Source organism: Pelodiscus sinensis, chromosome 3, assembly GCF_049634645.1.
Source record: "Pelodiscus sinensis isolate JC-2024 chromosome 3, ASM4963464v1, whole genome shotgun sequence".
NCBI lineage: Eukaryota > Metazoa > Chordata > Testudines > Trionychidae > Pelodiscus > Pelodiscus sinensis.
Genome location: NC_134713.1, coordinates 108923524 through 109067702, shown reverse-complemented (window position 1 = coordinate 109067702; position 144179 = coordinate 108923524). Strand labels below are relative to the sequence as shown.

Here is a 144179-nt window from a genome sequence, read left to right as displayed (position 1 = left end):
GTCTTTATTTACTGACCACTGAATTATTTTTTGGGAGGGGGGAGTGCTTATTTTGTTAGCCCTCTACACAAATGTCCTCCTGTCATAAAATTCTCAAACTAACATTATTTGGGGGAGAGGGTAGAAATAAAATAAATCCATATAGGACAGAACAAAAAAGGCACAGAAATCAAGGATAATTGTTATGCAAATCAGTAATTAACCACAATCATGATCAAATTCCTTCCCCTAAATAAAATTATCTCAATAAGAATCAAGAGTAATTAATGTCTTCATGTCAAAGTTCCAAGAAAGAGTAACACAAAAGGTACCCAATATTCTTAGGTACTCTGCACACACTGACCATTGCACTGGAGCTGTTTAGGATTGATTAGGTGGATATGTGTGACATTGCTGATGCATACTGTCATGTATCCGCTCCCCCCACCCCAGGGAATGTGGGATCGGGACACCCTCGTTAGTTGCACGAGGGCTCTGATCCCGAGTTTATTCTAGGCTCGTGAGTCACCAAAGGGGGCTTACCCGCGTATTGGGGTTGGACCCCTGAGCACGGGAGCCTCCCCCTCTTGAGCCAATGGTCCTTCCCCCAGAACTATCAGCTTACCCTAAATGAGTCCCTCACTCCTTGGCTCCATCATGTTGGAGCTAGTGTTGATCTAACTTTCCTAGCTAACAATAGTCTACTACAACAACCTTCACTAATGTCGTATCATTAAAAAGGATTTTCGGTTACTTGAATATTGGCCTTTCCCTGACTTCCAGTGCAAGAAAGTCCTAAGGAATGACACTGTTACCTATGCTGTCTCTCTTGCATGCATCTCTTGGGGAATCTCAGGGGTCTTTCCCTCCTCTCTCTTCTTCCTAATCATTCTGTTTCAAGGGTGGATGGGTATAGGTAACATGAAGGTGTCTAAATCCTCTCCATGTCTAATGCCTTCTGATGCAATGCAGCTTGGTCTGGAAACCAGTTTGCTCTGATGAATCCCTGGGAAGGAAATGATATCTGTCTCTTTCCAGACTCCAGCCCTGAAATCCCTATGTTTGTGAGACAGAGGCCTGGTCTGCAATTGAAAATCAACACCCTGAACCCACATAGTTATACTGCTGGAACCCACACGGTAGACATATGTATATCAATGGAAAAATGCTTCTGTCAGTATCAATAATTTTCTACACCAACATAAAATCCCTTCTGTCAGTGTTGGCTGTGTCTACACTATTGGATTATGACAGCATAGCTACAGAATAATGTATCCAGGTCTGGTTTCCACACTTGAAAAGAATGCTAAAATATTGCAGATGATGCTGAGAAAAGCCCCGAAAAATGATTCAAGGATCAACAAAATGCCTTAAAATGAAAAACATAAAGAGGTCTATTGAGCTTATCAAAAACAAGAGGTAACTTGATCAGAGCATGTAGTTAGTTACCTTTATAGGGAGACAAATCTGCCTTCGTTGCATCTGATGAAGTGGGTCTTTGCCCATGAAAGCTAATGCTCCAACACTTCAGTTAGTCTATAAGGAGCCACAGAACTCCTCGCCGCTTTTATAGGGAGAAACTTCTGGGTACTGAGAATATAGGCCTCTACTTTTGTGGGACAGGAATTCTGAAAATTCTATTTGGGAAGAAGCAAAACAAAATGTTTCCTCTTGTATCTCAGCCCTCCACCTCATCAGTGCTCAGCCTCCCAGCCAACCCCCCACCCAGCTACAACTTCCCTGGAGCCCACAAGAAAGGCAAGTTCACTCTGTCCCTGAAAGCTTAAAGGAAAATTGACCAGCACTTTCCCAGGGCAGCCAAGGAACCATCCTTTAAATTTTCCTGATGGAAATTTGATTTTGGGGGGGGGGGTCAGATTTCAAGTTTTTTCTGCAGAAAAAGTTAATATGCCAAAAGGGCACATTCTGTAAGAAACTCAGCCTGACAAAGGTTCCAGACCTACTCAAATAAAGCCACCTGCAATACTAACACTACAGTAGAAAACTCTAAGGATTAGTATTTTTGCCATCTGCTATATGCTATATTTTATTAAAACTATCCAGTCACTTGTTTTAGTGTAGTGGAGCCTTTCAAACAAGGTTGTTTAAAATATCCTAAAATAACGTTTCCTAACATCATATGTGTTTTAATTTTGCCCTTCACTTTACAAAAAGTATTAAACAGAATTGGACTGGAGCAGGGCTAGACTGAAAATGCTGGGTGAATTCCCGAATCCATTACTGTCCATGGCAAAACTCCCATTGAGTGCCATGAGGCCAGGAGTGCATCATTTATTGTGTTTATTGTATCAAAAAGCATCATCTGGAAGACGAAAGGAGAAACAACATCTAGAATTCTCAAGTATTTTCTGGGTTGGAAAAAGTAGTGCTCTTCTCAGGGGATGCTTTATTTTAAAAGAAACTAAAAGGTTTATCTATCTACAGTGACTGTGGGTTGAGTTTACTACCAAAAATATTGCAAACAAAGAACTAGTTTTGTGTTTTCATTTATCTCACATTATGTAATAGTAATTAAAAAGTACAGTTGAAAAGGGAAAGTCCAATTACAAATCAGATTCCCACATAAAACATCTTAAGAATCTGATTTGATGCATGTTTGTTACTTCCACATGATATAATACTAATTATTGCTACAAAATACCTTTGACCCTGACTTCTTGCACTGCTTCAGACACAGAGAAAAGAAAGTCACCGAAATTATAGACCTTGGCTAGAGTTACATTATTCAAAAGGTGTAGTATAGCTTTGTATCATCAGCTAACATTTTATTTTGGAATGTACTTTAATTGGGTTACCCAGTGGAGTTACACTATTGACTAAGCCCATAGGAGAAAGATTGTCCAGCAGCTAGGTAGCCAAAGCAGTTTAGCTACAGTTTACTTAGGCACAAAATCACTAGTTATCTGACATTGTAGGAACTGAAAACTATGCATCGCTCTTGCAAGTTCCTCCTATAGGATAAAGGTCAGAAATGGAAATAGTGAAGCACGTGTACTGTATTCTGAACCTTCTGTTTGAAAATCAACCATCTGCTACAGTCAGATCTCCAAAGGTCAAAATGGTTGAGGTTTTCAGATAATATTATTACTGAGTAATGCAAACAGAAAGGACAACTTGTCAATACTACTATTTCCCAATCCATGTGTGAGCTGGGCCTTTAACACATTGAGTACTCTGAGAAGCTGTGCCTCCATTTCTCTCTAATCCAATTTCCTTGAAAGGTATCAGAATACTAATGTGTAGTTTCACTGACATAATATTCTAAAGGATAAAGTTGGAATTGAGGAGACCAAATACAAGGTGTCATACCCATGAAATCCAGCTTTTCAGAACAAGCGTAGATAGTTCTTTAAAGGAAGTTAATGGCATTCCCATTTCCATATACAATGGATTGCATTTTTGCACATCAAAAAAATATGTATACAATTAATAGGCCACATATACAGTGTGGGAGGTAGACCTATCTGAGTAACAAAGCTGGTAAGAAAATTTCTAAAATTAAAAAAAACATCTGGATATGAATTTACAGTTCACTTCTCCCTATTTTAACTAGTCTTGCTGAGCAGTAGAACCATTTAAACTGTGTTTGGCCTTCCTATTTAATTATTTGTGCTTCACAAATGAAACTTTAGGTTTTTTACATTTTAATAAAGTCAAAGGTGTGGTTTTGATCAAGAGATTTTAGTTCATCCACAATGTGCTTTGACAAGAGTCTGTGCTTTGTTGCTATGTAACCTGGACAATGGAGATAATTAAGGCCTATGACTTTGACATTTATTTAGAAAGCTGATGAGAATTTCTATTCTTGTGTGGAGCATAGCAAAACCAGAAAGGTCTACTAGGATCTGAATTACCCTTAAGATGGTATCTACACCCTAAGATTTAATTGAATTAGTTTCTTTTTGCAAAAATTGTAGCCATGAGTTGGGCCATGAAAAAAAAACCCTGGTGCATAAATCCCATGCTGTTAGTGAGCTGTGAAGGGGTTAATGCATGCACAGGAAGAGGCATGCATTCAGTTTAAGTAGAATTCTCCTGGCTTTCAGAGTTCTCTGGAAAGGATTAGGTGCAGATTTTTAAAGGTGCTACTGTGCTCAGTATTTTGAGGCCTAAATTAAAGTTAATGGGATGCTGCTAAGTACCCAAGTCACTTTTGAAAATGCCATTTAGCTAAGCCTTAATGGTCCAGATTTCTGAAGCGGGGTTCAGAGCTGCAGAATGGAAACTTGGCACCTGCACACTTTTGAAATCTCACTAAATGCCTCTCTGTATCTTTAGGCACCTAAATACCTTAAAACTCCTAGGCTGAAGGTTCTCTCTGGTGTTTGGGTCAGGATCAGCAGAAACACCAGCAGGATCAGCAGGTGTTTAGCATGAATAGACTGAGTTACAGATAACTTATTTGTTTGTTTAGAAGGGGAATGTGATCCCTTTTTTATTCTTTTTATTTCTTTTACCTGGGCTATTGTAATGAGGCTGAGTGGACTCCTTCAGACCTGGAAAGCGAGGGATCACTACACTTTAATTGGGATCACTACACTTTCCTTAGTGGGCAGGCTTAATCTATCCCACCCCCAGCACCAGAAGTCCCAGGGCAGGACAGAAAAGTATAAAAGCAGAGCTCTGGAGTTCAGGTGGTACTGGACCACAGCTTCCAGGGAGCTGAGATCTCTACAAGGACCCTGAAATAGCCCCAAGTAGAGCTGCACACTACAGTCAGAGGAGACAGCTGAGCTGCCAGGAGCACTGTCAGAAGAATGCCCTGAGGACTGCCAGTGTTCAAATACCCCTAGAAGACAGAGGACATTGAACTACAGAACCTTACACCCGGACTGTGGTAGAAAGTAGCCCCAGGGAACCAGACTGTAGTCCCATTTTGCTGCCAGACTGAGTCAGCATGTGTCAGGTGGATCCCTGCTGACCCACTGTTAGGGTACATCTACACTCAAATAAGCTATGCAATTTGAGCTACACAAATTGGGTAGCTTATTTTGAGCTAGTCTATTTCAACATTGTTGCTGTCTACATGGTGCCAAATTTTGAAATAGAGCGCTATTCCGACAAGTTCCTTAATCTTTGTGGAATGAAGTTTACTGGAAAGTTGGAATAGCATGCCTGTTATTCTGATTACATTATGTACCCTTGTGGTACTATTTTGGGATACTTCTCAAAATAGTGTTTTCCATGTCTTGACAGCACACCCATTACTTCAAAATGCAATCAGAATAACAGGTGCTCTGTTCTGATGTCCTGGTAAATCTTGTTCCACAAGGATTAAGGAACTTGTCAGAACAGCAGTCTATTTTGAAATAATTTCTATTTATGGTTCTGCATTTTCCCTGACTACTGTGCAGAAGGCCAGAGTTTCTCCAATAGATTGTTATTTGCTATCTGCCTGTAGTAAAGTGGATTGGTCTTTCTTCACACTTGAGAGCAAGAGACGATTATAGGCATAAAAATCCCCACTGGAGTTTTGTGCCTCTGGACAAAAGAGGAACTATGTACCATTTGCAAATAGTAAGGGGAGAGGATAAAGATTCCATTTTGAGCATCAAGTGCAGTATCACTCTTAAATGTGTGTATTAACTATGCAGATATAATTGAGCACTCCTTAAGATTTCATCTCTTCTGGTAGAAAGGATTCATGTAGGACTGGTTACCTATAAGTGCTAGTGAAGGAGCTTTATGTGTGGTTTGTATTAATTGGATGAAGGTTTTTTTCTACAGGTAATTCTGCTCTTTTCCTCAGTAAGGTATTTTCAAGAAAAAGCCTTCCTAGCATCTAAGGGTAACAAAATCAGGCCTATTTAGAGAGCACATTAACCAATCTCGTTATTAGCATGAGAACATCCCAATACTAAGTTGGTTCCATTTAATGAGTTTCTGTATAACATTTTTAATTCTGTGGCTAAATGGTTTTCTCATCTTTTTAGAGTATTCAAAGCCTTAAACAATCTAATCAATGAGCTTGTAATTAGTGCATTCCATTGGTGGCCTTCCTCAGGCAGGAGATGATGAGAGCATGATCTATGCTTTCTTCAGTTTCCTGGGTTCTGCTGAATATTTTTGTAATATAAAGATTCTGACTTGCCATTGATCTTAGAAAAGAAATCACAGAGCACATCGGATCCTGTCATTTTCAATTTACCAAAAATATGTTAACTTGTTCAGTGATGAATGTTGTAATTTCAGTTTGTAATATTTTGGATACAACTAGTGCCAAATTGGAATATTAACTAAGCTTATCATCAGTTTCTCATATTTTTGCTTGACCTTCAGGTGAGTATAAGAACTCTGGTTAAATATGAATTCATGTCCTAGTTTTGATTTTAATTGGGGTCATATTGTAGTTTTAATGTCCAAGTAAAGCCTTGAATCCCATGTTTTTGTAGTTATTACTCAGGACATTTCTTTGACATTAGTGCTGGTCTTAGCTAAAGTTTTTCAATCAAGGAAATGTATGTACATTCTTAGGAATTTCAGTGGCCTTAATTTCATTTTTTACAAGAATAATTTCATGAAGTATCTTCTATTTTTATTAGTTTCTTTTAAAGACGATTTCATTTCTATATTTCTCTCTTTTTTATCTGACTTTTTACATTTTTTTCATTGGGAGGCAATAGAGAGAGGTTTATTCTTAATAAGGATTTTAGTGACATCCCACAGTAGGCCCATTTCTATTGCAGGAATTTTGTTTTGCAAACATCTAAAAGATAAGCAGGTGATAAGTAACAATCAGCATGGATTTGTCAAGAACAAATCTTGTCAAACCAACCTGATAGCCTTCTTTGATAGGATAACAACTCTTGTGGATAAGGGGAAAGCAGTAGATGTTGTATACCAAGATTTTAGTAAAGCATTTGATACAGTCTTGTATGACTTTCTTCAAAAAATGAGGAGTAACATTAGTTCGGACTAAGGGCTTTAGTCCAAACTAACGCGTCCCGGCGCGCACTTCCTGGTTCAAATCAGCTGTGATTCAAACCAGCGCGCCGGCGAGCTCATGTTAATAGAGCGCAGGATATTTAAATCCCCGCTTCATTAACTACTTCGGTTGTCTCCATTTGCATCCCTAGTTCTAACTAGGGATGCAGTGTAGACGTACCCTGAGATACTTTCCAGGTGTATTGTATTTTCCAAAGGACAGCCCTTCCTAAATTCTGACTTATCAAGAATAATCTCCACTCATTCATATATTTCCTTTCCATTACCGACTCTCTGTAAAACTTTCTATGAGTGATATACTTGAATATTTGATTGCTAATATCCAAACAGTATTGTTAAACTTGCGTACCTAAATCTCAGTTATTGCCGATTATGTACTATAGGTATTGTATGACCTTAAGCAAAACTTTTATTTGTAGCAAATCCAAGCATGACCCACATGTACAGTGTCTCTTTTTCTCGACCTGTATACCACGTACATTTTTTAACATTAGCTTCAATAAAATGTTTATTCCCTTCCCTAGAAACAAGTGGGGAAGCTGGCTATAAACTGTAAATATATGTAAATTTCACTACAGGCTTTGGCCTGCTGGAAATATAAAACATAGTGGTGGCAAAGAAGGCTGGGAGTGGCTGTGATCTGTAGTTAATGCCCAAAAAAACAGTGAGGAGACCATCCTGTGACACCCCAAGTGAGTCTAAATTCCATTCTGAGGCTATGTCTACCCTGCAGGGGTTTTCCGAGATACTGGAGGTATCCCAGAAAAACTCCGCTACGTCCAGGGAATGCGTCTGCTCTTCCGCTCTTTTTTGTGGAAGAGCAGATGTGCTCTTTCAGATGCCTGTTTTCCTCCTTCCACAAGGATAAAGGGGGATTTCAAAAGCAGGGGTGTTTCTGAAATTTGGCCCAGTATAGACAGGCCAAATTTCAGAAAAGCCTCTTCTGAAAAAATTGCAGAGCGCAATTCGTGTAACTTTTTCCATTAGATCAATGTGTCTAGACATAGCCTGGGACAATGAGAGATTTTCCCAGGCATGGAATTCAAGATTTGATTATATAACATTATTGTGGGTCTGATCAAGATACACACTGTAGAGTGCTGCAAGTATTTGTTGTGCTTAGAAGAGGATAAGTGTTTTATCTACCGAGAATCCCACAGTAACACCTATCAAAATCATCTAAAGAAACTGTTCCCAAAGCACAGTCTCTAAAAGCAGGAGTTGGGTGGAGAGGGTGCATACAGAAAAGTTCTTCATTAGTTCCCATAAAGAAGGACTAGAGGACACCAAAGGAAAGGAATGGGTAGCAGGCTTCAAACTAGTAACAGAAAGTTGTTCTTCACAAAGCAAAGAGTCAACCTGTGGAACTCCTTGCTGCAGGAGGCTGTGAAGGCTAGAACTAGAACAGAGTTTAAAGGGAAGTGAGATCAAGTCATGGAGGTTGGCTCCATGGAGTGGTATTAGCCAGGGGGTAGGAGTGGTGTCCCTGCCCAAGATTTGTGGAAGGCTGGAGAGGGATGGCACGAGACAAATGGCTTGGTCACTGTCTTCGATCCATCCCCTCCAGGGTCCATAGGGCTGGCTGCTGTTGGCATACAGGCTACTGGGCTAGATGGACCTTTGGTCTGACCCAGTACGGCCATTGTAAGCTCAGGGCTCAGGGTCGGGGATCTCAGTGGACCACCTTGATTTTCATGCACACCTGCTCCTGGGTGGCCAGACTGGCAGCTCTCCTGCCCTAGCCGGCCACTTTCCTGTGCCTAGTGCGGAGGTCGTGGACGAGGTCCACGATGTTCGCAATAGCCCAGGCGGGTGCCTGCCTCTTGCGGTCCCGGGCAAGCTCCCGGGAGCCGCCAGCCTGGTCCCGGGAAGAGGGGGAGGGCTGGGGGGCATCGGGTGGGTGGCTCGATCCGTGCCAGGTGCAGGGTCTTCTGGCTGGGTGCTGGCAGACTTGCACCTGGCACGAGCACCGTAGCCAGCCCGTGCCCCTTTAAGGGGTCCGGGGCCGGGAGGGGGGCAGTAGAGTTTCCCTGGTGTTGGCCAGAGTGGCCATCAGGGAAACCTGGGGAGGGCTAGCCTCCCACTAGTTCGAATTAAGGGTCTACACAGCCCTTAATTCGAACTAGTAAGTTCGAACTAGGCTTAATCCTCGTGGTATGAGGATTACCTAGTTCGAACTAAGCGCTCCGTTAGTTCAAACTAACTTTGTAGTGTAGACATACCCTAAATTATAAATAATAACCCCCAAAATAACAAAATCAAAATAGTGTCCCCACTACAGGAAAGCCTTGAAATTAGTCTGATGCAGGCTCCATTATTGTGTGTGCGCTACCTCGACTTAAAGCCCCAGGAAGCACTGGAGGAATAATTACTCTGGGGAATAGTTCTTTTGAAATAGCAGCAGCGAAGCCTCCACACCACACTATTTCAAAATAACAATTTCAAAATAAGTGTTATTTCCTGAGGAAAACAGGAGTACAGATTTCAAAATAATTAGCCCATCCTTTCAAAATAATGAGCTTTGTAGTGTGGATGCTCTGCTTATTATTTTGAAATAAGGGGGGTTATTTCAAAACAACTCCCTAGTGTAGACTGGGGCTAAGAGAATAAAAGTGAATTTATCCAGAATCCTTACCATAATCCAGAGGTTCCCAAACTTTTTTTATGTACTCCTTCCAGATCCACCAGCTGTCTGCATACCCCCTTACTCATCTATGAGCTGCCTACATACCCCTACCCTTCTCATCACTGATATGCTCTCTGTCCTTCTGAACACTGCCTGTCTTTAGCCATTTGTCCATATTTCACTGTTTCATACAGAACTTAAAGGGTTTTTTTCAGTTGTATATGTTGCATTATAACTATAAGTTCTGAATTCACTTGCGGGTTTTGATAAGACAGTTGCCAGAGAAGTGAGCCCATGATATATGATGATTAGAGGTAAGGGCTATGTACATTCACATTTCTGTGTATCTGTGTTTTCATTAGAACATCTTCTAGTAAATTAACATATTTATGTAATAAACTCTCAGAGTTTTAAAGCTTTGTCTGAGTTGACTATTATGAGAATGTAATAAATAAAATAATAAATACATTCCACCATTACACAATTTCTTCTGTGTAACCCGCCCCTGCCCCTAGGACACATGTCTCACAGTTTGGTACTAGAGTATGCTAAAGTCTATTGTATAATTTGTTTGTTAGCATACATGAGTAGGAGCTCTAATGCTAATCATGAGTTGTGTGCTCTCTCTCCCTCTCTCATATGCAGACAACAGTCAGAGTGCTGGAACAATTTGTATAGCAGGTCTGATAAAAGCCATTGGACCAAACTGCAAACCCTCTATATGATGGAAACCACTTCAAGCCATGGGGTACAAAAGCACATCAGCACCCCTAGTTCCAGCATGCATGATTAGAATTCAAGGTCTAGTTTCATACCCAAAGGATGTTCTCTGTACCAAGGGATGATATGCATTATAGGCCACTAGCCAGATGTTGGATTGAGCCTTCACCTATCATATGAGTTATTGTCTGAGATGCTACCCCATAGTCACAGCATGAAGAATAAACTAGGTCAAACCATGGTTGTGGCAACTCTGGTTAAGTCAGGGAGTAGCCAACGAGCTTACTTCACTTCTGAATAACTTAGGCTATGTCTACGCTACAACGATTTTTTCGGAAAAATGTACGCAAATTGCCCTCCACAATTTGTGTATCTTTTTCTGATACTTTTGTCAGAAGAGGCTTTTCCAAAATTTGGCCTGTCTACACTGGGCCAAATTTCATAAGAACCTCCTCTTCCGAAAGAGCCCTTCTTCCTCCTGGAACGAGGAAGACAGTGCTTCTGAAAGAGCATGTCTGCTCTTCTGCAAAAAAAAAAAAAAAAAAGCAGAAGAACAAATGCATTCCCTGGATGCGGCAGGGGGTTTTCAGGATACCGGAGGTCTAGACGTACCCGCAGTCTAGATGTAACCTATTAGTGTATTAGATGTTCTCTTTCCCACCAAAGCTTCAGCTCTTATAAGGATATAATTTTCAGCTGTCTGGCAGCACTGATCATCCATACATGGGAAAGGGCCACTGTGCTCTTGTCCAAAGGTTTGTAGCAAAATGGTGTTGAGATATCAGTTGGTGTATCACACCCCAGACCACAGGAGAAGGATTGTGCATTGAAATCCAGTTAGATGAAAATCTGTTGAGTGTCCTGTTTCTAATGCCTCTCCCATCTCAGTAACTTATATTTTCTGACTGCGAATTCATGTTTTTCAATCCTCTTTAAACTGTCCACAGATGAAGGGTTTTTCTTTGAATCCATATATATAGCTTCTGACATAAACCAAGCTGATAGAGTGTCTCTATCCATGTTGGCATTTTTACGACTGAGTAAGGAAGGCATTATATTTGAACTCTGAGCATCGTGCACAATGCCACTTGCTTTGAAATTAGCACTTTTTTCTTGAAGTCCTTTATTATCATTCCACGAGGCTTCTTGGAGGAGCTATTTTGTTACAAGGGTATAAACAATGCAAATGTTCACTGCTGTATTATAACAGGATACAGACAAGTGAAAACAATTTAATTAGCAACTGATTCATTTTATGAAGCTGAAACACCAAATACACTCTTCTCCCTTCAACAATCACTTTGATCTATAATGGAAAAGTGAATAGACCGAAACACACTCTGGTATGACCTGGTCTGTAAGCATCACACATAGATGTGCTGGGAAGCAGTATGTGGCTAAATAGTCTCATTGTCAGCCTCAACTCTGAACAACAAAACATTGAAAAGCAAGCCATGAAGCTCTAACTTGGTCTTAAATTTGATGCTTGGCCCTATCTATCCCTGTGTAATGGAGCAGTAAAAAAAAATCGTGGTCCTTGCCTCTGAGTGCCACTTGCTTATGATGTTATTAGTGATTTATTACAGATTCAACATTAATAAAAGAATTTAGCAGGGAAAAAGAGAAGAGAGATGAGCAGCAAAGTAGTCTCTGATAATAAAGAATGAGGCATAATATTCTAACACTATCAGCCAATTGAAATTTATTGTTGTATGGACACACACTATAAGGTCCAAATGTCTTGAACTGGCACTTTGGTCTGAGTTCCCAAGAGTCTGCAGAAATACTAAATGGGAAATTGGTGAGTAATATCCACACTTGGGGTATGTCTACACTTGCCCCCTACTTGGAAGTACAGAGGCAAATGAAGCATACCAAAGTTGCAAATCAAGCCTGGGATTTAAATATCCCGCTCTTGATTTGCATGTTCCCGGCGGTCGCCATTTTAGAAATTCACTAGCCCAGAGTAACTGCCCACATCTACATGCGGCAGTGAAACAGGAGTCCGATTTAAAGCCCCTAATTCGATTTAGCCAGTAAACCTCATTGTAGGAGGAATACCAGCTAATTCGAGTTAGGGCTTTAAATTGGACTCCCATTTCACTGCCACATGTAGACGTGGGCAGTTACTCCGGGCTAGTGAATTTCTAAAATGACGACTGGCTGGGAACATGCAAATCAAGTGTGGGATATTTAAATCCCGGGCTTGATTTGCAACTTCGGTATGCTTCATTTGCCTCCCTACTTCCAAGTAGGGGGCAGGTGTAGATATACCCTTAAAGAGCATCAGTTTCACTAATTATCTTAAATCTTGTGGTTTTATGTTTAGACATTTTGTCTTGCCACTCAAAGACTGGCATTTTGGCTTTCCTTTGCTAAATAATTAAAGTGCTTTTGTAAAGCCAATCTATTAATAAGGGAACTGTTCAGACCCTAGGCAAAGTAAAGAAATAATTACTCATATGAAACCTTTCATATAGCTCCTTTTTTTCCCATCCACAGATTTGCTACACGTGAATAGCCTGACAACTATTCTGCCCTGGACTCCATCATCTTCACTACATGAATTCAGAATCAAACTGTGAAGGTGGACTCTTTGGTTTGAATGAAGTGATTTGAGACTCTATAACTTGGAATTGTCAGTCTCTATTCATTAGTCATTTCCCAAAACTTTTGAGGTTCCAAAATCTGTTTTTGTTCTATATCAACACATAAACTGTTTGGGGTTAAAAGCTTTTGTGAGTTTGAATTTTAACAAAATGTCCATTTTCTGTGTGAAATGTTAAGGTTTTGATTCAGGTCTCTCTCTCTCTAAAACTGAGCAGAGACTATGCTGGATCTCCAGAATGTTTCCATCAAAACTGACACATCTCCACAAAATATTTTTGTTTTGATGAAACAGCATTTCCCAACACAAATAAGTTGCATAGAAATTTTCAGCTTTATTAAAGGATTAGTTAATGTCTGGACAGTGTTTTAAAGTAGTAAAAAGTGGCATTTTGACAATTGCCACAGTTGACAATTATTAGAGACAAGTAAACTTTTTTTAATGTTGAACTGGAAAGCATCTTCTTAAATTAAAATTTGTATTAGGTGTGCTAAATTAAATTAATTAAATTTTAATTAATTAAAATTTGTATTAGGTGTGCTAAATGCTAAATTAATGCTTCAAACAACACAATATTTTAAAATATACCAAATATATATATATATATGCCCAAGAATATCAAGCTTTCACACACTGTTATACATCTATAACTCTCCTGCTGGACCAAAGAACCTGTTTTGATGGTCTGTTCATGAAGGATGAATACTTCTTATGCTGTCTCTATGGTTTCTCCTAGCTGTCTTTCCTCTGGACTGAATTACAATGGTCTTTTTGATTGAAGGTGGGTGCCTATCATTTTTTGTATGTGTTGCCAGGAGAGAGCTCTCAGCTGATGAATGTATGATATGTGAACTGAACTTTTCAAAGTTTATCATGGATGGCCAGATCCTGAGATGGACATGCTTTCATGTCCCTAGTACAAACCTCAAATAAATAAATAAATTTTTATAGCTAGATTTAATTTCATGGGATTTATATATTTGGCTGGTAACATATGACATCTTAAAGACCAAGACAAAACATCTGGAGCCAAATCTAGAAATAGTACTCAAACTTGTGTTCAGTCAGTTTTTTACTGTAGTCAGACAAAATTCTATTTAATTCAGTGAGAGTTTGCATGAATAAAGCTGACTGAACTTTGATTAGAACCTGAGTAAACAACTTAGAATTTACTCTTAGCAGCAGCAGTGGCACAGAGGCTTGCCATATTGAGTACTAACCTGCCAGAAACTCCTGAGTATATACTTGGCATGGCTAGCTTATGCTTCCACTGTCTGTCCTACTCTAGATACACTGCTATTTTTAACATGCTATTTTAGATGGTAGCTAGCACAGGTATATCCATGCAGACTGGGAATCTCACCCAACCCCTGGCTCATAGAGTAGATCTAGACTGAGATAAGTTTAGAACAGTGCTTCTTAAGGTGTGCCACAAGGCAGTCAGAGGTGTGCCACGGAGAGAACAGAATTTAAGAATGGCCGCCTTTTTTTTTTCTTTTATCAACAAAAAATCCTTGGTGTTCCCCATAAAAAAAATATTGTTTGGTGTTCCTCAGTCTTAAAAAGTTTAAGAAACACTGGTTTAGAATGTGGAAATATGTAATCAATTAAAGTCTTAAAAGTTGTAAAAATTACAGTCAGGCCTGGATAATGTGCACTAGCTTTATCATGTGTCTCATAGTCCAAAAAGATGTAGGTAATCACCAAAAGAGTATTTGTATATATATGCAAGACGAATTTGATCAATTGGCATTTTTCAATATGAAAGCAAGACATATGCAAACAGATTGAGATTGAGTATTTAGGATGCATACACTCTCTACAGAGTTGCAGCAAATGGAAAGGAAATCTCAAAAATGAAACCGGACAAGATTTTACTTGCTTTTATAGAAATGACTTTACAGGTCATTCTTATCAAATCACATTTTGGAAGTTATATATAACCCTCCAGCTGGTATAACCTATATTATCCTCACCTAGCCTAAATGTTATCTGTGTGTCATGTTATCTGCAACAATATTTTCTGTTGTATTATCACAATTGTAACAATAAAATGATTCTTTTTATCCATGCTATTTTTAACAACGAAAGACTGTGAGATCAACTTTTGTTTTTAATTCGTCAAAGACTCATAATGTAAGTAATTGGGTTTTTTAATTGGTTCCTTCAACTTTCTATTTTTGGAGTTCCTTGCAAATAACCGGTAGCTATTCTGACATTGTGATGGAGTCCAATTGTAATTAACGTTAAAATTTCAGGTCTCATGCACTGGAACCATGGTTCATGTCCTAGCATTTATGGCGACCCTTGGAAATAATGTGCTAATGCGTTCAGGAGTGTTCAGCCAATTAAAGTGCATGGGTGACTGAACATTTCATGCCATCTAATTTTAGTAAGTGGGTGCCTCATGCTGTGGAATGTTGTCTCTCTAATGTCTCCTAGAAGACTGTGCTATTAGATTTTTGGACCAAAGCAGAAAATTGCAAATAGATACAAATCTACTCTACAGATATGAAAATGGGCTGGCCAGTAAGCCCTGGTCTACACTAGGGAGTTATTTAGAAATAACCCCCCTTATTTTAAATAATAAGTACAGTATCCATACTACCAAGCCTGTCATTTCGAAATAAGGGGCTGCTTATTTCAAAATCTGTACTCCTGCTTTCCTCAGGGAAAAAAACTAATTTTGAAATAGTTATCTCAAAATAGATTTAGTGTGGACACTCCTGTGCTGCTATTTTGAAATAAATACTCCCCAGAGTCATTCGGAGTAATTACTCCCCAATGCTTCCTGAGGCTCTATGTTGAGGTAGTACATCAACAATAATGGAGCCTGCTTCAGACTAATTTCCAGGCTCCCTTGTAGTGGGGACATGCTATTTCAATGTTGTTATTTTGGGAGTTGTTATTTTGAATTTAATTATTTTGAAATTATTTCCTCGTGTCGACATGCCCTTAGAGAAAAAGGATGTTATAGCTGAAGAAGCATAAGTGTATCATTTGTCCCAGTAGTGAAGTTTCCTCTATTATGATTGTGGATGTCTGAGTTACATAACTCATCTAGCATGTGTGATTCTGGGGTTAACTGACCAATCAGAGGATAAGGGTTTGTGAAATCACAATTTCTTATTTGCTACACTGCGGACATGCATCCCTGTGCAGGGGGCCATCTCAAAGTTTATTAATCATTTATCTTATGTGGCTTTAGAACTAGTCAACATTTTCTGGATTTGAAGGTTTTGAAAATTTAATTTTCTACAGGAAAAAAAATCAGCAAAGACATTTGAGGAAATGCTATAAACGTGGTTGGAAATTGTTGATGGCTGGAAAAATGTTGACTTTTTTAAATAAAAAAAAAGACGAATTTTTTGACAGAAAGCAGCGAAATTTCTTTACTGATTTTTCTACCCAGCACTACTCTTTTGAGATATTAACATAGGCCTTATGCTGAACCTCTGTTCATTTCACCCACTATAAATATATAAGTATCTCTATATTAATTATGTATTAAGCACTGAAAATGTACTACTATAGAATACAGGTATTAAGTCACTTCATTGACCCGGAGAGCTTTAAAATCTAGAAGTCATATACAAAAGGCAAGACTCACTAAGAGAGATGGAAGAAGATGAAACTTTAATCTTTTTTATAAAATTCATAAATAACCACATCCTGGGCTTTAGCAGAGATGAATTTGGACCAATAATACACAGTAGAACTGATTGAAATGCTGCAATCAAAATGATAAAAAAAGTTCCTTTGTTGGTATTTTTTACGGAAAACAACATTTTAGTTGTTGTAAGTTTCCAACAACAGAAATATTTCTTAATTTTTTCAGCATAAAAAGTGTTCAGATCCTGAGACGAAAAATTCAAGAAATATGCAAATACTACTATGCTTACGTTTGTACTAGGGTATTATAGAATGGACATATGCATTGGTCCTGCTCTGTTCAGATATAGCCCAGCTACACATGGTGATTGATTGCGTCACTGGATTTTTAGATCTCTTTTTGTCCATGCATGGAGAGTACAGGTATCATTTCCATATGCTAAGATGAAAAATAACACTGGAGAAGAAGAATGAAATGAATTGTCTCAACATATGTTGAGTTGAAGGAACTTTTCATTAGCTCCATAATAATAGTGTGATTGGAAAGCCCCAGTATGCTCAATTTCCAATCAGTATAACTTTCTTAACTTGCAGTCTTTGTATAACTTTTGTGAACCCAGCTGTACTGTTCAGCTTCTGTATTTCTTATTCAGCGTCTGAAAAACAGACACTCTACGTAGGTGCCTAAGCAATTTCTATTAATGTCTGATTGCTCCTATCTTAAGGGAATGAGACACAAGATCAGGCATGATTCCTTGAAGTGTCAAGATTAAAGTTAAAACATAAAGTAGGAGATGGAACCAGAATTTTCATGTTGAAGACATGTAAATATTAAACTTTTGGCAGGTTTACAAGAGGGTTCACAAACTTCTTTTTCTGTGAATTGCAGGTAGAAATCTGAGTACTTGTGCCTCTTACAAGTTTAGTCACACCCACAATTAAATTGAAGGTATAAACTGAGGGCTCACATTTTTCAGGGATAAATTGTGCTTGTCAGGGGAAAAAAAGAGGCTCCTCTATTGAAAACCAGCCCCTTAGTGTTCATTAAAAAAAAAATCTACGGAGAAAGGTCAACTTGTAGGTAATAATTGTGTGGGCCTGTGATGTGATTTACCAGTATGTTCCACAGCAGAAAGGATTTTTAATAGTTCATTATGTCTCCTAGGTTAACCACTGTCAGTTTAGGCAATAGTATCCTGACCTAGGATGAGGCAAACTCAGTGATCTTTTTCTTCAACACTTAGCTGAACAGTCAGCCATAGCAATCTTTCTCCATTTGATCCATTCCTGTGTGGTCACAAGGACTTGACGGGCCGAAAAGCAACATCAGAACAGATATTATGCACCCACATAAGTAGGGGTCTGATCTGGGTTGCTTCCATCACTCAGTTGGTGGAATTTTATCCCAGATGTTTAAGTCATCCAAAGAATTTTGTTTGTGTCATTCTGGCAACGTGTCTAAAAGGCATAAGACAGCAGCTGCGGACAATTGCTCCTGTATTCTATAGACCAAAGCAACTGTAAATGTCTGTATTACAAATGAAGCCATTCCACTTTATGCCCAATATGCAATGCTAGCATTTTGTGTGGATACCCTGCCTACAGCTTTGCCCCATGTGAGCAGCATAATGTCCATAGTTCATGACCTTACAGCAGTATGGAGAGCCTGCAGCTCAAATAGGGCCTGAGCTTGGTTGTCATGCTGAGCTGATGTTGATTTCGTATTTGCTGTAAATGACTCATGGCAGATGCCAATCCAGTGAAGAACCTCCATATTGACAGTTGGAAGAAATGGTGATTATAGAGCCTAAATAGCAAAAGCTAGAGACTGGAGGAGTGGGTAGACCTGATCCTAGATTTTGCAGCTTTGTTTTAGACAACAAACTCTTCTTGCATTTGCTAGAGTGTCTTGTGAAATCTATCAGGGCTCTTTACAAGAAAAAGAATGTCATTCACCTAGTCAAGATCTGATAGTAAGAGATCACAGTTCTTAGTGCCTATGGATCTGATGGAAAGCTGCATTATGAAATCCATTGTCTAACAAAAGAGCACAGGGGCCAGGATATCACCCTGCCTAACACAAGATGCTCTCCATGCTTCTGACAAAGTGGTTTATACTCAGAAAATCTTATGCCTAAATAAATCTGTCAGTCTTTAAGTGCCACAGGACTCCTCCTTGTTTTTGAAGATACAGATTAACACAGCTACCCCTCTGAAATTTAACTCAAGATACTAATTTAAAAGATGCCAACATCCACTTCCCAAGAAGGACACAGACAGTGATTACATTTCACAGCTCACTAATCAAGTCCAGCAGAATGGTTGGGTCACCTACTCCCTTTAAGGTCTTCCACAGTGCAACTCACTCCCGTCAACTGACTCACACACAGTCTTAAGATGGACATACACTATGTACACAAGCTTCTTGAACTTGTGGTGTATCTCTAGCACCAAACAGAGGACCAACATGGCAGCAAATGTGAATCTGTTCCTAATAAATCCTGAATGTCGGAGGACATGACCTGCTTCTGAGATAGCAGGAGTTCCAAACGTGCCAACAGATCATGCACAAACACTTTCCCTAGAACAGACAACAGGGTGATCAGTCTGTAGTACTTACATTCGCTGCACGGTACCTTGCTCATATAAAGTGAGAGCATAATACTGTCCTTGCAGGTCATTGGCAAGCTTCCAGTTCTTCATACCAGGCAAAAGATGGTCAAAAGTAATTATGCAACAGCATAAAAAATGCATTTTAGCAGCTCTGGAGGGATGCCATTGACATCAGCTACGCATCCATTTTTCAGTTAGCAAATGGCACTCACTTTATCCCATAACCTTGGTGCATTGGTACAAGTGTCTGCATCCAAAACCACAATGGCTGCTAAATTATCCCACACCAAGCAAGCGGCAGCCAGAGGATGGATCAGCATAAAGAGCTCCCTCTGGAAAATTCACTTCTTTCTACACAAGCAGCTTTAGTTTCACAATACTAGATGTTTGTAATGTTAGCTTGCAACCTTTTTAACTTTCTACCTTTCCAAATCCAGTCACAGTGAAAACCTAAAAGAGCAGCATATAAAATCTTATCCACATAGGCAACATCTCATAGCATTATGGTGAATATGCTTTGAGGCACAAGCTGTTCATTCCTAGTTGTTTTAGGTATTTGTATGTCTCCCATAGCCATATTGATTGAGTCCCTCATAGTCTTTACTATATTTATCTTCTCAGCACCCCTATAAGGGAGGGGTACTACAATTATAGAGAATCAAGGTCAATAGATGGATTTCATATGCCTCCTTGTTGCTCTTCATGGCTGCACAGCAGGGATCATGGGTGAGTCCTTTGTTATGGCCAGTGGTTCTGGTGCTCATCCAGCATTCCAGTGACATGAGCTTCCCACAACGGTGCAGAAGTTAAGTTGGTCCAGAGGAAGAAGTAATCTACACCTGAACAAATAGCTGGTACAGATTGCTTTCCTCTTCTTTCAGGGTTAAAGTATAAACTACACTGTAACTCAGATTTATGAACAACCCCATACTTGGACTGGTTTGTATGGTTATATCAGCCCACAAAAAAATAGTCTGATAGGAAACTTATTTTTGTTGATGTTTGTGAGGTCAGAAAATGACTCTACTTAGGTGTGTTTTTCTTCAATTAAGGGGAATTAAACTGAGACACAAAGGAGCATAGAATAAGAGATGCTTCTTTTTTATTCTATTATGAAATTCTGAACTAGGCTTTTATGCCATACCTATCGCCATTCCTGACCACCTTTGGCTGTTTAAAATTATAATATTTCTACAAAGCACCCTGGTGAAATAGCTGCTTGCTTACAACACCATTGGTAAGTGGCAAGACTCTAAATGGATTCCAGTGGGTTTTACTTCCATTGGAAATAACTGATCAGTGTTTGTAAGAAAGGGCTCTATGTTTAACTGCCACCTTTGGCTAAGCATAAATTCATGTTTCTCTGAGAACGTTGTAAGTGATTGATTCAGAAACAATTCTCTGTGTTGGAGCTACTGTTTCCCCAAGCTTCTGGGCCTTTGCCCAGTTGCAATCACTGAAATGTTATTGCAGTTCCTTCCTGTCCCTTTGATGTAGCATTTGCTTTTTAAATTCCGTCTGGTTTCACTCGTTTTTCTCACTCTGCTTTTTGGCTTGATTTCTGAAGGTAGTGGGGCTCTATCAGGGAGCAGGCTTTATCAGGGAGTGTATGTCTCTCCCCTCTGTTTCACTAACTCCTAGTGTCTCAGTCTGATAGATTTATTAAGCATCAACTGTCCCCAGGAATACTGGGAAGGACTACATCAAACAGACCATACATTGCATTGTGCTTCAAAAAATCAGCTGCAATAACAACTGAGAAAGTAAACACTGTTTATTTCCTAACTGATCCCTTTTCTGTTCATGGGGTCCCAAACTTCCCTCTGACTTGAAAGAGTCCAGCACCTCCAAGGAGATATTCAGTGCCTTGCTGGCTCAGGCGTATAAGTGCCTAGCTCCCAGCAGCACTGAGAGACTGGAAATGTAACACTATATAAACTGAATTAAGATGGGTTTGATTTATTTAATGTCACGGTTGCAGCAGAGAGAGATGCAAAATGTAGACAGCAAATAAATACAGGAACGTACATTAGATATTTTCACCCATGGTGCTATTAGTAACATATGTAAGAACATTGGTTTCTTACAATATTTGTTTTTAAGTTCAGAGTGTGCTTTCAACTTAGCACAGTTACTAAGGACATTCACATTTTAGGGGGAACTAGAGGTCACCAAATGAAATTAATAGGCAGCAGGGTTAAAACAAATGAAAGGAAATATTTTTCCACACAACAGGCAGTCAACCTGTGGAACAACTTGCCAGAGAATGTTGTGAAGGCCAAGTCTATAATAGGGTTCAAAAAAGATACGTTCATGGAGAATCCATCAATGGCTGTTAGCCAGGGTCCCAGCCTCTGCTATGAATGGGTGACAGGGAACGGTTCACTTGATGTTCTGCTCATTCCCAACATTCTGTGCATTGGCCTCTGTGGGAAGACAGGATACTGGGTTACATAGATGTTTGGTCTGCCCCAATATAGCTGTTCTTATGTGTACATTATAGTAAATTATTTCTCTGGGCAAACTAAGAGGTTTCCTGGTCTTAATTCATCATTTTTAATTACTATTTTATTTGCCATATTTGTGGTTCATTTTAAAAAATGGGCCTATAGTTTTGTCATATTTAAAATGCAGGTTTGAGTAGCTCTGGATTTTATTATCAGTTTGAAATCCACTTGATAATGGGCTCTGGGGAAACATTTCTCACTCATTTAGGCATTATGGTTTAACAGACTGAGCAATGAAGTAGCAGTGAGGAACACCAGAGTTCTACTAACTGTCTAGCTTTGGGCAAGTCACTTAACTTCTACATGCCTCAGAATCTAAATCTGCAAAATGGGGATAATATTTCCTTCCCTGTTTCACATTCTTCTTCATATTAAGGGCTTAATCCTGCTCCACTGAAGTCAATGGGAGTTTCCCCCATTTCACTTGAGTATGAGGAGGATGAGGCTTTAATTATACACTATTTTTGAAGTGCTGAGCTAAATTCTATATGCAGTTACAGTTTATTGACTTTAGTGGGATTGTTCAGGTGCCACTGAGAGCAGAATTATTCCTTCACCATAGCATCTCAGTGCCTACCAGGATTAAGAATAAACAAGATTAGTGTCTGTCATGTAAAGTTTTCTCTCCCTTCCTCCCCCAGAGGGAGAAGTTAAGTGGATGTAATGTGGGAGGGATGTTGTTTTTTAAAATGTTATATGTGTGTATAGTGAGAGAGAGTCAAAGATACTATGTGCTGCTTATTGGTAAAGTAGGTTGAAGGTGATCCCTTTGCATTTGGAGTGGAAAGTAATGAAGTTTGTTACCATTCTAAGATCCTGTTAAGTAGGACAGATTTTCAAACACCAGTCTTAGTTTTTGTTCACCAAACTCTGAAAGAACAAAAATTGAGCTCTGGTTAAGGCAGGGAAGCAAACATGGGCTGCTGAATTGTATACATTTAGAAAGGAGTCAGAGCTTGGAAATCTGAAAACATTTTAAGCATCCACATTGTTTTTCTGAAAGATTACAGCCAAACCTTTTTCATGTGTGTGTAAAAATAAAAGTGATAATCCTGCGCACATTTTAATGTTCTCCAGCACAAACCATAATCTCATTCTTTGTGCCCAAGCTGAACTGCAGGTATAAATCTGAGTGTGAGCATTTGTATCCATTCAACCATGTAGGTAAAATTGCAAGTGCTCATGGGGGCAGATCCTTAACAGGTGTAAGTTGTCATCACTTCATTGAAGTCAACAGTTATGATGGTTCACACCAGCTGAGGGATCTGCCCCTCAGATTTGTGTATACAGATAATTCTGTAGGCCAAGGAAGGTTCTGTGGGCACAAATTGAGCAAGCAAAAACAATCTGTCACAGAAAGGAAAGGAAATCTTAGCACTGAAATAGGGCTGGTGACTGTGAACATTACCACCACAGGTGATGCCATATATCAAGTATGCTGTCCAAACAGATCTTCCTGTGTAAGAAAAATGCAGTGATTTTTAAACAAGACATACAACATCAGCTAATTAAGTTGTGTGATGGTGTGCAGTCACAGAAGAACCCTTGGGATGGTTTCCCAGTGTGCTGATTATGCTACCGACACCTACCTTTTTCGCAACAATGGGGTGCTGTGAGAAAATTAACTGGTTGTACATTTCTGCTCACAAGCTCTAAAACTGGTTCTGTGAAACTGGCCCTGATCTAAGTTACCATGGGGTAATCCTGCATTGAGCCTGGGAAACTCAAGGCAGTTTCTTTAGATTTACACTAGAAATCAAACAGGGGCCTGTAAAGATTTTCCATGGTAAGATGTTATTTTGGGTGTCACTGCTTTAGGGCAATCAACTTGAGATGCCTTAAGGGACCTTTTTTGTCAGAAAGGAGAAAGCAGACTCCCCTAGCTGAAAATAAGGCTCTTTCTGGTGTCTGAGGCTGGGCAGGCAGAAGCATGGAGCACTCTAAATCTCTAGTCAATCTGGAAAATTGTAGTTTATATCTAAGCACATCAGCTCAGCCTGCCTCTGACAACACGAGTCATGAGTAACAGCCTAGACGGTCTGTGTAAGAGAAGCATTGCAATCTAAGATGCTCTGCTATTATTTTAACATGTTCACTTTGTTTTAATTCAGAAAATAGTACATATGAATTCCTTATAGTGCTCTTTAGCAGCCATGACACTGTATACAGGCTTTTTCGGCTAGAGGGCGCCATTTTAAAATAGTCACGTTTCAGAGCAAATTTAATCTTTATATTCTGGTTTATCACTTTCTGGATTGTGGCAGGTACTGAAATGCTCCGAACAAACAAACAACAATAATTATTATTTTCTAAAGGAAAATCAAGTTTCTTTAATTTCTCTGTGGTCTTTTGCTGGACAACTTTGGTTACAGCTCATTTACTGAAACATTAATCTTCAGATATGGCTAGCAAAGAAGCCATTGAACTGAAGAGCAGGGATTTTATGCTATGCAAAAATTCAATTCACTATCTCCTCCATAGATGTATATGACAGTCATCTTCATTTGTTTCTAGACTAATCAGAGTTGAGTGGTGGTGTTTCAATGACAAAAAAAGCTTTAGACTAGATATTACTGTCATATAGTTGTGAAACTCCTTCTGAAGTTAATAGTTGTGTATTAATATCTAACACAGAATTTGGCCTTTGTAAGTTATTCTGTGTGATATTATTGTTTACACTTCTGTAAAGCATGGATCAGATTGTCAGTTGGGATAATATTAAATAACTGACCTCACTGTGAAGTTTTATAGCTATAATTTATGTAATCCACCATGGATGGGCAGGATCTTTTACACAACAAGGAATCTCTGACCCAAGCTGTGGACCATTTAAATTAAGAATGCTAGAAGGAGAGAACAAATACTGGGAAAGTTTTGGAGAAGAAGAGGAAGGTGAAAAGAGTAAATGTATGTGGCTGCTTAGATAAGTGTAGTATACATGACAGTGGTCCTAATGCAGGGGTGGGCAAAAGGACCTGAATTCAGCCCACCAAATGAGTTGATCCAGCCCATGGAGGCCCTGCCGCTTCCCCCACCCCCAAGCCAATCAGGGCCTTGGGGCAGGGGGAAGTGCACAAAGTCTCTTCCCACCCTGCCCCCACCCTGCAAATCTCTTCCAGCTCTGCCCCGCCCCTGCCTTGCAAAGGGTGTGCGGTGCTTAGAAGTGCCATGTGCTCCTGGCAGGGTAGGAGGAAATTTCTTGCACTCCCTCCCACCCCCAGTCCTCAGGGCAATCAGGGCTTGGGGATGGGAGAAGCGTGCGAAGTCTCCTCCTGCCTTGCAAGGGGCTCAGCACTTAAAGTCAGCTGGCAGTTGACTCTAGGCCTGGCACTCCCTTGTAGAGTAAGCTCATGTACTCTCCCTCCCCAGGCTCCAGGGGGAGTACACAAAATCTCCTCTCACCACCAGGGACATGGGTACTCAGAGGGAACTGCCCAGCTGTTCAGAACAGCTGGTGGTTCTCTCTGAGGGGCAAAGACTTGGTGTGTTCCCCCACCCCCAGACCAATCAAGGTCTGTGGATGGGGAAGCAAGGAATTGTCCTTGCCCCGCCCCTTCCAGGGCAGCCTGGGGCCACGTCAAAAATTTCTGAAGTGGCCCCTGGTCAAAAATTATTGCCCACTCCTGTCCTATTTTCTTTAAACTACTATGTAAAGACAGTAGTGTATAAGCCTTCTTGGAGAAGTGGGTTTTGAAAAGAGGCTTAAAGGAGGTAGTGAAGGCAGAATGGCAGATATGCAGGTGAGAAAGGAGGTCATCATAATCAAATCAGACACTGACGATGTTTATTCTAGTGTAGTTGTCTTCTGGGAAGTGTCTTCTTCCCTGGCAAGAGCCATTATGTGTAGATTGAGCAGACTGACATGTCTGGAGAACCCTAACCATGCCACCAACTTAATCCCAGGACAACCTGTTGACTTTGCAGGTGTAAGGGGACTGTTGTCTCCTTATTAAAACTCAGTGGGGGTTTTGGCTGGCTAGCCCCCAGTACCAAAAAGAAGGGTAAAAGTTGATAAGAAATTAGGACCCTGAGACTGACGCTGTCCAGGATCAATGGGAAGAGTCCAGCATTCCAGGTCAGCCTGATTGATAGAGCAGTCAGGCTAATGAGAACGTCAGGATGCTTGGAGGGGAAGAGGAGCATCCTCCATGTAAGCTGGATTTGCCTGTGTCAGACACAGTAGAGCTGAGCTAAGGAGGGAGCAAAGGCTGAGCTCGGGGGAGAGCCATGCCAGCCAGAGAGCCAGACACACAGCCCTGCAGCAGATCCATGCTGGGAAGAGAACTGAGGGGCCAGAGAAGACACCCAGGAGCTGGAGACAGAGCAGCTAAGAGTAGAGCTGGAGCTGGAGCTGGAGCTGGGTGCAGTGAGTAGCAGTGGAGAGCAAAGGGGGGACCCTGGGTAGAGGACAGCCCACTGCAGAGAGACTCCACCTGTCATGAGACCTTGAAGGCCAAACTGGGAGAATCATTCTGCCACCCAGAGCTAGTGTCTGACCTGCAGCATCCTGGTAGCATAGTTAGGGCCTGAGAGGGAGGGCTGGGACCTACGAGGAACAGACTATGAACTGTCCTTATGTTCCAGAGACACTCTTTGTGAGGTCTCCATGCCACAGAGTGGAGAGATGTGTTTTCCAGTAACTTTTTCCATGTTTCCTTCTTTTTTTAAATTGCTGTTTAATAAATTGTATTTGCTTTGAACTGTATGTAAAGGTCAGCTGGTCATGGAAGCATTCAATGTGAAGAGAGCACCCCAGAGTGGGGGTGCCCTATCCCCTTCCCTGGGTGACCACAACAAGGTTAGGGCTCAAGCTCCCAGGAATCCAGCAGGGTTACAAGGACTTGGTCACACAGGAGAGTGGAAGGGGAACCCTTGACGTCAGGGAGGCCATTGGGAAGTGGGAGCAGGGACTCAGATCCTTTCGCTTGCCCATTTCACCAGGATAGTGTAGAAGCCAGGAGAGTTCCCCTCGATAGCAGCACCATTCCCCTGCTTATACAGGGGACAAGAAATTCTGCCTCCACCTATCTTCCACCTTGCTATCTCTGCTCAGAGTGGGGAAATCACTGGGCTTTTCACTCTCCGTGTCATATTAATAACAACAAGACAGAATGAGCACATGGTAAATCTACACAAAAGAGCCAATTCCGACTAATGGGATATGCAGTTCATTAACCCACAAATTAGGTACCCTGCCAGATTCTTGAACATATGTGTCTTTACTGCCAGGGGGCCTGTTCAGAATGCTTCAGATACAGCCTGCTGTAAACAGCACTTTTCCCAGATTTGTGGAGTTTAGTTCTCCTTGATTTGAGCTGTTCTCTGAGGTCTGGGAGTGATACAAGGTGTTTCTTGTCCTCAGAGATGGAGCATGCTGCCTCCACGATGCTCCTCTCTAGAAAGCAAGATGAATTTGGGAGTAAAATTCAGAAAAGCCTTGTCCAGTAGCCAAGCGTGAAGCTGCAAAACTACTCACTTAAATGGTCACTGCTTGGCAGCATGCAGTGCCCAGGGCTGCAGTCTCCATGCTGGGTTGCAGGTTTAGTTTGTTTTGCTGAGGTGAAAGGCCACACTTACCCTGTTCAATAGGGAATGTCTACACATCAAAGCTATTTCAGGATACCAGAGGTTCCACATGGGTTAAGGGATATCTCGAAATAGCACTTTATTTCAAAATTTGGTGCTGTGTGGACAGCACCAGATTTCAAAATAGCTTATTTTGAAATAAACTCAAAATAAGCTACGCAATTTGCATAGTGCAAATTATGTAGTTTATTTCAAGTTTGCAGTGCAGTGTAGACATAGCCATAGTGAACAGGGAAGTACCAGCATTTCACAAGGACTTGCTGGAATAGTGGCCAGTGTGATAAGGTTCAGAAGTGTTGGCCACGTGATAGCAACAAAAAGACTAGAAGAAACTAAAAAATAAACAAGGGCCACAACAAACTTGTTGAAAACATAATAAGACTATGAGGAATCTGATGGCATCAGAGGTGCCATAATGAGCCAGAAAAGCTGGGCTACTTGTGCTCAATAATGCCTATTTCCCTATCCTCTGCTCTTCCACTCTGCTGGAAGAACAGGTAAGTACACCTGGACTGAACTCAGCTCAGTGGACCCACAGCAGCTAACTGCTTCTTGGATTGAGGAGAGGTAGTGAAGTATATGTAATACTATTCAGGTATTGCTAACCACCTACACCACAGATAGAAGAGCCTCCATCTGCTCCCTTCCACTTTCCAATGAGAGTGAAGGGACACTTTATCCTTATCCATAAGTAGCCTCAGGGGTTAGGGGAGTGGGTTTAGGAGCAGTTTATCCCCTCCCAGCAGGCAGATTGAGCAGCATGTTTGCCAGCTCCCAGGGGTGCACGGAGCTCAGAGGTAGAATTAGCTGGGAAACTGACTTTTTTGCCATTAGAAATGTAATATGAAAAACTGGAGGATGACAGTTTTCCTGCAGGAAAATTCAAACAAAAACAAAAAATTCTCCTTTGAATAGACATTTGGGGGGTGAGGGGGAATGATCATTTTGATTTAGTTTACATAAAAGGTGGCTTTGTTTTGAGTTCTTTGCACCAAAAAGCCAACACAAAGCTTTTCACAAACACCTTTGTTTGACATTCCCCATGGGAAAATAGACATTTTAAATCAGTAATGATATTTTTTTCCATTTAAACAAATTTTTGGTTACAATATAGCCAAAGAGTTGAGTGGACAAGCCTCCTACATGAAAAATTTCAAGCAGTTTTACTCAGAAGCCCCTGGGAAATATCCAACCCACTCTTTGAGAATCATTGTCCTGTCATAATGTATATAAACAAGGAGAAAGACCTACAGTCACTGCAGGGAAATTATCTTTACATGTCTTGAACTTTTGCAATATACATTTTCACCTTCATAGGCACAGCTGCAATTTATAGAAGATAAAGCATAACAATTTTTGCATAAGTAACTTCCTGGGCTCAGAACAATTGATTATAATACATGTACTTGAAGGTACACTGTCAAAAATGACAATTGTCAACTCTACAACTTTAAAAATGACATGTTTAGTTTTAAACTGTATCCCCAGTAGATTTAAATAGCAGCATTTTTTTTAAAAAGGGCATAATAAAAAATCCCATCTCCAATGCTGAGCTCCTTGGAATGGTGGAGCTGTTCTTGAATATGATGCAACCATGTATGTCATGACATATCTGTCCCCTTTCCCCCTTAGCTCTATTTCTGAGAGATGCCAGGGGACTGAAACTGACAAGAATTGTGTCTCAAGTGCTCAGAGAATGAAAATTATTTCCATTTGTATGCCTCTCACAAGAGTCAATCTGCCATAGACAACAGCAGGAGTGCACCACATTCACATCTGCAGTGTTTGTTGTCCATTGCCCAGATCAGGAGCTGTATTTTAAGTGTGCTGAGTTCTTGCTTTAGACTAAGAAGGACTGATGGATTTCATTTTAATGTCTTTTATTAGAATAATATTTTAAAATAAAAATACAATTTTTGGAAATACAGATATTGAGTTTGCCACCTGATCAGTATCTGCAATCCATCATTCTTACATCATAAAAACAGAACTGACATCAAGATAACTGACTGTCTTCTTTTCCCCACAGTAGTTAGTCAAGACACCAAAAAAAAGCTAATAATGGTCCACTAAATAACTGACTTCAATAGTGGTTGAAAAACCCTCCAAATGTTTAAAGTTTCAGTTTTTTTAATGATACTTGCATCAACAAACCTTTAAAATATTATAATTTCTTTACAAATATTGTATTTATAATAAAGATAATTAGATTATTTGTTTAAAATAAAATAGCCAAAGAATGGAGCCTCTTTTCCCATTTACTAATTATTTGAAGAGGCACCCTACAGATGTATAAGTTACTCACAAACAGCTGATTAATTGTTTATGAGGATAAATGTTAGACTAGTGGAGTGTCCATTCACACTGAGGTATTTTTAATTGTGCTATGTGATTAGTTAGCAAAACCACAGTTTTGTTTCTACTCTGATCATATAAACATTTTTTAAGAAGAGGCAACAAGTGGCAAAATAGTGACTAGTAAGAAGCAAACAGAATATTCTTGTTTGCTATGAATACCCTTCACATCTTAATAGAAATTTTTGCAGACATGTCTGTTCTCCAAACACTGGTGCAAAGAAAACCCATTGGAATAAATGTTTTTCAATAGTGAATGATGAACACAGGCAGACCAAACAGCTGAGCTAGTTTTCTTCTATTTCCCATAGGTAGCTGAAAGCTCTAGAGAATGTAGAGCGCTTTCTATTCACGTCTGCTGGCGAACAGGAAGACATGGCTACAGACAGAGCTTCGAAGGATAAGGTTTTGACCCAGACTTCTTCCTCTGACTCATCGGAGAGTCACCATAAGTAGGAGATTCAGAATTGGAGACAGGCCTGTTGCCCATGTACACCTCCACACTGTAGCACCACACTATCACTGACCCCAAACTGAGTGGGGTTTGGCACAGGGGGAGTTGGCATGGTAAAGGGACACTTGCCAATTGGATAATTATGCCAGCAGATGAGGAACAGAGTGAATTAACTAATGCCAAATGAACCCTAGGGGACTATTTATTTATCTTTCATGCAGATACTGTTGCTACTTTCCCCTAGTTTTAATGCTGTGTTTCCTTGTTCCACACACAGATTCAGTGACTAGACAGAGAAATATTGTCTTTTGGGGGTATTCAGGGAATGTATTTAGTGATATCAAAAATTCAGGGTGAGGCTCAAGCCAATGGCATTTGTTTAAGAAAGATTTTTCACTATTTGAATCTGGCCTTTGTTGCTGCTGCTAACCACTAGCAAAAGGGTAATATATATTTTGGGGAAATAATTGGGGGGGGGGGGGATAAGAGAGAGATGGGCTAAAGTACTGGATATGAAGTTAGATTTCTCTCATTATTTTAGGCTCTTCATTTCCATTCAATTCTCTTGCCTTGGTTGAAATATCACCCTTAGATGAAATAAAATAACTTGCTTTACTACAGCTAAAGCCAGTGCCCCACCGATAGGGAAAAGGGGTTGAGTTAATCTTAGTCCATCAGCCTAATTTATATCCAGGGCCCTTTTCAGTGAGGCCCTTTTGAGACAATGCTTTCTTCTGGAGTCAGGGCTTCTTATCTCCTGGGAAAGGGTTTCTGCTCTTTGCACCAGGTCTCCAAACTGCAGCAACTCTTCCTCAGAAAGTATCTCTGATCTGCTGCTACCTGGAGAAGCCCTTCCATAGTTCCAGACTCCAGTGAGACTTGGGATTCCTAGCTCCTTCCTTTCAGAACCTCTCCCCACTAGGAACTTTCTTCCTTTGTTTCCTTTCCTCGTGCTTCCTCTTGGAAACTTCCTCTTTCTAGGGAAAATTCTTCTACTCGGGAGCCTCTGTTCTCTAGGGAGACATCCCTGGGAGCAGCTTCCTTGCCAGCTCCCCAAAGATTTCTTTCCCTAGGCTCTTCCTCAGTGTGGTTTCACTTCTCAGATCCCACATAACCTTTTATAAGGCCCAGGTGTTCCTTAACTAATTAACTAGTATCCAGTTCCTTAGGCAATTATTTATCCTCAGAGGGATCTTGTCTGATCCTTTTTCTTTGGCAGAGCCTATCACATGTAGGATGAGAGCCTGACCATTCTCAGGGGCCAGCTATCCTGTGACAGACCTCCAGGCATATCAAAGCATGTGCTCTACCCTACCCCTCTTCAGGAAGAACCTTTAAGCATGTGCTTAAAACCCATAGACGTCAATGAGAGATACGCATATTTCATATATTTTATAAGGTCAGAAAAGACTATTGCAATCATCCAGTCTGATATTCTATACAACACAGGCTATATTTCCTGAATTAATTCCTCTTTGAACCAGAGCACATCTTGTGGGGAAAAACGTTTAGTCTTGATTTTAAAATGGTCAGCAATGCAGAATTCACTGCAAATCTTAATAAACATGTTTAATTGGATAATTACCGTCACTGTGAAAAATACTTGACTTATTTCCATTCTGAATTTGGCTAGTGTTGACTTCCAGCCATTGGATTCTTTATACTTTTTCGTGCTAGACTGAAGAGCATATCACCAAATATTTATTCCCCATATAGTTTTTGTGCTTATAATTTGTGATCAAATGAACTGCTAACCTAGATAGACAAAGCTCCTTGACTCTATCACAATAAGGCAATGCTTTCTAATCCTTTAATCATTTTCATGGGTCTTGCTCTGAACCCTATCCAGTGTATTAACATCCTTCTTGTAATCTGGACACCAGAACTGAACACAGAATTCCCACAGAGGTCACATATGCCCCAAATACAGAGGTAATGTAGTCGTCCTACCTTTCTATCCCAGGTTATACATCTAATATCTCATTACACCATTTGACCACAGCATCACACTGGGGGCAAGTGCATGGTGCTCATCCATTATGGCCACCAGCCCTTTCTCAGAGTCACCGCTTCCCAGGTTAGAGTCCCCAGTCCTACAAGGATGGCCTGCATTCTTTGCTGTTTGTATTTGGCCATGTTGTTTTCTTGTGTCCAGTTTATGGAGCAATGCAGATCTCTCTGTATCAGTCTTTTTATTATTTGTCTTTATATCATCTGCAAATTTTATCAGTGATGGTTTTATATTTTCTTGTAGGCATTGATAAAAACGTTAAACAAAATAGACCTAAGAACTGATCCCTGCAGGCCCCACAGAACATACCCATTCAGCAATGATTCCCTGTTATAATTATATTTTGAGACCTGTCAGTTAGCCACTTTCAATATAACCATGTTAGCTGTTTTTAATCAACATGTCATGTGTACCAAGTCAAATGCCTTGCAAAAGTCTAAGCATATTACATCAGTGCTATTATTTTAAAAGTAGGCACGTGCTTTAGGGATTTCCTGAATATACTTAGGCCAAATTCAGAAATTCCTATTCATTATTACTCCATTCTTACTCAGACAAAACCTCAATGAGTTTTGAATAGTTGTCCAGTTATCTTTCAAATAATTAGGGATGCAACAATAATAGATTCTCACACTAGTGACAGAGCATGTAAATTATTTAGACGTCAGTGGGGGAAACCATATAACCCAGAAACAACCTTCTCAGGCTTCCGGAGGAAGTTAAGTGAATCCAGGGTGTGATCTTCTTTAGGAAATGGCTTTTCCACTACAAGAATGATGCTCATCTCATCATCAGCCCTTCCTACCCAAAAAATGTTGTCCAACTAAGAAAAAAAACCTGAAACAAAACAGCAGATTAATACATATTTTAACAAATCTAATTCCCTATCTCAGACAGAAGTTTTATGCCATATAGGAAGTATTGTGAGAAACCCTATGAAGTCCACTAGATACATGATTGCTACTAATTTTACAAGAAAGATGCTTTCATACTCTGGTTATGGGAAGCAGTATACAATTGACAGTCAGAGAAAATACCCACAATCCTTGCAAATAGCATCAAAATGAAAATAACCCACTGGCAACTTCCTGAGATGCCAGTTACCAAAGTTTGCATGAAGTTAACAGTAATGATATACTGGTACTTTTGTAATTACCACAGCCCTTTTTCAGTCCATTGGTTGGTAGATGTTATCGATAACATTAGCATTTTTCAGTTGTTGTGATGCTGTCTCTGGCTCCCAGATATTAAAGAGATGTAAGGTTATATAATCAGTCAGTGCTTCAGTTATTTCTCTCAGTTATTCATTTTGTACTACACTGAAAGCAGTGTTGTGGGCATTAACAAAGGTTACAGCTTTCTGATCAAGTTCCAGATTTTCTCTTTTCTGCTTTATTTCTAGCATAATCACCATTGGTTTTTACCATTTTTTGAGGGGTTGAACATAATGTTTTTTAAAAATCCTAATAGGAATAGTAATCAAAACAATAATTTGGGTGGTCTAATCATTTGCCTTTTAACCTTTTAGAATAATCTCCATTCATGGACTAATATTTCTAATGTTTCTAAAATGTAAAAGAAAATCAAACACATTCTATAAATACTTCAGAGTGCCAGTGAAGTTAGTTCAAAACCAAAAACAAACAACAACAAAAACCTGATGGGGGAGTGTAGAGAACGTAATCCCATAGATGTTTCACAAATATAAAAAGGAAGACATGGAAGGAGATTCAGGGTAATGAGGTACACGGGAGCACTTAGGATATGAAAGGAGCAAGATAGACAGGCTATAGAAATATTGACTAGTCTGAAGAGGGCCTGAAAGGGAAGTCATGTAATGGAGTGTAGGGGAGTGGAAGAGTCATGAAAATATGTAGTATATGATCTAAAGCTGGGATTTCCCTATGTCCCTTCCCCCAAATACCTCTACACCCTCCAATTGTCAACTACTTACATCACTGTGTGTTGTCCAAGTAATCAGTTTTGGCTGGTATTGAGTTATAAATCACCTGACTGATGGGTAATGAAATGTTGTTATCCTTATTGTGTGAGTAAAGGGCAGCAGAACTGCACTTAGCCTGTCCTGACAGTGGCCATCTCCCTCATTTGAAAAGCCAGATCCCAGAGGAGAGAGGAGGATGGGGACCAGTGTTTTGTTCGATGGTTTGCTTGAGAATCACATATACTATTTGAGCTGCTCCTCTCCAATGCTTAAAGACAGAGCTGATTAGACTCATATAGAGTCTTCTGTTTAAGTGACAACTTTAGAGCTGAAACGCTTAGATGTGTTCTGGGACATTGTTTTTGTGGAAGAAAGAGACCAGCCTGCACAAACAGTGAGATTCCTGCATTGAGCTCTGGCGCCTCAAGAGACAAGGAGGTCACGGTGGCAGATGGCTGCAGAAGGTGAAGGCACAGGGCCATCGGGATCAGAGTGGTGAAGTGAACAGAGAGTGGCACAACAGTGGCCAAAGTGAGTGGTTGGAGGCAAAGTGCCTCCTCTCCCTCCCCACCACCACCTGAGAGGAGAACTCAGGTGAAAGCCTCTCTGAATTATGAGTCTCCAGTAACCCAGGGCAATGCTAAGTGGGATGTGCTGGAGGTACTGGCAACACATGAGGGAAGTCCAAGGGACCATGCCCTCCCAAACACTGCAGGAGGGAGGGCTAAGGAGCCAGAGTCTATGAGCAGCCCAGGAGACTAGTGGGGTGGCCTGGTGCCCGCAGCAGGGGTCTGACATCCACCACCACCGCCCCACACACCAGGGCCGTGTCCAGACTCAGGGGTTTTTTCGGGAAAAGTAGCCTTTTCCTGAAAAAACTTCCCCTGCGTCCAGACTCAAGCCGCGTTCTTTCGAAATTATTTTGAAAGAACGCGGCTTTTCTTTCGATGGCGGTAAACCTCGTTTCACGAGGAAGAACGCCTTCTTTCAAAAGTTCCTCTTTCGAAAGAAGGCGTTCTTCAATGTAAAGAGGCCGTCTTCGAAAGAGAGCATCCAGACTCGCTGGGTGCTCTCTTTCGAAAAAGCGGATTTCTCTTTCGAAAGATCCGCCTGCAGTCTAGACGCGATCTTTTGAAAGAGGCTCTTTTGAAAGAGGCTACTGGTGCGTCACTCGAAGGAGAGCTGTGACTGGCCCCTCCAAACTCACCAGCTGCTGGGGAGGGGCAGGAAGAGGTGTGGAGGGGGCATTCTCCCAGGCTTCCCCAAAATAATGTAAGGAGAAGTCATGTGGGAGGTGGTCACATTGTCAGTGCACCCCCTGCATCCTTCTTCACCAGTCACTCCTGGCTGGAGGCAAAAGTGAGGGGCATGTTACAGGAACTATGAACTATGTTTGTTTGACTATGTGTGATTTTGCTCCAAAATACTAGATTTGTCACTGGGGGACTTATATTAATATGTTTCCTAGTAGGCCAAGATTTTTATAATGCATTTGCCAAGGTTTTAATCCCACATCAATGATATCTTGAGAAGGTTATTATCTTGGGGAGTTTCTGTACTACACATTTTGTTATAATAATTTTTACATAAGAACTTTCATACTGGGTCAGACCAATGGTACATCTAGCCTGGTATCCTGCCTTCCAACACTGGCCAATGCCAAGTGTTTCAGAGGGAATGAACAGAACAGGCAATCATCAAGTGATCCATCCCCTATCCTCCAGTATAAGCTTTTGACAAATAGACGGTAGGACACTTGGAACACAGGGTTTCATTCTTTCCCATCCTGGTTGTTAATCATTGATGGACTTGTTCTCTGGGAACTGATCTAGTTCTTTTCTAACAGTTATAGCTTTAGGGGGTTGCTGAGTTAGTCTGTACAGAATAAACTTAAAAAACAACAAATGGTCTGGTAGCACTTTATAGACTAACAAAACATGTAGATGGTATCATGAGCTTTCGTGTGCACAGCCCACTTCTTCAGATGACCAGAGTTGCTTTGGCCTTTATAGCTTTGGCCTTCATAGCATTCCCAGCAAAGAGTTCCATGGGTAAACCATATGTTATGTGACTACTTCCTTCTTTTTTTAAAAAAAACCTGCTACTTATTAATTTCATTGGGTTACCCCTAGTTCTTGTGTTACATAATGGATTAAATAACATTTCCTTATTCACTTTCTTCACACCAGTCAGGATTGTATAGACTTCTATCATATCCCCATTTAGTTTTCTCTTTTCCAAACTGAAAAATCCCAGTCATTTCAATCTCTTCTCCAGTTTCGTATCCCTGATAATTTTAGTAGCCCTTATCTGTATCGTTTCCAATTCCAATATATAATATATTTGGGGGGGATGGGGTGACCAGACTGAACACGGTATTCAAGATGTGAACATTCTATGGATTTATATAGTTGATTTGTGATATTTTCTGTCTTATCTATCACTTTTCTAATGGTTCTTAAGACCCCATTAGCTTTTTTGACTGTCATTACACATTGAGTGGATGTTTTCAGAAAACTCTCCATAATGACTCCAAGATCTCTTTCTGGGGTGGTAACAGCTAATTTAAATCCCATCATTTTATATGCACAGTTAAGACTGATACATGCAAAATAGTGCACATTAGAAAACATACAGCCCACCTTCACCCTCACAGTCTCACCCTTCATCTGACATCTTGTAAATTTGAAAAAAATACACTTTCAGTTACTGGAGAAAACACTGATCTAAAGAAATATAAGGAGAGTGAATGAAAGAGATGGACATAAGGAGGGGAGATGAGGAACCACAGGAGGTGAGGGTATGTGTGCATGGAACAAGAGTAAATATGGATGGGTGGATTTGCTAGAGATTGTGGGAGGCATAAAAGGAGATGTAGAAAGATGAAGTCTTTTAGTCACACCAAAACTGTCAACACTTTTGATTTTCCATATGTACAGCTTGAAGATTTAGAAGCTTCCTCTGCAGATGTGTGAATAAAAACTCCTCCTCCATTTCCCTCCATTGACCATTACCCCTGAGAAAACCTATGCTTGCTGATAGCCAAGGAGCTGGTTTCAGCAGTGATACTGAACATGTTCCATACAAGCCAAGCATTAAGGGGGGAGGGCACATGACCCCCCATGACTTTCCATGTGCGGTCTGTCTCTGCACGATCCTCACGCCGACCTAGGCATAAATTCTATTACCACACATACCTCCTATAACCATACCAAGTTTGCAGGTGGGAAACTTTTCTTTCATAGCTTCAAAATATCTGTCAGAGCATGGATCCCCTCCTGAGGAACTTATCAGCAAACTTCATTTAGGCTCCAGTTCAGGAAATCACATGCGTTTAAGTCTTACTGATTTCTGTGGATATAAACATGAACTCATAGCTTTCCAGGCCAGGAAAGTAACATTTAGTCTGACCTCTTGTAACACAAGCCATAGAACCTCCCCAAAATAATTCCTAAAGCATGTCTTTTAGACAAACATCCAATCTTAAGTTAAAATTTGTCAGTGATTCTGATCAGTCTTGGCAAAGATTGACAGTAGTTTAAGCATAAACCATTTTTAGGCTGTGGTCCTGCATTATGGATGAGCAGACAATCTGCAGTGCAGACTCCCTTTACCCCTTACAAAGTACAGCTATCCTATCTCTCTGGTCTTGATCAATTTAAATACAGCCATATGAGGACAGATAGGAATGTAAAGGATTGCAGAACTATGTGCTTGGCCTAATTGCACTGAATCCCAGAGCCTGCTCCTGGCAGATGCTGAGCACTTTTCTCCCATTGAAAGTGGAGTTAAAGGTGTTCAGCACCTAATAGGAACAGCTTGGATTGGGAAAGCCTTGACTGGTGTAGAGCCAGCATAGAGCACCCTGCCCGCTGCACTGGCTATACATCACTCTCTTCTTTTTGTGTCCCAACATTGGGGTGGGATGATGCTTTCCCCTGACATGGCTCTGACTGACTTTAGCTCTCATCATTAGGTGTTTGAAGTGCCTCTTCCCAGAATGCAGGGACAAGGGCATATGATTACTATAGCTGTAGAAACAAAAGGAAAAACTATATAGCACTTTAAAGACTAACAAGATGGTTTAATAAGTGACGAGCTTTCATGGGCCAGACCCACTTCCTCAGATAATTTGAGGAAGTGGGTCTGGCCAACGAAAGCTCATCACCGATTAAACCATCTTGTTAGTCTTTAAAGTGCAACATAGTCTGATCTTGCTAAAACAAAAGGAAAAACTAACACAGCTACCTCTCTATGGCTACGTCTACACTGGCCCCTTTTCCGGAAGGGGCATGTTAATTTCAGAGATCGTAATAGGGAAATCCGCGGGGGATTTAAATATCCCCCGCGGCATTTAAATAAAAATGTCCGCCGCTTTTTTCCGGCTTTTAGAAAAGCCGGAAAAGAGCGTCTACACTGGCCCCGATCCTCCGGAAAAAGCGCCCTTTTCCGGAGGATCTTATTCCTACTTTGAATACTTTGAAGTAGGAATAAGATCCTCTGGAAAAGGGCGCTTTTTCCGGAGGATCGGGGCCAGTGTAGACGCTCTTTTCCGGCTTTTCTAAAAGCCGGAAAAAAGCGGCGGACATTTTTATTTAAATGCCGCGGGGGATATTTAAATCCCCCGCGGATTTCCCTATTACGATCTCTGAAATTAACATGCCCCTTCCGGAAAAGGGGCCAATGTAGACGAGCCCTATTAGTATAGCTGTAGAGTTAGTCTGTAGTTCGGCTATAGTTAGTCCATTTTTTTTATTTTAAAAGAAAAAGTGATTGATGGTTATACTGTTGTTGGGCTAATCTTCCTGGGCTGCTTACCTTTTCTTTATTTTAGCCCTATGAAGAGCTAGCCTGTTTTTTACTCAGTATTTGAAACACTGTTCCACCACAATATTTTGGGTTCTAGATTATTCTAGTGGACACTTGAAAAGCTGCATAGACGTTAAACAAGGAAGTGTATTGGTGAGAGATATGCAACCAAAAATTAGCTGGACCAGCAGGATACAGGTGCAAAATTAAAGGCTTTACACTTTTCTTATGCCATTATAGATTGGGATCCAGCTTGTTTTGGTTGGTTAGTAGAAAGAACACTGGTTTTCTATTTTGATGTTAGAATTTCTGCATTTGTGACAGGATTCTGTAGGACCTAGATGCCAGACCTGAACTGTTGTGGGGAGATTGACCTGGCACATCAGGGGATGGATTTTGTAAGGTACAATAAGAATGACTAAATGTGTTCTCTGTTTAAGCAGTGAAATTTGAACAGTTGGCAAAAAGTTGGCAGAATCCAGATGCTGGCACCATTGTTCTGTGAGGAGGTGAATCATGGTCTTGGATTTGTGTTTCGGTGAGGGGCACTCACACTGGTTGTCTGTCCAGGCATTTGAACATGACTGCATGGAATTCCAAAGTTATCCAGATGGTTTTTGTGTCACTTGTATGGAAGTGCCTCAGGATCTGAGTGTTTTCTTCTGTGTGTGCACCAGGCACTCAGCAGCTAGATCTTTTGTCTCTTTTGGCTAGTCCAATTTGCAGGCTAAGGTACAGAAGCAAGCAGGATCCAAGTAGAGCTTGTCAGCATCCTGTATTTACCCATGAGAGAGAAGGTGGCTGAGAATCTAATATATAAAGGAGAATGTTTGTGCACTAATAACTTGGACACTATAAGAGCTACCGCAACCAAACTTTGCATGGAATAACCTTTATCCAGGAGAAGGTTTTAAGGTACTTTTGGACCCAATTGGGCCCAAGCTCAAGCTGTAAAAATCAAAAAGTAACCCCCTGTGCTGTGCTACCAGGGGCCGCCCCTCACACTCTAGGTCCCGTGCCCGCCGGATGCGGCCCCCAGCGCCATCCAGGACTCGCCCCCTTCTGCCCGTGAGGTTACATAAGTGACCCTTCCCCCTCCCCCCGGTACACAGTGCCTCGACCCCCATGCGCATAACGGCTCGGGCACCGCCCTGCCCCATGTGACACCTGCAGGCCCGGGTGCAAGCTGGGGCGCCCCTCTCGTGTGTAACCTTCCCTCCACCCGGGGCCGCACCACCTCCCAGGGATGACTCGGACCTATATTTTAATCCCTATAGAAATCTTTGCAACTTTTCTACCATTCAAAGAAAGATAATGGACTACTGTTTTTCTACATTTTCTTCCTCCGGTTTCCCGAGCAATGCCGGGTAACTCCAGCTAGTTCCTGGACCTGCATTTAGCTACATGTCATTTACAGTCGTTCCCTTTCAAACCTTGAAAAGAAGGCGCCTGTCCCAAGCTGCCCCGGCCTCCCATCCACAGCACACCTGGAATAAGTGCGATGGCCAAGGTCCCAGTGGAAGGCAGCTGGGCTCGCTCCAAACCCGAGCCAGGTGATTTAACAAACCATCGTTTCTCCCTGCCCAAAGCAGCCATATTTGGCTGGAGCCTCCTTCCCAGAGCCCTAGGACCGATAGCACCGGTGCTCCCCCGCTGGACCGCTCCCTCCTCCAAGCTCTTTGCCTGGGGCCCTGCTTGCCAGCCAGCCTGCTCCGGGCAAGCTCCCCGGGGAGGAAGCGGAGGCAGGGGACTGGCGGTGAGTCACGCCGGGGAGAAGCGGGGAAACTCCAGCGGCTCGGTCCAGCGGAGTAGCAGGGCGCATGTGCGCTCGCTCCCTGCCTCCCTCCCTCTCGCGCTCCCCCCCCCCAGCTCTCTCTCCCTGCCGGCTGGGTGCTGAAGTTGGGCGGATGGCAGCAAACCAGCTCCGCTAGGGACCAGCTGCGCGAGCCGCTCCCCGGGATCGCTCAGTGCCAAGCACGCGCAGCCAGGCGGGGGTGGGTAAGCCAGAGCGGGCTTTATTCGCATTATGTATTATCTGAACCTGAACCTTGCTGAATGGCACCAACATGTCTGCTTGAGCCTGGTGCATGGAATAGAGAGGCGGGCGGGCGGGCGGGGGAGTGGGAGCGCAACTGCTCCTGTGTGTGGCGGGGGCCGCCGCGCTGGCCCGGCTGCAAGGAGGGGGCCCTCCTGCTAGTGTCGCTCCCCTCAGGGGATGCCCCCAAAGCGGGGGAGCGCGGGGTTTGGCGAGGGCTCCGCCGGACTCCCCGCGTATTCGGCTCCCGGGCTGTGGCTCCGGAGCGATGCTGCTGCTGTGCATCAGCTGCATCAAGGAATCCTGATCAATCCAGGCGGGGAGGGAGGGGGGTTCCTACCATGTTGGGGGAAGGGAGGGGGGATATCGGGAAATGTCCTTGTGCTGATGCGAAAGGGAGGCTGGGCGTGTGTTGTGGGGGGCTCGTACCTTTCCTCTTGCCCCTCTCCTCTGGCTCCCTTATCGCGGCTTCGGGTCTGGGCAGGAGCGTGAGGGCAAGGCGCCCGTGCAATTTGTACTGATTTGAAACCATCCGAGCCCCTGGCCTTTTAGAAACCACCCGCTGGGCTCCTTGGGAATGGAAGTGGTTCCCCGTAAGACCTGCACAGGGGCATGCGATACAGTGCGTGGTATCGCAAAGCTTTTGGCCGGGGTGTGTGTGTGGTGGGGGGGGGGATATAGGGACGAGGCCCCCGCGCAGTCTATAGGTGCTGCTTCGGTGCAGGGCAAACGGGGAGCTGGCTCATAGGTACCGTCCTTGCCGTTCGGTAGGCTGAGTTCTGGGTTCCCTTTACACCCTCTCCATAGCCCTTCATGGCACCCACCCATCCTCCCCCCTCGTTATTCTGCGGCATCAGCCGGGAGCTGGGGTTTGGCCGGATTCTTCTCCCCCTGCTTTTCTGCGTGTGTGTGTGTGTGTGTGAAAATGTCGGAGCATGTGAGGCTGGAGGAAGGACGGAGCCTATGGGGGAAAGCAGGCGGCTACAGATGGTTAGAATGTGGCTCGGGAGGTAGGAGGCTGGCTCGTGGCAGCGAGCGGCGGCTGTGCTAGCAATAGCAGAGCCTTCCCGGCCGGCACCAAGTTAGGAACAGCGAGAGCGCTCAGCAGAGAGGCGCTCACAAGCCAAAAGCTTTGGCGAAGGAGAGCACATGAATCCCACCGCCCTTAGCCTCTGGCCAGGACTTTCTGTGACACAGGGCAGCCGCTGCCCAAAGGGGAGAGAGTTCAAGGGAGACCCTGTGAGGAATGGTTCGTTTCCAGTGGAGGTTGTTTTTGAGGGATTTGGTTTTCCTTAGCAGCTCTGCAGCCCTTAAAATTCAGGATCACAAGCCATGAGTTCTTATCCTCATCAACAATGAACTCACTGGAAACTGAAGAAAAGCAGCACTCTTGTCAATCTAGTTTATTTCTAGAGTGCCCATCATCATACCATCATTATCATGGTTTTAGAACAGGCATAACTAGAAGTTGGGGTTTCCAGTACTGAGCGGATCTTTTATTTTACACATTTCTAAGGATTTCGGCTATCCTGTCAAGAACTTTGCAGCCTAGGTGCATAGTATTATATATATAGATAGATAGATAGATATACCTTTAAACTTATTTAGTATTTTTAAATCAAGAGTTAGGTAAAATGGATGAATTCTCAAATGCAATAATAGATGTAATTGTTTTTTAAATAGCTGGTAAATGTAAGAAGAAACATTTAGTAACTGCATTGGTTTTATGGTTAACATATAATAACTGTGCAAAATAAATGCATACATACTGCCTATTTCTATAAGTTTTTTAAAAGGAAGTTAATTCCCATTCATATCAATGGAAGCTAGTGTGCCCAGCCACATTACAGGATACATAATTAGTGTCATCATGATATCTATTAGCACCTATTAGTAAATGAATAGGAATGATCCATTGTTTAAGCTTTGTAAGAAACATTGTATCCTAAGATGATATTATAGCTAATAATTTATTTTAATTTCATCAGCACTCAAATGTGCAGGGCACCATCCATATATATAGAAAGATCCAGTCCCAGCTCTGAAGTTTTTATAGTCTCATATCTACACTTACCTGCACCATTGATCTACTTCAGCTATGCAAATAGCATAGCTGAAGTCAACATACTCCCTGTGGCATCTTGCATGCACTAAGGTTGATGGAAGCTGCCCTCGGGTTGACTCTGGGTATTCTCTTTGCCTTGATGAAGTACCAGCATCAATGGGAGCACTCTTGGAGATTGATTTATCACATCTAAGGCAGATACAATAAATCCATGGCCAAAATGGAAAATGTTTAAAATGTACATTAAATAAATGTTGTGTTTATTAAAGGTGCTAGTCTAGTAGTTTCCTTTCTTTCTCCACAGAGTAAGGATAGCACAAGTAGTGTAAGCCTTTTCCCTTTGCCTGAGCCCTTACGCAGAAGTCACCTTTAGGATGCAAAGACAGTTCAGTTTTCCACCTTGCCAATCCTTAGTCTTGCAGCTGAGACTACAAATAAGAATTGCAGTGATGAGGGCTTGATTTGTGTGTGAGAGATATGGATACACAAAATTGGCCTGAAATCATCAACTCAGTTAATAGTCTACTGAGCAATAGTAATAACTTTTTGTTACTAATGGCTTAGACTAAATTTAGATCTGGCAATCCGCTAAAAGATTCTCTATCCTAGTCCTGTTACCTGAATCACTGTGTCTCTGGATCACAGGGGAGTATTTATTGTTTTGGGGGGTTTTTTCTCCACAAGTAGTCTAAATGCAACATGCATGCTATATTGGACCACAGCTCTGTTGCTGATTGCCTTAAAGTATGATTCATTGTGTAATCTGCATTATTTGAAAAGTGGATAGAACTCTTCTACCAAAAAGTAAGACAACAGTGAAGGCCCTCTGATAGAACTTCTTCTACCAGAAAGTAGGACTTAGGTGGTGGTGGGCAGGTAATACATGAGGAACACTAGAGTTGATCACACTTGCTCAGGAAAATGCTTGCCAATCGTGCCATAGGGTCACAAGTAGGGGTCCTTCAATTTATCTTTCACCTGAGAAGAATTAGGAGTATCATAACCTATAGCCACAGTATTGCAAAGGAACTCTTAGGTTGCCAACAGCCGTGGACATAGGACATTTGAACATAACTATCTGCAGAAACAACATGGATGAAGCACAAGGCAGTATAGTAGAAACTCATCTGAATGGATACCCTCTCTAACAAATAAAACCTTGATGAAGCCCAGATGCTGGAATCCTCTTCTCATAAAAGTTGAAGAGGAAATTAAAGCAAATAGCACTCTAAGACATAGGAGAGAAGATACCAGCTGATTTAAAAGTAAAGCCAGCTAGACATTAGGATGGCTTGCAAAAAAATCAGTGTTCCCTCTTTGCTCATCTATCATTAGCCTCTCCCCACTATCATAACAAGTAGGGCCTTGTCACTTGCCTACTTCAGAGATCTTTGAACATGAAAAATGTGTTATGAAAGTTAAACAATGAAACAATTATAGAGGTGTGGTTATCACACCAAAGGAAGAAATCTATTTTTCACATGATCAATACAACCTCTTTTTCTCATGATCAATACAGTGTATCCTCTCCATATTTATAGTGCTTACTCTTTGAATTTATAATAAATTGTCTGAGAATTTACAAATGAATCCAATTAGTTCTGGATAAATAATTAAAAACTAAGTTCTTTAACAAATTGTAGCACCTTATGTCAATCTTTCTTTGTGCTGAATTATCTTAATAATGAAACTAGGGGTCTGTGCTCACTGCTCACTACACTCACCATCCTCCCTCTCTCTGTCCACTTTTGCTTTCATGGCCAGAGAGCCTAATGATGTCATTCTGTTGCGCAGCAGGAAAAACTTTTTTATATATAGAAAGAGATAACATAGGCACTTCAAACTTTCCATGTTGTTAACCAGTGGTGGATTGAGAGTTAGTGGGGTCCTGTACTCAGCTTCATTATAGGGGGTCCCCCGGAAACCCCTCCAAGAAAAAAAATTCACTCTTCCTGCCCCACCCATCTTTCATTCCTTTTTCTTCCTCCTCCTCCTATATTGTAAGTAATAAAAAGTAAATTAAAATAAAGTGCTGTACCTTAATTGTTTTTGTAGAATTTACTTTTTTTTAAACAGACTACTTGAAAATTGCTGAGGATCTCTTTGGACCACTTAATGATCTTTCCAAATATTGTTTGTACCATTAGCTAACTATTGTAAAGTGCTTTGAATAAGAGTGCTTTATAAAAGAAAACAACCTTTCCTGCCCCATGCTCCTCTAAAACCTTCCAGCTGGTGTTCATGTTGTTCGTCACCTCCTGCTGGCTCTCCTGAGGCTGCCGCCTGCAGGTGAGTCTCCCTGGTCTCCTGCAACCCCTCCCCCCACCACCTCTGCAGTGTGGCCACCCCCTGCATAGGAGTGTGTGCAGGACCTGGTGCTGGACTTCCTGGCCCTGAAAGCCCTGTGCTGTTGGGGGTGGGGGGCTCTGCCAGGGCATGGTATGTTTCACTGTAAATCCTTCTCTGTTGTTAACATTAATTTAAAGCTTGTGCATAGGCTATCTTTGAGGAAAATAAATTGCAATCAAGATAATTAGAGGTTAATAGGGTGGGACTATATAGGCTACAGACAGATCCAAGGCAACAGTTCAGGTGGCTCTTTAATTGGGGCTACTATGGCTTTTGATAACTCAACCAATCATCACCATGCCTCTGCAGTAAATTTGCATAGAATAATTCTATTGGTCAGCAGTATGAGGGAGACTGAATGCATATATCAGGAGTTCTCACTGCTTGCTTGGTTCAGGTGTCTCTATTTAAAGATTTAATGTTTGCATGCTCCTTTGTACATCAGAGGTTAAACAGCTTTCAATAGCACTTCAATCTCAGCTCCTCTGTGTAGAGACAGTTCTGATGGGGTGGTTACTGGGGCAGATGACTAAGGTAATCTGTTAAAGTGCATCAAGAGCATGGGCTCTCTCTGAGCATTCTCTTTAGGTGTCTTGTTTAGTTTTCATATATGAAATGTTTATTCATTTTTTAAAACTAAGAAAATGCCCATTCAAAAAAGGTCAATGTTAAAATGGAGTTAAAGTTGAGAGTATGTATCGGAAACTAACATGTACAAAACATTACAGCCTGCTTGCTACTAATAATTCCCAGACCAAAAAAAAAAAATTACAGGGATGTTTTAATCACACATTACAAATCCAGAGACTGCTAAATTAAGGTTACATTTAAAAGAAATCCCAACATGTTAAGGTAAGAAATGCACTGTTATGGAACCCAGTTATGGCCTTAGCTCTGTCTTGTTGTAATTCCAGAAAAGGGGGAGGGGCTTAAAAAACTATAATCTGTCTCCAGAGCAATTTAATTGAATCTGAGACCACAACTACTACAATGGTTTAATCATAATGGTATGATTATTGCATGACATCATTACAGAGCTGAGTTAAATTTGTTTGGGCGCCTTAATTGTACATTTCTCACCCTTCATATGACTGGATTTCTTTTAAGTGCAATCTTAATTATGCAGTTCCTGGATTTGTAATGCTTTGTTTTGGAATGATTAAAACATCCTGCAATGGTTTAGGGGTTTTGTTATCCTTAAGTTAGGAAGACATACACTCAACTATAATTCTGTAGAAATGTAATTTTTTTGTCTCCAAATTAGTATTAGTACTAGTTGGTAGTCAATAAGAGGGGAATCAGATATTCATGCTACCTGGTGTATTATAACAATTATATATGGAACTGTCCAGGGCCTTCTAATGCCCACACACATGGATTTTTTTTCTCAATTCCTGTAAAATGTTGAGAAATGAGGGTGAAACTTTCATTGGGTCTGATTCTTTGCTATGCTGTTCTAGTGATCTCAGGAAAGTGGGCGGCGGCGGTGGTGGTGGTGTATGGGGGGGAGGAGGAGGGGATAATAGGCTCACCCTAGCCCTGACAGTTGAGAACAGTCTGGGGGCCACTGTAAATTGTGCCAGCTGGAATTGGTCCACAAAGGATTATCCACCAATTGGGGTTAGCAGGAGCACTGTGTGCTCTAGCCACTCATTGGCACCCCTGGACTTCCCACCCTGGACTCCCTATGGTAGGAGGCAGCTGTGGTGAGAGAAGCCCAAGAGTTAACTATGCAGCTCTATGCCCACTGAGCCTCCATTATACCAGTCAGAGATATGTCTAGCTGGGGAGTTATGTGCAGTTACCGAACCTTTAGCATCACCCAGTCAGAGCAAAAAGTGTGGAGTAGACCAGAAAAACCAGAGTGCTCTGTTTAAAGAAAAACTGTTGATCCATCATGACATACTGCTATAAAATTTACTGAATATTCTCCCTCCCTCTGGGTCATTATTTGAATAGGAGTCTGTGCAGGCTTTCATTTTCATTTGGCTTTAGGAAAATAGAATATGGTTGGAATTCTGACAGAGAAATCTTTGTCATTTTGTGTGCGAGTCGTTTTTAATGGTTAGGAAGGAAAACATGATGAAACAGGCATAGTCAGTGTCACTTTTATAAATAGGTCTAGCCTTGGGTATAGCAAAGACTCTGTTTATCACTGAATAGTGTCAGTAAAATAACATTAAAGAGTCTGAGACAAAGCAACTGAACTACAGAAATTATGGATAAAGGCTGAATGGTATCCTTAACTCAGCACCATCATGCCTAAGTATTGCAGCTCGGAGGGATCTCAAAAACTCTTTGGCCATTCTGTGACAGAGTGCTGAACAAAGGTAGCTATACTAGCAGTCAGATCACTGGATCAGCAATTAAATCGCCCGGGAGTAAATTTGAGAGGCCAAACTGTGCCTTACTGATAGATTGGGATAGGCTGAGGAGAGAAAGTAGAACAATCATAGGAAGAAAATGATCAGGAAAAAGAGAAGAGACCTCCACAGGCTTTTGAGAGTCAAAGCCAGGAGAGAGTTCTCAGGGGGAATCCTAGAATTGTAGGGTTAGAAGAGACTGTCAGGGTTATTTAGTCTAACCACCCTACCACAATGCCGGATTTGTTGCGTCTAAACCATCCAAGACAGATGGCTCTCCAGCCTCCTTTTAAAAACCTCCAGTGAAGGAGCTTCCACAGTCTCCATAGGCAGTCCATTCCATTATCCTACTGTTCTTACAGTCACAATGTGTCCCCCACTCCTTGGCTGAATGGGCTAAGGGTTGCATGCGTGTAAATACAGACCTGCACAAATTTGTAAAGGTGTGGGGAGAACACTGTAAATAAGCACAAAGTGTTTGACCAGAAGAAGGTCTCCAAGCAGTTTGTGTTGAGAAGAAAGACAGGAGGATGATGATGCCTGGTCACATGTTCCTAGGCACACAGCAGGCTTGAGGCAAGTAGGCTTACCTGGCTTTCTTGCTTTGTCTCTGACCAATAAAAACATTACCTACATATTGATCTGCGTATTTACGTTAAAGAAAATACATAATGTATGATAAATTGTCTAGTCATTGCCTAGTGTTTATATTACCTTGTTGCCTTCACTTTCTGAAATGAACTCATCCAATGTAAAGTTCACATTATTTCAAAATCATTACAGTCTTGATTCTGCCATCTTTATTCACACTGTACCAGATATTCAGCTTCTGTACATGGTTGTCAAATCAATTATCCTATGCCAATTATCTCAGCTGGGGTTCTAGCCCACTGAATAATACCTTATTCCATGCATAGCCCTATTAAATTGAACATAAGTAAGGTGAAAAGTCTCAAAGGGATAGACATGTTAGTCTGTACTTTTACAAAAATGAGTAGTGCTGTGGCACCATAGGGTATGTCTATACAGCAGGGCAAAAGTCAAATTAAGATATGCAACTTCAACTATGTCAATTGCGTAGCTGAAATCAAAATAGCTTCATTCGGCTTCTGGTGCCTGTGTACACAGCAGGAAGTCGAAGGAAGAACACACTCCCTTCGACTTCCTTTACTCCTCATAAAATGAGGGTTACAGGAGTTGGAGTAAGAAGTCCTTCATCTTGACATTATTTCAAAATAATGTTTTGCTATGTAGATGTGCATTTTGTTATTTTGAAATAACTTCAGTTATTCCGAAATAATTCTGCTGTGTAGATGTACCCTTAGAGACTAACAAATATATTAGATCATGAGCTTTTGTGGATAAAACCCAGTAAGGTGGTAAATTTATTCCTGGTTACTCGGTACTTGCTATGTAGTGAGCTTTGTATATTTGCTGTTTTAATTTATTCAGAAATGGCAAAACACCAATAATAATCTGCAATTTTCAAAACCTAATATTGTGGGGGAATAGACATGTAAGGTATTTTTTGCCACTCAGTCATACAATAGTTTAAAAATTGATACAAAAATGTTTGTGCACCTAGATTCAAACCAATAGGACTTAATGTGGCAGTAATATAGCAGGCTGCACATCTGGTAATAATATTTCATCTTTATGTAGTGTGTTAAATGTGTTCAGAACATTTTATAAATCTAACTTGTCTTCCTAATATAAAAAACTGGGCTAAGAAATTCACAGATTTTAACTGTAGCAGTAAGTAGCATACCACAACCAAGGATAATAACTGTCAAATGTAACATTGGATTATTTTACACTAAAGGCCAAATCCTGGAATTTTGCAACAAGTCCCAGTAAATGTGCTTTGTGGAGGGCAATCCTCCATACACTGGCTATACCAGTAATGCAACCAGTCCACAGACGTGGGTGCTGTAGTAATGGTAACTGTGCTTAGTAACCTCATGCAAGCGGGGGCGGGGGGGGGGGGGGAGGCTGGGGTGGCTGCTAGCCGGTGGATTAATGTTTTTGAAAACCCATTGGCTATGTCTATATCACTCACTTGCACCGAGCCCAATCTGCATAGTTGTAGAGAGAACCATTGAGAAGTTCATATGCCATGGTGAGGAGCACAGGGTAGATCTAGATTGTTCTGTTGCAACATGAATAGATCAAGTCCCTCTACTCAGTCTCTCCCCATTTTACCCTCTTTGCAGTGGAAATGCAGTAGTTCTCCTCCCATTAGATTATCTACATGCCCATTGAAAGTGGTAGTATTTGTCCCTTTGTATTTTAGGTCTTAATATTCTTGACTTTCAGATGATAAATATGATTTTTTCAGTTGATTAAGACATGTTTATAGTACTAATCCCTTTTTTTGTAGTCACAACTTTTGAGAAATGGTTATGATTTTATGTTCTATCTTCAGAGTCCTTCATTTAAGACTGCAGAGAGAATTGTTTAAGCATGTTCAGCAGAAGAGAATTATATTTTATGATTGGGGAGTGACATATTGTATGTGTGTGATGCAGTGTGAAAATCAAGTTAGTATATTTTACGTGCCCTTGCTTCTACTGGTGGTTTTCTGGGTCAGGCATTTCATTTCACAACAAAACACAGTGATCTGTTGTCAGTCTGATTAACAAACCAAAGGAATCCTAATGATATTGTATGAGATATGAGATATGTAAAACTTAGCAGTATTTCATGAGCATTTGAAAAAAGCTACAGAGAAACCAAGAAGATTTTTAAAAATTGAGAGCAAAACAGCAACAGGAAAATATCAGTGGCAGAACAAAAGGAATAAATATTTAACCCAGAGGAAAGGAGCCTTCTTCTAGACAGTGCAGTACTTTTGAACATGATATATTTTTTATAAATGTTCTCAGTATTTACTAAATAATCAGATGGTTAGTACTAATGTCTGTATTGGTATTTGTTTGGGTTTCAGAATTAACAGAATATATTAGTAGTATAATATTGAAGACTGCCCATAAGTATCACCTTTTCATCAAAGAATCTCCAAGCACTTTTTAGACATTAATTACTCCTCACAGCACCTCTGGGACATAGTAAACAGCTTTGTGTTTATTTGACAGATGGGTAAAATCAGACCCAGAAAAGTTAAGTGATTGTCCAGAATCACAGAGCAAAGCAATGGCAGACTAAGCAACGCAATCCTGGGGTAAAATCCCTGCCCCAGTGAAGTCAATGACAAAGCTCTCATTGATTTATCTAGAGACAGAATTTCACCTCAAGTGTCTTGGCTCCCAGTCTCATTAGACAGTACTCCCTGTATGGAAATACCACCAAACATTCCCTGTATAAAAACATTGTAGATAGTTTAAGATACCTAAAAGGCCCGGTTAAAAACAAAGCAAAAGGATTTCCCGAGAAGTAAATACCCTTGTGTCTCCCCATTCACCACATTGTTTCAATTGTTTCGGAATTAAGTAGAACAAAACACCAACCATTTTCATTCAGCATATTTACTTTTTCATCTCATGTAACCTGAATATCAACTTGAAAAAGCAAATATCAATTTGCAATTGAAAACCTATGTTCAAATCAAAATACATAGTGAGGAGATGACTTACGGGCCTCCAAATTTTTGTGATCACATAACTGTGTGTCTATACATTTTGTAACTTAGGGATTAAACTATAAATACTGGCAATTTTACAGTAGATAACGTGATACTTGCTGTGTTTGTGTCAGGATATTCAGCTCCTCTTTGAGTTCTTTCACGTAATCTGCCTTTTTTGTGATTAATTTCTGATCTCCCTCTTTTTTTAATGAAGGCAACCCCATGACAATTAAAGTTAGTTGAATAGAATCTGTCCTAGCCTCAGAACATTTATGTGTAATATAATATGCTTCAAATTTCCTTTGTCCTCATTGTAAGCTTTTGTGATAGAATGTCCTGTAATATTGCAGTCGCAATATATATATGGCACAGCTAGAAATGGATTACAGTAGACTAGAGTAACTGATATATAGCTAAGTTCTAACAATTTATCTCTATATATTTAGAAATGTGCATCTGTGTGTCCATTGGACTGTGGAGTGCACCCACCACTTTCGTTGGGCCCACCTAGGGAGCACTGCTGGAGCTGACCCGCTCTGCTCCCGCTCTTCTCCCCTGGGCTGGGCCAGGAGAGCACCACTCCTCAGGCTGGGCCCAGGGAGCGCCTCTGAGGCTGGCCTGCATGCTCTTATTCCCTCCAGGCAATGAAATGGGCCTAGAGAGAGCTGGCCTATGCATCCCCCTACACTTTTCTGTCCCCAGACTAGGACCGGGGAGTGCTGGTGTGGCTGTCCTATATAACTTCCTTACCCACCCCACCCCCTGCCCGAGCCCAGCCCCTAGGGATAAGCTAGTGGCACTACCTCCCCCTGACCCTGGGCCAGCCCCCAGAGAAGACTGAGGGCAGGTGTGCAGCCCCCTATTCCAGACACAAGACAGTGGGCAGGATGTGCAGTCTCCACTGCCCCAGGTCACCCCCAGGCAGAAGCCAGCATCCACTGTCCTCCTCACCCTCTGCCATGAGCCCCCCTCCCTCTCCCTTAAGATCCCCCCTTTTCCAACCCCTGGCCTGATTCCTGTAATCCCTACCCCCTGTCTGGAGCCTCTCCTCGCCCCCTGCCCTGAGTCTCTCATCTCACCTCCCAACCCTCATTCTTGCACCACCCACATCTCCAGCCCCCTGCCCTGAGTCCCTACTCAAGCCCCCACCCTGACACCTGCCCTCCACACACCTCAGCCTCCTGCCCTGAGCCCCCTACATCGCCAAGGCCCTGCCCTGGCTATTGCACTCCCCACATGGCCAGCCCCCTGTCCTGAAGGACCTATTAAGTCTTCTAGATTTATTTTATCTGGATATCTGACCCACTGAAGACATAGTTGTAGCTTTTCTCTAATTATTTAAAAACTGCATCCATAAAGCTAGCTGATGTTTTGAAAGTCCATATGGGGTCTGATCCAACTGGACTAAACCCTGGGTGAAAAGCAGCCTCCCTGTATCAAAAGGGTGGTCATGTTAGTCTGTATTTGCAAAAACAATGAGGAGTCCTGTGGCACCTTAAAGACTAACAGAATTATTTGGGCATAAACTGTCCTGGGCATCTGACGAAATGGGTCTTTGCCCACAAAAGCTTATGCTCAAATATATCTGCAATATGTCTTTAATGTGCCATTTATCTCCCTATATACAGTAGAAGTCACCAATTATGTGATAAATTCAGCTTTATAATTACAAAAATCTATCTGATTTCCCTATATGCAGCAGCCAGGTTGCTGAAAAGTAGCATTATTTGTGACAACAAATGAATGGGAACCCAGACATTTTTTTTTAATGCAAACTGCATTTCTTCCTTTTATCAGACTCAATGCTATAAGGTGCTGAACATCTGCAATTCCCACCACAATCAGGGAAGCTCAGGGTGCACAGCGTTTTGCTGGACAGGGGACTTACCATGGGTCTAACATTTATGGTTTTCATCCAGTCATAACATATAAAGTTAAAACAACTAGCGTTTGATTTTTCTGTGTTATGTCCAAAGGCAAGCAGGTTCGTGACTGTTTCAGAGTGTGCTATGGTGTGTTAGTGTATGTCCACACAGGGATAAAAGACCTGCAGCCAGACCTGCTGGGAGGGGAATCAAAGGGGCCAATTGCACTGGGGCCCTGTATTTCAAAGGGGCACAGAGCTCGCTGCTGCTGCATCAGAGTGCCACTCTGAATAGCATTGAGTGCTGAGCGGGAGGGGGGGAGGAGGGTAGCACTGTGCTATGGGTAGCACTGAGGGCAGGCTGCTTGCAGCTCCGCTCTTTCTGCTGGAGGCCCAACTCCTTCTGAGGGCATGAAGTTGGCCCCTGCACACCTTTCTACCGGACCTGTGGTGGCAGTCAGCCCTGCTGCCTGCAGCGTGGGCTACTGATGGGAGGGGAGAGCAAAGAGGCCTGGCAATTCTAAGGGGATGGGCTCTGGCTGCTGCTGTCACCAGAGTAGCAACAGTGGTGGCCAGAGAGTCCCTGGCTCTTTTGATTCACCACCAGAGCATGCTGGAGCACACTCCATGGGCTGAAGGGGAGCCCAGTGCCATGATCCAGGCAGCACTGAGGACTGGTGGCCCTGGCCCTGCCACTTCTGCCAACTCAGAGCAGGTGGAGCATGGATGGAGATTGAGGCTCGAGGGGCTGTGCTTCAGGACTAAAACCCTCTGTGTAGATGGTTGGACTGGAACCGGAGCCTGAGTTCTGGAACCCTGTGACAGCAGAGTGTCAGGGCACATCTACACAGCAGGGTTAAAGCTGAAATAAGCTACACGACGTGAGCTATATCAATTGCATAGTTTAAGTCAAAATAGCTTATTTTCACTTTTGCCGCTGTCTACACAGCAGGAAGTCCGAGAAAGAGCACTCTTCCTCTGACTTCCCTTACTCCTCATACTGTGAGGATTACAGGCGTTGGAGTAAGTCCTCTAGCTTGACGTTATTTTGACATCATATCAAAATAATGGCTTGCTGTGTACACGCGGACTATGTTTGTCAGAATAACGTCAGTTCTTCCAGAATAATGCTGATGTGTAGATGTACCCTCATAGAGGTTGGGCTCCAGTCCAGGCCAAATATTTACACAGCAGGGAAAAAGCATGCTGGAAAAAAGAGTCCAAACCCACTTGAGCTACATCACCTGACCCAGGCCCGTTTGGGGCTTTTTATCCCTGGGTAGAGGTAGCCATAGAGTGTGTTAGGACCAAGCCCTGAAAGGTACTGAATGCATCCAGTGTGGAGTTGAATGACTTGGCTCCTATGGAATTTGGTCTTACAAGGCTGACGGCATCTCAGTGGATTTAGATCACATCTTATGAACATGCCTGCTTCCAGTGGGTGGCCTTTAGAAAACATTTGACCCAGGCATGCTTCTGAGTGGTGGAGTGAAACCTCTGTGTGCAGCCCTTGCCTTCTTAAACAGACTGTTGACTGAGGCCCTTTGACAGCATCACCCTTTCTGTTCATTTAACCATGAAAAAGGCCCTCAGTGGATGAACAAGTCCTATGGGAGAGTGGGGTACTTGGAGAAGGGATGTGATGCAAGAGGGAAGCTATAGCATTCCCCTACCTAAACCCACTAGCCCTTAAAATGAAAATTTAATAAGCTATTACATTTCCACAAGTCTCTCCCCACCCCCATTTACACAGTGGGGATACACTTTAAGGGGCTTTCTAATAGCAGCTGTCATCTGAAGAAATCTCAACTGCTAGAACTGTGCTGCCCCGGGATGAGGAGTTGGGACACAGAACTACTATGGAGGTACAGGCTTTCTGTGGATCCTCGAGGGTCCATAGGGATTGTAGTTTGGCCTGTAGTATGTACTTCCAAAGAAACACAAAGGGCTAAAAGTCCTCTGCAAGGAATGTTTTGGAAAGATTTCCTCCTTGTTAGCTCTCACAGGTTTTTCCATGGGAAGAGTAATTGGGCCCTTTCTGTTTACTTAAAGAGAGGCTGTAGAACCCTTCCTTAAATTGTTGTGCATTTACCCACATGAATAGTGACATTGAATGTAATGAGACAATTCAGGTAAGAGAGTGCACACTAATGTGAGTGAGGACTGCAGCCTAGCCCTACATTAGAGTCATTCTGCCTTTCTTACTTGGAGGTAGTACCTTATGCTGTGAATAATCCATTTGATTATTATGTATGTGAATGTAACTATTTAACATGCATAAAGGTGGCAGAATCTGGCACATAATCAAGGTAGTTACTACATCAGATAAAATACAAAAAAAGACCAATATGACGCTTACCTTTGCCTGTTAGAAAAGAAATAAATGGCACTATCTGCCGTTTGTATATGGTTTCCCAGCTGTGCAACAATAAAGTTCCAAATAAACAAAAATAATTTTAAAAAATAGAAGTATAAACAAACTGGGAGGACATTTAGATGTCACACAGCCAGACGGGATTCTGATCAAATTATAAAATTAACTTATGCTAGCAAACTGTTGCTGGCTTCATGAAAGTTGAATAGATCACATGTTTTAAACAGCCATTAAAGATGTTGCAAACCCAACAAAGAGAGCAATAAAGCAGAATCTCATCACATTAACAACTAAAAATGTTATAATGGATTTTGGGATAATGTCACTCCAAGTATCCAAACTTTCTTCTTAATGATAAGTGGGTTTATTGCAGCCTTTCTCCTCTTCCACAGAGGTCTTTGAAAAGACTTAACGTTGGAAGTTGGGATCCTTGAAGTCCTTTTCATTCATTTGGAATTTCATTCTACAGGATACATCTACTACTCTTCAGTTGTTTGCCAGGACAATCAGAAGTCAATGTATCCATTGACTGTCAAGTCTTTTTCAAACCATCCATTCTGTCTGGTTCCCTCTGCTACTTTATAGACTATGGAAAGCTAATACAGAGTCTTTCTGTGAATTGGCGGATTCTATACATGCCCCATATTACTACTTATCGCATTGATTGTCACACACAAACTCAAAAAGGCCTAATCCAGTCTTCTATACCCTTGACAGATAATTAAATGAAGAAAACTACATTTCAGTTATGACAAAAACAGAAGAGGCGAACTAACAATCTTTATCATTCAAAAGAAGTCAGGTTGCAGAACTGTAATTTCTCCATCAACATTCCAGCAAAGCCATTTCCCTCCCAAAATAGCAACCAGTATACAACGTCCAGACTCCACAAATTTTAATTCTCCCCAAATGTCTGATCAAATATGCGTCCTTTGCTGCAAACCTATAAGTTGACAAGAATGACCTAAAAGGTCATTGAATTCTAAAATGTACGAGCTTCATGAAGAATGCCCTTCCCACAAGTCCCTCTCTTTTTATCAAGGGAGTTTCAGCTTGTTATAGTGTTGCCTTATGATCATCTGGAGATTCTAACAAGACCTCTAAATTGCAAACTCAGTTGACAAACAGAGGACACAGACCTTCAATCAAGTGACCTTTGACATACTATATGGTTCCTTCTACTGTCCTACCAACATCAGCTCAGTCTTTTCTGGAGTGACTCTCAACCAGGTTGTGGTCATCCATGCCCCAACCACAGGTCTACAATAAGAGTAACTTAAGCACTCCTCTGAGTAGGATGAAATGGAGAGAGAAAGCTCAGTGCCATCAGCATATTGAAAACAACATATTCAACCTGTGTGTCCCTCCTAGCTCTTCCAATGGCCAACATACAGTAAGAATGACAAGATGGAACTCAGAGACAACTAGATGTGGTGAGACATTACTCTCTCTAACTTTCTCCAAAGTTTACCTGGGAGTGCAAGGTTAGAAATGTAGTTGTCTAGACTGTCTGTGTCAAGAGATGGTTTCTTAACTGAAGGGTATATATTTCCTTAAGATTGCTTGGAACACTCTGTTCTCCTTAAATGAAGCATTGAGAATCTCCAGAGAAAATTGATCCCAAGCCTTCAACAGAGAGGGAGTTTATGGATCCAAAACACAAATTGCAAAGCAAACTTCTGCCAGCATTTCCACAACTTCCATAAGCAACACAAGCCTGAACTGAAGCAGGGGGGACCTTCTATGTCCTCCATATCCTGTTCCGTTACCACAGCTGAAGACCGTTGAGCCTGAAATTGACCAATGTTCTCTGAAAAATAACAAGAAATTTCCTGACAGCGGGAAATACTTGAGTCAGCTCCCAGGAGAATGCAGCTTGAATTAAGCAGGCTATTCATTAAATGGAATACATCTTTTATTTATTAAAGATTTTGCAGATGCTTCCTTCTTTGTTTCCTTCATAGCCATACCAAAGATGCTTAGAAAATGTTTGTCACCGTTAGCCAAATTCAGACTGGGCCTTCTGCCTCTGTCTCTCCAGCTGTCTTCCTACTCACATCCAAAGGCAAGAGTTGCTGATGTTGAGCTGAGAGTCTGAATTACTTAGAGAAAGAAACTACAGGGAGATTTTACAGAGGCCCACCTCAGAACTGGCTGCCCCAGTTTTTCAGCTGAGTAAGCAATTCCACACTTCAGGGGCAGTGTTTATAACAGCATAGATTTCAGAGCAGTAGAAAGAAATAGGAGTAGTATTAAAGCAAGTGAATGTGGCAGAGCATGAGGTATGTGATGGAAAAGAGTCCAGAATGGACAGTTAGGCAGGAATGAAGTTTTGAAGTGTCTAAAAAGTCAAAATAAGTTGATGTAGGGAAGGAGCACAAGGATAGCATTGAGATGACCAGAATAGCACAAATATTTTTCACAGAGAAGCAGGAGCTGGGAGGGAGGTCAATGAGTTAGATATTGACCAGTGGGTAGACCTGGGTTTTATCAGTGAAATTGTGAAGATGTTAAAAAAGAAACAGCAGTATTTTGTCACAAACTGCATGTGTTGGAATGAATAAGAAAGAGGAGCCAAATTGCAAGATGCCATTGAGGTTGTGAGCAGGAATGGATTGTGAAACTTTGGATTATGATGAGGAAAAGAAGAGGAAGGGATTTTTTTTTTATCTTTTTGAGTAAATGAGAAATGTATCAGGTTTTTTCCCGGTTGAATTTAAATTGGTAGTGAGGCTTCAAGGATGAGATACAGGTTGAACCTCTAATCCAGAACTCTCGCGTTCAGAAACATCCATCATCAAGAATGATTTTAGTTGTCCACATCCAGCTAAGTTTCCCGCAGTCCCATAAAGTTTGTTTACAGCCAACAGACCTAGTTCTCAGTGTTCTATGCTGCTTTTTAGCTCTAATTTACCCCTAAATGTCCTCTAGCAGCATAGTAAGCCATGGAAGTGTTGATAATGTTGCTAGACAATATCGACCTCCCGTGATCCAGAAAATTCTCTCATTCAGAACTCGTCAGGTCCCAAGGGTTTCAGACTAGAGGTGTTCAACCTGTATTTGAAAGACTGTCACAGATGAAAGACTTAACAGAGGAGCAGAGATCACCAGAAGTAGACAGATTTCAGAGTCATCAGCACAGAGAAGCCATGAGAGCAGAGTGTTTAGGGACAAGACTGAGGCTATAGCACTGAACATGAGCAACAGAGAGCTGCAGAGGAAAGAGAGAGATTCTGAAGGCGCTAGCGGTCAGGTAGGAGGAAAACTAGGAAAATAGAGTGTCTAGAAAAACACTGGGATGAGCTATTTCTGTGCTTATTGTTTTAACTGAAATGTGTTTTCTATCAGTTCATTATTTGTAGGAGGAGGATGTGACACTACTGGCATCCCCATGAAAGAGGGCCAGGGGCTCAAGGATGTCTGGTTGTAAGTTTAAGCTGCTTTGACCAGATCAGTGTATATCAATTCACTAATGTCATAATCTAGAAGGTGTCAGACAATTTATCAATAGAGAGCTAATAACATACAGATCATTGATATTGTTGCATGGTATATGTACAGAGGACAGATTCACAATTACAAATATATTGGGACTTATTTTATCAATGTACGTCTGCCAGCAGGACTAAAGTTGCCCTGTCCTAGACAAAGAAATATGGTTCTACCATTTGGAAAGTATTTCAGGGTTCATTAAGAAACATTGGGAATAGATTCGGGGGTAGCCATGTCTGTAACTAAAAACACGTAAACAGTGAATAGTCCTGCAACACCTTAGAGACTAACAAAGAATATAGATGGTATCATGAGCTTTCGTGGGCATAACCCACTTCTTCAGATGAAGGGAATTAATGGACCCCTGTCTTTCTTTGCTATTTAATTGGACCCTAGACCACTTAACTCCATTCATCTGAAGAAGTGGGTTGTGCCTATGAAAGCTCATGGCAGCATCTACATTTTTGTTAGTCTTTAAGGCTATGTCTAGACTACATCCCTTTTTCGGTAAAGGAATGTAAATTAGGCATGTCGATATTGCAAATGAAGCCGGGATTTGAATTTCCCACACTTCGTTTGCATAATGGTGGCCGCCGCTTTTTTTCAAAAAGAAATGCCTGAGTACAGGATCTTTCGAAACGGTGCATTTCTGTCGAAAATGCCCAGTCTAAAATGCCGGCTTTTTTCAAAAAAGCCCCATTTTGAAAAAAATCGGTGGCCGCCATTATGCAAATGAAGCGTGGGAAATTCAAATCCCAGCTTCATTTGCAATATCAACGTGCCTAATTTACATCCCTTTACCGAAAAAGGGATGTAGTCTAGACACGGCCTAAGAATGTTCCTACGCTGCACCTATAGCTTGAAATAAACTACACAATTTGAGCTACTTAAATTACATAGCTTATTTTGAGTGTATTTTGAAATATATCTCATTTTGATATTTGGCACTGTCTACACAGCGCCAAATTTCAAAATGGAGCACTATTCTAAAACAAGCCTGTGTCCTCATGGAACGAGGTTTATGGGGATGTCATACTAGCGAGCCTGTATTTTCAAATGCTATTTTGAAATAATGGGCTTGTTTAAAAGACTCAGATTAGCTATTTCAGGATCCTGGAAGTATTCCAAAATAGCACCACAGTGTAGACATACCCTAAGGGGCTGCAGGACTATTTATTGAAAATAGTTTACCTAGAAACGTGTTTCTTAAACTTTTTAAGACCGAGGAACACCAAACAATAATTTTTTTTAATGGGGAACACCAAGGATTAAAAAAAAAAAGAAGAAGCTTGCCCCTTTTAAGGATGACCATTTGAATTCTGTTTTCTCTGCGTATAGTGACCATATTTTTTGAACCAAAATTAGGGACACATTACCTATACCCCCTGACTCTCAGGGTCAAAATGAACACATGACCAGAAGTAAAAGTAACCCCCATCTAAGAACTTGTCCCACCATCCTCCTACCCATAGGGGATGAGTTTGGCCCCCACTGAACCCTCTCTCCCTTGCAGGTGTCTGCCCTTCTGCTTCACCCCCAGAATCTCCTGGCACCTGCACCTTCCCTTACCCTTGCACCCTCCTAGTGCTTCCTCCTTTCCTCACTGCCCCTGCCACCTTGCCTTCTTTCTCTCTGATGCCCACCCCCTCTGCCCCAGTTCCTCTCCCTCAGGGCCTCCTGGATCTGCACCCAAGCCTGATGTGCCTCACGGATGGCAGCTTTCTGTGGCTGCTGGAAGGCTTGCCCATTATGGCCAGCGTTTGCCCCCCACCCCAGAAAGAAGGCCTCCCCCTTCCTCTCCACAATGTTGTAGAGGGCACATGCCAACACCACCTCGGGGATGTTGTGCTCCCCCACATCCAGGCGGGTCAGGAGGCACCTGAAATGTACCTTGAGGCATGCCCTCATACCCACCCCTCCTTTCAGCCCTTCTCCCAGCACCTCCCCCTCCCCTTGCTTCCTCTTGCCCCCAGTGCCCTTCCCCTCTCCTCTCCCAGCATCACCCTGTCCCCTCCACCCTCCCACCCGCACTGACATCTCCCCTCCCTCCTCCTGCCCTTTTCCTCATTGTCTCCACTTGGCCCCTTGGCGTTTGTCTCTCCTCCACCCTGTCCCTGGCCTTGGTGCCTTTCCCTTTCTTCTCCTGCCCTGTTCCCTCCCCTCCTCCCCCCACCCAGCACAAGCCCCTTCCATCTCCCACCCTCTTTCCCCCTAGTTCTCTCCGAGGCCCTCTCCCCAACTCTTGCCTTCCAGTTTGCAGGGCTGGAGCCTGTGGTTGGGCCCCAGAAGTCCCCACAGTCCTGGCCCCAGCTGTTTCCAAGGCAGGACCACTTGTTGGGTTTGGAGCTGGGCCACCCACGGAGCTAATGTTAGTGCTGCATTCCAGTCCCTGCTCCAGCTTTGGCTCCCATTAGGAGGAGAGTGGGGGGGAGGGGTGCGGAGCCAAGAAATACCCCACCCTCCCAGATCTGGCTTGCGGAGCGTGGTAGAGCGAGCGGGTCCGGGCACTGCCACTCCTCCAGCGGATTGGGAAGGGGCGGGGGAGAAAGGACCGTGCACAGAGCACGCTGGCAGAGCCCAAGATGCCGAGCTCTGCGCGGTCTCTGCTGGGACTTTGGTGGCAGCTTCCAGGAGTGGCTCACCGGCTCCAACCAGCGCCCCTACCCCTCCAGCAAGAGTGGCGGCCACCTGTGGATGGAGGAGGCCGGGCTGGCGGCCATGCATGGCGGAGGCAGTCCCGCAGCAGGAGGGAAGGGCCATGAGGTGGGGGGAGGGCCTTGCCAGACAGCAGTGTGTGCTGCATGGGAACTCGGAGCTGTGGACACTGTGCGCCACTGGCAGTGCCCCTGGCTGCCTGCACAAAGCACCAAGGGAGCCGCTTATGTGCTGGGTGGAGGCAGGGAGTTGCTGCTGCGCCACGCTAGCTGCTGGGTGTCTTGAAATCCAGGACTGTCCCAGGAAAAAAAGGGACGTATGGTCACCATATCTCTGCGGCACATCTCCGACTGCTTCACAGCACGCCAGTGTGCTGCAGAACACAGTTTAAGAAACGCTGACCTAGAAGGTAAACAGAACCATCAAGCCAACAAGGGAAGGAAACAACCATTCAGTATCACAGCAGGGGGAGTAAATTTCAAAAAACAGATCATTTTGCATTTTAGCAAATACAAGAGGTGAAAGAAATCAGCATGGAACTTCCTTCATCAGGAGACTCCATGTCAACCTCCTCAGGGTTCAAATTAATTTTACCTTGGAATTCAAATAACACATTTCAAAGGTGCCCTGAGCTATAAAGATAAGGACAGAGTACCTCAAGTTATTATTCACTTCAGAAGACAAAGGAGCAGAGAACTTTGTATTTGGGGGAAGATCAGAGGGGTAGACAGACATCTTGCTGGAAGGTAGATTGGTAAGGGAACTGACTCAAAGGCTGTAGCTTGTTATGTTAAGTCTCATCTAGGAAGAGTTTTCTTTTTTATTTGCTTGCAATAATTTCTAATTCTATCTTTTATACTTGAATTCACTTAAAATAGTATCTCCTCTTGTTTAATAAACCTGTTTTACTTTTAACTTAAACCATTCCAGTGCCAGGTTTGGTTTAAAGTGAATGTTAACTCCAATTAACATGGCAAGCTGCTGTGTATTGAATCTTTAAAGGATCACATTTTACTGTCTCTGAATTGAGAGGAGAGGGTTGGACATTACAGAACACGTGGGCTGGGAAAAATTAGGAACTGGGCGATGTTGGGGACATCTTGCTAGGTGTAACCAAGGCTGGTGGAGCCTGGAGTGTGACAGTGATGAAACAAGCAGGCTGTTGGAATCAAAACTGCTGAGTAGAGCTGCTTAATACATTAACATTCAGTTCATGTTTGTGTGCTGGCAGGGAGGGTCCGGACAAAGTTACAGCAACAGAGCATTTTGAGGCAATCAAGATTATAGAGCAGATGGTGATGAAAACCCTCACTGGTCTGGATTGCACCAGAGAACAGTGGGAGGCAACCACTCAGCATAAGGAGAGATCTTAGTTCAGTTATGTACCTAGTCATTAAAAATTTGTTAAAGGTTTCCTTTAAAAAATCTGTTCTTTGCTATGAAAAGTAGCACATACAAGGTATCATAGCAAAGGAAAAATTAATTTTCCTTTTCTAGGTGGTAATTAGGATTTATGTTATAGCCATTGTACCTGCCTCTGGAATTTCCACTACGTGCATCTGACAAAGTGGGTCTTTGCCCACAAAAGCTTATACTCCAATAATCTGTTAGTCTAGAAGGTGCCACACGACTTCTCATTGTCTATGCAGATTCTGACTAACACGGCTAGCCCTCCGATACTTGTCATGACACATAGTATAGTTGCATGACCCTAAAAAGAGAGTACCTGATTATTCCCTCTATACATCCTGAATATAAAGGGATTCAGTTGCCTCAGTGATTGGGGCGCTTTCTGTGGATGTGGGGAGCCACACCTGAGAGAAGGCGGTACAGGCAGGGGCACAAGAGCACTAAGTAGAAGGTCTGTTAAAGAGTTAATAGAACCCTTCTGGTGCATACACTTATGCTTCCTACTGTGGGTCAAGAATATACAAGTGACTCGATACATGCCTCCCGTGACTGTTGCCATTAGAGTTGGTCCCCAAAGACCCAGCTCTTCAAAGGTAGTTAGGTGCCTAGGTATTTAAATCACTGGGGATTAGGTACCTAATAACTTTGAGCATCTGGGTCAAACTCCAAAAGCAGTCTTGTGGGGAAAAAATGTACTTTCCAACCTCTTTTGAAGTTTTCTAAACGTAAATCATTTTTGCCTTTTTCAGAATTTTCTTTGGTTTTGTATTTTAAAAAAAAGTATGCAAAGCGTTATCAAATATGTTACTGAAAGGGTTATTGATCATTTTGATTTACTGAAAAAACAGCTTTGTGGCAAAAAATGTGAATCAAGAATATTTTAAATTTAAAACTGAAATTTATAAAGCTTAAAATTTTTCATGGGCAATTTTTTTACAAAAAGCCAACAACTCCGACAATTTTGTGGAAAAATAATTTTTACAAAAACATTTTTATTTGAAAAAACAAACAAACCCCTTTTCATTTGAAAAATTTCAACCTGCTCTAATGTTCATTTGCACACCAACGACACTGGCCTTCTCTGACGTGTATTGGCTCTGCAGAGAAGTCAAGAAACCACATGGGCAGCAGGTATAAAAGGCAAGGGGAGGCTATGTCTTAGTATTCAACTTCTCCCCTCCTTCTATCCCTATTCTGATTCTGCAGGCTCCCACAGAAGGCCCTGGTAGTTTGGTGAGAATCTTCCCTCTGAATGGATGTAGTATCTTAAAAGTGAGAAGCCGTCCAGGCTGCCAGACCTGTTAGCACAGGGGTGGGCATATACTAGCCCATGTGCCGATTCCCCAGGGTTAGCCTCTGAAAGGCCACCTATATTTACTTGCACCTTAGCAGGTACAGGCAATTGTAGCTCCCATTGGCCACAGATTGACATTCCCAGCCAATGGGAGCTATGGGAAACAGTGTCCCAGTCTGTGCTGCTTCCTGCAACTCCCATTGGTCAGTAACGGTGATTTGTGACCAATAGGAGCTGCAATCACCCATATCTGTGGAGGCGCAGGTGTATATATAGCCGCAGCATATCACCAGGGGCTAACTCCAGTGAACCACCACCATTTTATTGCCCATCATTGGTCTAGAGGGAGTTTTCAGATGCACCACATTTGCCAAAATCCTCACACCCTCATGAATCAAATTGAATTCAGGGCTATTATTTATGAGCCGCACTTGTTATTCAGTCAGCTCTGCCCTTGGCTTAGAGAAGAGTTACTGCTTTGGTGAAGCTTCAGCAGATATCACATATCACTAAGTGTCATATGTTTGGTAATGGCAAGTATAAGGAGGAAGGCTTGTGCAAAACCAGCTATAGCAGGCATAGAGATTTTTTTTTTATGCAAAGCTTAGACTTCGGTTCATTGCAATCCATTGTAAAATAGCAAACAAAAGATCACCTTACTCCTTTAAGAACCAGACAAACACAGCCACAGCTCCCAAAGTAAAGTTATAAATGATCACATGTTCCCGCCAAAGCCCCAAAAGTAAAGATACACGGCTCACTTTGCCAAACTTTCCAAAGCAGAAGTAGAATGAAAGCCCAATCACCACACCTACCTCCTGGCTCTCCCCTCCCCGCCTCCTTCGTCTGATTCATTCTTTCAGCCTGAGACCTCAGAGCCACATCCTTTAGTATTCTGTGGAAAATAATTAATTCAGCTGGCCTAACTAAGCTACCTTGCGACATCAGGTTTGGGCAGCAGCAGTTGTCCTTCCAGCTCAAGAGAGTTAACTGCATTCTCTGGGTCCTGGGTGAAGCTGCTGCTTGAGGAAATAAGCCTCTCCAGCCTGTGGTCCTGCCCTGCTCCAACCAGGTCCTGCCCTCACCTTGTCTGGGCTCCCTCTTCCCACTGTGTCTCCTCTTCCCTCGCCCTCTCTGCTCACCCCTTTCAGCTAAATCTCTGAACTCAAATAGAGCAAATGCCATTTGGGAAAAAAATCCACTCTTCTAACATTTCTTTCTAAAGAAAATGGAGCATATTTTCCACTGCATATTAGATTGCAAAGACTGGACATGCACACAGTATCTAATTAAAAGTACTAAATTTGGGAATAAAAAAACCACTCACTTATTTTTTTTATATATACCCTGAAGCTGGTCAGAAATATATTTGCAAAAACTTTGTAGTAAGGGTAAGTCAGTTGTCCTGCTGAATATAACATTAAATATTATCTTATCTGTTTTACATTTTCTTAATCAGTACTTCTAGGCTGATTTTATATTTTAAATGTACTCTTAAGTCTTCATAAATAATTCCAGATTACTACATATTTAACACACTGAATCAAAGACATTATTTTAAAGTAATCAATCAAAGCTGTTTAGTGTGTCCATAAAAGTTAATGGCTTTTAGAAGAGGGGAGCACTAATTTATTTTGTGTAATCCCCATAACAATAGATATGTTTATGAAATTTCATCATATGTTGTTAAAAATACGTTTCCAAAGATTTTAAGTATAAGAAAAGATTTTATATCCTACCAAGGTACTGACTTTGGTGGAAGGTTCTCTTAAAACAACATCATTCAATAGTCAGAAATAAAAATAGCTCATTTGTCCAACTATCTGGAAGAGAAGTGATGTTGTCCCTTTAAGGGCTCTCTTTAATAGAGGACAAAAGGAAAGCAGGGATGAACATGGAAGCAAATATTTTTACTATCATAATTAAAATTAAAATGTATGTTTTAGATAAGGGTGGTCTTTTGAAGAATTTATTTTAAAAACTGTTTGAAAATCCAAGCATTTAAGGATAAAACCAAATGCTCAGATTATACATCTAAAAATCATCTATGCAAGGAGTTTTTAGAGATGTGATTTTATAATCTTCAGCAGTAAGCCAATGAAATGTTTAAAGGAAATGTTAAACTAAGGTCCTGTACACATAATTACACTAATGCACAGCTGTTTCTGTCAGTAATTTCAGATACCGACAGTATATACAACAAGTAGCCCTTTGGCACTTATGAGCTAACAAAAATATCTAGACTCACGAGTTTTCATGGGTAAAACCCATTTCATCAAATGAGTTGGAGTGGAAATAACAGAATCCAAGAGATATATAACAGCAAAAGCAATTACCTGTAAATTTTAGGACCCATGTTAATGAAGCTAATTAAGTGGGCTGGATGTGTTCCATTTATAGCTTTTGATGTGAAAATGTGAATGTGAAAGGCAGGGAAAATTGGCTTTGTAGTGTGTTAATCAGTTTGTCTCTATTCAAGCCCAGGGTAAAAGTGTCAGGGTATGTCTACACTACCCCGCTAGTTTGAACTAGCGGGGTAATGTAGGCATACCGCACTTGCAAATGAAGCCCGGGATTTGAATTTCCCGGGCTTCATTTGCATAAGCGGGGAGCCGCCATTTTTAAATCCCCGCTGGTTCGAACCCCGTGCTGCGCGGCTACACGGGGCTCGAACTAGGTAGTTCGGACTAGGGTGCCTATTCCGAACTACCGGTACACCTCCAGGACGCCCTGAGGGAGAGTTTCAGACAAGGCCAGCTGTGACACGCTCTCCTGGGTCTCCCCACAAAGGGCCTCTGCATTGCTCTCTGTGCCTTTCCTTCCTCACTCCTCCCTTCCCTTGGCCTCCCTTCCCATTTTCCCCTCCACTCTCCTGCAGATAAAATAAATCAGATTTTTCAGTTTGAAACAAGACACTGTTATTTTTACTTAGGGTAAATATAACTGGGGAGGAACTAGGGAAAGAACCTGGGAGCAGAGTGGTGGAAGGGAAAGGAGGGGCTCAGGGATGGGGCTGAGACTGACACCTACCTCAGGTGGTCTCACCACCTCATGTGTGGGGCCCTCAGCAGCCACGGGGTGGGTTTACGGGAAGAAGCCAGCGGGGTAGGGGCAGGAATGGGTGCTGGGGGAGTTGGGGGAAAAGAAGTGCAGGGGGCAGCTGCTAGACTGCTCAATTGTGGTGACAAGGTGGTTGACGGCAGGGGTGTATGCTGTGCACCTGCTCTCGGTCTGCTGGGACAACTCCTGCCAGATGGTGTAGTACAGCTCCTGGTCAGCATGCGGCTCCTCCAAGTCCAAATCCCACCTCAGTTCCTCCCACTTGAGACACCATTGAAGGGCACGCAGGCACGTGATATGTTCCCACTTCAGGTGCCTGAAGGGTTGTCTGAATCATTGGCTCTCGTGGGGTTGGAAGGATGGCACGGGAGGTGGTGGATGCACCATGCTTGCAGCTGGTCCAGTTGTGAAGAACAGAGAGAAGGGCAGTCATTTCAGGAGACACTCTGCCTGAAGCCTATCCCTCATCTCTGAGCTGACGCCGGAGGCCTTGATTTTGACAAAGGCGATGTGCTTCAAGCCAGGTCATCTGTGGCCTACGCAATGGGCACTGTCCTGTAGGAGCACAGACATTCCAGGGGAGCCCCACTACCCGCACAGCTCCAGGATAAGCAGGCATGAGAAGGAGAGTGATACTGGCTCACCTTCCCTACATGCCAGGTCCATCATTGGTGGCATCCCACAGGGAGAGGACTTCTATCCCTGCCTGCTGGAGGAGAAGGCAGAGGCTGTTCGGGGGAGCAGGGGAGAGATGTGTGTGAGCAGCAGATGCTGCTTGCCAGGGAGGGTGCTACTGGGACCCCCTCCTCTACCTCTCCCCAGCAGGTTCCCATGGAGGGGCTGTGTCCTCTGCCTCATTGCAGTTGACTGGGAGTGGATGCTGCCCCGAGAGTGTGGGCATGAGCCTGTGCCATGTGCAGCACTGCTGTGTGTGTCCAGCACTCCCTTAGTGGTGGCTTGCAGTAGGAAGGTGTCCCACCATGGAGCCAGGAATAAGACAGACCTCTCCAGGAAACATGTGAGAGAGAGCAACTAGTTCCTGTGTGGCAGCCTCATGCGGCTGTCTGCTCCAGACTGGTGCCCCACATGCACCCATGTGCACAGGCTGCTATGTGATACCCAGGCCAAGTAAGGAGCATGTCCCAGACTCTCGCCGCCTGCCACCTTCCCCCGCGTATGTCTACAGAAAGTAGTGGAACTCACCTGATGGGCCTTCCTCAGCTTTGTCCGAACCCTGGGAGGCATCCTTGGAGAGTGATACTGGCTCCAGGAAGATGAACTCCTGGCTGGCAGGCATCATATCCTGGTTAGCCGCTTCCTGCTCCACCACTACCTTGGCCACAGCCTCACCCTCCTGGATGCTGACAACTGGCATCTCCAGGCCAGAGTCAACGATGAAGGAGGGAAGGGACCAACCCCAGGGTGCAGTGCAGCTGGACAAAATAGCTGCAAGACTGAGGTGCCACCCTGGATTGGGAACTGCATTCCCTGGCCTTTGTGAAGGCCTGGCACAGTTCCTTGATCTTCATGCACAGCTGCTCCTGGATGAACAGGACAAGGCTGATGGCCATCCGGCCTTATACAGCTGCATGCCTGTGCCTGGTGTGGAGATCCTGGAGGTTAGCCTCCTCTCCCCAGGCTTCAATGAGATCCAGGATCTCCGCACCAAACCAGGAAGGGGCCTCTAATTCTGCCCGTGTCCAGGGGCCTCAGAGCTGGCTGTCGGCTTGCTTGAAGCTCTGGGAGGCTTGGTGGGTATACTGGGGTCAGCCATTGCAGCACAAATGGGTCCTGCTGTGTGACACAGGGCCGGCAGAGCCTGCATTATGCCACAAGCAATTTCCCTGGTGGCTGTACTTTTAAAGGCTGCAGTGAAAGTGAAACTACAGAGGTTTGAGAGGTGTGGACAGAGTCGCCACTAGGGTAGTTGTGAGAAGCCTTGGAAGCCACTGATTTTGAAATAAGCACAGCTGTGCCATCCACACTCACCCTATTTCTAAATAGGTGTTAGTCCTTGTGAAATGAGGGTGTATTTCGAAGTAAAAAGCCCGCTAGTTCAGAATAATTTTGAAATGTGCTTGTTGTGTGGATGCTCACCTTGTTATTTCAGAATAACTCTGTGGTTATTTTGTAGAGTTCTCTATAGGGATCCCAAACCTCCCAGGCACTCTAGAGTTGCCAGTATGGACCTCTCTTAGGACAGGGTTATTAATACTGGAAAACAAGTCAGAGTTTTTCTGGTATGGGAAGAGTCACAGGACTGCTGAAGTTTAGATATAGCAGATTGAGGAAATCAACGAGGAGTCCTGTGGCACCTTATAGACTAACTGAAGTGTAGGAGCATAAGCTTTCGTGGGCAAAGACCCACTTCGTCAGATGCATGTAGTGGAAATTTCCAGAGGCAAGAATAAATATGCAGGCCAGGATCAGGCTGGGGATGACGAGGTGGATCCAATCAAGGAGGATGAGGCCCACTTCTAGCAGCTGATCTGGAGGTGTGAATTCCAAGAGAGCAGAAGCTGCTTTTGTAGTTAGCAAGCCATTCACAGTCTTTGTTTAATCCAGAGTTGATTGTGTCAAACTTAAAGATGAACTGTAGCTCAGCAGTTTCTCTTTGAAGTCTGGTCCTGAAGTTTTTTGGTGCAGGATGGCTACTTTTAGATCTGCAATTGTGTGTCCAGGAAGATTGAAGTGTTCCCCTACAGGTTTTTGTATGTTGCCATTCCTAATATCAGACTTGTGTCCATTGATTCTTTTACGTAGGGACTGTCCTGTTTGGCCGATGTATATAGCAGTGGGGCATTGTTGGCACATGATGGCATATATTACATTGGTGGATGTGCAGGAGAATGTACCAGTGACAGTATGGCTGATCTGGTTAGGTCCTGTGATGGTGTTGCTGGTGTATATATGTGGGCAGAGTTGGCACCGAGGTTTGTTGCAAGGATTGGTTCCTGAGTTCGAGTTATTATGGTGCGGTGTGTAGTTGCTGGTGAGAATATGCTTCAGGTTGGCGGGTTGTCTGTGGGCAAGGACCGGCCTACCTCCCAAGGCCTGTGAAAGCGAGGGATCATTGTCCAGGATGGGTTGAAGATCACTAATGATGCGTTGGAGAGGTTTTAGCTGGGGACTGTAGGTGATGGCCAGTGGTGTTCTGTTGGTTTCTTTCTTGGGCTTGTCCCGTAGCAGGAGGCTTCTGGGTACACGTTTGGCTCTGTCAATCTGTCTCCTCACTTCCTCGTGTGGGTATCGCAGTTTACAGAATGCTTGTTGAAGATCTTGTAGGTGTAGGTCTCTGTCTGAGGGGTTGGAGCATATGCGGTTGTACCTCAGTGCTTAGCTGTAAACAATGGATCGTGTGGTGTGTCTGGGATGGAAACTGGAGGCATGCAGGTAAGTATAGCGGTCGGTAGGTTTTCGGTATAGGGTGGTATTGATATGACCGTCACTTATTTGTATCGTGGTGTCCAGGAAATGGACCTCCCGTGTAGATTGGTTCATGCTGAGGTTGATGGTGGGGTGGAAGCTGTTGAAATCATGGTGAAATTCTTCCAGAGTCTCCTTCCCATGGGTCCAGATGATGAAGATGTCATCGATGTAGCGTAGGTAGAGAAGGGGTGTAAGTGGACGAGAGCTGAGGAAGCGTTGTTCCAGGTCAGCCATAAAAATGTTGGCGTATTGTGGGGCCATGCGGGTGCCCATAGCAGTGCCACTGGTCTGGAGGTATGTGTTGTCACCAAATCTGAAATAGTTGTGTGTGAGGATAAATTCACAGAGTTCAGCCACCAGTTGTGCTGTGGCATCATCAGGAATACTGTTCCTGACAGCTTGTACTCCATCTGCATGTGGGATGTTTGTGTAGAGAGCCTCTACATCCATGGTGGTTAGGATGGTGTTTTCTGGAAGATCACCTATGCATTGTAGTTTTCTCAGGAAATCCGTAGTGTCACGAAGGTAACTGGGAGTGCTGGTGGCGTAGGGTCTGAGCAGAGAGTCCACATAGCCAGACAGTCCTTCAGTAAGAGTGCCAATGCCCGAGATGATGGGGCGTCCGGGATTTCCAGGTTTGTGGATCTTGGGTAATAGATAGAACAACCCTGGTCGGGGCTCTAAAGGTGTGTCGATTTGTTCCTGTGTTTGTTTAGGGAGTGTCCTGAGCAGATGGTGCAGTTTCTTAGTGTATTCCTTAGTGGGATCTGAGGAAAGTGGCCTGTAGAATTTGGTATTGGAGAGCTGTCTGGCAGCCTCCTTTAGGTAGTCAGGCCTGTTCATGATGACAACAGCACCTCCTTTGTCAGCCTCTTTGATTATAATGTCAGAGTTGTTCCGGAGGCTGTGGATGGCATTGCGTTCTGCACGACTGAGGTACCAGAGATACTATTGGGGTGAACTGACTTTCACTAAAATGAGGCCTGTTTCACTTCCCAGTTATTTTCCAAACTGACACTGCTTTCACCAAGAAAATTTGCCAGGCCTGCCTAAAAATGACTTACTGTCACAGTGTTTCAGCATATGCTTCTACATCGATTGCTTCTCTGACTTCCTACAATGGTTTTAAATTTTGTGTATCATTTGGAGGCTAATACATTACCCATTAGATTTGACAAAACTATTTTTAGGTATCTTAGAAATTAGTGCATTTTGCAAGTCAATGTAATTATTTATTGCAGGAAAATTAGCTAACCTAGTCTACAAGGACTCTGCCTTCCAAGAAGTTATATTTAAAAACAAAACAAAAAAAACTTTCTCTAGTTACCTTTTCTCAAATTAGCATGAAATAACTAGTGTAATTATAAGATCATTAATATTTGTCTTGAAAGAATTAACTGCATTAAACACCTAGGCTACGTCTACACTGGCACCCTTTTACGGAAATGCTTAAAATGGAACAGTTTTCCGTTATAAGTATTTCCTGAAAAAGCGCGTCTACATTGGCAGGATGCTTTTCCGGAAAAGCACTTTTTCCGGAAAAGCGTCCGTGGCCCATGTAGACGCGTTTTTCCGGAAAAAAGCCCCGATCATCATTTTCGCGATCGGGGCTTTTTTGTGGAAAAGACTACTGTCCTGTCTACACTGGCCCTTTTCCGGAACAGTTTTTCCGGAAAAGGACTTTTGCCCGAACGGGAGCAGCATAGTTTTTCCGGAAAAACACTGACAATTTTACAGTAGATCGTCATTGCTTTTCCAGAAAAACAAGCGGCCAGTGTAGACAGCTCGCAGCTTATTCCGGAAAAGCGTCTGCTTTTCCGTAATAAGTGGCCCAGTGTAGAAACAGTCCTAATGTACTAGCAGAGATGGACTGGAAGATCTTGAATCTCTTCCATCTCAGTTCTGTGATTGTTTTTATCTGGGTGTTATAGACCATGGTGTTCTCCATCTAAGTGCAGAGTAGACTCCATAAATTCACTTAACTAATGAACTTGGCAAGAATTAAGCTACTAGAAAGATAAAATGCTCCTGCAGGGAACCACATTGTGGAATAAATTTTTAGATAGGTAACACAAAAATTACATAAAACCTGCAAGTTGGAATGACAAAGAAGCTATATTGCTTCAGAATTTCATTTACTGAGTGATTTCTTGACTAACAGGATAAACACAGATTTACTTGTTCATTGTTGGCTGGCTGTGAATTGTTACTAGACCCTCAGCAGGTATGTCTGTGGATGGAATATGAGGATTTACTAAAATGATGGGTGGAGTAAGTTGGAGGTTGGGGGATGGGAGAAGGTACAGAGGACAGCATCTTTGGAAATGGAAAACAAATTGCTAACATGCTTCGGCATGTGCCTACAGTTTGAGCAAGGGGTGGTACACAATTTATACTGCTGTCCACAAAAATGTGCACAAAGCAGCTTAGACTTGTATCACAGTACTACAACTTGCTTCTGGCTTGAACAGCAGCATATCCCATGCTGGTTCATCCGCACTGGCAAAACAGCAAGGAGGGATGATCCAAGGCACTGTGTACTCCCTTTCTCCACAGAGGAAGAAGCAGGCATGGGTAAACCATTTAAAGATATAGAGGGGGGCTTTGTTGCCTCTCTCTCCTTTCTATGATTGCATCATCAAAACCACTAGCTAGCCTTGGTTTATGTATGCAATTCTCTCTCTCTTCAGATTTGAACACCAGCGGTGTGGAACGGTCACTTGACAGATTGCTAAAAGGCAATAAGGTCTAGTGATCAGAGAAGAGCACTGGAAGCCAGGATCTTTTTCCTGGCTAAGCTATAGGCTCACTGTATGACTGTGCCAAAAAAACAAAAACAAAAAAGACCACTTTACCTCTGTTCCACAGTTTACCCAACTGCATGTGAGGAATGAGGGAATTAAGACTTGCCTTCCTGGTAGGGCTATTGTGAGACTTGATTCATTAATGTTTTGGAAATGCATTGAGGAGGATGAAAGTTGCTAGGTAAGTGCAAAGTCATTATTGCATAAAAGGTAGTAGATGGAGTACAGTGTGTAATGCTGCTTTCTTATAGAACAAAGAGCTGTACTACAATAGCTCAGATATAAACTAGGAAACCTATCTAATGGCTTCAGCCTTCCAGTAAATGAAAGTGAGCAGCTGTTTAAATGATGCATCACTATACCATATCACACAGGGACCACTCCTCACTTGTTAGTCAAGTGACCCTTTTTAAGACCCTTGTTCTGCATACTACTACAGGAAGGACAAATTGGTAAAATATTTAGTATTTGTGGTTCAAGGTATATTTCCAGCTTTTAAAAAAGCAGCAATGCTAACTATAGACATGTATATCTTATTAAATAAAATGGAGATTTCTTTATTTTTTCTTTCTCTGAACTATAACTTTCAGGAGGCCATCCCTGCAAATCACTCATACATGCTGTAGTATAATGTTCTGACAGGTATCTTGTTAGCTTAAATTGACATTTAGGAACAAAAAAGTCCTGATATCAACAGGAAGCTGTGTTGGGGATCCACCCTTCTAACTTTGGCAGATCTGTTATAAGGAAGTAGCCATGTGGCAGTTTATTGTGTTTGCCCGGAAGAGACAGCTACATAAACCTGTAAATCAACTCTTGATTAATTTGTAAAGTGTTCCTGTAAACTTAAATAAGCAGGTAAGCATAAATTATCTTGGCGGATAAAAATCTCTTAATTTCTAGCACTGTAGGCAGCAAAGGTGCTGGAATTAGGGGTGCTGAGGATACAGCAGCATCCTGTGGTATGAAATGATTTCAGTCATATACCAGGTTTACACTTTGGTTTGATGGCTCTCAGCACCATGACCTCTCACACCCCATCACTATATATATTGTTCCAACACCTCTGCTAAGCAGGTGCCAGGTTGATGGGGAAATTGATCCTCTTCATAGTCATGCAATATAAAGTACAGGTAAAAACACTGCAAGCCTCCATGCCCAACCTTGTCAATGTCTGTTCTAGAATGAGCACGTCCCAGAATAAGTATTCTAGTCTCCAGATCCATTCAGTCACTGACGTATCTGCTATATAGGCTACTAGAGAGCTTACCATTTGATACCAAATGCAGAGGTAGTAGTAGCCAGTAACAGTATATCTTTATAGCCTCATTGTAGGCTGGCCACTAGAGACAAAGATAATCACAAACTCCAGAGCTAGTCTTGTCTCATCCAAGAGAAAGCAGTCTGGTATATATTCAGAATGCATACAAAATCAGCCTGCCACCTCTTTCCTTATCACATCAAGGAAAGGAATTAATAAAATTTTACTTGCCCATAATTTGCCTCTGCCAAATGGGAATAAAATTCAGCAGGGTTCTACAAGCTGGTAAGTTAAAGAGCTGGCAATTCCCTTGCATTTATGACCCTTTGGGGTAAGGGTAATTGGTCCTCCTATTTCTTCCGGCTTCTCCATTGACATCTTTATAATCTAGAAATGGGTGTAAATTCCCAGGAGGCAAACTTTGCATTTCCAATAAAGAATGTGGCCCCATTAAATGACCTAGTTCAGATCCTGGTAGATTAAGCTGCTGTGAGAGAAGAGCAAAAGGCATCTCCTAAAGGTTATAGTTCATACCATCCACTCATATGGAGTGGAAAGGATTAGAAAGAATTTTAGCTGTTGACCTGCTCAGTGGTATCCTCTTGCTGCTCCCACCCCTTGAAAAGGTATTCTGGAATATCGCTCTTAGTATGTAGATTTCTGACACAAGTAGGATGTGTGTGGCCACACATCCAATTCAGTTATCTTACTATCCAATTCAATTAACTTGCAGTGACAGTCTTTTGAGAAACAAAGTGGGTGAGGAAATATCTTTTATGGAACCAGCTTCTGTGAAAGAGATAGGCTTTTGAGTTATACCGAGCTTTTCAGGTCTCTTCTTCAGAGCTCTGTGTGGCTTCAAAGCTTGTCTCTCTCGCCAGTAGAAGCTGGTCCAAACAAAGATATTACCTTGCTCATCTTGTCTCTCTAATATCCTAGGACTGACATGGCTGCAGTTTATGAGCATACCTGCTTTTGAGAACACAGTTACCACCAAACTGGAACAAAGCAATAGTTGGTCTATGGTAGTCTGGAATCCTGTTGCCAAGGCTGCTGCTAGATGCCTTTAGCAAAGAGTTGAAATAATCATAATACTCCTAAATATGTAAGTTGTGATGCTATTAATGTACAGAAAAACTCCTCCCACTTGGAGTTCAAGTATCAATGTCTGGTCCACCTTTGTAAATTTGAAGTAACTGATTTGCTACACTAGCTACTACAGGTGTCCCTGCAACTGAGAGAAGAGTAGAGCTTTGTGCAAATTTCGTCATTCAGTAGTCATGATTTTAATAGCTAGACAAACTTTGGTAATATGAGAAGCTGTTGTTTGTATTTGGCTTAAAATAAATGGTTATTAGGCAATGTGTTGTACCTACCTACTTATTCTATAAATAGCACATCAGAACAGTAGCAATCACTTAATTACAGCCAGGTTGGCATATTTGTTCATTTCTCAAGCAAACCAGGCTTTGACACAGCTGGCACTAGGAAGGCACTCAGTTAATAATATTAAATGTATGGGTTTGCTTTCTTGAAGCCAAATATTTATGGATGCTGCTGCTCAGGATCTGATTTTCCTTTCAATTGTGTTCCCATGTTTAATCATGACACGGCAGCCCTACCTGCTTGCGTGTGAACATTCAAGGTATTTTTTTATCACAACTGCATGAAAACAAGGTAATTTGAGTTGGGAAGGGGAAGGAATTTGGCTGGAAATAATGAGTTATAGGCAAATGAGAAACAAATTTTATTTTAAGAATAATGTATATTAGTTCTAATCTACCACAGCCCTTAACAACTGGTTTATATGCAGTTTGGCTCCATGTACAGACGGATATAGGAAATGACTGGCAGCTGGACACTGTGCTAAGGAAACATGGTATTTGGGCAGCTCAGGGTGGAAAAGGAAACTGGAGGTTCACAACATACCAATTAAGGTGATGTAACATAAAGGAGCTTCTTTTCCCACTGACATTATATAGGGATTTCAAACCACTACATGATAACAGCAAGGAGACCAAATCGGTGCAGTTTTGCCTCAGCCCAATAGGCCTACACTGGGGACAGAGGAAAGTGAGTGTTGCTTAGATGCACTGTTCTTCCCTATTTCTCTCCAGAGTCAGTCACAATCTGGTATTCATTGTGTTTCATAAAACGTCCCCTTTGAATGAGACAAGGCCCGCTAAATACATTACATGCTTCATGTTGCAAAGTTGCAGGAAGGCTGCAGGAGACCATGTAGCCGGATTGCATTGTAAATCTTAACCTTCACAACATAATGTTTAATGGCATTATTTAGACCCTTTTAAAGCAGGGAGGAAGAAGGGAAGAATTCCATATTCTGGAATGCTTGACTAGAAACTACCAAAACATCTTGCCTCAGGGAGTGCACAATGTAAGAAGGAAGATACTGCTATGTTGATGGAGGGACTTCAGTCTTCAAAGCCTTCAGACTGTGCAATCAAAACTACTTTTTATCAACAAAATGTAGCAAGGTAACACTAACAGCTATTTTCTTATGAAATTTTAGCTTTCTATCCCTAGCCATTTTGCACTGTAGATAATTAATGTTAATGAGACCACAGTACTTGAGAGTCTGAGAGATACTCGAATTCTCTTTCTCGGAGATTCCATGAAAGAGCCTAAAGTTCTCCTCCTCAAGAAGGCATTTGTGCTGCGAGTCTCTGTGAGGAATTTATTCACTGCAACAAATTGTTCAGTGAACATGCAGATAGGTACACAGGAAAAACACTGAATTAATCTTCATTTAAAAAAAAAAACCTTTACGAATAAGTTTTCCATGATGAAATTCAATAAGGACACGTGCAAAGTAGTCCACTTAGGAAGGAACAATCAGTTGCACACATACAAACTGGGAAATGGCTGCCTAGAAAGGAATACTGTGGTCATAGTGGACCACAAGCTAAATATGAATCAATGGTGCAACCGTGCAGTAAAAACAAACAAACATACACCATTCTGAGATGTATTAGCAAGAGTGTTGTAAAGAGATCATGAGAGGTAATTCTTCCACTCTATTCCACACTGATTAGGCCTCATCTGGGATTTTGTGTCCAGTTCTGTGTGCCACATTTCAGGAAAGATGCAGACAAACTGCAAAAGGTCAAGAGAAGAGCAACAAAGATGATTAAAAATCTAGAAAACATGGCCTATGAGAGAAGATTGAAAAAACTGGTTTTGTTTAGTCTGGAAAAGAAAGACCTAGAGGTGACATAACAAATTTCAAGAACCCAAAAGGTTGTCACGAGGAGGAGGAAGAAAAATTATTTTCCTTAACCTCTGATGCTAAAACAAGAGGAAATTGCAGCAACGGAGATCTAGGCAGGATATTAGGAAAAACTTGTCAGAGTGGTTAAGAACTGGAATAAATTGCCTAGAGAGGTTGTGGAATCTACATCACTGGAGATTTGTAAGAGCAGGTTAGACAAACATCTGTCAGGAGTGGTCTAGACAGTGGTTGGTCCAGCCGTGAGTGCAGGGGACTAGACTTGATGACCTCTCCAAGTTCCTTCCAGTTCTATAACTATGATTCTATATCTAAATTAAGGAGAAGTATGGAAAGACTGGACAAAACTCCCTTTGAAAGTCTACTACAACATTAGTGGCTGTAGCAAAAGATTTGTATGATCTAAATGAGAAAAAAACCACAGCTCTGGTTCTTTTACATGGTAGCGGAAGACCCCTTTTTCTCACCAATGAAACTACAAATATAGAAGTTTTGTGAGCACATCAGGGACCACAGGCAGATGCTGCTTAATGTCAAAAGTTTATCACTGTCATATCAATAGTTAAACTTCTCTATTGAATGTCTAATCTAGACTTATGCCATGAAAGTCTTTTGTGGAGGCGTTTGTGCATTTTAATAGGTAATCACAACTTCTTCAGAAGTGTGAAAAGTTGACTGGGAATCTGCAAGCACAGGAGAATAGGATAAATATAGGATTCATAAGAGACTGGATAATTAATACAGTCTCAGTAAGTAGAACAGCCACCTACGGTATCTACATAACTTATCAGAGGCCTTTCGTGTTCATTTGTGGTATCTCTTTAGTGATGCTGTATGCTATCTTATAAAGACACTACAAGTACTGGCTTGTGTGCTGTAACACTTTGCCTAATTATAGTCAGATTAGGGGTAGAATTAATCAACTTGACTAAATTGTCTGAAAACATGCATTTAATTACTTCCTGTTTTTTGCCTCATTGTAAACATTCTTTTCTTCATATGAAAGGGTTGTATCTATTTACAGATAAATATCTCCCTTATTTTTTCACTTTCTAACATAAAACCAATTAATCTTGGTTATCAAACTGGACACTTATCCCTGTTCTCACAGTCCCGTACTTACATGAGTCATGCTTACTCAGACAAATAGTCCCATTGACCATGTGTGAGTAATTTACCCTGAAAAATGGGATGATCTCACTAAAGTTGTAAATATACAAGACTCATGTGAGTAAGAGGTTGCAGAATTAGGCCTTCCTTATGGTGTCTGAAAAGGGTAGGCTCAATCAAAGGAAATATTAGAGGAGTCCACTGCAGAAAGGATGTGAGGAATAGTTATGTACTAGAACTGCATTGAAAGCAGTAGCCAAGGGGATTCAGGAAAGTACCATAATATGTATTTCAGTATATTTCTCATTAGGGTTTTCCTTCAACAACAACACAATGTCCACCTATCTGAACAGACCAACAAATCACAAAGTGAACAGCTTGCTGGTGCAGATACTGTCTCCTAAGAATAATGGTAGATTGGCACTTTCAGGAGAATTTTTGCACAACAGGCATTTTTTCATAGTGCTTGGAGGCAAACAAAACATAGATCTATAGTAAAGAAGCTGTTATTTAAGCAAAAGAATATTTGGCTTTGTCAATTGTCTCAGACTTCTTAGACATACAGTCTGTTATCTTAAATGTGACCTTCCCAGAATGTGTCCTCTACTGCAGTCCTGAGGTAAGTGGAGTGGAGAGGGGAAGAATGGAGATGCTAGAGACTGTGACTGCAGAGATTTGGTGAGAGAACAGAAATGGTGGGTGAAATTTCCCCTATATAAATCCACAGGACACTCACATCTTGAATGCTATGTGCAGATGTGGTTGCCTTATCTCAAAAATGTGTCTTGGAATTGGAAAAGGGTCAGAAAAGGATAACAGAAATGATTAGGCTTATGGAAAACATTCTGCATAAGGAGAGTTTAGTAAGACTGTGACTTTCGGCTTGCAAAAGAGATGACTAAGGGGGGATATGATTGAGGTCTATAAAATCATGACTGGCGCTGAGAAAATAAATAAGTTATATTTACTCTTTCTCATAACATAAGAACTAAGGTTCACCAAATGAAATTGATAGCAGCAGGCTTAAAACAAATGGAAGTATTTCTTAATACAACACACAATCAACATGTGAGCTCCATGACAAAGGATGTTGTGAAGGCCAGGACTATCACACAGGAGCTAGATAAATTCATGGAGGATAGAGCCGTCAATGGCTATTAGCCAGGATGGGCAGAGATGGTGTCTCTAGCCTCTATTTTTCAGAAACTAGGAATGAACAGCAAGAAATGAATCACTTGATTATTACTTGGTCTATACATTATCTCTGGGGCACCTGGCATTGGCAGCTGCCAGAAGAAAGGATACTGGCTAGATGGACCTGTGGTCTGACCTAGTATAGCCGTTCTTATGTTCTTAGGATCTTGTGTACAGTTGACATACCAGACTAAGTACAGAATCTGGTCCATGTTGTTCTTGGATATTGTATGGACAGTTAAAACACAACTCGTCTATGCATTACACTGGCCCTCTTATGTTCAAACCATTTACCTGAATATTATCTACAGAAGGTTAGGCCAGGATACTAAATAAACAGTGCAGATTAGATAGCTCATCTATAAATAACTGCTATAACCAATCTAAAATGATCAGAAAAGTTTAAAATTATTGCATTTTGATGTGCTAACACCAATTTTCCAATATTAGCAAAAACAAAACAAAAAACCGAAACAAGAAAACAGCCAAGAGGTTTTTTTTAATATGCCCGTTTCTGGAATTCCTTACAAATACTAACTTATTCTGCTCCCATGGAATGACTTTCATGGCCTCAGTTGCTTTGGTGGTCATCACTCTGGTCAGTCTCTGTTTCTAGTTGCCCTTATCTCTGGCTGCATGCTGGGCTCTAGCACAAGCTCCTTTATTCCCTGCTGCCTAGTTCCATGGAACTGGGCAGCAGTCATGCAGTGTAATACAACTAACTCCTCTTTCTGGAGAAAGCAAGTTCCAGCTGCAAGTAGATCCTAGCAGGGCAGAAAGATGGAGAAACCATGTCGGCATCTGCCTAGAGCCAAATGGCATGTTCTGTGGCAAAACAGGCTGCAGAAGTGGGCCAGTCTATAATACAAATAACTTGGTTTAAAAGATTTAGATGTATACTTTCTGGCTTAATTTGTTCAGGAGCTTTCGCTTCTCACGGGATTATAAACACAAAGGTCCACTTCAGTGCAAACCACGTTTGTTCTTCACACCAAAGGAAAATCCTTTAGCAAGAATTAACATAGTTTCTCATAACTTACGCTCCCATCAGTGGACATTCCCATATGGTTCAGGTGGCTTCAAATTAAAATGCATGATACAACTCTCTGCCACCAGTCTTAGTACATCAGCATGGAACTTACATCTTCAATACTTGCCATGTATGTGAGCACTGCTGTTCATCAAGTGGCAGTCACTTTCAGGAAGTCGTCTCACAGCACTTAAACCACAAACTCTAGTGGAATTTGTTTATCCATACTGTCTTTTCCAGTGGTTTCCTTCCACTAAGGTATGCTTTAGTAGAACTTCATGAGCAAAGAATGACAGATTGGAGTTGAGCAGACTGTGTCAAATATGTTAGGAGAAAAGTGCAGAGTTTGACTTTTCAGTTGTGTATTTACTGAATTTGCCAGAACTTTAAGAAGAATGAGTCAATTGTAAAACAAAGCCCTAAAGCATCATTTGGCTCAAGTATTTTGAAGAAAAACAGTGGCTTCTTTTGTTGATAAACACAATGTTTGTCTTTGTACAAAAACTTTTGCCCATATTTAAAGTCTGCAAACACTCTCACAGGTCAAATCTGTAGAAATGAATGAATTACAGTTGCTCCCTGATGTATACATGGCTGGGCATACATATGTATTTTTTCACAGAGGAAAAGGAAAAAAATAATTTTCATTGGGTGTATGAAAGCATAATGTTATTTATTACACAGTAGGTCGTTGTCCAAAATAGCCTTTAAACTACCACACTAGAATAGTCATTGGTCAACACTATACAGCCGTAAAGGCATATGTTATAACCAGTCATCCTAATAAGTGGGTTTAGTATTGTGTTATTGATATATACATAGATCTGCAGCTGGTGAAGTGAATTCTATGAAGTTCATTGTGTTTAGAGCTCTTACTTTTAAGCTCTCGTCCAAAAGTCCCCTTTATCCTGCGCAGACTTTAGAGGCTGGATTTTGAAAAGCATTTAGCATTGTTCCTATTGAAGTCAATGGGAGCAGGTTTTTTTATCATTTAATTCAGCCTATGCAGGGTAGCTGAATGGTTTTTTTAAAACACACACATAACTTGCAAAGTGCTTGGGGATGAAAGATGCTAATAGAAGACAGGCCTTTTACTTTAAAACTGCAGAATCACTGTTGACCTCTTGTAAAATATGTATTACTACAGAAAATGAAAATCCAGTGATAAATACAAGTCTATCAACTCCCCCTGTCACTTGCAGACAAATCTGCTTTTATAGCCTGATCAAGGTCTCATAGGCTTAAATTAAAATCAGAGGGGATGCTAAGCAGACAGCTTTTGATGGAACTTTGACTAGTAATGGGAGTAAGACCATATCTCCAGGGCTCAACAAACTATGTAATCTACTCACTCATGGCGAGTATATTACAACCCGGAAGAGCCAGGTTCGGGTGATCTGCGCATGCGCAGAATGATCTGTGCATGCACAGATCACCAGAAAGCGCGGCGGGCAAGCAGGGCTCGTCACAGTTTGGCGAGCCCTGCATATCTCAAAAGGCTCAATTTCAAGCAGTCCTTGTTTTTGTCAAAAAAATGGACTAAAATAGTACCGAGCCTCCTCCTTAACCCATGTAGTTGGGCTAAATACTGGCAACTTTTTTTTCCCCTAACCACACCTTACCCACTACCACTACAACTAAAGCAACAGGACAGCTGTGGCTGTGCACTCAGCTCAACAGCTGGAATAGCTATGATGAAAATTTGCACAAATCCCATACTTGTAGAGAATCATGGGAATATCTCCATGCAACTGCATAGCTGAACAGAGCAACCGGGGAGGCTGTGCACATTCAGCTGGCTTGTGATCTTTCAACAGTGTAAATCAAGAGTGTCACAACTGATTATGGAGCTACTTAGGTATAAGTGAGCAGAAGAACTCAATCCTTATATGTACATCTTCATCATCATCATCTTGCACCAGACTCACTAGCTACATTGCCAGCAGGAACTCCTCCACCAGAGAGATGTCATTTGGTCCAAATTGTGTATTCATCCTGCCACTAAACTATTTAATGGTAGAGAGGTATTTTTGTGGTGGGGGACAGAGCAGCAGTTGGAAAGACACTAGTTCAGGTGTGTCTAGACTACACAATTTTTTCGAAAAAAACTTCACCCGCGTCTACTTTTCCGCTGCATTCTTTCTAAAGTAAATTGAAAGAACGCGTCAGTTTTGTCGAAAGCAGTAAACCTCATTTTTTGAGGAATAATGCCTTTTTCTATAGAGATCTGTTGAAAAAGGCATGTGTGGGCTGGGGGGGGGGGGGTCGAAAAAACAGACCTCCAGGGAAAAGCCCTAGTGGACAGTCCATCTGCAGGAACCACCTCTATTGTTCCTGTCCATAGCCATGATTTAAAGGCACAGGCACCCTGGGCAGCCATTGTGGCAGGAAGGAAGTCAGAGGAAGCCTCTGACCACATGGCTCTCCCTGCCTCTCTGCCAAGGAAGGATGGCACAAGCACAAGGCCCCCAAGGACCTTCCAGGGAGCCATCCCATGAGCCTTCCACGGGCACCAAGAGGCCAGCTCCAGCCTGGTCAGGGCCAGAGGTCCTGACCCTTGGTACTATGAGGAGAGGAGGAATCGCTCCAGGCTCTGCCTTCTGATGCCGGAAATCAGATATTTACGCCCTCATGGCCGAGGGGCTGGCCAAAAAAGGACACCATCCCAGAACCTTGGATCAGGTGCGGGCCAAGGTTAAAGAATTCAGGCAGGGGCCCGCGAGCACAGCTCCACCTCAGTGGAAGTGCCTCGCCACTGTACGTACTTCCAGGAGCTGGGCAGAATCCTGGGTGGTGGGGAGCCCCTCTCTGCCCCGGTTCTTGTCCAGACTGGGTGGCAGACACCAGTGCAGCGTTTCCGGGAGGATGCTGAGGACAACCCCAAGGAGCAGCTGCAGGACGAAGAGGAGGAGGAGGACCCCAACCGCAGTGTGGTTACCCTGACCCTGAAGCCAGTCCCCGAGAACCAGGAGGCCTCGCAGGCATCCTCTGACACTGGTGAGGGAACATCTGGTGAGTGCAGTCAGGGTCACACACACACACACACACACACACACACACAACGGGGGAGGTGGGAGCACAGGGGATGTGGAACAATCTGCACGTTATGTTTTTCCTGGACAGCTTGCACCGCTCTGTGCATGTGCAAGCATGTTCATTCCCAGAGCACACATGGACATCTGCTCACAGCTCGGGAAGGGCCCCACACCTGTCTGGCCCCAGGGAGGGCTGTCATCCCCCGGCCAGGAACTGCGGGAAGCAGGCTGTTCACAAGGGTGCACGCACGACACTACACAGACCACTGCAAGTGTCATGTCTAGCACTTGGGCACATATGCACAAGCGACACAACAATCAGTCCCGCAGACAGTGCTGCCACGGTCAGGCAGTGGATGTGTGAGTGGGGGCCCTGGGAAACCCAAGCTGCTCCAGGCACCTGTCCTATGTCTTGTGACCCACTGTGGCTGGACACTTCCCTGGGCTCTGTGGCCATGGTAAAGGGATTGTTGGGAGGAGGGAGGGGGGGATCAGACATTGCCCTAGCTACCTTGGGGCCCCCGTGAGGCCGGGCTGCTGGCCAGGCCAGACATGGGTTTGCAGTGAGAACATTCCCTCCCTTGTTCTGAAGACTTACTCACTGATCACAAGCAGGGACAGTGTGTGCATTCATAACACTGACCACTTCTCCCTCTTCTCCTCCACTGCCAGATCTGCCGGATAGGACCACCATGTGACACCTGTGACACCACCCACCCAGTCCCATGGAAGCCACAGGCACTGGCGGGTCTACAGTGACCTCATGCAGAGGCCCTCGAAAGGATGGAGGAGACCATGGCTGAAAGGGCACAGGAAGAGGCTCGGTGGCACAACTGCTTGCTGGAGGATTTCCTCCCACAGTGGTCAGCAATATGTGGGAATATCCGAGAGGCTCTGGGTGTCCCAGGTCCTGTCCCCATTGCCGCTCCTCCTGCTCAATCTGCTCTAGCCCCCTTTCCCCCCTTCTTGCCCCACAGCCCCTGCCCTCCCCTTTTTCCCCCTCAGCCCCTGCCATGCCCCACCCCCTGCTAGCGCAGAGCCACCTGCAACCCCCTCACATTGTACCAGACCCCACTCGATCCTGAGCACGTTTAGGGCCACAGACCACAGGCGGCAGACTTTTAAAAATATCTTAGGGATGAAATGCTGAATGATCTAAACATGGATATTGGGCACTAATGAACTTCCCTCAGGAAGCCCTTCATCTATGCAGCAGTAAATAACGATCTCAAACAAGCTGCAGCTGACTGGGAGAACCATTTATAGGAAAATCTGTGACAGATATGCGTGTCAAGCTTTGTTCAGTAATCTACAAAGACAACATTCTGAAAGGTTTCATCTGCTCATCACCAGGGACCTCTTTATCAAAATTAAATGTGTTCACTGTGTCCTGTTGCATAGTTGAATGAAAGAACTACTTAATGTTTTGCTGTATGTTAATACAGCTAAGGGATTAGCACAATTTACAATGCTTAGGAGAAGATTAGGGAACTGGGAAGCATACAGATTTGACTAAGCAAACATTGCCACACTCAAATTTGCATGTGCCCAATGGATTTTGAATGACTATGTTTCAAGTTTTGATAGCATGTTCTTCCTTCTTTGTGGCTGATAATTAAACTATTTAATACTTGTACAATATACACTGGTACAATAAATTCAGTTCTGGTTGGAAATCTTACATTTTTTCACAAAAACATGAAAAATGGTGTGGGGGAAGAACTCTTGCACAAGAACACATCCACACGGCCATGTGCTTTTGCGTAAGAGCATCCATGGCAGTGTGGACACTCTTGCGCAAGAAAGCTTTGATGGCCATTTTAGCCATAGGGCTTTCTTGCGCAAGAAACCCCTGCTGCACGTCCACACTGCCCTCTTGCGCAAGAGAGCTTACACTTGTTAGAAAAGAGCCTAGTTCTTGTGCAAGAGTCTCTCCCTTCCCACGCTTTACTGTAAATCTTCTTGCAGAAGAGCAGACAAGCAGTGTGGTGGACACTCTGGAAGAACGGCTGTTCTTGCGCAAGAACCTGCCACTGTAGACATAGCCCAAAGGTCCCTCTAGCCCAGTATCCTGTCTTCCAACAGTGACCAATGCCAGATGCCCCAGAGGGAGTGAACAGAACAGAGAATCATCAAGTGATCCCTCTCCTGTCAGCCATTACCAGCTTCTGACAAACAGAGGCTAGGGACACCATTCCTACCCATTCTGGCTAACAGCCATTGATGGACCTAACCTCCATGAATTTATCTAGTTTGTTTGTTTTTTGAACCCTGTTAAAATCCTGGTCTTTACAATATGCTCTGGCAAGGAGTTCCACAGATTGACTATACGCTGCGTGAAGAAAAACTTCCCTTTGTTTGTTTTAAACCTTCTACCTATTAATTTCATTTAGTGACATCTGGTTCTTATGTTATAGCAACAAGTAAATAACTTGTCCTTATTCACTTTTTTCACACTAGTCATGATTTTATAGACCTCTATCATATCCCCCCTTAGTCTCCTCTTTTCTAAACTGAAAAGTACCAGTCTTTTCAATCTCTCTTCATATGAGACCCATTCCAAACCTCTAATCATTTTTGTTGCTCTTTCCTGAATGTTTTCCAATGCCAATATATCTTTTTTGAGATGAGGCAACCACATCTGTATGCGATATTCAAGATGTAGGCATACCATGGTTTTATATAGAGGCAATAAGATATTCTCTGTCTTAGTCTCTATCCCTTCTTTTATGATTCCTACCATTCTGTTTGCTTTTTTTGACTGTGGCTTCACATTGAGTGGATGTTTTCAGAGAACTATCCACAATGACTCCAAGATCTCTCTCTTGAGTAGTTGTAGCTAAATTAGTCCCCAACATATTGTATGTATAGTTGTAAGTATACTTTCAACTTCTTTGCCCAGTATTATGTTAGATTTACCAGTCTGTAATTGCAAGGATCACCTCTAGAGCCCTTTTTAAATATTGGCATCACATTAGCAATCTTCCAGTCAATAAGTATAGAAGCTTATTCGGTACAGCGGCCTAGTGAGTATCTACTGGACCCTCACACTAAACTTGATTTCTCAAAAGTCACTTAAGCACTTTTGAAAAAACTTTGTGCTAGGTCTCCAACAAATTCCGGTCGGAGTAAGCCAAATGTTTGCAAACCCTTCCCCAACATAAAACTAATAAATGAAGTGGGGCCTATATTGAAGAACTGAAAAGAAATCATCAGAAGGAGGCACACTGACTTCTATCTAATTTATACCTATGTGAAAATTTACCTCTCCAATTCTGCCAGCATTGACTTTCTACTGTTCCTTTTTTAAAACCTAGCTGCGTGTTTCTGAAGAAGGTCTAGGTATGCTTTAAATACCTAGTAACTGCCCATAGTTTTCAACTCTGCCTTTCTAACCAGGATTTATTCCTCATCTTTTGCCTCTATAAACCTGGATTATAAGATTTACTTGCTCTGCTTTGACTTGTCATGAAAGCTGTTTAAGTTTTCTCCAGCCATACTTTTGACCAATCCAAACATTTTTTTTTTTCAGAAAATGTTTATTTTGGAAAGGGAGTAGAGGAAAATTGTAGTTTAACGAACTCAGAAACTTCCAAATTTTCCACCAGCCCCACTTGCTGTATGTATCCTGTCCATTGTAATCGCTTGACAAAAGTGAATGAGCTAGATGGAAGGATATATCCTTTATCCTCATCCAATTTCTTGATGAGGTCATTATTTGGTTTCTGTGCCTTTGGGTTTTTTGGGGACTTGGAATTTGCTCCTGAACAGCAAAAATGGAGGTAGAAGATAATTCTCTTCCTTGAGACTGTACTGCTGTGGTGGTTGTGACTAGCTCCAATATCTGACCGTCCATCAGTGTGTCTGATGGAATAACCCTTCTCTGTGCCTGCAGCCTACAGAAACTTGTGTGGTTCTTAGGATTTGTACAGGTTTCAGGAGTGAAGAGGGGGGGAGAAGACACTAGTTAGTCGGTCTGTGTGTACATTGTTTGCATATGGCTTGCACAACCACTGCAGCACTGCTTTACAATATTCTCTTAATAAAAAGCCAATTGAGATTTAGCCACATGGAATACTTTCATGTTCTCCATCATGCAGCACATGAAACATGGTGGCAGTGGACAGTCTTGCAAGACCTGTGGCCAGGAAGGATTATCATGATTATGAGGGTTAGCCAGCAGCCTGGGGATTAAGGGGTTAACTACACCTAGCCAGGTGGAGTGACCAATAGGAATGTAGGTGGGACTTTCAAACTGGGACAAAGGAATTTAGGTTTTTTCCTTTCTCCCCTTTTGTCTCTCTGGGAGAGTTCTCTGCAGCTACAGAGAGGGACAAGCATGTCTCTCTCTCTCCAAGACACCATTCTTCATTTTCTGTAAGTAGGGTAAAGTTTAGGTAGTTTCGTTAGGTTTTATTGTTTTAAGGATTGGGTATGGGATCTGAGATCTGGCACTGTTTAAAAGATGTTTTGGCTTTTCTTTGTAACTAAGTTCTAGGCCCATGGAGGTTCTCCATGAGTATATTTTGTTACCTTCCTATCTAGTCATTATACTTGCAACAGGAATATTGTTGTAATAATAAAAGTTCTTTCTTTTCTTTTTATTAACCTGGCAGTGGTTAATTGTGTGCCTTGATTTTTATTTTAGGGGTGAGATTTCCCAAATGATCTTTCCCCTGATTTCTTTATCAACATTTGGGTGGTGGCAGCGGAAGTTTTATTCCCAAGATCTAGGTTTTTAAGATTTTGGGGGAAGTTTTATACCAAAGCCTAGTAGATAAGGCTTTGGGGTACACTTGCTGGCCCCCACTTCTGCATTTATCATGCCAGAGTGGGGAAGGAGCCATGACAAGGATGATTAACAGATAAACAGCAACCCAAAGCTAAGCAAACGGGCAGCATGGAAGAACTCAGAGCACAACAAATACTGGATTTCCAGACAAATCTCTTCAGCAAGTATGGAAGCACAAAAAGTTGACCATTAGGTATGAAGGTGAAAAAAAAAGAAGGATAAACCATTTTATCACCTTATTTGAAGGCAGAAGGGGATGAGAAGTAAGACACAATTGCCAGGAATAATGCCGGAAACACTGGGACAGATAAGTGTTTCAGTACTGTAACTCCAGGAAGAATGAGACTGTAGGTTCTGGTTTTGTTTTGTTTTGTTGACTGAAACCAAGAAACAGAAAAGTAAATAAATACTTACATTAGAGGTGAGAACTCTGGGAACCATGGTCTATAACTAGATCATTTATGGGACGTGTGGCTCCAATATAGGAGGGAGACAGGCCTGTTTCTGTTAGTTATCCCTAGAGAAATGCTTCTGAATAGCAAAGGGACCTGTAGAACTCACTGGTGCAGAAAATGTACATGGGCTCAAGCTAAAGGAACCCAGGAATCAGGATAGAGACAGACTGACCAAGAACACAGACATAACCATACTATGGAAAGTAACACAAAAGGCAGAAAAAAAGTGCCAACCCTATAGTCAGTTGTGCAAAGGGAGTGAGAACAAGAGCCACTTCCTTTGAATGGTGCAGCTACCCCAAGAGGAAGATGGAGAAAGGCAGTAGTTGCTGCAATGTCTGAGGCCGGGTCTACATTAAAGCAGAAGGTTGAATTAAGATATGCAACTTTAGTTACATTAATTATGTAGCTGGAGCTGATGTATTGTAAACCACATTTCTGCACCATCCATGCAGTGGAAGTTCAACGAGAGCAAATGCTCCTGTTGGCTTCCCTTACACCTCAGAGGAGCAAGAGTACCTGTGTTGACAGGGGTGCTCGCTGAGTTTGATTTAGTGGGTCTTCTCTAGACCTGCTAAATCGAACCCTGGAAGATCGACCATGGCAGTGTTGCTCTTCCGCAAAGTGAAGACATGGCCTGAGGTTGTAAAGCAGTGGTTCTCAGCCCCTGGACCATTAGCATGCATTTGCAGCCCATGTGACACCCTCAGGGCATAGGATGTGACCCACAATGGTAAATAGATTGAGAACCACTGATGTAGAGACTTCCAGTGAAGAGGAACATATCTGTGGTAAATCTAGCATATGCAAAGACCCTCAGGCTACGTCTACACTGGCCCCTTTTCCAAAAGGGACATGTTAATTTCAGAGATCGTAATAGGGAAATCCGCGGGGGATTTAAATATCCCCCGCGGCATTTAAATAAAAATTTCTGCCGCTTTTTTCCGGCTTTTAAAAAATCCGGAAAAGAGCGTCTACACTGGCCCCGATCCTCCGGAAAAAGCGCCCTTTTCCAGAGGATCTTATTCCTACTTTGAAGTATTTCCCTATTACGATCTCTGAAATTAACATGCCCCTTTCGGAAAAGGGGCCAGTGTAGACGTAGCCTCAATGTATTAATTGAGAAGAAGCCTACCAGCAATTCATAAGCAGTTTAATTCCAACTGGTCTGTGGCACCAACTGCAGAGCAATCTCAGCAACACTGATCAGTAGCAATGGTGAACTAAAAAGGTGTGCCAGTGCTGATGATGTGCAATAAACCATTCTGGGACTACTGATCATGCAGACTGTTAAACTCATGAAATGAGACATTATGGCTTGGCTTGGCCAAGCATACTCCTCACCACTGCACAACTGGATAGTGCAAGCCATGGGTCTGATGACAGTACAAATCAGAATATCCTCTTTGAGAGAGGAGGGAGAATAGTTGCCATGGACCTTGGCCAGCATTCTAATAGAAAATGCTGACCTATTTCAAGGAAATGAACTCCTAGGAGGCAAACAGGAATGAGAAATAGACCCCATGTGCAACTCATGAGACTGCTGACATACAGAGTTCCATTAGCTCTGGAAAAACCACTGAAGAAGGAGCTGGCAAACCAGCAAAGGAGAGAGGAAGAGGCATAATTATACCCCCTGAAAATACCAGTTAGGTTAGCAGCCTAGTAGAGTGAGAAAACCTTCAGGTAAATTGAGGATATCCATTGAGCCAAACCACTAAAAAGAGCACTTTTTGGGGTGGGAAAGGAGAGGAAGAAAATTCATTCTCCATTACCAATGATTGAGACCATATTACTTGACTTATTTAGGGCAGAAGCATTCACTGTTTGTGATGTCAAGAACTGGTTCTGACACATTGAGCTAAATAAGCCATTCAGCCACCTGACAACCTTTGATGTAACTACTGTCAGGTAACACAGGGTACAAATAGACTGTGCTGATGATCACAGGTGAGGTGTTCCAATGTCAACTCAACTAGGCATCTAGACAGACTTCTAGGCATCAAGGCAGCAGGTGACATTGTTATTGTCAGAGAAGGAAATGTAAATGAATAGTCAGCCTAAGACCATGATATGAAGCTGTGATAGCTATTAAACAAGGGTTGGGGGCAGAATATTAGGTTGAATGCAGACAATTGCAGTTCTGAAGAGAACTGAGGTCCCCTTCATAGGATATCTGTTAACTCCTAAGGGACCTTGGCTATACCCTGAGAGTCATAAAGGAAATGCCCAGACCAAAGGATGGGATGGTAACACAGTGATTTATAGGGATGGCCAATTATCTTTCCAGAATCTGTACACTCTTATCAAAAGCCTGAACATACAGTGATTTAGAGTGGGAATGTTAAAGACCCAAGAACAGGCATTTGAATGAGTTAAATCAGAAACAAGACACTAGCCCCAAAGTAATTCAACCTTGTGGGACAGCTAGAGCAATAGTGGGAGGGAGGCCTGGAAGTAGCACTGATGCAAAGCCAGCAACCCATAACATTTTCTAGCAGAGCTCTGGCAGACACAGAACAGGGTTATGAAAAGGAGCTACAAGTAGTGTTATTTGGAATGAAGTGATTCCATCAGTTTACATTTGGGCACAAAGCACACACATAATCCGGTCATAAGCCCTTAGAAGCCATTGCTGTGTGTATCCAGGTGACCATAGTGCTGGTTGTTGATACTCCAGAACTACCAGGTGAAGGAAACCACGACTGGTAACAGAGATTCTGAACAGAGTACTTCTTCCAAAGTCCAACACAGATGACTCAGTGGAACAGGAAATATTGTAGTATGTTCATGGACTTCCTTTGTGCCGCAAAACAATAAAATCAACAGGGTTGGGTGCTGTAGACAGAGAAACAGTGCCTAGACCTGAGCTGGCCACATCATAAAGAACAAGTGTCTTTGTTGATGGGCTAGAGAACAAAAACTCTAGTTCCCATGAGGGGTAGTCTGCTTCAGCCCACTGGAGAAATAATAGGTCATAGTGTGGCATTCTCTTAACTACTGCTTAGCAGGCAGTTTGCTGCCACAAAGGAGCCAAAGACCTGAGGACACTATGTACAGGCAAGAAGGTCTTGGTCCAACAATCCAATAGCCACCCAAAGCAAAGGCAACTGTGCATGCTGCAGTGAGACATGGATCTCACGCGGTAGCTTGTGAACAGGTGGAATCACCATTGGCACCTTCTTGTGGTTGGGCAGTGCGTAGCAGCTCTTCCTCCACTGGGTATCTCCTGCTGACAGCTGCTCCCCCTCAATTTGTGCTCCCCCTGCCAGGTCACTTTAGAGATCTCCACTTCAAGGTAGTCCATGAACTAAGGATGTCAAATATTAACTGACTAATCCAATAGTCAATGCATTAGTCTATTCGGTTAGTCGATAGGGCATCAACTATTTGATTAGTTAACTATTTGATTAGTCGATAGGGCACCTCCATTATCGACTATTCAATTAGTCAATAGGGTGCCTCCACCTAGGGCTGTTGCTACACTTCAAAGGCAAAAGCGTCGAAGCCCGAGGTCAGCTGGGGACTCCCTCCACTGACCCTAGTCTCCACACGGCACTGCTGGTTTGAAATGCCGTGGGGAGCCTGACATCAGGCTACCCACAGCATTTCAAAGTGGCAGTGCAGCACAGAACCCGGGGTCAGCTAGGGACTACTCTTCCCCTTATCCCCTCCCCCCTTGCCGCCTCTGTCTGATAGAGGCAGCAAGTGGGGGGGGGGAAGCGACTAGCATTTGCTTATTGGATAGTCGACTAGTTCTTCACATCCCTACCATGAACCAAAAGCAAGGGGAGTTAGCACAAACTAAATTAATAAGAGAGGGAACTGACTTCCTTTCAGGATGCATCAGCAACTGACCCTCCCTTCCCTGAAGGAGGGGCATTCAGACAGTGGCTGTCAGGTTCAAGAACAAAGTTCAAGATTGTTCTTTTCCATGGTCTGCTCACAACTGAGCTGCTCTACTCCCTTTTTAAGCTCCATCTCCAGCCTTGCAGTTGTGGTAGGGCAGAAGTGGCTGAGTCATGAGCAGTTCCTTAGCCCCTTGTTGTCCAATTTGAGAACTGTGTGTAGCAATTAAATCAGCACACATCTGAATAGATGGGGAACTTACAATCAATTTCTGTTAGAAATAGGCCATTGTAGACCATTTTGAGAAAAGACAAAGACAAAACTCAGCTATAATTGACTGAATTAAAACTTCAGTCCAAGTTTTTGTGAAGGAAAAACTTACATGAGTTCTGTCAATGGCAGCTGAATGACAAATTTCCACAGTTGGGTCAGAAGGCTACTGCTCATTGAATTTTTCCTACAGGTGCTTAAATTTGCGGAATGACATCTTCTAATGTTAATCTGAACAATCAAACATCTGTCATCTGAGACTCAAACCTCATTCCATAAAATGTATGGGTCCTTCAGTTGGTTTCAATTTGTGGTCCCATTGATATTTCTTCCCAAAGTAAGTCTAGCTCACACAGCTACTGGGTGTGGTGTACTGTCCCATGTAGTGGCACTTAGGCCACTTAGGGTGCATCTACACTGCACCCATAGCTCAAAATAAGCTACGCAGTTTGAGCTACGCAAATTGTGTCGCTTATTTCAAGTTAATTTTGAAATTTGGCACTGTCTACACAGCACTTTTTTCTAAATAGAGTGCTATTCCAAAACGACCCATACTCCTCCTGGAATGAGGCTTACAGGAATGTTGGAATAGTGAGTCTGTTATATTTCAAAATAATGGGCTTGCTCAAAAGATGTGGAATAGCTATTTTGGGATACTTCTGGTATCCCGAAATAGCTCCACAGTGTGGATGTAGCCTTACAGAAAGATAAAAGCGAGTTCCCTTTACAGCCTTAGCTGAGAGTCAGGCTTTTTGCTCAAGTGGTAGAGGCTCATGCACTAAGCACCAGAAATCCCAGATTCTGTTTTGCATGTCAGCATTATACATGCTTTGATGTTGCAGTCTGTTTATTATTGTATAGTGTATTTAAATCTCTCTAAATGAAAGACATGTACAGTTATCCGATTAAAATCCTATGTTTAAGCAAACTTGATGCCATTCTATTTCTGGTAGTTTACCAACATGGCCTTCTATGCTGCAGTGGTTGTGCATCAGCATTTTTTTAAAAAATTATCTTGAGCAAATATCTTGTTTTCTGGTCAAAATTCTTCTACTGATCTGCTTATTTTAATTTCTACATTTCTGATGAAATTGCATAAGATCTATGAAGGTCAAAAATTAGTAAAATAAGTAGAATTGTGAAAAGTGATCTGTTTTTTTTAGTGCACTGAAAATCTAATCCTTATTTTGGAGCTACTGCACAGTGGTTGGTTCAGTAAAGCTACTTGCTTTCTGTGTCAGTCAAGGCTCATGTAAGTAAGCTATCAGTGGAGTGAATTATAAACTTGACAAAAGACTTCTGCACATCAGGATCTGCAAGCCCTGTCTGAAGGGAAAATAACTTTTTCAGTAGTTGCAACAGAGGCTTTGACTTGGTAAAAGCAGCTGCACTCAACCTAGCAAAAGAAGCAGAACGCATAAGTGAAGTACCAAGTGTGAATCTCAGATGCTGTGCAACACATAAAAATATAAATATGCTTTGGAAATATGGAAAGTTTCCTGATAAGTTTTACATTCTGTCCTTTAAACTGCTCCTGAAGACTGCAAAGTACTCTTCATAATTTTAGCACACTTTTAGCAATTGTAATGTTTTCAGTTTCTTTTTAAACATGAAATAAAAAAACTAGATGTATGCATCTCATAGTTTTAAATAATGCATTACTGTCGGGCTTAATCTTTTGTAGATGGGCAGTAGTGTCTGATTTAGAAGTATTAATCTATAGCTGCACTGTCATGTAGAGACTTAAATGGGGCTTCCTAAGGATACTAAATTCACTATAAAATGATTACAAGACATCTCAGTCAGCCTTCTCAACCATGAAGGCTGTCTGGCAGATTCATAAAAAAGCATTGTTGTACATAGAGCAAGAACACTAGAGTCCGAGCAAATTACACAAGCTGGTTTTGGTAGGGCTGAGTTAGCATTCCCAGATAGTCTAATAAAATATTAAATATCTGAGTAGCTTCTATATAATTTCCTAATATCCTAGGAGGCTTTGTCTTCACTCATAGACTCAAAGTGTCCAGTTCTGAAAAGAGGCTGCCTATGTGGCTAGCGTTTAGGAAAACAGTTTTGTATTTGTTTTTGCAAAAGATTGATTTGCTTAGGATGTGACCAAATTATAACTCTCTGACAGCAATTCTTTCTCTCCCTGTAATTCCATTTACAGTCTAGGGAAAATTGTATTTAGTGATTCATAAATTGAGAAATGCTTGCTCCTGTAACTGAGGAAACAGATTGAACTGTCTGAAGAGTGGACTTCTAAATGTGAGAGTTTTCAGGGCTTGTGCACCAGAGCAGGCTAGGATCAATTTAAATTAGAGGCCAAAGGTCAGACACTATATACTGACATAGAAGCCAGTTTCCCAAATTGTTTGCACCAGTTTTTCCTGAATGTAAAAATACTTGGCTTTTGAGAATATCTTACACTGAGATGAATTTCTGCTAAGGAGTTTCTGTGTGACCTCAAATTATTGTATGACCATGTTCTAACCAGCTTTTAAAAAGCTGATGCAGGGCCAAACATTTAGGCTGCGTCTACACTGGCCCCTTTTCCGAAAGGGGCATGCTAATTTTCAACTTCGTAATAGGGAAATCCGCGGGGGATTTAAATATACCCTGCGGGATTTAAATAAAGATGTCCGCTGCTTTTTTCCGGCTTGTAGAAAAGCCGGAAAAGAGCGTCTAGACTGGCCCGATCCTCCGGAATAAAGCCCTATTCCAGAGGATCTCTTATTCCTACTGTGTAGCCCCTTAATTCGAACTAGTGGGAGGCTAGCCCTCCCCAGCTTTCCCTGGTAGCCACTCTGGGCACCACCAGGGAAACTCGTATGCCCCCCACCCCCGGCCCCGGAGCCCTTAAAGGGGCACGGGCTGGCTACGGTGCCCGTCCCAGGTGCAAGCCTGCCAGCACCCAGACAGCAGACCCTGCACCTGGCACGCCATGAGCCAGCCACCCGATGCCCCCCAGCCCTCCGCCTCTTCCTGGGACCAGGCTGGCGGCTCCCGGGAGCCTGGCCAGGACCGGAAGAGGCGGGCACCCGCCTGGTCTAGTGCAGACATCGTGGACCTCGTCCACGAACTCCGCACTAGGCAAAGGAAAGTGGCCGTCTAGGGCAGGAGAGCTGCCAGTCTGGCCACCAAGGAGCAGGTTTGCATGAAAATCAAGGTGGTCCACTGAGACCCCCGACCCTGAGCCCTGAGCTTAGAATGGCCATACTGGGTCAGACCAAAGGTCCATCTAGTCCAGTAGCCTGTCTGCCAACAGTGGCCAACCCTAAGTACCCTGGAGGGGATGGACCAAAGACAGTGACCAAGCCATTTGTCTCATACCATCCATCTCCAGCCTTCCACAAACAGAGGCCAGGGACACCATTTCTACCCCCTGGCTAATACCACTCCATGGACCCAACCTCCATGACTTGATCTAACTTCTCTTTAAACTCTGTTCTAGTTCTAGCCTTCACAGCCTCCTGCAGCAAGGAGTTCCACTGGTTGACTCTTTGCTTTGTGAAGAAGAACTTTCTGTTATTAGTCTGAAGCCTGCTACCCATTCCTTTCCTTTGGTGTCCTCTAGTCCTTCTATTATGGGAACTAATGGAGAACTTTTCTTTATGCACCCTCTCCACACCACTCTTGCTTTTATAAACCTCTATCATATCCCCCCTCTGTCTCCTCTTCTCTAAGCTGAAAAGTCCCAGTCTCTTTAGCCTCTCTTCATATGGGTCCTGTTCCAAACCCCTGATCATTTTAGTTGCCCTCCCCTCTCCCAGCCTCTCTCTTCCCCTCTCCCACCTCTTTTTCCCAGTCTCCCCCAGTTTTGTTCAGTAAAGAGAGATTCTATTTTTGAACACACGTTTTCTTTATTTTGTACATCAGGAAGGGGGGCTAGGGAAGGGTAAGTGGAAGGAGGTGAGGGAGGAATGGGGTACGCGCCCCCGATGGGAAGGACTGGGCTGGCTCTGTGGGCTTCTCGGGGTGGAAGTTCTCCTGCAGCCGCCCGATTTCCCCCTACCCCCGGATGGCAGCCTGTGGCAAGTGCAGCCGGGGTGATGGCCGAGTGCTGTGATGTTCTGCGTGTGGGCACTCAGGGCACTCCAAGCCAGGACTGCTTTGCAAGCGGGAAACCCTGAGAACAGTCTGTCCGGGGTGGGGGTCGGGTCCCTTTAAGCACAGCCCTCGGCTAGCCTGAGACAGCAGCTCCACGCTCTAAGTCCTCATCTGATGCCCTGCCGGCACTGCTTCCGGCCATTCTTAACCTCTGTCCAGGGTCCACTCTGTGTGGACATGCTAGTTGGAATTAGCAAAACGGTAATTCGAACTAGTTTTTAAGTCTAGCTGCGCTAATTCGAATTAGCTTAGTTCGAATTAACTAATTCGAACTAAGTTAGTTCGAATTAGCGCTGTAGTGTAGACATACCCTAACAAGAATGGTATACAAAAAATATGAAATAAGACAGAATAATATTCTGTGTGTGGCTATAAGAGATCTATAGAACCACATCCTTGACTGGTGCTATTTGGCTTAGCTCTGAAGTCAGTGGAGCTATATTAACTTAATCAGCTGAGGATTTGGTCCTTTACTGGTAAAGTTAAAGGAAGCAAAGCAGAGAAGAGTTGGTGTGCCAGATCATTCAAAGAGAATATTTTTAAGGGCTAAGGAGGTGATTCTGAAGAGAGCTGAGCACACTCAACATTCTTTGAGCATCCTTAATTTACTGCCTCTTTCTTTTTTTCCCCTCAGCACCTTGAAATATTATGTTGATTTACTCTGTGGCAATTCTATCCTTGAAATCTGCAAGGTTTTGCTTACCGCAAAAGAGATCATTTACTGCCTGTTCCATAGAAAAGTGACCTGGTTGTAAGCAGTGAAATTCTCTGCTGCATTTCTGAGAGCTACAGCAGAGAAAACTCAGCCTAGGACAGAATAAGGACTGGTGACTTTGACACCTTTTTGCCCTCCCTAATCGTGGGCGGCACCAGGGGCTGAAGATACACACACACCCCAGTATAATATAAATAGTCCTGAGGGGTGGGGTGGTATCTAACTTCCTGGGACCGCCCTCAAGGGCCACTGCATATCCCAGAATTTCTGCTGAGTTAAGTTCCGATACCTGCCCCAGAATTACTCTCCTGTCCCCTACATGCCTCATATTCCAGATTGCAAGGTTGTCCTTGGGAGGCAGCTGTACAGCTATTTTCTTCCATGCCTGCATTAGAGGAAATCCTTCCCAAACTGGCTCCGGGGCTCTGAGGACCCCTTTATGCTTCTCTGGATCTTTTATGATCTGTAAAGGAGCTGGAGAGGACATGTGGATTTCATCTATGAAAGGAGCTCTGGTAAACAATAATAAGTATCAAGACACTTCGGGCAGGAAAGGTAGGGGTAACATCACTGAGATTATGCTCTGTCTCAGCAAAGACTATTGCACTGCATGATGGGATAAAGAGGGTGGATTTTATTTGACTAAAAGGATGTCCTGATTACCTTCTTTTAGATGTTGCAGCATGAGGGTGATGTGGGAGAGACTTGAATGCAGTGTGAGATTTGGGTAAAGGGAGAAAAGTCTGTAAATCAGGAAGGACTTTCCAGCATAACGAGCAATGTGGAAGAAAGTGCATTAGAGGAGATGTAGATAAATGGGGTATAAAAACTAGTTCAGTTGATGAGGGAGGTGATGAGACAATATCATAAGAAAAGCTTAACGATGAAGAGGGACTGTTCTGTTTGGCTTTGAAAGCAGGGGCAATAAGCTTGATCTTGATAAATCAGAAGAGAGGAGCCAATAGAAAAACTGAGCTGATATGATCTGGTTCTGGTGCAATGTCCAAAAGGCAGGAGAGTGACGAATTCTGTACAGTAAAACTCCAATAGTCCAGCATCCAATTGTACGGCACTCCCGATAGTCCAGCATTGAAATGGCAAGAGCCTAGTGAGTGAGCTTCAGCAAAAAGAGTCACAAGGCAGCAGCAGCAGCAGTTGAACCGAGCAAAAAGGGTAAAAAAGGGTTAAAAAAACTAAAACATTACAGTATACTGTATACAATATGTACAATAAAAAGGGTTAAACACACTTTATCTATAGTATATACTGTATACAGTATGTATACATCCATCTTATAGTACCTCCTAATAGTCCAGCATATTCAATAATCCAGCACCACGTAGGTCCCAAAGGTTCTGGATTATTGGAAGTCTACTGTATATTGGAATGATATTTAAGAACCTACATGTAAGCCCCATGTAAGATGGTGGGGGGCAAGAATGTGAAATAGGTTGTGAAGGCTCATCCTTTAGGATGAACCATTTGGGGTTCAAACTCCTCAGTTACTATTCCTTATGCTTTTCCAGCTGTAAAATGTAATGAAACTAATGTTTCTTAATATATTTCCTTCTTTTGAGGTCTCTTCCCAAGACATTGTTCTGTGTGCTGGGGGATTTATGTGCTAATTACAGTGGATTTTGTGGTAATTATGACCTAAATATGTCAGTAGGAGTCTTAGTGGAGTTAGCACTATGCAACTGACAAGAGCCATACAAGTTTTTTAAGGTTTGTTCATTTCATCTTAAACTAATATGGGTCTGACTGCGTACAAAGAATGCATATTTTTCTCTTGGTTTGCTGCTTTAAAAATGCATGTACATGTTATTCATTTATTTAGTTTATTTAATCTACCCTGTACCTCACTTTCCCATGTGCAAAATGGGGATAGTTCTTTTCTGCCTCACAGGAGTACTGTGAAAATAAAACCCATTAACTTTATAAGATGCTCAGATGCTATGTGGCTGAGGACCATAGTACATAGAAAACCCCTAGAAAGTGAATTGAACTCTTGTGTAAAATGGAACCAGATTCTAATCTCACAAATTGGAAGATGTTAGAGAAGAAACAGGCAACCCAGGAGCAGATGTGGTAAACTACTTTATTGCCCATACACGTAAATCTTGGACCCTTAAAACAGTCTTTTGAGTGGCAATAAAGCAGTTCCATCTACTCCATCCGTTCCTGGGTTGCCTGTTTCTTCTCCAACAATATGCATGGAATGCTGGCTTGAAATTCAGCTTTCTATTCATACTGGCTCCAGCCTACCCTTCCTCACCCTCAGGACCAGCTTTAGGAAGTGCAGGGCCCAATTCAAACCAAATTTTGGTTGAGCAAAAAAAAACAAACAAAAAAACAAAAAAAACCCCCACCAATCCAGCACTCAAATAACAACTCACAGCCCCTTTAAATCTCCAGCTACAGGGCAGAGTCCCGCCTTTCAGCCAAACCCATGAGCTGACTCCCCCTCCTGTGGTGCACAGAAGTCTCAGTACTCCTCCTCCGGGTCCAACGTCCCCTCCCGCAGTGTGCCCAGCACACTTCTGAGTTTAGGGCGTGGGGCCCTCTGGCTTTAGGGCAGGGGGCCCTTTTAGGCGTGCGGCCCAATTTGGGGGAATCGGGCCTAAAGCTGGCCCTGTTTACCCTCCGTGCTGCTGCCTCTCTCTCAGAGACAGCAGCGTGGGAGTGGAGAGGGCAAGTGGATCCAGTGCTCATGGGGAACCAGCTTTTAAGCCAGCTCCTCATGGGCACTGGCTCCCACTCTCCATGCTCTTGCTACCTCTGATGCAGAGGCAGCAAGGGGGGGAATGCATGTGGTTGACAAGATTAACAGATAAGCCTGAGCTTATCGGTTAATCGTGTAGTCTTCCACACAATGACATCCATAGTCCTCAGCGCTGCCCAGAGTATGCCCCACGATGGCAATTTAAAGCAACTGGGGCTCCAGCTGCCACTGCTCCTGACAGGAGTCCCAGGGTTTTTGAACCACCCAGCTGTGGGGCAACTGCCCCGTTTAGCTCCTCCACTGTTGGTGGACCTATGTATGATGCAGTTAACCTGCTTTACAATTATCATACCGTGCCCTGAATTGAACCTATTGAAAACCAGGCACTGATTAGTAGATGGGTGTGGATGAATGGCATGTTCTCATCTTGAAGCCAGCACCTGAATTCTAGAAACTTTTGGACTTTATGTCCCATTATTTAGCAGTCTCAGAAATCAACAGGACTACTCACGGATGTGTTTGCAGGTCTTTGTCAACAAAGAAATATAGAGCCAGTAGGATAAGAAGCTGTAAATGTACAAGAATGAAAAAAACACCATATTTCATGTCGCTCTCAAGTTGTGCAAGAAATATAGGGCATGTCAGAAATGCCCATTCCCCCACTAAGTGGAGTCAAGCCACATTTCCTCAGGGAGAGCAACAGAACACAGGTTCAAGGGCACAACCTCTCCCATGTGCTCTATGTTCTGCAGGCTGATATAGAGGGTGAATGGTGAGGGGGAGGCATTGCTTGCTTTGTCCTCTTGCTTCACCTAGTGATTTGTTTCCAGGAGGAAGCAAGAGCAGAACAATCTTTGATTATAGGGACAGTTACTGTTTGTCTGGGTATAGGTTATACAGGCTGGGAGGGATGCAGTGTATGTCCACCCCAGAGCAAATCACAGTCTAGTCCCAGTGCCAGATTTGTCTATGAGAAAACATGAAACATGCTAGCAGGACATATGGTGGTGCAAAGGCTTGTGTTTTCAGGGAGTTGAGAGCGTGATTGATGACCACACTTGTCAATTGTATCTTTATAGTCCTAGTATAATGTGCAAAGATCTTGGTGGCACAGAGAGCAAGGACACTATTTGCCTCTGCAACTCCTTCGAGTCCTTTTTTGGTCACAGTTGATACAAGTTTGAAGCCTCAATCTCCTTTCATTGTGTATTTACCTGAAAATACAAAATATTACTTTAATCTGACCTGATTGACAGTCTGCTCTATTGATGTTCAAGCATTTGCAGAGCTTACCTAGCACCTGGTCAGTCCTACATTTCTGTGAGCATGACATTCTCTCAGATCTTATAAAGGAATGTTTATAAGCAATCAGCAAATCCCAAATCACGTGGTGCAAGCCAGACATTCATTTAGTAGCACAGACAAGAGGGGTGGGAAGGAGTCAGATTTTACTTTATTGCTTCCTTTGGCTGTTAACTACTGTATTTGCAAATATCAGACTTGATCCTATTGTCTTCTCTGACACAACTCCCATTGATTTCATTAAGTGTTTAGACTGTAGAAGAGGGATTATCAAACTCCTTCTTTATATATGTGCAGTGATTGAGCTATGGAATGTAAATAGTGACTTAGTCATATGATGGTGATGCCTTTTTTCTGATCCAGGTTATAAAAGTGAACTTTAGAATTCTAAACTCAGATCTATCTACTGAGATGGAACCAAATATAGGAATGACACTGAAGACACAAAACTATGTGAGCCAATTTTGAACAGAGATTCCGCGATAGTGGTGCAAACTGGAATTACAAATTCTGAGTTTGCATTTTAGCTTTTGATAAATCTCATTCTCCCTGAAATACCCGAGACAAATCTGCTTTATGCTGGGCATGACCAATGTGGAATTTAGAGGAAGGAGTCCATCTGCCTACTAGAAGCAGCATCTCTCCCTACCACTACAAAGAGGTTAGATTGACTCCCTATACCAGGCAGCACATTGTGGGTCCAATTCTGTTTCACGAGGCATACCGGAGCAGTCGTCAAAGGCTTCCCTTGTCGACCGCAGTGCGTCTAGGCTGCCCCACTGTGCCGGATCTGCTGATCGTAGGCGCAGCATAGCGGCCATTTTTATTTAATGGAGCGGGGATTATTTAAATCCCCGCTTCTTTGCCTATGCCGAATAAACTATATTACATGGCTCCATCGACGGAGCCATGTAGTCTAGACATAGCCCGTGAGTCTAACGCCAGCCCTGCATGGCAGACACCCTGAAACCTGCTCACTGCCCCCCAGGAGACCCACAGTTAAGCACTGCTGGTATAGATAGTTATGGGACAGAGGTGAAGAGAAGGGAGGTAGGTTGTGATTAGGTATGAGAAAAGGTATGTTTTCAAACTCTCATACAATTCTGGCAAGAAACTGAAATGGTTCTGAGCCCTAGTCTCTCAACCCAACTTGGTTTAATTAATACTTCTATCACATGACAGGTGGGAATGTGCAGCTATATAGCCACAGCCTCCCTTAGCTACTATTATATAGTGCTGATAATACTTCTGTGGTTTTAGAAAGAAGCCATTTAAGATGTAACTATCACTGTTGCTGGCTGGGTGTATGCAAAGTGAGTCATATTCTGTGCTCCAGTGAAAAAATCTGACATCTGAAATCCCTTTACTAACATAATTTTACTCTTATTCTCTGTGATTGGAATGTATAGCTAATATGTTGAGTATAAATTTCATCTGGAATAAGTACAAAACACTGGAAGGAAAAATACCTTGGTTTAAGAAAATCTGGTGATGAAGAAAGGAAAAATTTGCCTCACCAAAAAACCCAACACTGGGAAATATTTTTAAATGTCCATTTTTTCCTGGAATGCACAGATAACTCCAATAGCCAACCCCTCAGTAATGCTAATCGGAACTAATTAGTAGTAAATAATGATTGTGTGCCCTCACTGATGCGTCACATTAATTTTAGTGCCCTAAGATTTCAGGGCAATTTCATAGTAGTTTACATTGGAATAATAAAGATTAAAGTCAGGGTCATGTTTTAAGTGAATAACCATTTTGCAATAGTTTGAGAGGTGGAAAAAAATGAAAAACTTTGCTGGTCATATTAATGTTAATATTTTAAGCTCTTACGATGTTATACAACTGGCACAGTGTGTGCTAGTAATTTAAAGAATAACAAACAGGCTTTTATCCTAGTCAAAATTATTAGAACAGGTGCAATTTTAAGTATCGTAGCATAAGCATGTCACTGGAATGCATTGTTTAGCAATATGTTTTTCATGGTAAACTTACTACTTCGGCAGCACAGATGATGATTATTTGTCTTGGTTGCCAAAAGTCTTTGGGGGTATGTCTACACTATAAAGTTAATTCAAACTAACAGCCGTTAGTTCGAATTAACTTTCATAGGCACTACACATACAAAACACTAGTTCGAACTTAATTCGAAGTAGCAGAGCGCTTAATTCGAACTAGGTAAACCTCATTCTATGAGGACTAATGCCTAGTTCGAATTAAGGGCTGTGTAGCCACTTAATTCGAACTAGTGGGAGGCTAGCCCTTCCCAGCTTGCCCTGCTGGCCACTCTGGGCCAAACCAGGGAAACTTTTCTGCCTCCCTTCTGGCCTCGGAGCCCTTAAAGGGGCACGGTCTGGCTACGGTGCTTGTGCCAGTGGCAAGCCTGCCAGCACCTAGCCAGCAGACCCTGCACCTGGCATGGCATGAGCCAGCCACCCGCTGCCACCCAGCCTTCCGCCTCTTCCTAGGACCAGGCTGGCAGCTCCCAGGAGCCTGCCCGGGGCCGCAAGAGGCAGACACCCGCCTTGTCTAGTGTGGAGATCGTGGACCTCATCGAGGTTTGGGGGGAAGCCTCCAACATCCACAACCTCCGCACTAGGCACAGGAATGTGGCCGTCTAGGGCAGGATAGCTGCCAGCCTAGGCACCAAAGGCCACATGCGAACCCAGGAGCAGGTCTGCATGAAAATCAAGTTGGTCCAGTGAGACCCCCCGACCCTAAGCCCTGATTTTAGAACATAAGCACATAAGAATGGCCGTACTGGGTCAGACCAAAGGTCCATCTAGCCCAGTAGCCTGTCTGTCGACAGCAGCCATCACCAGGTACCCCGGAGGGGATGGACCGAAGACAATGACCAAGCGATTTGTCTCGTTCCATCCATCTCCAGCCTTCCACAAACAGAGGCCAGGGACAATGTTCCTACCCCCTGGATAATAGCACTCCATGGACCCAACCTCTATTAATTTATCTAATTTATCTTTAAACTCTGTTATAGTCCTAGCCTTCACAGCCTCCTGTAGTAAGGAGTTCCACAGGTTGACTATGTGCTGTGTGAAGAAGAACTTTCGCTTATTAGGTTTAAACCTGCTGTCCATTCATTTCATTTGGTGTCCTCTAGTCCTTCTATTATGGGAACTACTGAAGAACTTTTCTTTATTCACCCTCTCCACACCACTCATGCTTTTATAGACCTCTATCATAGCCCCCCTCAGTCTCCTTTTTTCTAAGCTGAAAAGTCCCAGTCTCTTTAGTCTCTCTTCATATGGGTCCTGTTCCAAACCCCTAATCATTGTAGTTGCCCTTTTTTGAACCCTTTCCAAGGCCAAAATACCTTTTTTGAGGTGAAGAGACCACATCTGTACACAGTACTGAAGATATGGCATACCATAGTTTGATACTTCCCCTCTTCCTTCTTCCCTTGGCTTCCCCCTTCCAGCTCCCTCCTCCCAGGTTTCCACCTCCTCTCTCCCACCCTCTCTCTTCCCTTCTCCCACCTCCTTTTCCCAGTCTCCCCAGCGGTTAATCCTCCCTCCCCCCCCCCCCAGTCTTGTTAAATAAAGAGAGTTTCTATTTTTGAACACACGTGTCCTTTATTTTTTACATCAGGAAGGGGGCTAGGGAGGAGTAAGTAGAAGGAGGTGAGGGAGGAATGGGGTATGAGCCCCCGATGGGGAGGACTGGGGTGGCTCTGTGGGCACCTCGGGGTAGAAGCTCTCCTGCAGGGCCTCCCGGATCCCCCGATTGACACCCCCCTCCCCCAGATGGCAGCCTGCGGCAAGTGCAGCTGGGCTGATGGCCTAGTGCTGTGATGTGCTGAGTGCAGGCACTCAGGGCACTCCAAGACAGGACTGCTTTGCTGTCCCTCATCGAGGTAGACAAGCAAGCGGGGAACTGTCTGACCGGGGTGGGGCTCGGGTCCCTTTAAGCCCTCGGCTAGCCTGAGGCAGCAGCTCCACACTCTAAGTCCTGGTTCTGGCCAGCCTTAACTTCGGTTCAGGGTCCACTCAATGTGGACATGCTATTTCGAATTAGCAAAACGCTAATTCGAATTAGTTTTTAGGTCTAGATGCACTCATTTGAATTAGAGAGACTTAATAAAATTAATGTAGAAAATGTGATTGTATTTCATATTTGTCTGTAGTAATTCTGTAAATCTCTTTTGTCTGTGTTCTTGTAGTCTCTGGGTACTGAAGTAGCTGAAATGAGAAAAAGGCAACAGTCACAAAATGAAGGAACATCTGCTGTGTCTCAAGCACCTGGAAACCAAAGGCCCAACAACACATGTTGCTTTTGTTGGTGCTGTTGTTGCAGCTGCTCATGGTATGTCCTGTAATGTACTTGGTATCATATCGAGCACAGGTAAACAATGAAAACTGCCAGTTGCTGGGAATGTAAGGAGTTCTCTGAGAGTCACACTGCTGAAAGTCACACTTTGTTTCTACATAAGAATTTTACCAAATACTTTTCTGCTCTTTCTGTACCTTTTGTGTAATGGATAAGGGAGCAGGCCTGGAAAATATGACTTTAATTTTGGCCCCTTTCTAAAGTTACCACTATAAAATGGGGAAGTAGCAGGTGTAAAACTCACATAGGCAGATCTTGAAAATGCCGTAATTTTATATTTAAGACATTCTTTGTTTCAGTCTGTATTTTTAGTGTTTAAAGGGTTCCTTCCAAACTCTAAGAAATGTTTCAACATACTTTATCTTTGCATTCATTGGGAGGTAAATGGACAGAAATGAGAACTATATATTGATGTAGCTATTTAGTTGTTGAATAAATAAACTGTTAACTAAATTCTGCAATCTAAGAGCATAAAAAATCTATTTCTGCTATGATCTTTTAACAAGCAAAAAGCACTATTTTAGTGGGGAAAGTCATTACTACTCAGCTCTTGCTAATGGAGGAGTTAAATATGAAGTTTTGTTTCAAAATAACTTCAAATTAATCATTTCTCTAAGATGTATGTCAGAGATGTCTGTTGCCATAATATAGAAGGCTCCAACTTATATACCGTACATGCTTAATTTTACACATATGGCTAGTCCTAAAGTAGCATAAAGCTTCTTGCAGAATTGTTCAGGGCCTATCTATGCATGCTTATTACATAGCAAAAATATAATCAGCTGAGTCTTTTTTGGAATATCCATTCTGTGTACATCAGTCCGATTTTACACTTGTTAGCCATCTGCTCCTTTTCCTGCATCTAAAAATGCACTTCAGAGGATACCAAACATCCCAATGGAACAGTCTCTTCTAAACCCCTTCCCTGCCATGTCCTCCTCTTTGCACGGGAGCAGTAGCAGAATGGCACAAACTTCCAGCTTTCACAGAAGCAGAAGATCCCTGAGAGCAAGAAAGAGTGAGTGAGGACATGCTATTAGGAAGCTATCTTGGTTCATGCTATAGACTAACTCCATACAACACAGAGTGTGTGGAAGGGTCTTAAATGTGAAAACAAACACTGTGCTGCTTCTGCTCTCCTCTGGCCTGTGTAAAGAGTATGCAGGGCCATAATGATCAATTTATGGATCTTGAAAGTCTGCACTGGGATAAATAGTTGAATAATCAGTTCTTCTCACACATTCTTAGAGCTGTTTCCCTTGGAGGGCACTCAGGATGGTATGCACTTCCCATACTTTTGAATAGCTTGTGCACAGTCCGTCTGGATACGATTCAACGTTGCATTAAAAAGTGGAGTGTACTCTCAACCACTTTTGTAAAACTATTTATTTTTGATGATATCCTGACTTTTTTTCTTAATATGGACTTGATGGTACATGAAGAACCCTGTCAGGGTAAGCCTATTTTCTGTCTTAGAAGTAAAGTCTAATAGACTAGTCTGAGAGATGTAATGGAAATGCCATTGCTTGTGACTCTTAAAATTAAACTGTACAAAACTGGAAAATATAATGGCAAAAATAGATTTTGCGCTGGAAAAATGATGACCTAATGAGCCGCCGACCTCTAACTTCTGATTTCTGTGATTAAAGCGCGGGGAAGATTGGTGGGGGGGAAAGGGCCAAGTTGAGAGAGAGTTATTACTGACAGGTAATTTTGGCCCATGTAGAACTTGAATAAAAATGAAATATTTATTTTGGTGTGGAATTTGTCATGTGAGCTTGTTTACAAGGAGTAAGCATGCTACTTTCTTTCCCTCATTCACTTTCTCTAATGGTGTTTATATACAAAAAAATCTGCACGAGAAGCCTAACATGCTGATTATTGTTATAGGCAAGAAGTTACCTGAAGCCATGTTGTGCAGGAAGTCATATTAGATTGTCATAACAGACTCTGCTGGCCTTAAATCTACCTATACTCTCCCCAGTTCTATTGGGAGTATTCTGAATCTTACCAAATGCCTTTATGGAGGCATTGTCGGGTTCATTACTGGTGACAATGCTCTAACAGAGCCTGCCAGCACCTACACTATTGACTATTTCTAGCTCTGGCCAGCACTATGTGTGACATTAGACAAGCCAGGTCACGTGCTCTCTCTGTGCCTCAATCTCCTTGCTATTAAAAATAAATATAATGCTTGCCTGCCTCAGAGCAAGACTTGTGCAGCTTACACTAAATGCTTTCACGTTTGTCAATAACAACACTGTATCTGTTCAAGGTGCTAGTTCATTAGCTGACAACTCTGGACAAGTCATTACAGTTCTAAAAATATCCTAGCAAGTCATGTGATATTTCAGTTTTCTTTCATTCCACCCAGTGTTAACATCAAATGAGGATTAAGACTCTGTTTACATAGCAACTTAGTCAAATACCCACACCTTTGTTTGTGGAAATAATATCTTTCCTAATAGAGAACTTGTTGCCAGCATTAGGTCTTTGTTCAGAAAGCTATTTCATGTACCTTATTAGAATGATTAGCTATTAATGTGCAGTCTATCTTTCGGGTTATATTTTTTAAACTATTTATTTTTAAAATAAGTGACATCAGTTAATTTTGAAAGCTCTTTCCAGTAGCACTGGAGGTCTAGTGATAGTAAACGTGCTCCATTTAGAAGGACAAAACAGTGCTGGGTCTCAGTGCTGTTAGAGAAAGAGGGGGAGAGAAATGGTCCCTTTCCATTAATCATTTTGCTACAGGTAAAAGCACATTAATTGATTGCAAAACTAAAATGGACCATTGTGATCATCTCATCTGGCCTCCTATACAGCACAGGCGATAGAAGTGCCCCAAAATAATTTCTTTTGAACTAGAATATCTCTTTAAAAAAAGGAATCTGGGGTTGATTTGAAAATTGCTGGTAATGTAGAAAGTACCACAGCCTTTGGTGAAGACTTCCAGGCTGTGTCTACACTGGCCCCTTCTCCGGAAGAGGCATGCTAATTTCTAACTTTGGAATAGGGAAATCCGCGGGGGATTTAAATATCCCCCGGGGGATTTAAATAAAGATGGCCGCCGCTTTTTTTCCGGCTTGGGGAAAAGCCGGAAAAGAGCGTCCAGACTGGCGTGATCCTCCGGAATAAAGCCCTTTTCTGGAGGATCTCTTATTCCTACTTTCAAGCACCAGTCTGGATGCTCTTTTCCGGCTTTTCCCCAAGCCGGAAAAAAGCGGCGGCCATCTTTATTTAAATCCCGCGGGGGATATTTAAATTCCCCGCGGATTTCCCTATTCCAAAGTTAGAAATTAGCATGCCTCTTCCAGAGAAGGGGCCAGTGTAGACGTAGCCCCAGTGGTTAATTATTCTCACTGTTAAAAATTCACGTTTTTATTTCCAGTCTGGATTTGTTTAGTTCCAGCTTCTAGCCATTGGATCATTGTACACCTGTCTCTATTAGAATGAAGAGCCCATCATTAAATAACCACCTATGGAGGTACTGGTAGACTGTAACCAAGTCATCCCTTAACCTTCTCTTTGTTAAGCTAAACAGAGTGAGCTCCTTGAATCTACCACTGTAAGGATATTTTCTAACCCTTTAGCATTCTCATGGCTCTTCTCAGAATCTTCTCTAACTTCAGTTCTCAATACCGGAAATGGACGTAGTATTCCAGCAGCAGCAGCACCAGTGCCAAATCGAGATAATCTGCTCCAATTTGCGATTCCCTTGCTTATGCATCCAAGGATTGCCTTAGCCCTTTTGGCCACAGTATCACACTAGGAGCTCATGTACTGCTGATTATTCATATGATACTTTCAGTCAGTTTCCCAGAAAAAGTGTCCCTCATTATGTAAGTATGTCCTGTGTTTAGAAGCCTTTGAGGATACCCAAATGTGTATCTGTATTCAATCTGTGATCTGAAAAAATTATCTGCAGATTTCCAGGGCACTATACCAGGGGCCAGGCTGAGGCCCCAATCCCCTCCAGAACCTTGTCAGGGACACCTGCATGGGCAGCTGTGGGGAGCTGTCACAGAGTCATGGAGCCTGCACCTGTCTCTGCCCCATGAGGAGCTCTGGGGAGTGGGGACATGATTCGGAGCTGCTTTCAGACCCCTCCTCTCTTACACTGCAGGCAAGTGGAGGGTCCTTCCTGGTTCCCAGGCTGGACTTCACACTGGCCTGGCCAGTGAGGAGGGGCTGATCTGTGACGCTCCCTGGTAGCTGTTTAGGTCACTTCCCACACTTGCTCAGGAGGAGCTGCACTGGCAGCTGTGGGAAACAGTGATGGACCCTCCACCTGCCCTGAGCAGGAGTCCTGAGCAAGCCACCACCCAGTGTCCTTGCTCCGAGCCTCTCTGTCCAGTTTCACTACTCCTCAGGCTCTCCGCCCAGGTCAGGTAGAGAATTCAGGCCAGTCTGCTCTTACCATAAGAATCCTGCATGGATACAAAAAAAAATTGTATCCACAGCTGCACTGCTGCCCACAGAAATGGCCCACAGATATAAAGTGGACATCTGCATATTTGCTGGACTCAAGCTAGGTTCTTTAATCCTAAATGGATACATTTACAGTCAGCCACATTCAGATGTGTAGTTTGCTTACACAGAGCTTACCATGCAATCCGGATCTCTCTATATCAGTGACCTGTCCTCTTGATTATTTGCCACTGCCCCAAATTTTGTGTCATCTGCAACCTTTATTAGTAGTGATTTTATGTTTTCTTCAAGGCCCTAGTAAAAATGTTAAATAACACAGGGCCAAGAACTCATCCCTGTGGGATACCACTAGAAATAAATCAATCTGATTATGATTCCCCATTTACAATTACATTTTGAGAGCTATGTGTTAGCCAATTTTTCATCTGTGTCATGTTCATTTTGTATTTGTTTTAATTTGTCAATGAAAATGTGCAGTAACAAGTTACAGAAGTTTAAGTATATTATATCAACACTGTCACCTTTATTAACCAAACTTGTAATATCATAAAAAAGATCTATTTCCCATAAATCAGTGTTGATTGGCATCTGCTCTTTTACCTTCCTTTAATCTATTAATCAAGTATTCTATCTTCCATTCCATTATCTTGTCTAGGATCAGTGTCAGACTGACAAACCTATAATTACTGGGTCATCCCATTTACCCTTCATAATATTGGTGTAACATTAGTTCTCTTCCAGTCCTGTAGAATTACCCCAGTGTTCCAAGACTTATTTAAATCAATGTTAGCTGTCTGGTGAAATCATCGTCCAACTCTTCTAAAACTCTTGAGTGCAAATTACCTAAATGTGATTATTTTAAAACATTCAATATTAGTAGCTGCTGTTTAATGTCCTCCAAAGTTAATATTGAAATGGAAAGAGTCTTCTCACATGATGTAACTTCATCATCTGTTTTTCCCAAAAATATTCAACAGAAATATTTATTGAACAGTTCTGCCTTTTCTGTATTATTATTGGTAATTCTACCATTTCCATGTAGTAATGGAGCAATACAATTGGTAGGAGTCTTTAAGTTCACAATATTCTTTAAGAAAACTCCTTATAGTCATTAATTCCGCTGGGCAGTTATGTATATTTATAGTTCTCTGATTCCATATCAATTTTTCAATTCCTCGCTCCTTATTTACCTTCATTACTATCAATTTTCTCTTTCATCCATTTGTGTTATGTATATATAGGCTATTGAGTTTATGAGTTTGGATCTCTGCCTTTACTTCTCCTCTAAACCAGTTGCATGTTTTTAACCAATATGGCATTTTCCCTTAATTATATAATTATAATGTTGGGCATCTAGTAAACTGTTAATCAACAATTCCCAATTATCATTAATTTTTCTCTTTTGGATTCCTCCTCTAAGTTGATTTAGCTCATAATTCTTGTCAGCTTAGTGAAATTGGCCATTTTAAAATACCAAAGATGTGTAATCGGTTTGAACTTTATTCAGTTTGCCCATTGGAAATATGATCAACTTATGATCACATATCTAAACTACCATTTATGTTTAATTCTATAATCAATTTCTCTACATCTGTCAACACAAGATCTAATACAGAAATCACCCTTGTTGAATGCAAAGCTTTTTGAGTTATGAAATAGTCATTTATAATATTCAGAAATTTCAAGGATGGTTTAATACTGGCAGCATATATGTCACTGTTATCATATATGTCACTGAGATTGAAGCCCTTTCTCCTCCCGCCTCCTGATCATGTAGCTTTTTTCCCTACACTTGATAGATAGGTGCATAAGCAGGTGGTCGTTTTCTTCACTACTCTGATTTGATGGTCTCTAGCAGCATCCCTTCTGGTACTTTATTTGTTAGGATATTGTTCCATAAGCATTCAAGATCATTTCCTTCTGAGTAATCAGTGACTTGGAAACAGATTATGCTGCTTTTGACATGTCTCTCCTCCTCCCCTTTTACAACATTCCAGTCATGTGAGTTATCTCACCAGGTTTTGATGATACTATCTAGATTGAACTAAATGAGCATTTCCAGTTCCTCTTCTTTGTTATTCAGGCTCCTAGCACTGGTATGAAGGAAATTAAAAAGTATCTTCTCATGTCCTTTTGGTTCCTTTGTTAATTTTGTTTTTAACATCTCATTTTATGCTACTTCTGAGCTTTTTTTTTTTTTAACTGTCACCTTTGTTGTTTATATATTGCCCTTCTGACTACCCTAGTTAGCTTGTTCCTGAGGAGATTGGTCCACTTTCTAGGAGGGAGGGTACTGTATAGTTTGGATGGCTTCCACCTCAGTAAAAGAGGGGCCAATGATCTACAAAATCAAAGCTCAGAACCCTACAGCACTTTCCTAGTCAGTAGTTCTCTTCCCACATCTTCTGTCCTCTGTCTTCATTCACTTACAGGACAGGAAGGATCACCCAGAGATCGTTTGTATAATATCTTTCTTCAGCATCCTTCCCTGAAGTCCTCTGTCATCCCAGACCTATTCCATGATGCAGTGTCGTCAGTGCTGATAGGATCCATCACACATGGACCCTTTCCCTTTGTATCCAAAAACCCTTCCAATCTTATAATGATACCTCTTGTCTTGGCTCCAGGAAAACAGCACATCATCCAGTTGCAAGTCTGTCTCTTGCAAAATGTTCACTTGATTCTTCTTAGTATGGAATCCCCAACAAGGATTGTCTGTCTTCTTGGATAGATAATGTTTCTTTGTGGGCAAACTTGCTGTGTTCTCAAATGTACAGTAGCTAGCATGTCTTAACATACAAGGGTATGTCTACACTTGCTCCCTAGTTCGAGCTAGGGATACAAATGTAGGCGACCGAAATTGCCAATGAAGTGGGGATTTAAATATCCTGCACTTCATTAGCATGATCTCGCTGGCGCATTACTCCATTCAACAGCTGATTCGAACCAGGAAGTACGCGCCGGGACACGTTAGTTTGAATCAAATCCCTTGGTTTGAACTAACGTTACTCCTCATTTTTTGAGAAGATGGAAATAACTGGGTTTGTTTAGTCTGGAATAGAGAAGACTAAGGAGGGACATAGCAGCTTTCAAGCACCTATAAGGTTGTTACAAGGAAGAGGGAGAACAATTATTCATTTTAACCTCTGATGATAGGATAAGAAGCAATGGACTGAAATTGCAGCAAGGGAAGTTTAGGTTGGACATTAGGAAAAACATATTAACTGTCAGGGTGGTTAAGAATAGAATAAATTGCCTAGGGAGATCGTGGAATCTCCATCACTGGAGATTTTCGAGAGCAGGTTAGACAAGCATCTGTCAGGGATGATCTGGATGGTGCTTGGGTCCTGCAACAGACTGGACATAATAACCTATCTAGGTTCCTTCTAGTTCTAGTATTGTATGATTTTAGTCTTTTAAAACCTTTCTTGTTTCTGATGGCTGATATAAACTCCCAGTTTCTGAAAGCATTTTTCAAGCACTCCTCTTCTGGAAGAAGGAAAAGGCAGCCTTAATATCAACATTTCTTACTTTGGAGAATTCGAATGGAAAATAAATTATGGCAGTACTCCATTTTATTACACTAGTGGAAAGGGGAAAGGTGAGAAGGGATCCATTTCAAACCCTGCTAAACAAACAAAATAGTTCACAGTTCTTTTTTTCCATTTTTTGATGAGGTCTGTTTCATACCATGATGGAAACACCTCTCTTAATTAATTCTGCATCATCATGGGCTTAACTGACTAATTTATGTTTCTTACCTCCATGGGCCAGTCTAGCTAGATTTGTACCAGAGTAACAAGGAGGGAGTATATCTGAGCTTCCTTCTCAATGAAACCAGTCAAATCTAAATAAAAACTCACCATCTGGGCCTAATTTCCACATTATGCAGAAAATTATGTATTACTGTATGTCTCTTTGGGTCCATTAATACAGTTTCTTGGTCACTAGACAGAACTAATAAACATTCTCCTTTGGCATCACAAGACTGAGGAGACAGTGCAGAGATTGAACTACTTAGTTCTGAAAAGTGACCCCACTCAAGGTTCTTCAACATATCAGTGCTGACCCCATGGGTGCTCTGGGGCTCAGAAGACCCAAGGAGGGATGGGGAAGCGCTGATCTGCATGATGCACTGGCGAGTAGGAGGCACTGGAGGGAGGAGGGGAGCCAATATGGTTACTGCTGGGGAAAAATTGGTGGGTGTTGAGCACCTACCAGCAGCCACCATATCAGCTACCCTCTTCCCTCCATTGCCTCCCACTCGCCGGTGCACCCTGAAGATCAGCGCTTCTCCATCCCTCCATGAGTTTCCTGCCTGCCACAATTTGCTGTTTCACAGCATTTGGGAGGCTTTGGGGGTGAGGGACGGGAGGAGCAAGGACATGGCACGTTCAAGCAGGAGAAGACAGAACAGGGCAGGAAGAGGAGGAGCAGGAGTGGGAAGAGGGGGGCACGGTTGGAGTGGGAGTGGGAAGAAGTGAGGTACAACTTTAGGGATGCAGGGGAAAGGAGACAGAGGACAGAGCCAGGGGTCATGCACCCCTCCTTTTGAAAGTCAGCGTCTATGCTCCAAGCTACTTAAAATTGGAAAACATAACTTTTAGCATTTGGGCAAACAAAAAGAAGACATTACGACTGTTAGAGTAAAGAAAGAGAGAAAGATTGATTGATTGATTGATTGATTGATTGATTACCTGGTAATTCAACAGAGAAACAGAAGAGAGGGAAAAATCCATCCTCCTACAGTATAACATCTAAAAATAAAGTTGTACTGGAGTCTTATGAAGTTGGAAACAGGTGGCTCTGTGCACTCTTGTTTACACAATTCTCCCAGGGCATTGCAATCTGCCTTGCAAACCTCTGGGCCAAGACCCTGCCTGATATATTGTGCCAGATTGTGTTCTGTTTTAATGAGAAGGGCAAACTTCCAGCAATTAGTAGGCTGAGATTAACAAAGACTTCTCCTCATGTGCAATTTGAGAGAAATCTGGCTGAAGAACTTCAAAAGTAACAACCAAGAAACAGACAGATCTTTGCCCAGCATCTTATATATCCACTTACACCAATGTAAAGTGGATGGAAAATGGTACCATTCTGGCTTGTAGCACTTCATACCCACTCTGTGCTTGTATAAATGATTATACAAGTGTGGGTCAATGTTAAATTGGGTCCTGAGTGCATTTAATAACTACAGGTTGAACCTTTGTAAACTGAGACTCTCTGGTTCGGCAACATCTGTGGTCCAGCATGACCACGGATGTTCCAGGACCAGAGAATCCTGATGGAGTGCTGGTGCCTAGGAGTCCTGTGGACTTGCAGGGTTGCAGGCTGATGGCAATGAGCTGCCTGTGGGGCCAGGAGCTTAGATCCCCACAGCTGAGAAGCTGGGAATTCCCGGCAGGGTTGTGAGCCCAGCATGCCACAGTGGGGCTAGTCAGCTAGGCTGCTCAGTGCATCCCAACTGGGCTGCCAGAGGGGCCATAAGCTCAGCACACTGCAGTGGAGCTTCCTGGAGGAGCTGGGAGTGGCGCGCTGCAGTGGGGCTACTCAGCTAGGCTGCCCGGCGTGCCCCAGCTGGCTGCTCAGTGGAGTGGGAACCTGACGCACTGTGAGCTGGGTTGCCTGGCATGGCAGGCAAGGTTGGGGAGGGAGCAGCAGGCAGCAGGGCCTATTGCAAGTCTATCACTGGGGGGGGAGAGCAGTAATAGGGGGGCCAGATATGACCTCTTCTGGTCTGGCAAAATCCCTCAACTGGGTCCGGTCAGATCCCGAGGGTGCCGGACCACGGAGATCTAACCTGTATTTAATTAACTTTTCTACCATAATTTCAGAACAAGGGCGAGTTACAGTAAAACCTGTGTTATCCAGCATGCTCGGGGATTAGGGCGTTCCAGATATCTAAAAATTCTGGTTATCTGAGGGTCCCATCAACCTAGGAAAAAACAATGGACAATAACAGTAAAACTCAAGTTTTTAATATTGGTAGTTTTGTAGTGTGAGACAGTTGGTCTCACATTTCTATTTTGAGTTAAAGATTATTAGTACTTCTTAAATAAAAAAATGTTAAGCCAATCATGGTAAACCAAGCCAGGCCTGTGCGCCTGAAGATGTGACAGTATTGTGGCTGGAGGAAATGGCGGTTAACAAAGTTTTCTGGTTAACAGAGTGCCGGATAACAATGGTTTCATTGTATTTGGTTTGGGAGTTTTGGAGGGTGAAGTTTGTGGGTATTTAAAACCGCAGCTTATGTTCAGCCATTTCTCTTGTGAACTTGAGATTTGATTCAGATTAATTAGAGAATTCAGAATAGGCATCTCGCTCATACCTGGTATTGGCAGTCTACTCTAGTATCGTACAGAATTGTTGCACTGTTATTGGCCAGTTGTTAGTGTAAGGGAGAAGTGTATTACTGAAATGTTAACCTACTTTTTTCTATCCTCAAAAGTTCAGGTTAGTTCTGAGATGCATTGAGTTCATGTCTGTATATATTGTGACTAATATTCCTTCTCATTTTTTCCAACCATGTGAAGAATGAATTTTATGTACACTAAGGCATGTGCAGATGTGCACCACCAAGACAAACATATGCTGCCAGCTGGTGCCAGCTGTGAGTGCCCTGCTAATCAGCTGGGCAGCATTTGAATCTTTCCTGAGCAGCTGCCCAAGCGTTTAGCTTAGAGGGAACACTGATTGTGACTTGCCCATCAGTGGTAACCCCAGAAGAATGGGCTGAAGGGAAAAACCTAAATGTGTAGAATTAGTAGACAGTCCATATTTTAAACTGAAGTTTCATAAAACAAAATGGAAAGACCTTCATATATACAGTAGTATTAAATTCAGAACCCTCATCGTTCTGATATCTAAGTCCCAGAAAGTAAGAGGGAGAGTTGTAATCCTCCACAATGTAAATCTGTTGGTTGCATTTCGAACAAAAAGTTGTAAATTGCTGAAAAATTGGAGTGCAAAAAAATCAGACCCACAATCCTCTTGGTTTGAGGAGTAACTATGTGGGAACACATGAGCCTTAATCTTATTAATCCACACACCCAATTAATTTTAGAAAATGATCTTGAATTCCAACCTGTTGCAACACCACTTGTACATCTAGGGGAAGCTCACCTTGAGGAGAAATTCATCCCAAAGTAGGAAGCAAGTAGTGGAGGTATCCCCTCCATTAAAAGGGAGCAGTCTGAAGACCCTTAGGGAGGTGTGCTGATTCAGCTGGCATCTTTGCCCTCCCTTTTCACAGCCAACCTCACCTACCTTCTGGGTAATGGCATTCAGCTCCAGTGTTCGGAATCACAGGTTGTGAGAAGCTTTAAAGGTTTAGAGTCTTGCCACGGGTGGACTTTCCGCTGTCAGGACAGATGAGCAAGGCTGTGTTGCTGGAAAAGGAACTGGAGAACTAAGGCACCTGAGTCCTGCTCACAATGGAGTTTATGTGAGGTTCAGTGGGTCGGAGTATTGGTCTCATGTCAGTCCAGAACATCCTGTGAAGAAGCGTTGTCTTCTCTTTTCAGATCTGGCATTTGTGTAGCTACAAAAAGTCGTGTTGACTTCAGACTCTGGAAAAAACACAAAACTACTGCAAAGGGATACTTAACATAGGCCTAAGTTGAAAATAAAATGGGGACACTCTGTATAATGTAATTCAGTGGAGCAAGGGGAAATTTTGTAAGTTTTCAATTTTATTCAGCGGTGGCATATGAAAGGACATTACATTTCTATCAGGAGAAATTCTTATCCAAATAAGACACTGGTTCCTAACTGGAAAGAAAAAGATACTAGCTCCAGCCAATTTGTTAGCAGAATAACTTCCAACTGATAAAGGTTTATCTTATAACCATGTATTATTCCAAATTGGGTTGAAATGTCAGTTAAAAGAGGAATAAATGTCTAAGGCTTTCAAATAAAAACAAGGCTAGATCATGGAAATAAGTCTCTGAAGGCTGATTCCTAGTAGATAAAACCCAGAAGATTCTCCATCTTCTGCTAAAAATAGGCCAGTTACTCATTAAGGCAGAAAAAAAAGAGATGACAGTCTTGTCTAGTCATCTTAATATGATTCCAAAATACAAAAACATGGCCAGATGGCAGCATTTGTGGCTATAAGCCATGAAATATAGGGACTGATACTACCACTCTCTATCGGGTGCCCTCGACATCTCAAAGATTGAGTCAGCCTTTCGTTCTGCCTCAGAAGCAGCCACACCACACCCCTGGCTCCAACTCCAGCACACAGGGCAGCTGCCCGCCACATAGCCCTGCTGTGGGCAGCCGCCACACAGCCCTGGCCCCAGCTCCAGCCAGAGAGCTGCCCAGCTGAGCTCCCACCCCCACTGAGCCCACACAAGCACAGCAGCTAACCTTGCACCAGCATGCTGCTGCACAGCTCTGCTAAGGAGGTGGGCGGGACTAAAATTCTCTCTGTGTGCCCACACAAGCACACACTCTAGAGGGAACTTAGGTAAAATCCCTAATTTGATCTGAAAATAGTACTGGCACTCATACTTAACTTCCCAGGCACCTCAGTCCCAAGAGCAACACCTCTGCTATTATCCAGTCTTGAACCTCTCTCTTACTAGAGACTATTTGTCCTATGTTGTAAGGTAGCTATCTTAAATGATCCTTTCTATAGGCATCCTTAGGTTTCAGTCTGTATTTCTGGAAGCTGAAGACTGTGGTTTTCACTTAACTATTTAATCTGCTATTTTAAAATCATAACAAAATATAATGCAATGCTATGAAAAACCACTTTAACCACTTTCTTAATTTATTAAGGAAGTGTGCTCTTCAATCTCATAATAGGAATCTGTTTTAAAGAAACTTAATTATGCCTTTGAATAAAGCTATGAATGTTTAGCAAGAACATTTCTCTCCCCATTGTGAAAGAAGCAACAAGAGAGTAGCTAAATCTAAGGAAAATAAGTAGATTGATTTAGCAAAGCTAGCTCTCATCGTGACTTTGGCAACTTGCTAATGGGCTCCCCTGCCTTATACCTTGGATAGTCACTCACACCTGTGCAAAGCAAATGTAGGTATCTTATATGAAGTGTATGTAAGGCAGCAGAGAACTGGGGCCCAGTGTGTACTTAAAGTCACCTGCCAAAAGACAGCTCCAAAAAACTCATTGTTGTCCCTTTAATTAGTGTCCTGCCTAGTCCTCTGAGGCCTAGACAACAGGTGCCTTTCTGCCTTTCAGATATACCAATTATGTTAGAATTGAGGCAATCAATTCTAAAACTAAAAACTAAACTACTAAACTAAAACTAAAAACTACATGTACCCACTGCATACAAATGAATATAAAGAGCAATAGTCTTTTGGAGGAAGAAATGAAACTGACAGTAGACAAGTAGAATTTTGCGTGAGTTGGTGGAATGGAGATCAGGTTAAGGTTTTAAATCTTCTATTTGCCAAAGGCATAAACCAGAGGCTAGCTCTGCTGCAGTGAAATAGAATCAGAATAATTCCATTAAAAATAGGTGGTAAGAAGATTTAGCTCACCAGATAGCAGTAAAAACTTTTAAAAAAAAACCAAATAGTCTGGTAGCACTTTAAAGACTTACAAAACATGTAGATGGTATCATGAGCTTTCGTGGGTACTGCACACTTCTTCTTTAGTAGCAGGTTTCGTAAAGCGCACTCCACATTTAAGACTAAAATCTAGGACATCTTTTCTGAGAGAAGACTAAAAGTTTCCAAAATACATATTTAATATTTTATGTTGTAAATATCATATGAAAGCAATGTGATTTCTTTACAATGGAGATCACAGGAAAAAAATTTTGAAGTTCTGAGAACAAAAAAGACAACTAGGAAATAAACAGGGTTTAGTAAAGCCCCCTTGTGGATAGTTTTGTATCACTAGCCATTTTACCAGCTGCAGGATCAGCTTTTGCTTAAAATTAGTCTGAAAGAGGCTCTAGATGCCATCCTTTTCTAGGATATTTGACTATAGAAAAGACTATTAGCTTCTCTGAATGCCTGCTGTATTGCATTGTCTATTGCCAGATACATTAAATTGGTCACAAGATCTAAGAATGAGCCTCAGACACAAGGTCAGTGGGTCTTGTCTTTCTGAGAGCCCCACATTTAAAATGCCTGTGTACTTTAGTATGTCCTCAAGTTCACACTCGTCATCAATGACCTCAAAATCATCTCCCACCATGACCAAGGAGAAACAGGTATTTCTTAATTTAAATTTTGTTTAAATGGTCCCCAAAATGTACAATTTAATTCAAATCTTTCCATATAAACATGATCATACTGACTGTAAATTATGTGAAAAAGACTCACAATTTCAATTTTTATTAAAGCTAATTTTAAAATTATATAATACGCAGGCTGAGGGTATAACTTTGGTACACCTGGGTATAGTGCTTAAATAATTCAAAAGAATGAAGTTTGCTTTAAAAGTAAAAAAAACATAATCAATAATATCCCACATTTAGATTAATACATTTAATGATACAATTTAGGCTTAGCACCCAAATATTTGGGTACATCACTCATGAAAAGTTATTCAGATTGTTGGTTGTACAAAGCAAATATAACAATGAGTAGAGATTGTCCCTCAATAATTGAGCATTTAGAATTTGTCGTCCCTCAGTAAATACAGTCTGTCAGACAAGTATTTTTCTATACATTGATCTTAGTCAGAAAGTTGGAAAGTAGTAGTATACTGACACATGGAAGAAAAACTTCAAAACCTAAAAAGAAATACATAGTTGCAAGTAGAACAAAATATCAGGACGCTGTACCACATTGGCATCTAGGCTCATAACTGACAGCATGGCAGCAAGATGAGTTAAGCTCTTAGAGGTGCCATTATGCAGAATAGAGGCCCATTTTCCACATAGTTGGCTATTTTGTAGCAGAGAGATTCCCTAGGGCATTCATAGTTAAGATGGGAAGGGATAGAATTTCAGAGCATTGATTGAACTTCCTTCAGTAAAATATAGTCTGATACTAAGGCTGCTAACTACAGCTTGGTGCGTATTTACTGAGTCTGCCTCCATGGCAGCAATACCAGCGTTATCTAATGACATGTTAATGGATTTGAGATACTAGGAATATGAAAGGCTCCACTTAAAACCAGAGTTTCTTATAATATAGGTTTCTGTTATCTAATTAGCATAATGCATGTGTAACAACAAGTATATTTTTCTCTACATTCTTATTAAACTCATATTATATTGTCATAGATTGTCAATGACTATTCTGCAGTAGCAAATACACAGTACTAACATTTCATATTAAAACAAATAAAATGCCTAAATCAAGGAAATTCACAGTATAGGCTAAAACTCTCCTATATCATCATTTAGCTAGCTTATTGAAAGATTTACAGAATCTCATGCAAAGCAACATTACCCCTTCTTATCCCAGGTTTAGGAAGACAGTTCAACCAAACTTCTTGCTTTTGTGGGTTTTGTTAGGGTGAGGAAGTAGCCAATAGAGACCATACTTCAGTTTCATATGTAGAAATAAAGGTATAATCCTATTTTCCTTAAAGCCATTGCCAACCTCTCATTATCCTCAATGGGAAAAGAAGAGCAAATCAAATTATATTTCAGAGCTTGTCCATAAAACATGAACCAAAATTAACTGCATGCTAATACAATGAAACCTGCCTCAAGCTACCTGCTAGGTTTTGCCTAGTAGAAAGTGACCTTAAAAGGTTATAAAGCTTTACTAAACATCATGGAGATTCTTAACTGCATGCTGAAAACTGACTTGCCCTTTTGTGGTGATGTGCATGTTCATGCATATTTAGCTGTCCGAATTGCTGTCTTGTAGCAGGTGGCTATAACAAGCCTGTTTGAATAACACACTAGTGATTGTGGAAGACAAAACACACACACACACATAAACTACAAATTGATCATGGACGTCAGTGTTTGGCCCTTCAGTGCTCATTAAAGGTTAGTATACTGACTGGTCATTTCACATTAACCAGGAAGAAGGTGAACATCTTAAATATATAATCCGTAAAGCAACCTTCTTGAGAAGAATCAAGCAAAAAATTACTGAGTATTTCAGGAGGGCAAAAGTATCATTGTGAAACACTCTGGAACCTTTGAATGGCTGAAAGCAATTGGTGGAATTATCAAAAGAGCTTTAGGGACTTTTAGTGGAATCTGTGCTCTTAGATGGGTCAGGCTCTTTTGAAATCACTACAAAATGCATTATGAGGCATAAAAACTATTGATTTGCAACACTGGCCTACTAAAACAATTACTTGACAGGACAAATATTTGATTTCGGAACATAGATGCTAACAAAAGTAGTATCTTAACAAATTAAATGTACATCTGTAACACCAGGATTCCCCAACAGTGGATCCAAAATAACTGACAAGGAATTCCGGGCAAGTTGAATTTGTTATTTGCTGGCATTAGAATTTGTGAATTTATTTTACATGGTATACTGCTGTGTCTGATTAGTCTGATGTTTAGATCCTGAAGTACCAAATGAGAGCATGGATTTCAATATTATTATTTGCAGTTGGTAAAATGGCTCTTGCAGAAAGCTGGATTTAAAGCCAGAGTAAGGTCACTCCCATTTGCAATGTTTTTAGTATTTTCTTCAGGACAATAAAACAAGAACTAAAAATAGGCATAGAGCACAACTTTGCAATGAACTGGAACTAAAATCCATTAAGTGACTGCACTTTTCATTTCTCTCTATACCCCTTTGCACTCCAGACCTATCCACTTCAAGAGATCCTTATTTCTGAAGCCACTTTAGTATGTAGAACTTGTGTCTATAGACAACGCTTTTTTCAAGGAGGTTAGCTGGATGTATTTGAATAAATACAGTACACTCTAATGGTGCTATCCACTGATTTGGGAGGGGCCAATGTGTTTCAGCTCACTATTGTTTCACTGTTGCTAAAACCATCCAAACGACACACTTTCTCTTCTTAAAAGCTCAGAATCAGTTGTTTGGTAAAACTGAGTTTTATTCTACCACAGTACTTCCAGTCTGTTCAATTTTCTATAACACAACTTGTTTCCAACACAGACTGTCAAAATGTCATTCAACAACTATTGTGAACTTATCTCATTTATCACTAAAGTAACTGAATCTGAAAAATTGTTCCCACTGACTCTATGAGCCCTCCAGTCTTCTGAGTTTTCCAAGTCTAATTCTGTCATAGAACTTCATTTATTAACAATGAGGTGAATGCCAGTTGTGTACTTGATACCATCATATTACAGGTTGAATCTCTCTAGTTTGGGATCCTTGGGTCCGGATTGATGCCTAACCAGAAAATTTGCTGGGCCACAGGAAGTCAATAATGTCTAACAATATTACCAACACTTCCATTACTTGCTGGGCTTTTAGAAGACAATAAGGGATGAATTAGAGCTCAATAGCAACATAGAACACTGAGAGCCAGGACTGGTGGTGGTAAACAAATTTTATGGGACTCTGGGAAACTTGGCCACACCCATGATAAGTGGATATCTGACTAACTAAAATAATACTGGACCACAGATGCTGCTAGACCCGAAGGACTTGAGAGGTTCAACCTGTAATACCAAACTGCAGAATCCCAGATGACAAAATATTCTTGGTCCTTCTTTAACCTACCTAGATGTATGCTGGAAGCCAAAGCTCTTAACAAAACATAGAGCTCCTGTCTCAGTTACCGCTTTGATAAATAATAGCTTTGGTGTCTAGAACAGTATTTCTTTTTCTAACTCACTATCCCGTTCATATTTTCCAACTGTAGCAACCAGTCCTGATTCTCATACTTCAGCAGATGCTTTGCATGAGCAAAGCAAGCAGCATTTAACCCCAAATATCTACTTAAACTAACAGTAGTCTGATACCTCTCAGCCGAGTAAGCAAGATCCCCTTTAAAGACTGGGGTATGGGTGATTTAAGACAGGCTGACGAGATCAGTGTGCTAAAGCTTCAGAGAAGTAGCCGAGTTAGCCTGTAACTGGAAAAACTTAAAAAACATCAAATAGTCTAGCAGCACCTTAAAGACTAACAAAACACGTAGATGGTATCATGAGCTAATAGTGTGGTTTAACTGCTGCTCACATCTCAGAAGAAAAAAAGATGGGCCATTTGATTCTCTTTGTGTTGAATCTTCCACGCCTTACCCATTAAACAAGTGTTTCGATTCAAACTGCATGAATGGGTAGGATGTGGTGAGTCACAGCACTACTTTTAAAAATTGTTTAATAAGAGCTTGCTTTACTTAGCAAGTAAGGTTGTATCTATGATGCAAAGCTGTATTGTCCCAAGGGAAGCTTTGGGAGGGATTGTGCCTTGAGTACCCTCCCTCACAGAAGCACAATGGGAGCACATCAGTGGTACTATCTTTCTGTGCTTCCACCTGACATCAACCAGTGCAGTCTGTCTGGGAGCTGCCTGTCTCCATTTGGTATCTCCACCATGGAGCAGTAGCCATGACATAAGGAGGGAGGCTTCTTATGGTATCTTTTCCCCAACCCCCACTGCTCCCACCACAAAACACACACACACACACACACACACACAAAACTCCAACACCTTTGTGCTCTAACCAGGTATAAACTGACTCTAAGCAGTTACATGCTTGGACTTAAAGATTACAAGACGTAAAAAGTGGATGGTCCATATTCTGTTCTTAAAGAAATGGGCCAAGAGGAGCTTGAAAAGGCTTTTTACGTGCCAACCCCGGAGTTCAGGATGTGTTGTTTCTCCTGCAGCAGTTGATGACATCCTAACACCTTAAGCAGCATAGGAGCTGCATTTCTACGCTGTAACAGGGGAAGCAGAACCAAGGGCCTGAACTCAGGTCTTGGCAGGTAAGTGAAGAAGCAACTGATTTCAAGCAGCTTTGTTTGAAAGTGTCTATCTTTGTAATGTTGAAGTCTTAATATGTAATCTGCACTATTTGGGGATTTTAAATTCTGGATTTTTAAAAGCACCCTTGAGTTCACCTATAAACTCTGCCAAACTGATGATAAAAGTGATCATGCGCCTGAGTGAATCAGGGGTGGAGGGAAACCTTATTTACATTTATATTGACTCAGAGTTGGATTTCTCCTTAAGTGTGAGTGAAAGGTTTTCAATTCAGGAGAAAAGAGATAAACTTTTTTATTTAAATCTTTATACTTACTGCTACTTAAGATGATCAGGGTCACTTTGGATATTTGATATTCAAAATCTGAGCTATAATGGTTGTTTATTTTTTTCCCACTGGAGAGACTGTTCTCATGGTATATTCCAGTTGCGAAGCCTAACTTACAATCAGATTTCCCATGCAAATATTAATGTAATTCAAATTTCGCTTTCTGTAAGCATCTTCCAGTATTCAATTAGTTGTTTTTGTAAATGTTCCTGCTAGTAATTTCACTTGCTAGAATGTTCATAGAAAGCAAACGAAAGGTGAGCAAACAAACATGAAGCACGTGATTCAAAACATAACTGATATTTGCAGAATTTTTTTATATTTCCATCTAGTTTCAAAGATAATTTTTGTTTGTTTGTTTTTAAGGAACGTAGTTATTCTTATTCATTACAGAAGGCTAATGGAAGTTTTTCTATTGAAAAACCAATACATTTTATTGGTATGAAAAACTAATAGTACTTGGCATATAGACAAAATGGCTTACCACTTAATGTAGTGTAATGCCATTTAGCATATTTGCTAGGTTGGCAGTGCATTAACAATAAAAGTCGGTTTTCACAGTAATGACTCCAAGAGTCCTTGCAAATTTGGATAAAGAGGGAAGGAATACTAAGGGACAGATATATGCAAAATCTTTTAATGAAACCACAAAACATCTGAATGTGGGGAAAATCTTGTTTCTTTTCTTGTTCCTCAAAGAATTCATGAATCCCCAACATTGCTGGGGCATTTTAAAGTGCCCAATAAAATCTCTCTGGATATGTCTACATTGTACCCTTACCTCAAAATGAGCTTATTCTGAAATTTGGTGCTGTCCACACACAGCACCAAATTTCAAAATAAAGCACTATTCCAAAACGTCCCTTAACCTTTGTGGACAGAAGGTTACAGAGATGCTGGAATAGCACGCCTATTATTTTGAAATCTATTTTGAAATAACAGGCTGCTTTAAAGACGCGGAATAATTATTTTGAGATACTTCCGGCATCCCGAAATAACTCCGCAGTGTAAACATAGCCTTTTTCTCTATCTCTCTTTCCTTCCTTTCCTCTTGGAAGGATGACTGGACATCTGAAGAAATGGACTGTGCCCACAAAAGCTCATGATACCATTTACATGTTTTGTTAGTGTATAAAGTGCTACCAGACTATTTGTTGTTTTTTAAGTTTTTCCTCTAAATTTATGTCAGTCTTTGAATGCATCACTGTTAATTTGTAGTAAACTGCATATACAAATAGCATCTGTACATTCTAATGTGATTGTGGGGCATGCAAAAATGTGTGACCTACAGCTGTCTGAAAACTGGATTCAAATTTAGGAGCTAGAATTAAATCACGTTGGAAAATGTAGCCCTAAATATATACAAACCCCTTAAATTAGAGTATTGCTTTAGTCATTATTTTAAATTAACTTTCTCTAGACAAAATAAAGTGTTGTACTACATTGCAGCCTCACTGTTAGGAATGAAGATAGAGGGGACAATGCAGGAAGGCCAACACACACAACCAAAATGGAGAGTATCCAGGTCATAGAGGAATGGTAAGTTTGTCACTTTAAATTTTCCAGTATTCACAATAGTATCCAGTAAATCAAATATCTGTATTTCTAACTTGTCTGTAAGTAGTATCAAAATCTCACTTGATTTGAAGCTTTTAGGAAGTTAGCTGATGTTCCCTGATGTACCTTTGGATAAATGGCAAAAAAATCTGATATGATGTTGAAATGTGAGTAAAGGCATTTGAAGGCCTATCTTACCTACAAAAATAACTGTTTAAATACACTTGTGAAACGTTGCTGCCCAAACACATGTAGAGAAGAGGAACTGGAACTGGAACTGGAGAAACTGTCACGACATAACTTCTGGGCCTCCTTCCATATACACAAGTTCAAGGTTCATGCAGTTGCTACTCCAACTGTGAGTGCAACTGCTGCTATTCCAAGACAAAGGAGTGGGAGTTTTTCTCCCCTCTGCTACAATCTTTAGCATTCAGCTGAGTTATTTGGAATAGATGCTGGAGATTGGACTTTAGCCTCAATGTATTGAATTTGAGAGTCTCCTTATTATTCCCCTTTTAAATTAATATAACTCTGAGTCACAAAGCCATTTTGCTCAAATATCTTCACGAAACTGATAATGTTCGTGAAACAAGGAGTCTCCAGTTTTAGAGAAATGAGTTAATAGTTACAAAAAAGCAACTTAATGGATGAAATCAGATTGTCCTTCTCAAAGAATCCCTAAACTCTGAATAAATTCCAGACTCTCTATCCCACTTCATTTATTTCTGAAGTTCCTGAAAGTGATGTCTTGCAGACATTGCATGTATCCATGCCACAAACTCCTTTAGCTTCATTGGAGATGCTTTTTATTTTTGCCATTCTGAGAAGAGAACCCACACTTCTGTGTCCAAGAAATTATCACTGATTTACAAAATAGATATTATGGAGTTTACATTACTTAATTAAAAAGTTATACCTATTTTGCTCAGGATTACTTTCTGGGAGTATAAACATTAAATAAATTGTATATCGTGCATTGCTTGTAAAAAAAAAGGTTAATTAAATGGATTGAGCACCAGACATATGGTTGAATACTGCTCATTGTGTGGCATTTAAACTGAAAGGCTCTTGAACACTGGAACTTTGTGAAGCTTCATCTTTCAGGAAGAATTTCTGGGAATTCTGCAGAAAAGGACCTTGGGTTTACAGTGGATGAGAAGCTGGATATGCGTCAATAGTATGTCCTGTTAGGCAAGGCTAATGGCATATTGGGGTGGATTGGTAGGAGCATTGCCAGTAGATTGAGGGAAATGATTATTCCTCTTTATTCTGCACTGGTGAGGCCACATCTGGAGTATTGCATCCAATTCTGGGCCCCACATTACAGAAAGGATGTGGACGCATTGGAGAAAGTCCAGCAGAGGGCAACAAAAACTAAGGGGTTTGGGCTTATTTAGTCTTCAGAAGAGAAGAGTGAGGGGGAATTTTACACCAGCCTTCAACTACCTGAATAAAGGTTTCAAAGAGAATGGACAGAGGCTGTTCTCAGTGGTGACAGATGGCAGAACAAGGAGCAGTGGTCTCAAGTTGCAATGGGGGAGGTCTAGGCTGGATATTACAAAAAAAATCTATTTGACTAAAAGGGTGGTAAAGCACTGGAGTGTGGTAGAATCTCCATCCCTAGACATTTTTAAGTCCTGACTTGAAATAGCCCTGGCTGGGATGATTTAGCTAGGATTGGTCCTGCTTTTAGCAGGGGGTTGGAATCAATGACCTCCTGAGGTCTTTTTTCAACACTATGATTCCATGAAGAATGGGATGAGTACCCAGTAGTTAAAAAACTTAAACTACCTTAACTCTGAAGTTTATTATTTATGTATTTAAAAATGTAGTCTTCTGATCACTCATCCAGTACTTAAGGTATAACAAACTTGAGATAGCTAACTTCTAAAAGTAGGAGTGATTTGGTTCTCTCCTCCTACCCTGCTTCTTCTGAATAACATTTTGGCAGTAGCATCTCCTGCTACCCATCAAATCATTTTCTATCATCATTCAGATTAGTAGCACCAAATAAAGGGAAGCTTAGCAACTCTTAGGGCATGTCTAGACTATATCCCTCTGTCACCAGAGGGATGTAAATAAGACATAATGAAATTGCTAGTGAAGCAGGGATTTAAATATCCCACACTTCATTAGAATCAAAATGGCCACCATGTTTTGCCGAGTCAGCAGTTTGCCAGCAAAAAGCGGCAGTCTAGGTGGGGATTGGTCAACAAGGAAAGCCTTTTCCGACCGATCCCTTATGCCTCGTGCAAGGAGGTTTACAGGATCGGTCCGAAAAGGCTTTCCTTGTCAATCGATCCCCATCTTGACTGCCACTTTGTGCCAGCAAACTGCTGACTTGGCAAAACACGGTGGCCATTTTTATTCTAATGAAGCTCGGGATATTTAAATCCCTGCTTCATTAGCAATTTCATCCCTCTGTCACCAGAGGGATGTAGTCTAGACATATCCTTAGGTACAAAACAGAGATATACACTAATTTAAAAGATATCTCAATTAATATTTTGCTACGGGCCTCCTTGTTCTTCTCAGCCCTACTAAACTAAAAAATGCAGATGCCCGTAATTGACCTAGCATCTTGAGAAACAAGCAGTGACATCAGATGTCTTCTAACCATTATCAACCATTCAGAATACAATCTCCTTTAAATACAGAGGCAGTAATTAGATTCTGCTGTGTCTATGCAGAATGTTATTTCATTCTAGAGTTTTGTGGGTAACAAATAATCCTAGCATGAAATCAATAGAAAACCAGGGTACCCTGTCTCTTGAAGTAAAATAAATATAGTTGGTGTTAGAATTATGAACATAGAAGTGAACACTGTACAAAAGGCTATAGTTAAGAATGATGCCCACTTTCATTAGTTCTTGATGACAGTATAGCTGAGTAGAATTTGGTCCAATGTATGTAAACACTGTTATAAAAATAGACGCAATATTCTAATGGTATTTTGCTTTTGCAGCCAAAACCCTACTGCAGATGAAATTATGTCTTGGGCTCAGAATTTTGACAAGATGATGAAAACACCAGCTGGTAGGAACCTTTTCAGAGAGTTTCTTCGAACGGAGTACAGTGAAGAGAACTTGCTTTTCTGGCTTGCATGTGAAGACTTAAAGAAAGAACAGAACAAGAAAGTTATTGAAGAAAAGGCGAGACTTATATATGAAGATTATATTTCTATACTTTCACCAAAAGAGGTAAAGCTAGAAATACTAAGGTTTCATTTGCTGTAATCAAGGATGACAGTCCTGCAGGTTCACATGGTGAGGTCAGAAAACATATCTGACTTGCTTGATCGGAGATTTTTCATGCTGAGGTTCCCCAGCCAATGAAAAGGGGTTGGAGGCATTCACTCCAGCTTCTCAAATCTCTGGATAGTGAAGCAAGGCTCAGTGATCACAAGGCCAGCAATGTTATGTTGGTCTCTGCCTTTTTAGTGGTTGGTCTCTGCCTTTTTAGTGGAAAGTTTCTTTAGAGTTAAGAAGTAAGCCAGGAAAGAGGAGGAGATGATCCCAATCAACAGCTGACATCCTATGTCTGGTGTTCAATAGGAAACAGAGCCATGGAAAATGTTCATGAATAATCTCGTGTAATACTTAAAAAGTTGTGTGTAGAATGATGTCCTCCTATCATTGTTGGGATTTTTTGATTGGTCTCAATATTTTTGGAGCAATGCTAGGATCATGTCAAGTACAATTAGTTCCTTTAGCTTCCCTTCACTTTGGATGAGATCCTCGGCTTTTGTAAAGCATTATAACTCTTAAATCAATGGAACTATGTTGATTTATACCAGCTAAGGAATTGGCCCTATACATTTATGCACCAGGACAGTCTCTAGAGCTAATAGCTTCCAATGTCATTATCTTGCCTTTCTTCTGTCTTGTAGTATATTGTAGTGCTTTTGAGTGATATGTCTGTCAGTATAGTAAGTTAGTAATGTTTTTCTCTTTCACTTATTAATACTCAGATGGCTTTCTAAGCCATCATATAGCTTACTGCTCTTTCCGCCTTTTAGGACTGCTCTAGCATTCTAGTTTCATCATATTTAATCATCCAAAATTGGTCACAAATTTTGTGTTCAGTGTACATAAAGTATTACATGTAGATACCTTTTAGTTTCTCCAGTTATTACTGTTGATCATAAGATGCAAACAGGAGACCTTTTGAAACTGTTTAGGAACCTTTGGCACAATCCAGAGGCAGCCTTTTGCATATGCTGCTATGTGTTTGTCTGAACGATAGCTGTTTACAAGCAGCTCTAGTGCAACAACTGTGTAGACCAGCACTCAGTTATCCAGATTAGCTGCAGTCAACTTTGTCTGCATACTTTACAGGATCACTGAGGAAATTCTAGTCAAAATGGATTAGTTATGAAAGGTGACTCTTTTTTAAAATTCCATAAATTCAATCAGTTTTCACCAGGACACTCACCAAAAAAATATCTTCAATAATGACTACTTGATGCCAGTTTTTCTACCAAGAGAATTAATCAACGAGCTGCATAAAATGAGAGCCTAATGCTGTTAACTTCATACACTCAAAGGCAAACCACCCAAGGGAAAATAATTTAAAGCTAAGAATTTTAGGTCTAGGAAGGAGTATTACATTTTGATAAATCAGCTAATTGAGTAGTCAATGGAATTTCCATCGACTACTCGATTAGTCGATAAGGGGGGCGCTTGATATTCTACTGCACCTCTCCCTTTGAAATGTTCAACAGCCACCTACAGCCCTTGTACATTTCAAAGGGAGAGAGGCAGCAGGCACAGGAGCCCCCTGCAGCTCTTCTGTATTTCAAAACCTTTGCCTTTGAAATGTACAAGAGCCCTGGCAGCTCCTGTACATTTCAAAGGGAGGGAAGCAGCAGGAACTGGCACCAGCAGGGAGCAAAGCAGTGTAACTTCCCCACTGCCCCCGTGGAGACAGTGCTGGGAGGGGGACCGGCTTTTAAGCCGATTCTCCCTAGCACCAGCTCATGTTCCCCCACTTGCTGCCTCTCTCTGATAGGGGCAGCAAGGGGGTGGGGGGGGGGGAGAATGACTAGTGGAGTTCCTACTCAAATACCCAATAAGCATTTGCTTATCAGGTAGTTGACTAGTTGCTTACATCCCTTGTCTAGGCCAGAAAAGTACAGTTTGTCAAAAGTTGAAATCGTCCCAATTAAATTTCAAGGCTGCTAATACTTCCTTCACAGCTTCTTCTTCAGTATTATAATACAAGATTCTATCCTGTCTACATCTTTAGCTATGTGTGTTGAATCACATAGTGTGGTGTGCAAGATAGGACAGAGCTCACGTCAGCCATTTATATGAAAGGACATAATAAGACATAAAATATTCTACAGAGGAAAATATAACAAAGTACAGGTTGCATCTCACTGGTCCGGCATCCTTGGGACCTGAGTGGTCTGGGATGAGGGAATTTCCTGGACCAGGAAAGATCCCGACACAGGCCCCTGCTGCTCTTCACCAACACCAGCTTCTTCAGCTCTGCTGCCGGCTGGCACGGCTGCTCCAGCCCCACTGCCATAACTGCTGCTCCATCCCCACTGCTGGCATGACAGCATAAAGCCCTGGCCCCACTGCCACAGCATCAGTTCTACTGCCGGCCAGCATGTGGTCCCTGCTCCACTGCCTTGGCCCCAGACGGCTTTCCTCTGCTGGGCTGCCATGGTCCAACCTTGCTGCCAGCCAGGCTGCTGTGGCTCTTTCCCCATTGCTGGGCTGACATGCAGCCCCATTCGGGATGTCATGGCACATCCCTCCTGCCGGGCCAGCACACACGGCTGGGTTACTGGGCCGCCTCTGTCCCACTTCTGCCACCAGGCTGCTGAGGCCCTTACTCCACTGCCACCAGCCTCGCTATGTGTGGCTCTCTCAGCAGCTGAACCTCCTGCCCTGGGGCTCTCTCATTCAGCAAATGTGGTCCTATCGGACCACGGATGTTGCCAGACGAGAGAGTCCTGGTTTAGGGAGGTGCACCTGTAATAGGAAAAACTTTCTTTCATACACAGGAATCTGATATTTGTAGTACGTCAGCATCATAATAGTGCCTGTGACTAACAAATTAGAATATAGACTGCATCTTGGGGAAGAGGAATTACTCTATACAAAGACTAAACAAATAAAGATGTATTAGACTATTATGACAATAATGCAATCACACAAGAACGGAAAAAAATTACACGGTGCTAAATGTAGCTCGTAGGGCTGCAGAGAAAACTTGAATGTTTTTATTCTACGAGTATTTGGTAGTATTTACTTAAAGATTTTATTGCAAGGAATGTACGATATTCATTCCTGGTTTTGTTTTTTTTTTTTAATGATGAACTTTTAGTGTTCCTCTCACATCAGGATGTCTGTTTCTTTTCTGTTTATATGGACTAAATTTATATGGCCAATATAATTTTAATAAGCTGACCTAAATAGCATTGGTCCATTGAAATTCATTGTCATAGCTATTAAAAAAAGGATCAAAGCCATAAAATTGTTCTTGGGTCTTCTATACCAAGGCTCTTACTTTTTTCTTCACAACTAGTACTTAGTTTCCCCCATTGCAGCTATATTTTATTTTATCTGATATGAATCTTGCAATGTCTTTCCTAGAAGTCAGAGTTCTTTACAAAAGGAATATAGGATCAGAAATTCAAGGAGAAATTGCAAAATTGATACTAAGTTAAAGATTAATACAAAATTGTCTAAAAAAGAAACTTTACGGTATCTAAAAAGTCTTGAATGGAAAAAAAATGAGACTTAAGGCTAATAGCAACAGTAGCACAACAACAAAAACAACATTTGCTAATTTGTGACTAGTAAGTATAGTATTGAAAATAAAACAAAAATAACCCCCAACAACTGTGGTACAGTAAGCAGAAAAGGTTAGAAGACTGAACAGAAACAACTAGGAATGAGCATTTCAGCCAATTAATGAGAAGGAAAAACTAAATAAAATGATCAGTGTATAATTTAATGTATATGGAGAGATCCATGCTAATGTAAGCTTCAACTCTCATGTATTTTTGCAGTGATATAATGACATATTTTTCTCATAATACTGAATATGAACTTAAAGCCCAAGGCAAATCAAGATGTGTTTGGTAGGCTCAGATTGGAATGTTGCCCATACATGTATAAAGCTGATGTTGAAGAAGATGAGTACATTAAAAATGTAATTGACAAAAGGAAACTGGGTTCTTGGTGCTTTGTAGATTTTTGTTTGTTGCTTAGATCTATGAAATACAGTAAAAACATTTATACAGAACTTTACAAGTCTGTTGTTTAACAAACATCTCTTTCTATTCCCTTCAGGTTAGTCTTGATTCTCGGGTGCGAGAAGTCATCAACAGAAACTTGTTGGATCCCAGTCCTCACATGTATGAAGATGCCCAACTTCAGATATACACCTTAATGCACAGAGACTCTTTCCCAAGGTTTTTGAACTCTCAAATGTACAAGTCTCTCATCGAAAGTACTGTAGGTTCTACTTCTGAAACTTAGTTCTAATTTTTGGATTAAACAATTTGGGGTATTTTGGGATGGGTGGGAGGGAATAAAAGTAGTTTAATAACATCTGGCGCTGAGTTCCTGGAGAACTACAGTTTAGCACTACTCAGGCTACTGTGAAGAAAACAAATACATATTATGGTCTCTGTCTACCTTTTAACAAGGTCCTCCTTGCTTGAGTTTGAGGGGAAGGGGAACAATGGATTTGCCAAAATACATTTGTTTCACACTCCTTTCACTAACTGCAGTCAAGATTGCAATGATGTATTTGTAGTTTTATGAACAGTCTCCTTGTGTATTCTCACACTGCATGTGCAAGATAAAATTGCTTCACATACCACTTAGTTGTTGCAATATTGAATTCAATAACATAAATTATCTGTATTTAAGAACTTTTTTGTGCAATACAGTCTTATGGTACATAGAAATAATTGCAGCAAAACCAGAAAGGGGCTTGCATTTTATTAACATCACTAACACAGAAAAAAGCCAATTTTTCAGGTGTAGCATTATTCAACATGCTGTACTAAGTACAATACACTGACTTTTTGAAGCCAATATTTCTGTGTACGAAAAAGAGCTATTTATCACTGTTTATTTAAGATAAGTCAAGTGGGGATTCCTCTGGTTGTTCACTGCCAAAAAGATGGCATTTTCATTAGTGTTTGCAATGTCAAAAAGAAAAAAAAAAAGCACAAACCACTTAAAGGGATCCATGTCTGGGTGACACAATTTATGCGCTGATATTGTTTAATTGTTATAAGAACAAAGATTTTCAATGTACACTTCAGATGTCAGATACTGTAATTGATTTATTAAAGACTGGTGATCCAGTTCTAACACTGTTGTCTAATGTTATGTACTTCAGCAAAAAAAAGTTTATAATTTAGTTTTTTGAATAAAGAAGTTTAATAAAAGATTGCCTACATGTAGCATTTTAGAGCATTTTAGAACATTTTGATAAATTGCATCTGTCCTGTAAGATATTTTCTTTTAAAGAGAAATCCAGTGAAAAGATGTTTTTTTAAGTAGTATTTTACAAAGGGGAAGAGAGGCTAAGGAAGACTTCACTCATCTTATAGCCTCTTTGATTTTGAAAATCTCTTTGAAAACAAGGGGTAGAGATTAATGTTCAAGGGCTTGTGATCCTACACTCCTTACCCAAGGAAAACTGTTGAAGGTAACTGGTGTCTTTCTTGGGTAAAGAATTCTGAATATTAAGGGCCCAGTACAATGAGAACTAAGAAGGCAGCACAGTGTTCAAATCACCTTGCTGCTATGCTATTTTTGCAGGTGACTAGCTTGGCTTTTTTTAAAAAAATGTCCTATTTTGATATGCACTTTGATGTTTAAAGATAAAGTAACTTGTAACTTACAAAACACCACCTTCATACTTACAGTACACAAAACTGTTCTGAGTGCTAGCATCCCTGGCAAATTATCTTGAAAGGTAAATAATAGGTGGTTTTGAATTAAAATTTTAAATGTCCTTATTACTAGGAATGTTATCCTTATTAAGGCTTAGAGGCAAGAGTCTTCTCCCTTACACCCATTTAAATATGGAGAACCTCCATTAACTTTGGAGTTGATAGATTATAGTTTTGTAATGGAGCAGAATCTGGCACTGAAATGTTGAGCCCTTCCCCTAGTCTTTAAATTACTTCTGATGTGCTGACCTCTGTACAAAGCACCATTGAACTCAATGGGCCTCAGACAGGCACAGGGATCTGCTTGCATGGAATAACTTGCAGGATTTGGAAATCAGTTTATTTTCTGGGGGTTATTTTTTCCTTTATTTTACTACCTCTCTCTCTCTCTTATTATTATTATTAATTATTATTATTATTATTACTATTTTATTTATAGAACATGTTTCATATAGCAGATTTGGGGAATTTTTTAAAATTATCATTTTTACTTGAAACCTATGTGATTTTTGTGGATGAATATGAACAATTTGAAGAACTGTTTCTTGAACTCATTTGGTTTTGTAATTTATATAGAATTCAGGAGATTATTAAAAGGGCTATTCTTTATTCCCTATGCAAATATTTTAAATGTTGTAGTGTATGACAAAATGGGATTTTAAACACATTCTGCAAGGCAGAAAACAAAATTCTGTTTACAGTGGCGTTGCTGACTATCCTACTATATTCAGCACTTTTACATATTGTTGTTTTATGAAAATGTAGTTTAAAATGCAAGACATATTTATAAACATTTCTTTTAATAAATACCTGTTTTGTCTGAAAGTGTTGTTGTGTTATGACATACTTTATTCATGTTGGTTAGCTATTTACCATTATGAATAAAATATTCAATTATATTGATAGAGAGTAATAGCTATGATGTTTACAAAACTTTTCTTCCTGAAGGGAGGGGGCTGGAATTCAACAAGGAAGAATTGCCACCTTCTACTGTGAAATATAATTTAAAAATTAATTTAAAGATGCTTTTTCTTAAATAGAATGAAATTTGGTCTTACTTATCTAATGTGCCATTTAGTTAGACATATATTTACTATTGTACTATACATATATATATTAATATATGTATATATTTATAAGGCATGATTTGCTAGTGTTTGAGGCACAATGCATTTGGGTGCACACAACTAGTTGACGTGTAATAAGACAATACTGCATGTATAAGCCTTTAAATATGTAGACTTGAATATTCTTGATGTTACCATTTGATGGTGACCTGCTAGCCATAAGCTATCTTTATAAGATAACTTTAGATAAGTAGCTGTTCTTTTCAAAACAGACAGTTCATCCTTTTTAGGACACTTCTTAAGCTAAAGATAAGGGCCCTAAAATACCATGTTGATTTCTAACATAGGCATCTCAGAAATCTATGTCTGGAAACTGTTACATCTTTACATAGATCTTTAGTGTAATAGAGTAATATTGCAATGAGATTATGTTCTAAATACCCTAAATTCAGGGATTTATACACTGATCATAAGTTATGACACAAACTTTCTTTCCAGGAGTAATTAAATATTAATATAAACTTCAATAATTAGATTTTTTTATATTAAATGAATAGTCAATTATGGTCCATGTCAATTTATAGATATCTAAAGCAGTTTAAATTCTGATATTGATATTAACAACAAATTGGCTCATAACACAATCTCATTGCTTTCAGTATAGTATTTTTTGGGAAAAATGTAAACAGGCAAGCTATTAAACTTGAGAACTGATTTACTTGTACATACAATACAAATTTTAAATTGCCCAATACACTTATTCTATACACTGGAATACTTATGGTCTCATGAAAAACTGAAATACAAGTAAGTACAAAATAAAATCTTAAGTTTTACAAAAGAAAAAAAATCTTAAATGCTCATATATCAGAAGAGCATCCTGCAAACACCTATGCATGGCCCTAAATAAGTAAAGCATTAAGGCATATGCTTAAGTCACATTGGCTTCAAGGAAACTGGACTTGTGATGATCTCTCGAGGTCCCTTCCATTTCTAATATTCTATGAAACTAAACATGGGCTTTGCTGAATTGGGGATCATGTGATATAGGTTGCCCAAATAACCTTACAGAAGCCAATAAATGGTTCTGTTTAAATTACTCACAGGCATAGGTGGTTTGTGCAACAGTATGCAGGCAGCTATGGTACTACTATTTTTATGTTAAATAAATGTGGTCCAAATTCTAATTTGGAGCCAGATCCGCCTCCCCCGGCATAGGAAGTCTACACAGATTGCACATGCCTGGGAAGGTAGGAGGATGCCCTCCCTGGCAGAGTAAGTGTATATAATTGCTGCCATATATATTGGGCTGAGGATCTAGAGGGGAAAGACCAAATTTAAATTACAGTAAGGGCTTCCTAAAAGGCTTGTTTTGCAGATGCTTCCTCGAATATGTTCTCAATAAATCTGATTCAAAGTCCACTGGACTATTTTCTTCAATGACCTTTGAATCAGGATCCATGTCCTACAAGTGGTAAGGTCAACAGTTATCAATAGCTGTAAACCTTCTCCTTGCAGAATTAACAGTCAAGGACCCACAGGCATCCTGCTGATGGACTAAATGGATTTAGACTTCACACACCTGGATAACCAAAATGTCAGTTTTATCTTGCTCGTTCCTTTCTGTCTACCAACTCTCAAATAAATTTCCCTTCACATGCTATTTGCTACTGTTGTGCAGGTTATTTGAAGACAAATATTCGATACGGGGCTTAGAAGACTTGTGTTTTTAATATATATGCCCAATGATAGAGCTTCAACCCTGTTCAACCCTATCCCATATACTTCTGCCAATAACAGAAGTAATCTGTGAGGAATGGGAGGATAGTGCATGATGGTGCCAAAATCTGCCACTTTTTGGACTCACATTAATACTGTTTGCACACTAGCTTAATTCTTGGAGCCACAATTTGACTCTACTTGTCCCATAAACTAAGATAGCCGTACAAAGACTTTCCCTGTAATTTAAAATTGTGATACAAGCCAGATGATTCAACTGCTGACAGTAAGTCATTAATTTATACTGGCTTTTTTCCTCGCAAGCTTTAATTTATGCTAAATCATCTTATCCTCTGAGTTTCCTGGCTTTTGACAATTTGTCACAAAGCATATTAATTATACATAGTAGTTATGAATTTCATAAATTCTAACATCCATAGGAACTCAAGTATTTGGGCCTATGAAAACCATAAAACTTTTATAATTTTTCTTTTCTTCCTTTGATGATGCTTACTGTATTAGATTATCCATCATACTTCAGTGAACTCCACTGACAGGTACCAGTGGATCACAAAGAAGCTTTGCATGCATTAATAAGATTTCAGAGGCAGTGCTTTAGGCTATTTCTTAATGCCAGACTAACTTCAGAGACTGTACATTCACTGCATATCTCTTAAGTGTAATTTTCTTTTTTTTTAAATTGCTGTTATAATGTATTTTGTCAATCCAATTGTATACAGTGACATAACTTGCTGAACAAGGTTTTTTAAACGTTGAAGAATTACATTTTAAATAGCCATTTATTTTAATATACAATATTTCACAAACTATTATTTCTTGTTGTATGTATTTCCTGTAGATTTACAAAATGGACTTAGATTATACAAGTTTTCATTTCTGACTGTTGTGGCAACTTTACATGCATTTGCATTACATTAACTTTTTTAATAAATCTTTTGAAATTAATAACTCACTAATGTAAGCTTGGGAGAAGTTACTGTTACGCTATTTGTGTGTGTTAATTTAGTTGTAAAGTATGTTGATTTACTTGTTAATTTAAGATTAACTATGAAAGACAGAATACTTTGATTTGATTCCTTCCAATGGCTGTACTATAAGGTTATTGCTAAATATAGTTTAACAGATAACTGCACCTTTTTATAATATAATAAAGTATATTCTTTAAACTACTTATGTTTTGAGTTTAGCTGAGAGTCTTACTTCTGATGTCATCCAAAAGAAAGTAACTTTATTGCAAAACTGCACACAAGGAGATATCAGAAGGTATGAACTGATAATACCAGATAACAACATCAAAGTTATTGTACAATCTTTTATTATTCCACAGCTTATTACATAGCTTCTTTGTATATCTTTTGAATTGCCAATTCAATGGTGCAATATAATGTATGTTTTAGAAATGCCATCTTTAATGAAAACCCTACCCACTAAGCTTTGACTTAGAGAAGAGCTGGCGGCAATTTTTATAAATTATATAATGAAACAATTTAGTTCTGCTTTTTACTTTGAATGTTCAATTTTTGCATATGCTGTAACAACAGGATAGATATACAAAGATGCTGAAACTGTTAAGAAATTTCCTTCACCATTTTAAAGACTCCCAGTATCAGATGGAGTGGCTGAGAAATAGGGATGTTAAATTTAGTTTAATCAATTAATCAACTAGTCGATGGATTTTCCATCGACTAGTCGATTAGTGGGGAACTGCAGCTGGGAACTAACCCCACTGTGGCTCTGCCTTTTAAATGGATTAAGAGTCTGTCCACTGATTTTCGGCTTGCACAGGGTCCCCCCTCCTGGCATCAGCATCAGCTCTTAATCCATTTAAAAGGCTAAACTGCAGCAGGAGGGCCCAGCGCAAACCGGAACAGCTGTTCTTGGCTCATGCAGGGTACCCTACTGCACTTTAGTCTTTTAAATTGATTAAGGGCCGATGGGCTCTTAAAAAATTTAAAAAACAGAGGTACACCCAGTCCCCACTACTCCTCTGCTCCTCACAGACACGGTGCTGAGAGGAACTGGCTTTTAAGCCAGCTCCCCCCCTTGCTGCCTCTGATTTTGAGGGAAGTTACACTGATGTGAGTATACGGTTGAAGTGATCCAGATCTGAGCTAGGTTGGGATCCACAAGTGTTGTTCTGGATCTTAGGCTCAGAGCCTTTGAAGATACCAACATGGGTACCTAACTCAGTGAAATGAATGTGAGTTAGGTGCCTAGCTACCTTGGAGGATCTGGACTTTTGTACTTGGGCTCACCTGTTCACCACAGAAATTTGAGGAAATAAGATCCCTGTCCCTCTGATAGTTTCCCTTTGTTTCCATGCAGGAAAATTGAGGTTCCTACTGGTACCCATAGGGAACAGCAACAAAATGGAAGAAAAGAAGTGGGTTAGATTCCTGAGCTTGCCCCCAAAGGAGAACGGAATGTCTTTACAAGAAAGAAGTAACTGGGGCTGGCTCCAGAATTAGCCTCTGTTCATGCACAAAAGCTTTCCATCATTATTCACAAAAGGGTAGAGCCAGATGGAGTAGTCTCTCCATCAGTATTCAAGTGGCATGATAGCATTCAAATGAAATTATTCAGGCTGTGCTACACAGGTCAAGCTAGATCAGGATGGGTACCCTATTGCCTGCAGGCCAGATCCTGCTCATGGAATATCTTGGCATTACCCTATGGGGTTAGAGTTTCAAGTGCCAGCTCACCCTGCTGTGGGCATCTATGCCCTTGCCCCCTCCCCACCGTGGATGAGTTGAACATTTTTATTTATCTAAAAAAAAAATCCACAAAAACCAAAAACCTAAATTTAGTTGCTTTTCATTTGTATGTAGCCCACAATTTATTTTTCGTGCAGGTTAGATTATTATGGTCCTGTCTAGTTTTAAAATCTACTAATAGAGTAAGCTTGGACTATGGAATTCCAGCAGCATTCACTCTCCCATTGAGTGCATTGGAGTTAAGCATTCGAGACAATGAAATGACAGTTACCCCTACTGAAATGGCATTTGACAGCTCATGTATGTATATGAAGATGTACTTGCTAGTAATGTTTCAATCTCCCAGGGAACAAACGTCACATGCCAAAATCACTGCCACAATTGGAATTCTTGATGTCATTTTCAGTAGGAAAGACACAAATTAAGAAAGAATGGAGAATGAATTATCATTATCCCATAGATCTAAAGCCACACTACTGCAGCATCAAATATGGTTTGTGGAGAAACAAAACAATTTGTATCATCAGTAGTGACTAACTGTGGAAGCTCTAGTGCAGAGGTTTTCAAAATTGGATTGCGGGCCTGTCCACATAAGCCACTGCCAGGCTGCAAGATGCTTTGTTTACCTAAGCATTCATAGGCATGGATCCTCACAGCTCCCATTGGCTGCAGTTCACCATTTCCAGCCAAGGGGAGCAGCAGAAAGCTAGATAAACAAAGCAGCTTGTAGCCCACCAGGGGCTTACCCAGGCAGGTCCACAACCCAACTTTGAAAAGCCCTAATATAGTGGATGTCCCATAAATCCAGGATGAGCTTTTCACTGCAGGTAAGATAAAACAAGAGATGAGTTTCTATTTTGCTTTTAACCTGGGTTAATAAAACTAGCATAGGACTGAGACTTGTCAGTACCATGGATAACCTAGTCATTGGACTGAAACATGAAAAACAAAGCATGCAAAGCCTCTATACCATGCAAGGACTGAAGTGATGTGGATAGGAGCCAAAGCAATATATAGAAGAGAAATGCCAAGGATTACTGAAATGACGACTAGGAAGGAGGTGTATTGAGCTGAAGCAATGCACATAAGGGACAGTACAGAGGTGAAGCAATATATATAGTGTGGACTGAACTGATGAATAGGTGGAAACAATGTCCCCTCTAATCTTTTCCATTCATGTGCAGAATTTATGTGCATTGAGGTATGTGTGAATGTGCACCACTAATAGAAACAGAAAACCTAGGCACTCTACTAATCAGCTGGGTGGCATTTGAATTTGTCCTGAGCAGCCAAACAAGCACACAACTTACAGCGAATGGTGCATGGGAGGAATACAGGGGGCTCATGACAAGTATGCAGCAGCTGTAATAATGTAGGGAAGGCATATTTGAGCTGCAGGGTACAGAAGTGTACAGGAGGCACACAGATATATGGGAGTAAGACACAAGGGCTGTAGTGATGTATTAGGGAAGGGAGGTATATTGGGGTTGAAAGGAGGCATACAGGGGCTTTATATCTATAGCCATGTATAGATGAGAGGCACAGAAAGGTTGTAGTGACATATTGATGGGAGGCATACAGGCCTGAACAGC

The 144179-nt window shown here is 41.7% G+C and overlaps 1 protein-coding gene across 2 annotated transcripts; it reads left to right on the top strand.

Annotated features, from left to right (window-relative positions):
- The first annotated feature begins 40656 nt into the window (after positions 1–40656).
- On the top strand, positions 40657–135655 carry RGS17 (regulator of G protein signaling 17). Of its 2 annotated transcripts, none has more exons than XM_075923168.1 (5): positions 40657–40782; positions 106838–106980; positions 128039–128116; positions 131100–131334; positions 135445–135655. In XM_075923168.1, the coding sequence occupies exons 2-5, from the start codon at positions 106862–106864 to the stop codon at positions 135631–135633; spliced, it is 621 nt and encodes a 206-aa protein (XP_075779283.1). In that variant the 5' UTR covers positions 40657–40782; positions 106838–106861; the 3' UTR covers positions 135634–135655. The 2 variants fall into 2 exon arrangements, with proteins under 2 accessions (XP_075779283.1, XP_075779282.1); XM_075923167.1 differs by having other exon boundaries at positions 128027–128116.
- The last annotated feature ends 8524 nt before the right edge of the window (positions 135656–144179 follow it).

Excerpts from the sequence above, each read along its gene's own strand:
- RGS17 (XM_075923167.1), top strand. The coding sequence starts at position 106,862 with ATGAGAAAAAGGCAACAGTCACAAAATGAAGGAACATCTGCTGTGTCT. Across the intron at positions 106,981-128,026 it reads TGTTGTTGCAGCTGCTCATG|CCTCACTGTTAGGAATGAAG; the intron begins GTATGTCCTGTA and ends ACTACATTGCAG. Across the intron at positions 128,117-131,099 it reads ATCCAGGTCATAGAGGAATG|CCAAAACCCTACTGCAGATG; the intron begins GTAAGTTTGTCA and ends TTGCTTTTGCAG.